The 128,631-nt window shown below is 36.2% G+C and overlaps 17 protein-coding genes across 21 annotated transcripts in view; 11 read left to right on the forward strand and 6 right to left on the reverse strand.

The window, feature by feature from the left end:
* Positions 1 to 8,563: 8,563 nt before the first annotated feature.
* On the forward strand, positions 8,564 to 12,648 carry LOC126592074 (uncharacterized). Its single transcript, XM_050257830.1, has 8 exons — positions 8,564 to 8,725; positions 9,325 to 9,348; positions 9,597 to 9,702; positions 9,809 to 9,877; positions 9,980 to 10,473; positions 11,029 to 11,290; positions 11,937 to 12,145; positions 12,268 to 12,648. The coding sequence occupies exons 1-8, from the start codon at positions 8,721 to 8,723 to the stop codon at positions 12,332 to 12,334; spliced, it is 1,236 nt and encodes a 411-aa protein (XP_050113787.1). The 5' UTR covers positions 8,564 to 8,720; the 3' UTR covers positions 12,335 to 12,648.
* Positions 12,649 to 13,232: 584 nt separating this feature from the next.
* On the forward strand, positions 13,233 to 16,637 carry LOC126592073 (riboflavin biosynthesis protein PYRR, chloroplastic-like). Its single transcript, XM_050257829.1, has 9 exons — positions 13,233 to 13,741; positions 13,841 to 13,975; positions 14,184 to 14,283; positions 14,408 to 14,533; positions 14,622 to 14,935; positions 15,163 to 15,282; positions 15,401 to 15,646; positions 15,724 to 15,849; positions 16,206 to 16,637. The coding sequence occupies exons 1-9, from the start codon at positions 13,364 to 13,366 to the stop codon at positions 16,446 to 16,448; spliced, it is 1,788 nt and encodes a 595-aa protein (XP_050113786.1). The 5' UTR covers positions 13,233 to 13,363; the 3' UTR covers positions 16,449 to 16,637.
* Positions 16,638 to 37,783: 21,146 nt separating this feature from the next.
* LOC126593114 (probable protein phosphatase 2C 33) lies at positions 37,784 to 41,836 on the forward strand. Its single transcript, XM_050258999.1, has 5 exons — positions 37,784 to 38,986; positions 39,561 to 39,950; positions 40,051 to 40,168; positions 40,676 to 40,899; positions 41,001 to 41,836. Exons 1-5 carry the CDS (start codon positions 38,732 to 38,734, stop codon positions 41,523 to 41,525), a joined length of 1,512 nt encoding a protein of 503 aa, XP_050114956.1. The 5' UTR covers positions 37,784 to 38,731; the 3' UTR covers positions 41,526 to 41,836.
* Positions 41,837 to 42,857: 1,021 nt separating this feature from the next.
* Positions 42,858 to 48,531, reverse strand: LOC126593113 (serine carboxypeptidase-like 20). The gene is made up of 13 exons (XM_050258998.1): positions 48,156 to 48,531; positions 47,913 to 48,049; positions 46,892 to 46,968; positions 46,646 to 46,768; positions 44,789 to 44,891; positions 44,619 to 44,656; positions 44,419 to 44,520; positions 44,195 to 44,284; positions 43,841 to 44,104; positions 43,686 to 43,751; positions 43,473 to 43,594; positions 43,209 to 43,371; positions 42,858 to 43,117 (listed from the first exon to the last, which is right to left on the reverse strand). Exons 1-13 carry the CDS (start codon positions 48,302 to 48,304, stop codon positions 43,034 to 43,036), a joined length of 1,518 nt encoding a protein of 505 aa, XP_050114955.1. The 5' UTR covers positions 48,305 to 48,531; the 3' UTR covers positions 42,858 to 43,033.
* A 3,220-nt stretch (positions 48,532 to 51,751) lies between these two features.
* On the forward strand, positions 51,752 to 53,822 carry LOC126593115 (uncharacterized). Its single transcript, XM_050259000.1, has 5 exons — positions 51,752 to 52,090; positions 52,608 to 52,846; positions 52,969 to 53,049; positions 53,157 to 53,498; positions 53,631 to 53,822. Exons 1-5 carry the CDS (start codon positions 51,868 to 51,870, stop codon positions 53,730 to 53,732), a joined length of 987 nt encoding a protein of 328 aa, XP_050114957.1. The 5' UTR covers positions 51,752 to 51,867; the 3' UTR covers positions 53,733 to 53,822.
* Positions 53,823 to 62,347: 8,525 nt separating this feature from the next.
* LOC126592097 (aspartic proteinase 36-like) lies at positions 62,348 to 65,920 on the reverse strand. Of its 2 annotated transcripts, XM_050257852.1 has the most exons (11): positions 65,399 to 65,920; positions 64,558 to 64,687; positions 64,221 to 64,468; positions 63,813 to 64,040; positions 63,542 to 63,707; positions 63,356 to 63,429; positions 63,142 to 63,232; positions 62,965 to 63,040; positions 62,791 to 62,862; positions 62,600 to 62,696; positions 62,348 to 62,489 (listed from the first exon to the last, which is right to left on the reverse strand). In XM_050257852.1, exons 1-11 carry the CDS (start codon positions 65,641 to 65,643, stop codon positions 62,483 to 62,485), a joined length of 1,434 nt encoding a protein of 477 aa, XP_050113809.1. In that variant the 5' UTR covers positions 65,644 to 65,920; the 3' UTR covers positions 62,348 to 62,482. The 2 variants fall into 2 exon arrangements, with proteins under 2 accessions (XP_050113809.1, XP_050113808.1); XM_050257851.1 differs by having other exon boundaries at positions 62,348 to 62,696; positions 65,399 to 65,919.
* Positions 65,921 to 67,243: 1,323 nt separating this feature from the next.
* On the forward strand, positions 67,244 to 69,126 carry LOC126594515 (thioredoxin F-type, chloroplastic-like). The gene is made up of 3 exons (XM_050260855.1): positions 67,244 to 67,641; positions 68,633 to 68,732; positions 68,829 to 69,126. Exons 1-3 carry the CDS (start codon positions 67,304 to 67,306, stop codon positions 68,961 to 68,963), a joined length of 573 nt encoding a protein of 190 aa, XP_050116812.1. The 5' UTR covers positions 67,244 to 67,303; the 3' UTR covers positions 68,964 to 69,126.
* A 1,257-nt stretch (positions 69,127 to 70,383) lies between these two features.
* Positions 70,384 to 75,176, forward strand: LOC126592775 (glutamine--fructose-6-phosphate aminotransferase [isomerizing] 1-like). Its single transcript, XM_050258556.1, has 11 exons — positions 70,384 to 70,781; positions 71,541 to 71,713; positions 71,838 to 71,949; positions 72,485 to 72,630; positions 72,740 to 72,904; positions 73,124 to 73,475; positions 73,549 to 73,799; positions 73,879 to 73,993; positions 74,121 to 74,376; positions 74,469 to 74,637; positions 74,881 to 75,176. Exons 1-11 carry the CDS (start codon positions 70,547 to 70,549, stop codon positions 74,962 to 74,964), a joined length of 2,058 nt encoding a protein of 685 aa, XP_050114513.1. The 5' UTR covers positions 70,384 to 70,546; the 3' UTR covers positions 74,965 to 75,176.
* Positions 75,177 to 75,460: 284 nt separating this feature from the next.
* On the forward strand, positions 75,461 to 78,818 carry LOC126592776 (uncharacterized). 3 transcript variants are annotated; one of them, XR_007612801.1, is made up of 3 exons: positions 75,462 to 77,696; positions 78,496 to 78,600; positions 78,731 to 78,818. XR_007612801.1 is itself a non-coding variant. In XM_050258558.1 (2 exons), exon 1 carries the CDS (start codon positions 75,617 to 75,619, stop codon positions 77,660 to 77,662), a length of 2,046 nt encoding a protein of 681 aa, XP_050114515.1. In that variant the 5' UTR covers positions 75,461 to 75,616; the 3' UTR covers positions 77,663 to 77,696; positions 78,453 to 78,818. The 3 variants fall into 3 exon arrangements, 2 of the variants coding, with proteins under 2 accessions (XP_050114515.1, XP_050114514.1); XM_050258558.1 differs by having other exon boundaries at positions 75,461 to 77,696; positions 78,453 to 78,818; XM_050258557.1 differs by having other exon boundaries at positions 78,496 to 78,818.
* Positions 78,819 to 79,158: 340 nt separating this feature from the next.
* Positions 79,159 to 82,012, forward strand: LOC126592778 (uncharacterized). Its single transcript, XM_050258560.1, has 2 exons — positions 79,159 to 79,801; positions 81,531 to 82,012. The coding sequence occupies exons 1-2, from the start codon at positions 79,256 to 79,258 to the stop codon at positions 81,591 to 81,593; spliced, it is 609 nt and encodes a 202-aa protein (XP_050114517.1). The 5' UTR covers positions 79,159 to 79,255; the 3' UTR covers positions 81,594 to 82,012.
* Positions 82,013 to 83,121: 1,109 nt separating this feature from the next.
* On the forward strand, positions 83,122 to 83,961 carry LOC126592777 (protein TIC 20-II, chloroplastic-like). The gene has a single exon (XM_050258559.1). It carries the CDS (start codon positions 83,210 to 83,212, stop codon positions 83,846 to 83,848), a length of 639 nt encoding a protein of 212 aa, XP_050114516.1. The 5' UTR covers positions 83,122 to 83,209; the 3' UTR covers positions 83,849 to 83,961.
* Positions 83,962 to 98,634: 14,673 nt separating this feature from the next.
* On the reverse strand, positions 98,635 to 104,606 carry LOC126592082 (uncharacterized). Of its 2 annotated transcripts, none has more exons than XM_050257836.1 (13): positions 104,320 to 104,606; positions 104,174 to 104,226; positions 103,878 to 104,046; positions 103,716 to 103,779; positions 103,249 to 103,328; positions 102,957 to 103,110; positions 102,699 to 102,760; positions 102,513 to 102,575; positions 102,302 to 102,360; positions 101,891 to 101,972; positions 100,873 to 100,919; positions 100,480 to 100,756; positions 98,635 to 98,859 (listed from the first exon to the last, which is right to left on the reverse strand). In XM_050257836.1, exons 1-13 carry the CDS (start codon positions 104,464 to 104,466, stop codon positions 98,851 to 98,853), a joined length of 1,266 nt encoding a protein of 421 aa, XP_050113793.1. In that variant the 5' UTR covers positions 104,467 to 104,606; the 3' UTR covers positions 98,635 to 98,850. The 2 variants fall into 2 exon arrangements, with proteins under 2 accessions (XP_050113793.1, XP_050113794.1); XM_050257837.1 differs by having other exon boundaries at positions 100,511 to 100,756; positions 104,320 to 104,605.
* A 130-nt stretch (positions 104,607 to 104,736) lies between these two features.
* On the forward strand, positions 104,737 to 107,671 carry LOC126592083 (uncharacterized). The gene is made up of 8 exons (XM_050257839.1): positions 104,737 to 105,143; positions 105,606 to 105,668; positions 105,762 to 105,857; positions 106,157 to 106,204; positions 106,442 to 106,513; positions 106,670 to 106,728; positions 107,115 to 107,211; positions 107,311 to 107,671. The coding sequence occupies exons 1-8, from the start codon at positions 104,793 to 104,795 to the stop codon at positions 107,461 to 107,463; spliced, it is 939 nt and encodes a 312-aa protein (XP_050113796.1). The 5' UTR covers positions 104,737 to 104,792; the 3' UTR covers positions 107,464 to 107,671.
* A 666-nt stretch (positions 107,672 to 108,337) lies between these two features.
* LOC126592081 (calreticulin-3-like) lies at positions 108,338 to 112,678 on the reverse strand. The gene is made up of 14 exons (XM_050257835.1): positions 112,403 to 112,678; positions 111,900 to 112,010; positions 111,589 to 111,781; positions 110,787 to 111,045; positions 110,557 to 110,613; positions 110,406 to 110,453; positions 110,117 to 110,203; positions 109,719 to 109,776; positions 109,535 to 109,602; positions 109,363 to 109,455; positions 109,223 to 109,279; positions 109,046 to 109,135; positions 108,725 to 108,751; positions 108,338 to 108,624 (listed from the first exon to the last, which is right to left on the reverse strand). The coding sequence occupies exons 1-14, from the start codon at positions 112,515 to 112,517 to the stop codon at positions 108,613 to 108,615; spliced, it is 1,275 nt and encodes a 424-aa protein (XP_050113792.1). The 5' UTR covers positions 112,518 to 112,678; the 3' UTR covers positions 108,338 to 108,612.
* Positions 112,679 to 114,924: 2,246 nt separating this feature from the next.
* On the reverse strand, positions 114,925 to 117,042 carry LOC126592084 (acyl carrier protein 2, mitochondrial-like). Its single transcript, XM_050257840.1, has 2 exons — positions 116,667 to 117,042; positions 114,925 to 115,388 (listed from the first exon to the last, which is right to left on the reverse strand). Exons 1-2 carry the CDS (start codon positions 116,889 to 116,891, stop codon positions 115,212 to 115,214), a joined length of 402 nt encoding a protein of 133 aa, XP_050113797.1. The 5' UTR covers positions 116,892 to 117,042; the 3' UTR covers positions 114,925 to 115,211.
* A 550-nt stretch (positions 117,043 to 117,592) lies between these two features.
* On the reverse strand, positions 117,593 to 121,123 carry LOC126592080 (peptide chain release factor PrfB1, chloroplastic-like). Its single transcript, XM_050257834.1, has 7 exons — positions 120,811 to 121,123; positions 120,395 to 120,454; positions 120,054 to 120,274; positions 119,363 to 119,566; positions 118,752 to 118,967; positions 118,295 to 118,481; positions 117,593 to 118,044 (listed from the first exon to the last, which is right to left on the reverse strand). The coding sequence occupies exons 1-7, from the start codon at positions 120,986 to 120,988 to the stop codon at positions 117,740 to 117,742; spliced, it is 1,371 nt and encodes a 456-aa protein (XP_050113791.1). The 5' UTR covers positions 120,989 to 121,123; the 3' UTR covers positions 117,593 to 117,739.
* Positions 121,124 to 126,032: 4,909 nt separating this feature from the next.
* The window catches only part of LOC126591777 (phospholipase A(1) LCAT3-like), a 4,807-nt gene continuing 2,208 nt past the window's right edge, over positions 126,033 to 128,631 (forward strand). Inside the window, exons 1-6 of the mRNA XM_050257454.1 lie at positions 126,033 to 126,496; positions 127,092 to 127,183; positions 127,276 to 127,403; positions 127,548 to 127,683; positions 127,791 to 127,842; positions 128,097 to 128,197. Of these exons, the coding sequence (XP_050113411.1) occupies positions 126,262 to 126,496; positions 127,092 to 127,183; positions 127,276 to 127,403; positions 127,548 to 127,683; positions 127,791 to 127,842; positions 128,097 to 128,197 (744 nt within the window). The 5' untranslated portion in view covers positions 126,033 to 126,261. The remainder of the gene's footprint in view (positions 126,497 to 127,091; positions 127,184 to 127,275; positions 127,404 to 127,547; positions 127,684 to 127,790; positions 127,843 to 128,096; positions 128,198 to 128,631) is intronic.

Raw genomic sequence — 128,631 nt, forward strand, 5'->3', positions numbered from 1 at the left:
GTTTGGTTCTTGCTATCATTTTTTCTTTTATATGATAAGACACGAGATTTAAAAGAGATTAGTAAGTCTTTTTGTTGTAAATTTGAAATATCTACTGAAGTAATAATTGTAAAAGTCCAACAATTTTGAGTAGGAAACAAACATGATATACAGTAACAGCGCCAAAAAAATATGGAAATTTTGATTAATATGAAAAACGTGGTACATGATGGATGATTTGGGGTGCTAAACTAATAAAGTCAAAAGTATGGTATTGCTAATTTGTTGTGTAAGTTGTTGGTTTATGTGAGTTGGCCAAAATTGACCAGCCAATTAAGGCAGCCAACCAGCTATCTTTGACAGATGCACTTCATCATCAAACTATTATTTCTGGTTTAGCTCTCCTATATTCGTCTTTACCATACCACTTAATCTAAAACAATATATATATATATTAATAAGTTACCAAAGCCAAATTAATAGCAAACAAAAGAAACAGAAATTAATTACAAATAAAATAGTCACGGTCGAATAGTATTCCTCATCACTTGTAAATAAGACGTCTTGTGTTCGATTCTCGCCAAAAATAAATTTGAATCACATTATTGCTAGCTCATTATGAAGCTTAACCTACATTTTCTACAATATCTTTTGTTCAAAAAATAAAAAATTAACAAATAAAATAAGATGGTGGGTGACGAGACGACTGACGAGGGCATGGATCTTCAAGTTTATGTGGGCTCATTTTGTTGTTCACATTTCGTTTCACACAAAATGGAGAATCTTGAAGGATTGATCCATAGGATAGTGCGTATTCTGTCGAGTTTAATATGTTTTTTAGGATAACTCTTAAACCAAGAAAGGGTATGTACATTCAAACACTAAAATAGACAAGAATCTATAGTTTCGTAAATCTATCACACAAATACCACCATCGCAACGCTAACACACAATTTTTTTTTCTAGAGATGCTTCGGTTGATTTAGTTTCTTATATTTTGGTGCATTCCTTTAAGTTTATCATATATTAGGCCATTTTAAGGAATGACTCATTGCACATCGAACTTGAACGAACCAAATCGTCTATTTTGTAAGTTTTGATTTATAGATCATCTATGCAAAATTAAATTCAATCCAAAATCATTTGCCTATTTAATTGTCACGATGAAATTTCAGTGTTTCTTAAAACGTAATGTTCATCTTTTAATTTAATTAGATATCTCGAACATTTCTGATTTGTCTATTTTGTAAAAATGATTTATGAGGTGAAACTTGAAAAATAAATACTTTGGATCGTTGAAATTCAAAATGATGTGGACCCCACAACTAATCCCTATTTTTTGAAAAAAAAATTAGTGATCCCTTTCTTTAAAGATTGTGGATCACATTTGCTGTTTCTTATATTTGCATATATGAAGCATATGGGCGTGCTATATGCATACAAAAATTACGGGTTGAATTTTTGTTTGTTGAAGGGTCTAAGATCATCTCCAACCCAAGAAATACCAAATGGCTCCCTTTAATCCTATAACTATACAAGAAATTATATTTTAATAAATAGTATTAGGCCATATTTAATACCATCTCCAACAGATGGGGCCAAAGTGCCATAAGCCAAAAATAATCATTTGACAAAAAATCATCTCCAACCAAGGGGGCTAAATGGTCATAGGCCAAACATAATTTATTATTTTAATTAAATTAATATGATTAATTAAATTAAATTACCATATTAAAATAAGGTTTTCAGACATATTTTGAGTGTCACTTGTGGTCAAATGAATAAACCTCCAGATTTCTTATCTTTATATAATCTCAATAATTTTTTTGATATAATTTCGAGTGATACGTGTCGCTAACTTGAGTAACTCTTCAGATTTCTTATCTTTATGTAATTTCAATAAATTTTTCGGATAGGATTTCGAGTGACACATGTCGCTAAAGTGAGTAACTCTCTAGATTTCTTATCTTTATATAATCTTAATAAATTTTCGGATAAGATTTCGAGTGCTACGTGTCGAGATGTATTTAGTTGTGCAAATTTTAGATAGGATTCTTATCTACGTGACACTTCTTATCTTCGGCTTTCAATGTTGTAGGAATGATATAGGTATTTATAGAAAAAAAATTCGATTTTTTTTTAAATTCATAAAAAAAAAAAAAACTTCAAATTCCAACGATAACCTGACGGCGGCTAGCCAACGTCATGCTGACGCCAGGTAGACGTTGGCATTCAAATGGGCTGAGCTGGAGGGTTGGCAAAATGTCAAGCTTGACATTCTGGCGCTGGAGGGTTAGAAATGGCCAACCCGCTTACCTAATTTAGGGGTTTGGACCTGGTGGGGCCCATAAGTCCTTTGGCCTAGCCCTCGGCTGGAGATGATTTTTATGTCATTCCGAGCTATTTTTAGTCTTATAATCCTTTGGATAGGACGATTGGAGATGGCCTAATGCAAGTAGTCATATGAGCCAACTTGTTGTGGCTTAATCATCTTTAGGGCTGGAAAAAAATCCCAAAAATCCCAAATCGAATCGAAAATTTCCCGAAACCAAACCGAAATTCCCTAAAATTTCGGTACCCAATACCGAACCGATCTCAAAATTTAGGTACGGGAATCGGTCTCAAGTTTTTGGGATTTCGGTAATCCCAAACCGAACCGAAAATATATATATATATATTATTTAATTTTTAAATATATATTTAAAATTTTAATAGTCGTTGGATTATGTTGAGATTTAATCTCAACCGTTGCATATAAATTGTGTATGATTTATCCTTCCTGGTGTGAATGTATATATGTGTGTCTGTGTGTGCATGGGAATTTTGATGCTCAGGTCCTCCATGAAATTTAATTTGTGCACAAATTAAATTTATTTTTATTGCAACAAATTGGTTTAGTTGTATACTTGTAACTTACAATGGCCTATGAAATTTATTAAGAAAATTTAGTTTGCAACAGATTGACAGCCCAATATAAAAGATTGAATTTTAGCCCAAAACATAATATGTCAAATTTTAGTCCAAAAGCCCAAAATCATTTCGGGATTCCCGATTTATCCTAAAATCCTGAAATTATTTCAGAATTCCCAAAAATTGGGATTCCAGAAAAATTGGTTTGAGATCGGTTTTGGATTTGGGATTCCCAAAAATTTTGGTTTGGGAATCGGAACACGGGTTTCGGTTCGGTATCCCATACCGAACCACCATCTTTGTCATCCCGGCCTATGTCAAATGCACCAAATTTGTTTGCATTTTCATTTGGACATTACAAATTACAGCGCTGTTTTCTGGGGGAAATGTTGAGAACCAACAAAATCAAAGAATATATCAAATTAGTCTAAGAGATTTGATTCTTCAACTTGTTTTCTTTTTATTTCAAATATTAAAAAACAACATTAAAATATAATAAATCTCAATATTTTTCTTTAGGAAAAAAATCAGGTTGTCATTGAGTGATTCGATGTCAAAACTCCTAAGAAATATAACTTGTATGGGTTGGTTTCGTGGTCATTTGCAAGGAGAGAATCTCCCCAAAACAACGAATCTAGCTTCTTTTATAGGTGTCACATCATATTTATGAGCCTAATTGTAAGCAAGCCTCAATAGTATTTGGATTGAGATTCACTTCGGATTTTTATATTTGGAGTTCACTGATCAAAAGATTTAGACTATTCAATTTTAATCAAATGTCCTCCATTAGCCCATCTCATTGGATCACTTTACAAAACTCAAAAACTTGAATGACACAAATCTCTTTTTCTCTTTCTTAAACGATTCGGATTTCTCAATCTACGAACTTTGGACATAAAGATCCATAGTGAATCTTATTTTGGAGAAGAGATCATCTCCGAATCTCTTCTACGAAGGCCACCGGATCAAGTGATCTGGGTCCTTGAAATTTCATCTAACAACAAAAAATTATTATAGCTCTTAAGGGGTCAAAACAGGTGGACCGTTAGATGAATTTTTAAAAGCTCGGATCACTTGATCTGGGAAAATATTCGGAGATGATCTCCTCCTTATTTTGTATATGTTAGGTACAATAACCAAAAAATTTCATTAAATTAATAATTTTAATTTCTATAAGGGAATTATATTGGTACTCCAAAATTTATATTATAAACTTCCCACAAAAGTATTATTTATTCAAAATTTAGATTACACAATGAAAATTTTAAAATGTTAATAACAATTTTTTTGATGTTATTATCTATTAATAATTTATGGGGCAAAATGTGTAACAGATCCATAAGGACACGAAGCGGGCCTATTGGCGCCAAGTTTAGGGGTCCTTAGGCTTTCCCTAACCCAAAACTCGAGAGTTGGGCCCTGCAATTTGTCCACAGAAAAAACCCGACTCAACCCTGCAGAGCAAAATCACGGGTCGAGCATTCGGCAAAGTTGATCACTCGAAGAGATTCCGAGATATATCACAACACACACTCACGAAATTGACTGTCGAGCAAAACCAAATGCAGGAAACAAAGCAGAAATAGAGTAATATGCGAAGAGAGTTGAGTCCCGGCTTGAAGATCCTCTGGGTCTGGACACTTGGAACCGCCGCCGGTACTCTCTCTCTCTCTCTTGATTTCTTTCTCTCTCTACAATTTCACATTTTTACATAATTGGGTGTGTTTTTGTTGTTGTTGCAGTACTTGTTACCAGTGTGGTGAGGACAAGGATGAGGGACATGGAAACTCTTACCAACACCGAGCATCAGCCGCAGCCGCAGCAACACGACACGGAGACACTGATGGCGGACAGTTCGACTCAGTCCAGTGAACTGATTCGAGAAGAGAAGCCGTAGGTTTGTTCGACACCAATACAAGTACCCCAGTTTTGTATGTTTTGTTTTTGTTAATTTCCTCAACTTGGATTGGATGTTCACGTTTTGAGTTTGGAGAAATGGGTACGCAATGTGTTTGATGAATGTCCTCACTGGTAACTTTTTGACCCAATTTTTGAAGATTTGACTGCAGTAGTAAATTACTACTAGTAATTTATATTGGTACGAATAATTTGAATTTGTTGATACAGAAGAAATGGAGGTTGATTTCACTGTTGCTCTGAGAAGCTTTAACAATAATTTTAGATTGTTGGTGCTAATAATAACTTACGATAAGGTGAAATGTAAAGGCCAAAGTTTGAGCTCGTACTAGAATTAGAAGAGTTCGTGGTGTTTTAAGTTCCTAACGTTGAAGAAAATAAGAATCCCACATTGGAGATTTGAGAAAACCTATCATTGTTTGTTTATGTGTGAGCTTCTTGTCAATTATATGTCTAAGGGCTGGTTTGGTATTGATGTGCTTTGAAAAAAAACTGCTTCTACTGTGCTGTGAGAATAAGCAGTTATGAAATAAAGCAGCAGAGTGTTTGGTAAATCTTTTTGTAAAAGTGCTTTTGAAAAAAACAAGCAGCATTATAGTGTTTGATAAACTTTTATGTAAAACAGATGTGAAAAAAAACTAGTTTTTCAAAGCTGGGTTTTGCAGCTTTGTGTTTTTGGCTTTTTTTCACCCAAAACTGTGAAAAAAAAGCTAAAGTTGAATGTTTACCAAACATAAAAAAGCTCCCAGCTTTTTTTGATAGCCACTTTTTTCAGAATCACCTCAGTACCAAACCAGGGCTAAGTCAGTTAGTAAAAAGGAAATGTTTAGTGTAGTAGTCGAATGTTTGGTGCTTGGAGTTTCCATTTTGCAGTACTATCTCATGGTTAATTGTGGCTCTTAGTTGAACTGTGAGTTGACTGCTGCGCACATATAGATACTTGTGTATATTCTTCACTTCTCCTTTACTTGTGCTCTAAAATGAAGTCATGGTACTGCAACATGATCATGTAGAAGAAAAAGGTTGTCTTCTCCCGGCGACCAAAGTTTTCTGTCAAATTGGTTGTTAACTTTCGGAAATCGAATTGTACAATTCAACCAAACTGTTGGGTAGATTCCAGCATAATTCTTGATTGGTTTGTGTGAATTAGAAATTAACATCGAGTATCGTAATGCGGTTTCATACACTGTAGTTTCGATTCATTACTTCACATTGTTCCCTTCCCTTCTCCTCATGGCATGGTAATATAGAATGGTAATGCATGATAGTAGTAGATTTATATTTCATTTGTCACTTTGGAAATTCTGGTCATTATGCAAACGTCGCGAGGTAAAACTCAAATGGTTTTGGTTATGTGCTCATTTTGCTATCACTTTCTTAGGATTAGGAAAGTTATATATTGCATATGGAACCAACTGGACTGCTTCTACCTTCCAGAAAACAAGGATGGGATTAGCCTAACCTTAAAAGGATAGATTAATGACTAATTAAGTGGGTGTTTAAGCTTAACCCTGTCGTGATTTTAGGAGGAAGCAACAGACTGATAGCCGTAGGTGATCCGATCGCATAGCTCGGTAACCTCATTCCTTTAGAAATGCATTACCATTCATATGGCCCCGGATTAAGGGCTTTTGTTTTCCCCCTTGCCGTCCCATTATGATATAATCTACATCAAGGGGTATGGAAATGAGTTAACTCTCACAATATGTAAATGTGGTTCAAATTCTTTTTTTACGAGAATCGAACTTAAGACCTCTCTCTTGTAAATGAAGGAAAATGTCACTAAAAAGGCGATTTTTTTAACTTTGAAATCCTTAGTTAAAACTACAATAATCAAATATCTATCAGTTAAAAGTTTAAGATATAATGATAAGGAAAACTAATGAAAAATGTTTTAAAACTTTGAGTTTTAACGATAAGGACAAAATAAATGGTAAATTGAATAGTATCATGATTGACTTTTTTGTGTGTAAAAATATGATTTTTTGTTGAAGTAAACAATACCGAGAGCTTTTCGTTAAAATTTCCATAAAGATATTCCGGAGTACAGCAAAACATTTGTAAGCATGATGATTTTACCAACCTTGAAAGAAAAAAGGTTGAATCATCGATGATGTCGATTTGTGGCAGGGTTAAAAGGATGAGAAAAAGGATAGAAAAAGATAGGGGCGGTGGTCAAAATTCAAAGGGCCTTTTGGCCTTTTGCTGTGCTCAACTGTACTGCACTCCCGTATTTCATTTGTAAGGCAGAATCTGATGTCAGATTTCATACCACATATGCTTCGTTTGCACAAAGAAGCCAACCTACAACTACATCTACAAGCCAATGATTTTCTCAACCAAAATTTTGATCAATTCTATTATTTTCTTTATTACAAATGGGGTTGTTCTACAGTATACTCGTGTATGAGATGCCATGTTATTTGAATGTAATTAAAGTCTCATCACACTAATCCAACCAACTGATCCAAAAGTACATTGTATACGTCGATCTATTATAGAATTTTCATCAAAATAAAGATAAAACTAAGAGTTAAGCTACTCGAACAAGAGAATTGCATTAATTCTCTCTTCTAAAACATCACTATACTTGAAAACAAACTAGATTTACAATATTATTTACTTGTAATGTGACCGAAATGACGTCTTTTTACCTTATAGGGAAGGTTAAACCGCACAACTAGTAGCATAGGGCCGATGAAGAAAACAAAACAAAACAAAACAAAATTGCCATTTGACCTACTCAATAATTAATAACTGACATGTCAATGAACATCATTTTTAACTTTTTACACAGTTATATTTAATCATGGTCGTTGATTTCGTTTAACTCATTTAATCCAATAATCATAAAAAAAATGCGAGATGTTAAACTAAAGATGTGAAAATTCACTTCCCTCGATGAATTGTAATAATTATGAAATACTCGTTACACAAAGCTACAATAGTCATACTATAATGTTGAACTCTTTACAAATAAAACCATTTTAATTTGTATGTGAATAGAACATGTAACGAGAAAAAAAGTTTTTTTTTTTTGTTTTTTGTTTTTGAAGAAAATGAGAAAAAAAGTTTTAAAAGAACACAGTTAATTGAGAAATGAGAAATGTTAAAAGGGAAAAGGATTCTCGCTGGATTATGTGGTTGTGACCATTCATCGTTCATCGTGCGATCAATTTTCGTTCGGTATTATTTATATTTAACTTTAAATTTTAAATTTTGAAATGATTTCTGACCGCATGATATACGATAAACGGTCACGATCACGGAATATTCCATGTTAAAGAGACTCTCAAAAGCGAAATTCCTTTAAGAACTTCCTATCACTTTATACTTTTGCATAATATTTTATAATATAAGCATGAAAATTACGTTAAATTAGTCCATAAAAAATCTCAATTTAAAAAAGTCTCTCTAAATTAACTTCACTCAAAAAAAAAAAAAGAGTCTCTCTAGATAAATTAGTATTTATTTTTTTTTATTTTTTATAAGTACATCGATATTTTTACATTAAGAGGAGGAGAGATTTGGTTAAGCTACATAATGGACAGCTTAATTTGATATCGAATTCGTTATTCCTGAGATTCAAATATAGAACCTCTCACTTTTAAATGAAAAAAAATACCGTTAAATCGTAGTATTGAATGACTGATAAATTAGTTTGTACCTTGTAAGTTGTAACTTGTAACCTCAAGTCGCCTTGTAGTTGAAACTACTTTTGGTTTTGTTTTTGCTTTTTGTTTTTTGTTCCTCTCTCTCTCTCTCTCTCTCTCATAAATATCAGTGTCCAGGGACCAAAACCGCATCACCCCTCTTCTCATAACTCTTTCCCACTCCCTCTCGCCTCTCTCTTCGAAAAAAGCTCTCGACGCTCAGAGACCTCACCGCCCTCCGATCCCTCTTCGTCTTGGTTTATGAGGTACCTTCTCTCTCTTCATCTCTCTCTATCGATCTTTCCGTTCTATTTCTACTGTTTGATCTCTGCGTTTTAGGTTAAAATCTTATTGAAAAGTTTGTATGTTTTGAGTCACAGATCTGGTTATTTACCTAAAAATCGGATTTTTCGTGGAAATTTTGTTTCTTTGATTGGATTCTTTGTTTAGGTTGGAATTTCGTTGAGGGTTTTGCTCAATCTTTTTGGTTGCTCTTTATATGTTACATTTACTTTATTATTATTTGGGTCTTTCTGGAATTAATCCAAATTTGAGATGTATTTCTTGTTTTTCTGTTCCTTTTTCGTTTTGATCCAGTTTCTTGTGGTGTGAATTAGGATGTTAATTGTAGTGAAATTGTAAATCTTTTCCTTTTTGCTTGGGTGGTGGGGGTCAGGTAAAACTGAAACTTTTAGTGTTAGGTTTTGCACTTTTGCCTTTATACAGAACGTAAATTATAATTTTTGAAAGGTCTTCACAATTGGTCTTCTTAATAAATTTATCTGGGTTGTGAAGGTTAGAAATTTATAGCTAAATAGTCATTAAATTATACTAATTGAGATTTTCTGTCTTTTTGTACCTGCAGCTCGAAGGAGAGACCCACTCTTGGGTAAGTCTTCGTCATATTTTGTCTCATCAGATTTACCCTCTGTGTTCTTCGTATATGCTTTCATGTTATTCTTACGTTTCAGAATCAAGGTTTATCTAACTGATAACTATATTGTTTGTTAAAGAAGGAACTTTTATCAATTTTAGTTAGTTATAACCTATGACCTTTTGTAAAGAAGGTAAAATGTGTTGTTGCATCAGCCTCTACTCAATTAAATGAAATTGATTATGCTGGCAATGTGATTACAGTGGCACGCGGATTAAAACCCGCAAACGGAATATTGCAGCGCCGCTGGACCCTGCAGCTTTTGCGGATGCAGTGGTCCAGATTTATCTGGATAATGCTGGTGATCTGGTAACATTTAGTTATGCATAAATGATCTTATCATTTGTATCTGTATGCATGTGCGTACTTATTACTTAATTATCTGTTAAAACTAACAAGTATCTGCTTTGTGCAGGAACTTATTGCCAAGAGCATTGAATCTTCAGACCTTAACTTCTCAAGATACGGTGACACCTTTTTTGAGGCAAGCTTCATAATACTCTAGGCACTTTTTGTTTCTTGTGGATGCTACCTTAGATAAAGTGTTTGTGATGTGGTATAAAATTGACTGGAGGATTTACTGTAGGTTGTTTTCACTGGAGGCCGTACACAACCTGGAACAACAAAACCTGATGAGGGGGAGCGCCACCCTTACTCTGTACTAGAGTCTGAGCCTACACGTGAACTCATCTTGCCATCGGTTATCTACATTCAGAAAATTTTGAGGCGGAGGCCATTTCTGATTAAGAATCTCGAAAATGTTATGCGACGATTCCTTCAATCGTTGGAGCTTTTTGAGGAAAATGAAAGGAAGAAGCTGGCTATTTTCACAGCACTTGCATTCTCTCAGAAGCTGTCAGGACTTCCACCAGAAACGGTGTTCCAGCCAATGCTCAAGGATAATCTTGTTGGCAAAGGGCTAGTTCTATCGTTCATTACTGAGTTTTTCAAGGAGTATTTGATTGATAATAGTCTTGATGATTTGATTTCCATTCTGAAGCGGGGTAAAGTGGAGGACAATCTTTTGGAATTCTTCCCTTCCGCAAAGAGAACCGAAGAGAGTTTCTCTGAGCATTTCACGTAAGTTTGATCTGTTATAGAATTTTATTATGGACCAGCTTGTCAGATAAGACTCATTTTTGTTTTTTTAAGATATAGCTGATGCTTTTGATGTCCTGTAGTATCTTTATACAATTTGGATGACTGAGATTCTGAAGTACCTGCAATCCCTGATTTGTTCAGCCAACTGCAATGTTTTAGTTGCTAGATTTTGTCTTATAGTTGATTCATCTTTCTGTATGATCTCTGAAATATATTTAAGAGTTTTTGTTTTTCTCTTAAGATATAAAATTAGTTGATTTTCGTGTAGTCATTATCATCAGTCAATTTTAATATGAAATTTGATTATGCGTTGAAAGTATTCTTACCTAGTAGTCCCTTTGGTTTGTCACTCCATGATAATACATCTTAACGTAAATGTTGATGTGATTTTTAATTGTCAATTGCTCATTGATGGGTTTCATGTGAAGTATGTGTTAACTTGAACATCCATTTTGTGATATTCACACCTTGTAACAAAATGAAAAGGTTGTTTAACTGACACATAATTTGGTGCTTATTTTTACCAATTTTCAGAAAGGAAGGGCTAGTTGCCTTAGTTGAGTACAACGAGAAGAAAATTTTCGAAGTGAAGCTTAAGGAAATGAAATCTGCTTTAACAACCCAGATAACAGAGGAAACCGATATGTCTGAAGTCATTGAGACTGTGAAGCAGCGTGTTAAAGACGCCAAATTGCCCGATGTTGAAGTTGTGCGAATTCTGTGGGATGTCATTATGGACGCTGTGCAGTGGTCTGGTAAGAACCAGCAGCAGAATGCTAATGCAGCTCTTCGCCAGGTATACGTTAGTCTTATAATCGCATGATACCTAGATAATTTCTGTGTTCTGTGACCTGGAATTTCAAACAAGAAACCGTAGTTAGCCTAGCAGGGGAGGGAGATTCTCCAGCTCTACCCCTTGTTATATATATATATAGAGTTAAAAATAGAGTGGAAATCCAATGGGAAACTTTCGAGTTCATCCTTCAGCTTTAAAGTTCAGGTTTGGCACACTCGTAAAGGGACCAATGTAGGAGTTTAAGTAGTTAACCATGACGAGTTAAGTTGGTATAACTTTAAAACAAATAAAAACAGAACTAAGATTTTTTTAATCTTTTGTTCATGTAGTTCAAAGAAAGAAATCGGTTCTTATGTTCATGTAGGATAGTGAATGACTTTGTTCTACCTAGAGTAGTATAGATATAGCATTCCAATCTGATGTGTTTAGGATTTCAACTTGTTGGTTTTGTTTCTTTCATATTCCCAAGCTTGTTCTTTGTAGATCTAAGGCTGTGCTTGTTTTACGCACCATCCTCCAAATTGATTACTTTGAGATATTAGATCACTGTAGTTTTCAGAAATCGGTTATTTAGTTGCTAACACCATAGTACTTGGTGCACATAAATAAATGGCTATGGTTTAACTTATATACAATACATATGCAGGTGAAAACATGGGCGGAACTGCTGAACACCTTTTGCACGAATGGGAAGCTTGAGCTGGAACTGATGTACAAGGTTCAGATGCAGTGCTATGAGGATGCTAAGCTGATGAAGCTTTTCCCTGATATTGTGAAGTCCCTCTATGACGAGGATGTGCTTGCAGAAGACACCATTCTCCATTGGTTCCGCAAGGGAACAAACCCCAAGGGCAGGTATGCTTTTTGTTTCAACTTTAAAATATCAGAGTTCGATAATCAATGCGTTTGTTTGTTGTTTACATCGGGTTTATTGTGTTATTTGTAACTGTGAAATAACGGAAAATGAATGTGTGCAGGCAAACTTTTGTGAAGGCCCTGGAGCCATTGGTGAACTGGCTGGAGGAGGCAGAAGAGGAGGAATAGATGCAGCTGAAGCTGTTGTTTCTGTCTGTTCATCTGACGGACCTGTACCGCCTGCCTCGATTATCCTATCAAATCTATCTCTCCTCCGAGAGAATCAAACTCATAAATATTCTATAAAACCTAATTAAGCTTAGCCCCTTTGGTGTGCCTGTTGAATGTTGATGACGATGACGACGACGACGTCGTGAGGATGCTGCATTATAAATAATTTGATGCTTTTGCTTTTATTTCGTTGCACGATGCCATAGTAGATTTGATTCGATTTTGTTCATCACATTTTGATAATTAAATGTGGTATGATGCTTTTGGTTTTATTGCTCGCTCGCTCACTGATGCAGATGATTTTCGCGCACTTATTTTTTTCGTCTGCATATTTACTTTTTCCTGTGTCTTGATGGGATTTGGATTCTCTCCTGAGTTCAGTCTATTGAGCCTTCTTAGCAAATCACAAGACCGTTGATTTAATGGTTACATATGGAGGTTTTCTAAAAGTTATAATAATTGTAGCTGTAGGATCAAAATCCAACTGTCTGTGTGATTTGTTCAAGAGGCTCAGCAGGCTAAGAGGATCCAAATCTGTCTTGATGTATCCGGGAGAAAAGTGTGGAAATCACAGAACAAAAATCCGATGTGATCAGGCGATGGATGTATATTTATGTACTTGCAGCAAATTGCGAGTTAAAAGACAAACTCAATGCCACTTACTATTACAGTTTAATAGTATTCTTCTTCATTTATAAGCGATATGTCTTATATTAGATTCTTACTAACAACGAATTTGAATCAACAGCTCAATCCAATATTAAGATATTTCTAAATGGGCCAAATCTAATTGCCTATAAACCTATCCATCACAGCCCCAATTATTTTTCTTAAAAAGGAAAATAAATATAAACAGGTCCAATTTAATTATTTTATTTTTTATCGCGGTAAAATTAAGCTTCATTTGGTTCGTTATTAGTATTACTTACTGCTGCGTACAGCACGAGGGTGGAAGACTGAACGGTGAGTATCGTCTATGATCTATCTATGCTTCCAATGGCGGCGTTATCTTTGCCACCAGTGAGAGTCTACTGCAGCGGCGGCGCCGCCACACCCAACAGCAGTATTAGTAACAACAATTTACTCGGCAACCACGCGCTCGATGCCGCCCACATCCGACGAGCCGCCGAGCTGGCCGACGGATCCGCCGGATTCACCTCTCCCCACCCAAACTTCGGGTGCGTCATTGCCTCCAAATCCGGGAAAGTCGCCGGCGAGGGATTCCTCTACGCCCAGGGCACCAAGCCCGCCGAGGTCCTTGCCGTCGACGCAGCTGGCGATTTCTCACGCCGCGCCACTGCTTATCTCAACATGGAGCCTGGTGATTGCCACGGTGACCACTCTGCCGTCTCCGCCCTCGTTCAGGTTTTGCCTTTTTCTCTTCCTTTTCAATTTCCAACTCCCTCTGAGTCGTCTTCTAAGGGAAAAGAAAACAATGATTGAATGTTGATTTGTTTGGATTAGGCAGGGATTGAAAGGGTGGTGATTGGGCTGAGGCATCCATTGCAGCATTTGAGAGGGAATGCCATTCGGGCTTTGAGAAGTCAAGGCTTGCAAGTTGATGTTCTTGGTGAGGACCTCAACAGTAAACTCATTGAGGTATTTGATCAATTCAATATGCTCATTTCATACCTTAGCGAAACGCTTCTTTTCGATTCCTTGGCGAATAGTATAGGCATTACGCAGGGATCTTCTGCTCCCAGTTGAAATAACTACTGTGTGGTTTACCAAAACAAGACTAAAACTTTTGCGTGACATGAGTAGCATTTGAGTTTAACATGTCATATAATTGATCCAACACCAACAGGAAGCACGAAAATCATGCCTCCTTGTCAATGCTCCATTAATTTGTAGAGCTGCTTCTCGAGTCCCCTTCTCCGTTCTCAAGTATGCCATGACTCTTGATGGTAAGCTTTCTTTTAGGAGTAGTGTAACTTATTACAATATGCAATTCTGTAAAGAGGCCTAAAAATTTGAATTTAAACAAGTCTTCTGATAGATTAGTCATTAGTCTTTGTTGGGTGCTAACAGGAAAAATTGCTGCTAGCAGCGGACATGCAGCATGGATCAGCAGCAAAACGTCTAGAAATCGAGTGTTTGAACTGCGGGGTAGAAGTGATGCAGTCATTGTAGGAGGAAATACAGTGCGCAAGGACAGTAAGTATAATTTTCTCAACTTTGTGATTATTCGTGTTAATAGGAGGAAGTTCTGACTTCTTATGTTCTATGTTAATTTTTGGACCAGATCCAAGACTAACTGCAAGACATGGTGGTGGACATATGCCTATGCGGATTGTAATGTCACAGACTCTTGATCTCCCAGAGGAAGCACACCTTTGGGATACCTCTGATGTATCTACTATAGTTGCAACACAAAGGGGTGCAAGAAGGCATTTCCAGAAACATCTTGCATCAAAAGGAATTGAAGTGGTGGAGTTTGACATCTTAAACCCCAGAGAAGTAATGGAATACTTCCATGATCGTGGATATCTTTCACTTTTGTGGGAGTGTGGGGGGACATTAGCTGCAGCTGCTATTTCATCCGGAGTAATACATAAGGTTTGTTTCCTCCAGCTTGTATTTCTTTCTATGAACTCTTGTCGATGTTCTCCTCTTGTCTGCTTAAAACTGATGAGTTAGGGATGTTGTCATAGTTGTAGTTTCTTGTAGGCTGGAGGGGTACATAAGCTTAACCGCCGCTTATGTTGGAGATCCCAGATTTTTCCTTTGTTGAAACTGGATTTGTTAACAGGCATTTTGCTTCTGCCACATTCAATGCATTGCAGGTGTTCGCATTTGTTGCTCCTAAAATTATTGGTGGAAAGAATGCGCCATCCCCTGTGGGTGAACTCGGGATGGTTGAAATGACACAAGCCTTTGACCTAATTGATGTCTGCTATGAACAGGTTGGTGTGGGTTTTTGATACTTCTTCTAGAGATAAATTCTTTCTACTCATATCCCCACTCAGTATTCTACCGTTTGATTGGACTTTTTATTTTGCACTTCTGAACTTGAACCAACAGGTTGGACCTGATATGCTTATAAGTGGATTTCTTCAACCCATACCAGATGTGACCCCTGTTATTCCATCAGTTGATGAAACATTTGAAATTGATCCAACCGTGACTCCATATGAATCAAGGATCATATTCTTTTACAAAACATGGGACCCATACGGCGCTTTCTCAAATTTTTCGCCTCACCAAATTAAGATGCCAGATGACAGTGGTGATTATGAACCTTGGTTGAGTGTCGAGCATTACTATCAGGTATTTCCTTTTGTGTATGAATCTGGTTTCCATCTTACAAAACGTAGTCATTCTCACAGAACAATACTAACGTGCAGGCTCAGAAGTTTGTTGGGGTGGATGATCCTGTGGCACAAGATTGTGTTGAAAATATCAAGTCTGCCAGAAGTCCGGAAGAGGCAGCACGGATAGGAAGGTCAATGCAGAGGAAGCGTCCTGATTTGGTATGGTGCATTGTGCATTTGATTGGATTTTCAGTTCATCAATTGTGTTGACACGTGATGTTAGTCATGACATGCCATGCTGTGGTCCTTTATGGTTCTTAGAATTTCTCAATCAGAAAAAAAATAAAAATGAAGACATAAAATCATGATATTAAGTGATTAACATCTTTTTACATGAACCTAAGATTTCTGCATCCAACGTTAAATGCATTAATAATAATAATAATAATAATAAATAATGAGAAGAAGCAGAATGAACTCATGCTAAACCGGGATTATTTAACATCATCGGAGTGTTGACAATTACTTTTGGTTTATGTTGAATTTGGTTCAAACTTGTCTTGTGTGCTATGCAGGTAAGATGTGAGTGGGAAAGTGTAAAGATTGAAGTGATGTATAGGGCACTAAAATGCAAGTTCTCGATATACCCACATTTGAATGCAATGTTGCTGTCAAGTGCTGGATGTGTTCTTGTTGAAGCATCACCGCATGATCTTTTCTGGGGAGGAGGTCGGGATGGAGAAGGGCTAAATTATCTGGGCAGGCTTTTAATGCAGTTGAGATCAGAGTTTCTTGGTGAGTCTCCTACGTCCAGTTAGAGCATGTACTGCGTAGTAATATAATTTGTAACAAATGATATATTTGTATTGATTTGATTCCCTCCTGTAACTTTATTGTTCCTTTTGCAATACTGAGAGGAGCATGTACTGCGTGTACTGATTCTCTCTAGGTGATGAAGGTTCTATCATCATCACCCTTCCTAATTCCTTCTCCATTTGGTTTTTCAATGTCTCAAAGAGTAATTTCACTATTTAAAGTTATAAATGATAATATATAAGAATAAACTAGATGAATTAAGGGAGTTTTAACAAAACACTTCCGGTACTGTTCACTTTTAACGAAAAACCACATTTTTACTTTTAACTGGCACTATTCACTATACTTTTAAAAATGGTTTTTTCGTTAAAAGAGAAGTTTTTTTGGACTTTTCGTTAGTTTTCCTAAGAATTAAATGAGAAAATGAAGATGGATCAAGATATTTTTAGAGACATGGATTGATAAAGACGGATTTGTTTTTATTTTATTTATTATTTTTGTTTAGGATTTAGATGTCATTTTATTGCAGGGAAAATTTATCACTAAAATTTTCATCAAAGAGTGGGTGGAGAAATAGGATTTGGGGGTGGGTTTAACATCACTATTTCTGTTTTGAAGAATACTTATCTTTTTATGTACTTTCTTTTTTTCTTGGTTGAACCTTCATTTTTTTAACATATACATTCCTTTAAATTATTCTATATCTATTGTTCAGTAGATGATATTGTGTTACAAAACTGACTTTCATACTAAGTTTTATACTCATAAATTTATAGAAGAAGAAAAAAAATTTAAATACCAAAAGAAGAGTCTTGTAGTGAAAGGGTCCCACTTTAATTGTCGCGTGGGCTTCTGAAATTTCAGAACCGTTCCTAAGTCTACTTAGTTATACATGATTAACAAATGGTCTACATTATTTGTATACGTAACCATATAAGACTGCTTAATTATCTCTTGTAACGCAAGTAACTTATGAATTATTACAATCACGTGGGTAGGTAGCTAGGAGCTACCTAATGAATTTTAATGTCAAATGAAAAAGACACGGTTCTGGAATTAATTAGTATGGAGGCAGATTCTCTGCCCTTTCATTTTCCGTGTCTTTCTGTTTGTGTATTCACGGTTAAATCACATATATTTAGGTGTTGAGTTTTATCAAAAAAGACTTCAGTGATATTAGAAATGGATGCATGATATAGGATATCATTCTCAAACATATATATATATATATATTATAGTCAATTAATATTACAGTATGATGTTATTCCTTTTCACTTGTAAGTAAAATGTTTTATATTCGAATTATTAAGGGTACAAATGTAATATAGTTAGGTAGTTAGTATTTGGTTAAAGTGGTTAGGATTTCTATATAAACAGTATGTGTAATCTTCATTTGACAAGTTAATACAAATCCTATTTCTCTCTCTAAACTCTCTCTCTCTCAAACTCTCTGTATTGATCTTTCTTCTCTTCATCTTTCTTCTTGATTTTCCTTTCAATTCCCAAACACTACAATGTAGTTAACATGGTATCAGAGCCACCAGGCTCACGCCATAGATTCTGGTGGTTCCACTTCCCATTATTTTTCATATGTTTCTAGCTTAGTTCTTTCCAAATTTTCATTAGATGTTCGAATAAATTTTTGAGTGCTTCCGCGATCGTTGTTTTACTTCTAGGTTGAACTTTCTGGATTGTGATCAGAGATTTCTCTATTGAACGTGATTGATTTTCACCGATCTTTACTTCTCATCGATTTTGGGGATTGAATTTCTTGTTCTGATGCAGAGTCGGCAAGTAAGTACCCTGAGTCATGTTCACAAGGTGTTCGAAGGAAAGCCTGAGAGAAGAAGTGTGGTACCCGAATCTGTTTCATGGGATTTCGATTCTCGGTGTTCTTGATTGATGTGTCTCCCACCACATTATGTAGATAATGAGTCTCTGATATTGACAAAGGCAGTGATCTCTTGCAAAAGAATTCATGATGACGACAAAGCTTATACTGATTTATGAGATCAGCAGGACCGCCAAGGTCCCGAGGCCCTGAAAACGACGCGTCGTGGAGAAATAGCAAACGGTGGAGCAATGACCGTTGGAGATTAGTGGTGCGAGGGCGCTGATCGCCGGCAATCGTTGATTAGGGACTTCTTATCTTATCGCCGGCCTGCGATTCCAATTCTAACATGGTTTCTAATGTTTCTGAAGCCAAGAACATGGTCGATTGGTCCCGAATCATCCTATTGCTGGGCTCGAAAGGGTTCGTTTCTTTCGTTGTCAGGCTGAATCTTGTTCTTATTCCATATTTTGCCTTAGATCGATGAGAGACTTCTGGTTTTCTCTCTTAGCATTCTTGGGTCAAGATTGAAGTTCTTATCAGGTTCTTGATTTCTGGGTTTTCACAATGCACATAATCTGTTTGATTAAATGTTTCAGTAAGAAAATATTTGATTTCTGATCGAAACAGAGGTATATCTTCGTTCATATCTTCTCTAGTTGGGATACAGATTCAAGGTTCGCAGAATGTCAGGTTCCTTTATCTTGCACTCTATGTGTTTGATGGAATGTCGCAGTCAAAGTTCTTTGCTTCAAATTGCATAATTGTTAGAGGCCGATAGCCATAAGTGTTGAAATCATGAAAATTGTATATAAATGAGGTGTTTGGTGGGATAGAGAGGCCGATAGCCATTTCCCTTTTATGACCCACTTCAAAAAGGCCGATAGCCAGAAGTGTGTGTAAGTTGTTTGTTTCCCCACAAGGCCGATAGCCGGAGTGAAACGTTATGTTTCAGATATTGTGTGTTACTCCTTAAAGGCCGATAGCCGGAGTAACGTTCTTGAATAGTTTTTGTTTGTCGTTATTGTGTGCAACTCCATTAAGGCCGATTGCCGGAGTGCAGTTCTTGTTCCCTTTCTTCATTAAAGGCCGATTGCCGAAGAGGGTTGTGTTTCTTGATTTCTGTGATTGTAAAGCTTGTTGTTTGATGACTGTGGATGCTGCTGAAGCATAGATTGTGTTGACTGATGAATGGGAGATTGTTGATTCTGTTGAAGACTAGATGGATGTGATTTCACCATAGAAGGTTTGTTAAGATTTAATATGTGCTTAATAGATTTTTGAGAGGACTGCGACTGAGTTGGTTACTGTTGCTGCTATTTTAGTGGAGATTGGACAAGTTTTGGGATATATCCTTGCTGCTGCCACTGCTGTTGTGGAACTATCTGTTGCATTTGGCTTTGAAAATTAGAAATCATATCAAGGGTCTGTGAAGTTCCAGACATATTTTACATGTTTGAAATAAGAGCCTGGGTTAAACCGGAAGAAGTCGGTAATGCAGATGAAAAACCAGTAGAACTTTGAACCTGTGTACACTCTTGAAATGTGCATGATTGGTTTGGACAGGGGAATGGCTTCTGTATTCTATAAATTTGAATAGAGCTCAGCCACAACAATGAATCTGATCCTATTAGAAGGCAGAGGAAAGATGTCACGATTGACGAATGCAGAAAGATCAACTGATAGATTGGAGACTGTTTCTGTGGTGGATTGTTGTCAGTACAACAGTGAGACAATGGGGCTAATTTGGAGGAAAAGATCGAAAAGATTAAGGTCAGGATTATAACAAATTTGCAAACTCACAAGTGGCTGACCAAGAAAGATGTTGCTTGAAAAGCCAACATTTAGAGAAATCGGCTCATATGGAAAATTTTAATGGCCTTACTCGGGATTGTATTACATCGACAAGGGCGAAACTTTAAAAAGCCAACAGTCTAGAAAATCAGGAATAGAAGAAAGTTCTCGTCGCCATGTTCAGAAGTCCATTACATTGAGGTTCAATCACCAGGCTTAAAGAATTGGATCATGGGAAATAAGGGTGGTGTTTCTGTTTGTGATGATACTGTGAAATTGGTTGATTGCATTTCTGATTGTCAGAATGTCTCGGTTGAGAAGAAAGTTTGAAGCAGTAGATTTCCCCAAAATGGTGTCCTGAGATGTGACTTCATTAAAAACAGCCTTTGAAGTTTCAAGTGATTGCAAGACTCCAGTTGGTTCAACTCTGTGTTCTGTTTTATAGTTTAATAGCAGTGATTGCAGATGTTCGTCCAATCTCAAACTGGGTTTCCCCAGTTGAGATTGAGGGGGAGTATTAAGGGTACGAATGTAATATAGTTAGGTAGTTAGTATTTGGTTAAAGTGGTTAGGATTTCTATATAAACAGTATGTGTAATCTTCATTTGACAAGTTAATACAAATCCTATTTCTCTCTCTAAACTCTCTCTCTCTCAAACTCTCTGTATTGATCTTTCTTCTCTTCATCTTTCTTCTTGATTTTCCTTTCAATTCCCAAACACTACAATGTAGTTAACACGAATCTCATGGATGGTGAATTCGATACCAAATTAGGTTGCTTATTGTATAACTTGACTGATCCTCCTCTCAGTGTAAAATATATTCTTGTACTCAAAACAATATATATAATAAAATGAAGGGAAGATGAGATACTCATAAATTCATACATATATCATGGGTATATTATACAACCAACAGGGATAGGCTCAGGGTATCCTTAATCATGTACCCATGCCCATGCTCAATAAAGATGTACCCCCCGCCCTCACATATAGCTAGTGGATATATTAGATATTTTGATATACTTTGTGGTTGTCTTTATTAATTTAAATTATTGGGTGGATGGAGGATCTAGATGAATTATATAGTTCATAGATCAACAATTTTTTTTTTTTAGCCATTGAATTGAATAAGTTAAACAGAATTAAGATCATATACTTTGTGTTGTCTTTATCAAATTAAATTATCGGATAGATAGATGATGTAAATGGATCATAGTTCATAGATGATGGGACCCCCCAATTGAAATTTATTTTTAAGGAAGTGATCTTCACACATATTTGTTAGTTTTTCACACCTTTTTTTTTCTTTCTGCCATTGAATTGGATAAGTTAAACAAAATGAAGGGTTATGATTAAATATGAGTGCGTAAAAGGCTAAATTATTTTAGATATTTTGATATATTTTGTGATGTCTTTATCAAATTAAATTATCGGATACACAAAAGACGGAGATTGGTCATAGTTTCATAGATGATTGGATACACTAATATTCTCCCCTCCCCGAAAAATGTTGAAATTATTTTTAAAGTGATTTACACACACATTTATTAGTTTATCACACACTTTTTTTTTCTTTATAGCCATTGAGTTAAATAAGTTAAACAAATGGCACGGTCATGATTAAACATGAGTGTGTAAAAGACTAATAAAGTTGATAAATTGGATATTTTGATATACTTTATGTTGTCTTTATTAAAATAAATTATTGGATGGATAGAGGACGTAGATGAATCATAGTTCATAGATGATGGGGATACACTAATATACTCCCTCCCCGTTGAAATTTATTTATAAGGAAGTGATTTTCACACACATTTATTACTTTTTCTCTCACCGTTTTTTTCTTTCTAGTTATTGAATTGAATAAGTTAAACAAATGCAACGGTCAGGATTAAACATAGTGCATATATGATTGGATCCACTAATATCTCCCCCAACCCCCCCAAAAAAAGCTGAAATTGTTTTTAAAGAAGTGATTTACACATACATTTATTAGTTTCTCACACTTTTTTTTTCTTTCTAACCATTGAATTGAATAAGTTAAACAAATGTAACGGACTAACGGTTATGATTAAAACATGAGTTTGTAAAAGACTAAAAAAGTTGATAAATTGGATATTTTGATATACTTTGTGTTGTTTTTATCAAATTAAATTATCGGATGGATAGAGGATGTAGATGGATCATAGTTCATAGATGATGGGGATTCACTAATATATTCCCTCCTCGTTGAAATTTAATTTTAAGAAAGTGATTTTCACACACATTTATTAGTTATTCACACACCATTTTTTTCATTTTAGTCATTGAATTGAATAAGTTAAACAAATTCAACGGTAAGGATTAGAAATAAGTGTTTAAAAGACTAAAAATGTTGATAAATGAATATTTTGATACACTTTGTGCTGTGTGAAGGATTTATTTTGAAAAACATGTTCATTTGAATAACATCTATAGCATGCAATTAACAAATTAAAGGCGGAATCATGCTTGTATGCATTCAAAAACAAAACATTACCCATGAAATTCAAAGCCTAGTAGATTGGTGAACCAATAATCAACTCAAAACAAAGTGAGTTGAAATTAATACCTTTGTAGATTCCTCTTTGCATAAGCAAAGGCTAATCACCCAAAGAGATAGGGGCCTTCATTCCTTGCTTCTTAGATCCATGGATTTGGATGGAAGAATAGGTTTCTCCAAGTTCCCAAAATAGGGAACCTCTAAGTCTCTTCACCAAGGTTTGATTGTAGAAGAAATGAGTGACCTTGGAGTAGTAGGATTGCTAGATGTACCCTCCAAGGTGTTAGCTTCTTTAGAGAGAAAATGGAGAGACAATTCTCACCAATTTTCCCCCAAAATAAACCCTTTTTCACTTCATGAATATTTGGCTATAAAGTCATTTATATAGTCACTTCTTTAAGTGACCTAAACAACCAAAAAACCCTAATTCATCTTCATGGCCGGACATATAGAGAGATTTGGGCTTTTGGGCCTTAATGAATCTTTATTCATTAAATTGTCGTACAACTTAAGTTAATGGGCTTGACGTTCGAAGCCCATTGGGCCTTAAGGTCCAAAACTATCCCGAAGTCTTTAACGAACTTATTCGTTTGATTAATTAACATATTAATTAATCCTTGCCATAAATAAATGATTAAACCATTTAATCATTCTTACTCATTTCCGTTTAATCTCCAATCTCTACCTTTTATGGTGTGCGATCCATTAGGTTCATTTTAGCGAGGTAGTGGGCGATTAAAACCATTTTACATCGATTGTGAATTGAAACTATTTTCAATTCTCCCTTTAGTGATTACACACGTTTAGGGCTTCCACAAACCATGAGTGACACCTAGCAGCATATCATGGTTACCCAAGCTAATCAGAAGAGGATAGAGAACCTATTCAGTTTGGGATTACAAATGCAATACGGTCCTTCTCTAATCTAATACTCTTGACCACATTGTTTGGTATGATAGTTTATTTATTCATGTCTACTATCCAATGTGATTCATGTGCTTATATGATTTCCTTGAATGTGATTTGGAACGCATTCCCTAATCTCATTCATACTCTGGCCAGAGATTCCAAATCATATCATAGAGTATTCTCCCTCAACTGTTTGAAGGTTAGAGATCCCTTGTTGCGCATTCACTTGTCTCCATAGCTAAGTGGCTTAACCCCAACGATGCCGTGGACACCCCGAGGGGGTGACTTTGACATAATCAAAGATCAAGGACTTAACCACAAGACAACTGTGATGCCTCAGGTCAAAGGACTACTTTGCATTATCCCAACCATGAGTTCTCATGTGACATGGAATATAAGAACTCTTCGTTGATCACGTTCAGTGAACTCATTCTCTATTGAGCACCTACGTACTTGTCTTGATGTCACACACACCAATGACTCGAGACTAATCACTCTCCCTGAGAGAAGACATAGTACGTACTGATCTTAACGGACTGTCAACGCCCAATTGACAATCCTATGATCAGGAACGTTTAGGATGTGTCTACGAAAGAATGGTCTCATGAATCTAACTTCATTAGATTACATTCTCCCAATCACATATTCCTTGGACTTTATCGTTTAAGCATATAACATTTATATGAGACGGCTTAAACAATAATGTATGCCCTTTATATGTAAAACTAGATTAGTTTAACATGTGAAATGTCCGTAAAGTATCATCACATGATTGGCTTTAGGGCACATTTCCAACAATCTCCCACTTGCACTAGAGCCAATCATCTAGGTCATCTTGATGATACCTCTTATGTAGTCATTTCATAAATGGCTGAATAGTAGGCCTAGACAGTGGATATCTATATGTGTTATCCACAGAAGCAACCTTGAAAATAACGACGTCACCATTATACATGATTCTCAATCATGTGGTTCAGTCTCTCATTTGTGTTCGGATCTTGATGAGACCTTGATTCCCAGGCTTGAGCTATCGCCCCATTAGTGTCATACACTTTCTGGTTGGAATCGAATAGAGAGTTCATAAATGAACTTTCCCATCCAAACAACATTGTTGTAAACTTCTATATGGCAATATATCTTGCATTCATAATGGAACACACTAAAGTCATTACTTTAATGTTTCCATCCAAATATCTCTTTAGTCATAATAAAGAGATATTTGTTTATCTCTTCATTCATAATGAAGAAACATCCAATGATGGATCAGATTCATAATCTAATACATTTACGCTTCCATTACGTTACTCTAATTCCTCCTCATTCTTTGAGGAATCTATCCTTAAGTATTTCTTAAATACTTAAGGACTCACTTGACAGTTGCCACGGTTCTGATCCTGGGCTTGCACTGATATCGTCTTGTACCGTTCTAGGTACAACTCATATCAATGTTTTTCATACAATATGAAATACATAAATCACCTTTCTGCTTATGCATAAAGGATTCAATTTACGCATTTTTTTTTATGGGAGTCAAAGGGTACGTTCCCTTTGAGAAGGGCAACTTGCTAGTCTCACTAGAATCGTCCTTCTTATTGAAGTTTATCATCATATGAGAAACTTCCTAGCATCCATTGTCTATTATTAGGGATTGATATAATCCAATTATATCATGAAATATATCATTATAGATTTCCATCCCATGTATATAGACTATATCTCCCATATACATTCTATCTTCATATAATGTATTAAAGTCATAACTTTAACGAAGAAGTATTCTTTTCATTTCCAAAATTAATATATCATATATACTTAAATTTTAGGAACATGATTAACTCCCACTAATCTTTTGTAAAACTCGTAAACAAAAGATTCATTTACATCTTGATGAGAAATCAAACGATTTGATCCTTTTTCCTCATAAAATGCAAATAGCTCCCACTAACTTGCTAAGATCCATGATGGATGGATCTCTACAACTTACATGTCTTGTGATTTATAGTTTTGGACATATATTATCAAGACTATCTTAATAATGGTTTCGGAAACCCATATTATGTCAAAACATTGAATCACCATTTTAGTTGTAGCTAGCAATCTTCGAATTAATTGAAACCAAACCTATCTCAAAGATGGTTTCTTCAAAGTCAACCATTCTCTTTGATTGTAGTTACCTTAAGCTACCAATTAGCTATGAAGGTTTCATTATTTCGAGTCAAATGGTACTTTGCCATTTCCTTGAGTATATATCGTATATGCACTCAATGTAGTCATAAGGATTTTCATTCTTATCGACTACCTTGGAGCTTGTGGTATAGGAACTAGGTTGTTATATTTGTTGATTACTATCTTGTCTCTCAAAGAACCCATTCTTTGAGTTCTATCTCTCGTTCATTTGCTTTTAGGCAAATCACATTGTAGAATTACAATGAACTACCCAACAAAACAACATTTGTTAGTTGGTTTATAGAAGCGATATCCAAAAGTTATTTTAAGGATATCCTACAAGATTGTTATCAAACAAATATTGCTTATTAGCACACAACCCCAAATCTTTAACATGCTTAAGATTTGTCTTTCTTTTCCAACTACATCTTATGGAGTCATGAAAATATTGGAAGATCTTCTCATTGACAATCATATTGTTTTAGAAGTATATATCCTATATATGGGTAATAGATAACATTTAACGAACTAAATCTTATTCAAGTTCGTTCTTCTCCTAATGGAGAAATACATTATCTTATGATGCTATTTTCCTTGATATCTTTCAAGGAAACTTATCTAAAGTGTTACCTTTCCTTGGATCAAATCTAAGGAGGTAAATACTTTAGATGTCTTACTCATCAACTTACATTACTTGAATTCTTTGAAACATTTTACAAAGTATTCGGACTTGTGTTTATTCAAAATAAACTATAGTCCAACCGAGAGTGATCTTCGGTGAATGTTATTCAACATGAGTAATATTATGTTTGTGGACAAGTGCCACTAACATTTAAGTGAATTAACCTCAACAACTTTGTGATTCTTTCTTCTTTCCAAAAGAATAAAGATTCGAACATTTCGCCTCTATACAATTTTAACAAGAAGGTATTGGATCCGGATCTAACGATCCAAAGCATCCTTGTTTCACCAACTCGTAACTTATGTTTTAGAGGTATCACAATTTAGTTGGGATTAGTCACTACCTTGCAACCTTTTGGGTTTTAAGCATCATTATATTCTAAACAGTTAACACTACCATATCATCTATACTATAGAGACAATCAATTAGATTACTATAATCCAATTTCTTTGGTAGTTCATATGAGGAAGTAAGTACTATCTGCTTTCGCAGAGATCTATATCTTATTCACGTTCCGTATGTGAAGCACCTTTTCTTCTCTCATATATCTTCTACTTCTTATTAGTCACACTTTTACAACGATTTGTAAAACATAGTTACTAATACGGAATCATACATTCAAGTAGAAGAACCAACTGTTTTGAACTATTCAAGAACAATTTACAACACCTTCGAAATGTGTGTTCTTGACACTTGCAAGACATTTCTTGCAAATACCCCTTCCAATGTCCATCCTTTCATAAAGAAAGTTTGTTCCCTTGGAGTTTTTTATCTTCTTTATTTGACTTTCACCTTTGACTACATTAGTCATGGTCCCTAAACTCCCACTATCTCTCTTGAAACCTTTTTCAATTGTGTTATACACATCAAACATTTTGGAGAGCATGTGGTTATTTTTCACTACATAGTTTACAATAAACTTAGTGAACGATTAGGATAGGGAAACAAAGGTGAAGTCCTTGCCTAGTTTCCGTCTCGTTAAGTGGTTTATCACTTCAACATTTTATGATTCAAAATCATCATAAGTCCATGTTAATGGATTATTTTTGTCAATCAACCATTATGTTCTAAACATAATTACAAACCTTTAAGAGTTGTACAAGGCAACTCTCATTTCTTCATACAACAATTTGTAAGTGAAGAATCATGGCACATAATGTATTCATGCCTTTGTGCTTTCTTCTCAAGTTCTTTGTTCATTTAACAAAGAAACAAGCACTAAGTGTTTGCATTGACTAAGAGTTGTTCAAAGCAACTCCTATTTCTTCATACAACAAATTGTAATTGAAGAATTATGACATTTAAAAGTGTTGTCCTCTTTATGATAGACCTTTTCTAACATATTCTTCTAATGATACATTATCAATAGTAAGATTATGAGGATGAGACTACTTAGATACATATGCAATCCTTTTAAGACATTCTTTGGGATTGTGGTACCTAAGTCCGGAAACTAAAACATTCGGTTTTGTCAAGTGTTGGATAGCGTTTGCAAATATATTGGTAAACAAATACATAACGAATATAAATTGATTGATTTTAAGCCATTTGATTCGGGTCTTTAAATCAAATAGCACCACCCACTATTTTTGGCAAATTCCATATCCCTCATTGGAATTCGAGAGTTTTGGATGAAACTCTTAGTAGGTTATGGGAGGCTCACTATTACCAAGCCCACCTCAGAAGAACTCCATATTGGCTAGCAACAATAATAATGAGAGAGTACGCTTACTCATTTGCAACTAATGCAAGTACCCATCTCGTCTGGCCTCTAGAGAATGATGCCTCAAAAGAACTCCATATTGGCACCATTGCACTTAGTTAAGTCATTCCCACCATGCTAGTTCAAGTAGGGGTTCAAGAATGGCCTCAGAAGAACTCCATATTGGCCACACTCGTTGCCTACCTTTCACTTCATCATATGTTTATAGGCTTCTCCTGAATGTAAGCACATACTTTGCAACCCCAGAACTGGACGAATACGGTGTATGAGTCACAAACGATTGAAGCCTACCACGGTGGAAGGCCACGAAAGAGTGTTCAAAGCACTCTCCGCTTATCAACTTAATAATGGTTTGGTTGAGGGTTTTAGGTCTCATCACATATCAATATACATTTTAATCTCTATTAAAACAATTTTGGTCCTATTACAACTATTGGTCCATATGATTGTTTTAGTTGTACATAATACTCCCACTATGCTTTTAAAACGGTTTTTAAAGCAAGAGTATATGTTACTACTAACATAAGGTTTGCATTCATTTGATGAACTATATAGTTGCCTTAGGGCCTTAGGATGACTATGAACCTTTGTTTAGATTCAACACGAGCCTTGTGTTGAATCTCGGTCTAGGGATGGAGATTGATTTTAGTTACGCGTTTAATCACATTAAGGCGTGTTGTCTTAGGGGCGTTGGACCCAATTACTTCATTTTCATGCATATCATATAAAGCAAGAAAGAAATACTTCAAAGTAAAGGATGAGCTTATGCTCATTACAACATTTGCATAAAACAAATTACCTTAAAGTAAAGAAGGACTTATGCCCTTTTACAACATTTGATCAAATCAAATTACAACCAAAATCTAATCTACACATTCCCATGGTTCAAACAAATTTGAAACGCCTTTCACATAGCTCAATTATATTAGGCTTAGGTTCATAATCTTCCTTTAATTAATTAACGCTTTAACTAATTAATTGAATGCAACATTTTCATTTGGTTTTTGTATCCATAAAATTGATTTAAGTGGAGCTAAACAAAATGAAAATCCAATTCTCATTTAAAGAGACAAAACAATTTTGTTCTCATCCTATTTGGGCCATCATGCAATAACCACAACTTTTTGGGCCATATTGCGAAAACATAAACTTTTGGGGTCACTTTGTAAAAACATAAAAGTCACTACTTCATGTAAATACAACTAGAACCCAAAATTTAAATAAATTCAAAACTTCATTAAAGGAGCAAAACAATTTGTCCTTTAGCGTTTTTAGGCCTTAACGTCAAAACGTAAACTTTCGGGTCAAAGTACAAATACACAAAAGTATCAAAACTTTATGTAATTGCATAAAAGCCCCAAAAATACCCTATTTTATTAGGGTGGCCGGTTTTTAGGGATAAAAAGGAGTGGTGGGTGTTTTGATTTATTAGTTTTGTCAAAAACAATCAAGTAGTGCTTTCACCTTTCATAAAAATAATATATGTTTTGATGATTGATATTTCTTTCATCATTTATACAAATATTTAACACTTTAAATACTTTCATAAAAATAATATATGTTTTGATGATTGATGTTTCCATCATCATTTATACAAATATTTAACACTTTAAATACATGATAAATCATTTGAAAAACATATAACATAAACTTTATGAAATATTCAAAACTTTGAATCAAAACACAAAACCTTTTTGTTCTTGGCAAGAACATCAAGAACAATGAAGAACATCCATGAAAACCCATAAGAGCTCTATGAATGTTTTCAAGCCATAAAACTCAAATTTTCACCATTCAAAATGGTGTTAACATCCTAGGGTACTTAGGGGTTCCAAAAGTCACCTTAAAACATTTTTAACAAGACAAACATGAACCAAAAAAATCACCCTTTGGATTTGGCCGAAAATCCCCAAAATCATGGCACCAAATTTTAGCTCCAATATTCATCCTCATATGAACTACATCTACAACATTTGAGATGGCAAATTTTCAAACAAAATTTACATTCAAAGAAGCAAGAATAAAGCTTGTAACAATTACAACTTTTAAATCATAAACTTATGAACTACAAAACCCAAAAGGATTCATCAACTACTAGACCTAGGCTCTGATACCACTTGAAGGATTTATTTTGAAAAACATGTTCATTTGAATAACATCTATAGCATGCAATTAACAAATTAAAGGCGGAATCATGCTTGTATGCATTCAAAAACAAAACATTACCCATGAAATTCAAAGCCTAGTAGATTGGTGAACCAATAATCAACTCAAAACAAAGTGAGTTGAAATTAATACCTTTGTAGATTCCTCTTTGCATAAGCAAAGGCTAATCACCCAAAGAGATAGGGGCCTTCATTCCTTGCTTCTTAGATCCATGGATTTGGATGGAAGAATAGGTTTCTCCAAGTTCCCAAAATAGGGAACCTCTAAGTCTCTTCACCAAGGTTTGATTGTAGAAGAAATGAGTGACCTTGGAGTAGTAGGATTGCTAGATGTACCCTCCAAGGTGTTAGCTTCTTTAGAGAGAAAATGGAGAGACAATTCTCACCAATTTTCCCCCAAAATAAACCCTTTTTCACTTCATGAATATTTGGCTATAAAGTCATTTATATAGTCACTTCTTTAAGTGACCTAAACAACCAAAAAACCCTAATTCATCTTCATGGCCGGACATATAGAGAGATTTGGGCTTTTGGGCCTTAATGAATCTTTATTCATTAAATTGTCGTACAACTTAAGTTAATGGGCTTGACGTTCGAAGCCCATTGGGCCTTAAGGTCCAAAACTATCCCGAAGTCTTTAACGAACTTATTCGTTTGATTAATTAACATATTAATTAATCCTTGCCATAAATAAATGATTAAACCATTTAATCATTCTTACTCATTTCCGTTTAATCTCCAATCTCTACCTTTTATGGTGTGCGATCCATTAGGTTCATTTTAGCGAGGTAGTGGGCGATTAAAACCATTTTACATCGATTGTGAATTGAAACTATTTTCAATTCTCCCTTTAGTGATTACACACGTTTAGGGCTTCCACAAACCATGAGTGACACCTAGCAGCATATCATGGTTACCCAAGCTAATCAGAAGAGGATAGAGAACCTATTCAGTTTGGGATTACAAATGCAATACGGTCCTTCTCTAATCTAATACTCTTGACCACATTGTTTGGTATGATAGTTTATTTATTCATGTCTACTATCCAATGTGATTCATGTGCTTATATGATTTCCTTGAATGTGATTTGGAACGCATTCCCTAATCTCATTCATACTCTGGCCAGAGATTCCAAATCATATCATAGAGTATTCTCCCTCAACTGTTTGAAGGTTAGAGATCCCTTGTTGCGCATTCACTTGTCTCCATAGCTAAGTGGCTTAACCCCAACGATGCCGTGGACACCCCGAGGGGGTGACTTTGACATAATCAAAGATCAAGGACTTAACCACAAGACAACTGTGATGCCTCAGGTCAAAGGACTACTTTGCATTATCCCAACCATGAGTTCTCATGTGACATGGAATATAAGAACTCTTCGTTGATCACGTTCAGTGAACTCATTCTCTATTGAGCACCTACGTACTTGTCTTGATGTCACACACACCAATGACTCGAGACTAATCACTCTCCCTGAGAGAAGACATAGTACGTACTGATCTTAACGGACTGTCAACGCCCAATTGACAATCCTATGATCAGGAACGTTTAGGATGTGTCTACGAAAGAATGGTCTCATGAATCTAACTTCATTAGATTACATTCTCCCAATCACATATTCCTTGGACTTTATCGTTTAAGCATATAACATTTATATGAGACGGCTCAAACAATAATGTATGCCCTTTATATGTAAAACTAGATTAGTTTAACATGTGAAATGTCCGTAAAGTATCATCACATGATTGGCTTTAGGGCACATTTCCAACACTGTGTTTATTAAATTAAGGGACACTTTGTATGCGGTCCCTAACTATCAATATTCTTTAATTGAAACCTTGTTAGTTTTTAGTTTTTGATTGAGGTCCCTGACATTAATGTAATAATGTAAGTTACTATGTTTTTAAATTAAAAATTAAAAATTGAAATTTGTAATTGTTTATATTAATGAGATTTTAAATAAAACCCATAATTTATGGGATTAAAAATAATAAAATATAAATTATACTCTCTATTATATTGTGTGTGTGTGTGTGTACATATATGTATGGGTACATTAACCAAAATTAACAAAAAAATTATTGTACCAAAACATGGATACATTCTCAAATCAACGAAAAAGAATGTACCCATATAAGTTTAAACATGGATTAAAAAATTTGAATGGATTTTATATTAAAAAAGGGTACATTTTACATATAACAAATTGATATATTTGAGAATGGGTACATTTAAGATTAAAAATATTGAAAAATTATATGAATGAGTACATTTAAGATTAAAAAAAATTGAGAATCTTTTTATATATAAAAAAAACTAATAGGTACAAACTTAATTTAATTTAATTTTTTATTATTTTGGAAATGTTTGAATTGAAAATTAATTAGAAGTTTAATAGAGGTGTGAGTATTAAACCCTAAATTAATTACTAATTTTTATATTAAAAATTATATAATAAACATGTAAATTCATTATCACATTAATGATAGGGACTTGAATCAAAATTTGAGAACTAATAAGGTCTTAGTCAATAAACAATAAGAACTAGGGACCGGATACTAATTTTTTCTTAAATTAAATTATTGGATGGACAGAGGACAAAGATGGACTAGTTGATCCATCAAAAGCACTCATGAGAGCACAATAATAGAAAGACTAGGCCCCCTAACCCCCCTCCCAAAAAAAAAAAAAAAAAATCTTGCACGACAGTCATCATACTATGTTAAAAAACTAGGACTTGGATTGTCTGCCCTCCTCATCCCATGTCCTTTTCATCTCCTTCTATTTTTGTGATCACAGTTAAGTCACGTTAACATTTTATATTTCTATTGCTTTTTGCCTTATTATTTCTATAAAAATATCAAAATAAAATGTTGACGTGACTTAATTGTGACCACATAAATAAAAGGGTAGGAAAGGGGGTGAGACGGGGGAGGGCATACAATCAAGGTCCAAAACACTATTGTCGATATAATGAAATGATATGACTTGATACGAAAGATCTTTATGTCTTTCACGACTCTTTCTATGCCAAGTGAAATTCAAAGAAAGTGATTTATAAACACATTTCTTAATTTCTCACACATCTTTTTTTTTAGCCAGTAAATTAGATAAGTTAAGATAATCAACAATGATAATTAAATAAAAGAGTATAAAATGCTAAAAAAAATGTGTATTTGCCATTTCTCTATTTTTATTTCGTTGTTAGTCACTAGTCGTATTTTCCATTTTATTCATGTTATGATTCACGTGTCAATGAACGTCAAAGTCTGAAAACACCAAACAAATAAAAGTTGATGTGAACTCTGGGACCATTTCCACAATCCTATATATTATGACTTTTTTCAAGTTCTGATTTGATTGATCTATACAGTGTTGAATAAAATACTCGAAATTTAATATATATATATATATATATTGTTGTAACGTTTTTAAAATTTTAAATATCACAAAACTATATATTTCATTGATGACTTTTAAATGCCTGGTAATGCACAATTACGCCTTAAAATTTTAATGCTAAATGGTTTCGTTGAAATATTTATTTTGAGCTTATACATTCCGCTTCGAATATAATATTTTGTATTTACATCTATTGAGTAAGAAGATTCTAAATAAAAATTTAGTTACAATACTTAATGTATTTTAATACAATTATTATCTTTCATGTGAATTGTAGCCAATCTCTCTAAATACGATTTGGCTATTGTGACATTTCACATCGTCCATGAGAGTGATCCTTAAATGTATATTTACATCCCTACCTAGCACGAGGTCTTTTGGGAGCTCACTGGCTTCGGGTTCCACAGGAACTCCGAAGTTAAGCAAGAAGGAGGCCAGAGCACTTCCAGGATGGGTGACCCACTGAGAAGTTGCTCGTGAATTCCCAAAAACAAAACTATGAGGGAATGATAAGCCCAAAGCGGACAATATCGTGCTACAATGGTGGAACATGCCAGGGATGTGGTGGACCCGGGCCGGATGTGACAAATGGTATCAGAGCCAATCCTTGGCCGGAAGTGTGTTGACGAGGACGTCGAGCCCTTAAGGGGGGGTGGATTGTGACATCCCACATCGCCCAGGGGAGTGATCCTTAAATATACATTCACATCCCTACCTGCACGAGGCCTTTTGGGAACTCACTGGCTTCGGGTTCCGTAGGAACTCCAAAGTTAAGCGAGAAGGAGGCCAGAACACTCTAGGTAGAGATGTGAATATACATTTAAGGATCACTCCCCTGAGTGATGTGGGATGTCACAGCTATAATATTTATATTTGTTTAATATAGTCATCATCTTGATTGTCAATAAAAGTTCATGTAAATACAAATTTCAAACTCGGCAATAGTTCAAATATGCTTTACACTGTCCTTCATAATTAGTTGTTTTAATAAAATGTCTTTTTTTTTCAAAAAAAAAATGAAGATAAAATAAAATAAAAACTCAGTAATTGTTCAAATATGAAACTAATTAAGCTAGCTAAACTTTGAGTCTATTGCTGTTAGTTGAAGAAATCATTGCAATTAACGGGATTATCATGTATAAACAATTTTGTTTGTACCATACTTGACCAATCTCAAAACTACTGAGCATCGGTCAACGTTATGCTGTCAACGACCTAGAAGAGTTTCCCTCCAACTAGGACGCCAATCACAGCGCGACACGTGTCGACATCAGAAGCCAATCATAGCGTGACACGTGTCAACATTAGAAGCCAATCACAACACAACACAACACGTGTTAATGTCAGAATGAAACTAGAAACTTTCTTCTATAAATATAGATCATTCTCTCACGATATTTCCGAAAGTCATTTGTACTAAATCATTCACTTGTACTCACTAAATGAGAGCTTGAACCTATGTACTTGTGTAAACCTTTCACAATTAATGAGAACTCCTCTACTCCGTGGACGTAGCCAATCTGGGTGAACCACGTACATCTTGTGTTTGCTTCCCTTTCTCTATCCATTTACATACTTATCCATACTAGTGACTAGAGCAATCTAGCAAAGGTCACAAACTTAACATTTTCTATTGTAATAAAGTCCTCACCGATTTGTGCATCAACAAATTAAAAAAAGTAAACTAAAAGTAGATTACCAAAAACGAAGTTGTGATGAATAAAGTTGAAGTGATATGCATATACACATAGGGAAATGAAAATAACACACCACTTTTCATTCCCACACACTTTTGTTTACTTTTCTTTGTTTTCTCTTAATTTATTAAATCAGATAATAAAAAAATAAAGATAATGCTAAGGAAATCAAATTTAGATAAAATTTACAAACCAAATGATGTGTTATAAATAGAAAATAAGCACGTTAATCAATATTTAAATAATAATTCGATCATCAACATCCACATCATTTGATTAATATAATTTGGTTTAGAAATTTGATCTCCCTAGCATTAACCAAAGATTAATGCATGTGCGGTTATCATTAAGCTAATTAAGGTAATGCTAGAGAGACAAATTTTTAAACTAAATTTCGAGAACTAAATGATGTGGATGTTGATGATTGATTAACATACTTATTTTCTATTGGTGACACATTATTATTTGATTTGTTAATTTGATTTTAAATTTTGGTTTTCCTAACATTATCCTTAAACTAAACCTAGCTACAAATTGTGGAGGTGGCAGCTAGCAAGCCTATCATTTAATATTGGGAACTTTAACGAAAAGCACCCGGTACTGTTCACTTTAACGAAAAACCACATTTTTACACTAAAAAGTCAATCATGGTACTATTCACTTTACCCTTTATTTTGTCCTTATCATTAAAACTCAAAGTTTTCAAACCCTTTTCATTAGTTTTCCTTTTAATATTTATATAACATAACAATATTCGATTTTTATGAGGGGAGGGAGCGAGGGATCGAGAAGCATATATTGTATGCGTACGTAGATCGATCCCATAATCTCCACGTTCATGTTGGAAACTTGGAAGGAATGCATATATATATGTGGATGTATGTATATGTTGATAATTTGTATGTAATCTTGCAGAGAAAGCTAAACAACGAAATTCAAGTAATTTGTATGTAATCTTGCAGAGAAAAGCTAAACAACGAAATTCAAGAGAGAGAAAGCTAGAGAGAGAGAGAGAGAGGAAAATTTTGTTTCGACTGAATTTCATTCAATATAATAATTACAACAGAATGTCCGAATTGGTCGAGCGGTTGTAAAAGTTTGTATGCACATGTGTGTGTGTATTTATATATATTTGACGAGTAGAATTACACATGGTACTGTGCCTGTGTGCCATGCATATTGCATTCCATGTCTGTACAAAATAGGGAATTATTAGAAGGCAGTGAGGAAGTAGGATTATTTTCCCCCCTATTCTTATTTTCTTTTCTCCTTCTTTATATTATTTTATATTTTATTATCTTTATAAAAAATTAATATAAAATGTTGATATGATTAAACTGAAATCGTTCAAATTAAAAAAAAAAAAAAAGGAAAAAAAGATTAGATGGGAGGTCCGTAGCTGAGCTGCTTGCTGAGGGAGAAGTGAGAGTCAGAGTGGCCCACGTAGAAATGACGAGGATGTTCACATTTCTAAGTAGATTCCTAACATGCATGCTCTTCATATTATTTGTTTTCTGTCTGAAATACATATATTTATGTAAACATATGCCTCCACACACACATTGAAACTCTCAAATCCAATCCATTTTTAATCCTCTCAAAATCCTTTTGTATCTACTTAATATTAGTCTGTGTCTATATATATAGCCAATTTTGGATTGGACATCACTCAAAAGCATCTTTGTATATATAATGATTTGGACATCACTTAACTTGCACGAACATATATTATATATATAGGGGTATGATATCCACAAAACCCAATTTACTTCTCACACACCTTTCTAATTTTCGACCGTCAGATCGGATGAATTGAAGAAGATCAACGGATAGAAATTAACAAAGGTGTGTGAGAAGTAATTTGGGGGGTATGGATAACACACCTCTGTATATAATGCGTGTGTAACGTGGGAGGGCAAACCACATTATTGTCCTAGAAATCAGGGTTTCTTGATCCTTATTATGTATGATCTGTACACAAAGCTGTCGAGATTATAGGTAAAATGTAATAACCCGCATGCATTAAGCGAGGTATTAAACTAAAAACTTGTGGAATATTACGCCCAAAAACTCCTTCCAATGAGTTGAGTTGAGTTGAGTTGGGTCAATCAACTGCACAAATCCAGTTTTCTTATTCAAACAATATGTCTGAATCCTGATGATAAATGTATGTCTCATGTCTGTATATTAATTCTATATACCAGACAAGACATCTAAAAATCTGCAATAAACTAACTGTGTAATGTGTGTGGAAATACATTGTTTTAGGCCATTTTCTACCAATAACAATTTTACCATACAAATCATCTCAAAAATTACAACTCTATGATTTCTTTTTATCAAATTGTTAATTTTTTTTCATCTTTATCATATCTTACATTTAATTTTGAGCAAAATGAATATCATGGATGAAAACGAGTAAAATGAGAATTGCAAATTCAAAGAGGAGCGACTAAGTATCATGCAATAAATTAATTATGTGGCGGTACGACTGCCACATTAAATTTTATTGATGGCTAAATCAAATTGTTCACTTTCTACAGATTTTTGTTCTTTAATTTCTGGTTCTTCAAATTTAGTTTAGTAGTTGTTTGTTGCATTCGCTCTGTTTTTCGGTTTCTCTCTCGGGAAGTCAGGGCGTATTGTAAGAGCGGGTATTTTTGCAATCTTTTATAATTCAGTTGCTGTTGGTGGTTGCGATTATTTCTCACTTCGAAAGACTCTCTCTCTTCCTTTCTCCTTCTATCTCTCCTTGATGTTTTTCTCTCTCTAAAATTGGCTCTGTATCTACTTCCTCCCTTCTGATAACGTTCACGAAGATGCTTGCTTTATGCAGAGCCGTGACTTGAGCTGCCTGCTCTGCCCATTCTCTCTCTGCAGCTCTGCTGTGATTTTGGCATTTTCTTCTTTTGGATTCGTAGAATTCGAGCTTGATCTGGGAAAGGAAGGACAACCCATTGGGGTCGTGCAATTGGAGAGCTTTCTAGCCGGATTCGGGGACAATGATTCGTGGTGAAAAAGTTGGTATTCTGAATTGGATCTTCTTACATAGATCTGCTTTCCTGATCTGAAAAGGGAAGAGAGAAATAGAGAGGGGGTTATTGAAAGAGAAAAGTGTTTTCCTTTCCTGGAAAAGGGAAAAATTCAAGTGCTTGCTGGGGAATTCTGTAGCAATTTGGTCGCAGATTGTAATTAAGGTGGATTAATCTGATCAAAAGTGAGTGAATTTAGTGGATTGATTTGGATGGTTAATCAAAGGCCGTGAAATTGAAGGGCGTTGGGGGTTATTTGCGACAGTTTGCGACGACGGATCCGTCAATAAAAAAGAGTGCGGGGTTGTATTGCTCATCAGCTGGTCTGGAGTGCCTACTAAACATTATCAGGGCCCTGAGAATGGGTTCCTGCTTGTCTGTAGAAAGCAGGAGCCCTCTGCCCAATTCGCCGTCGTCTCCCTCCTGTGAAGTCCGGCGGCGGAAGAGCTCTAAGAAGAGAATGGGGTCGAGAAATTCGTCCTTCGATTACCGCCGGGAAGAACAGCTGCACAGAATTCCCGGGAGAATGTTCCTCAATGGGTCCAGTGAAGCTGCATCTTTGTTTACCCAGCAGGGCAAGAAAGGAACCAATCAGGATGCCATGATTGTTTGGGAGGTAAAATGTATTCTTTTTTCTTTTCCTGCAGCCTTATTGATATATTTACGGATTCATCAATTTTAAATCTGCATGAAAAATCCAAGTGTGCAAATTTTTATTTTTTGTATTATGATCAATTCAGCTGAAAGAAATTGTACTTCCTGTAGTTCTACTTCAAGAAAGGAAAAACCATTTTCTATTAGTTGGCTGCAGTTTTTCCACCCTTTTTGCCCAAGGAAATTATCCAGACTAGCAAAACTTACTTCTGTGTTGGCAGTTGAATTCTTTGTTTAATCATTTTCCTCAGCTATTACAAGTCGTTTGCAGAGCAAATTGGCTCACCTTCATTGTCAATGTGTTTATTACTTTACGTGGACGGATTCTGGCATGCATTAACCTTCGCTTCAGATAGTTTGATCCTTGTTTTCTTGTATCCGTGTTTTTAAACTTATATATTTTGTATCACTGTTTGATCCTTGTTCTCTGAATGTTACGTTTTGAGATTTTGCTGTGATATATGTATCTTAAGAGGAAACATATCCAGGGGTGAACAATGTTATTATTGTCTAAATCTTTTAAATATGAATTTCAGAATTTCTGTTCGAGAACAGACACAGTTTTCTGTGGTGTTTTCGATGGGCACGGTCCATTTGGTCATATGGTTGCTAAAAGAGTGAGGGACTCTCTTCCTCTGAAATTGAGTGCAAACTGGGAAGTGAAAATTACCAATGATGAAGTTCTCAAAGGGATCAGCCTCAACACTGCAGGAAGCTTGAATTCAGATGATACTGCTTTTGTATCTGTTGATGAAGATCTCAGGCCCTCCGTGGATGTTGACGAAACAGAAAAAAACCCTGAGATCCTTCAGGCACTGAGAGAGTCATTTCTGAAGGCTTTCAAAGTTATGGACAGGGAGCTGCGAACAACACCAAGTATCGATTGCTTTTGTAGTGGGACAACAGCGGTAACTTTGATTAAACAGGTGCTTTCATATCCTTTGCAAACTTGTTCTAATTTTTTTTTTTTTTTTTTTTTGGGTGATATGCTCATCTTGATCATGCATGTATTGGCGTGTTTCTTAGGGTCGGGATTTATTCATTGGAAATGTTGGGGACTCCAGAGCCGTTCTGTGCACGAGAGATAGAGATGACACTCTAAGTGCAATTCAGTTGACTGTGGATCTCAAACCAAGTCTTCCAGGTATCACTCTTTCTCTCTTCTTCGCTTCTCCTTTCTCCTTTCTTGTAATAGTTTTCAGTTTGCTAGTTTTCAAATTTGGTTTATGATTTTGGCAGGACCTGATCTGGTCAAATTTCTAATGATGCTCGATACATGAAAAAAATATATTTCATATCTGAACATCTTCTTAACAACACAACAAAGAGTTTTGGGAACTTCAATCACACCCCGACATGAATATTTTTTAAACTATAATTCTACGCCAAAATAAACACTCGTTATTTTGTTTTGTCATGCTTCGTTAGTTTCTGGATTTATATATGAAACTTGGGACCAGAATTAAAGAAATAATTTCTCATAAATGATAGAAAGTGAATTTTCCTGGTACATTGGATAATGGCTTTCATCTACCTGCAATAGTAAACAGGGAATGCTCTGTGGTCAACTGTGGTCTGCTTGCTAGCTTCTTGTGATTAAATTGTTTCTTAGTTCTTACCTGCTTTTTCCCTAATTCTTCCTCACTAACAGCGGAAGCAGAGAGAATACGGAAGTGTAGAGGGCGCGTTTTTGCTCTTCAGGATGAACCTGAGGTTGCTCGAGTCTGGCTGCCAAACAATGACTCTCCTGGTCTTGCCATGGCACGTGCTTTTGGAGATTTCTGCCTCAAGGATTTCGGCCTCATCTCTGTGCCAGATGTATCCTATCGGCGTCTCACAGAGAAGGATGAATTTATAGTCCTGGCGACAGATGGGGTACGTAGCCAGCTAATTTTAAGCTATTTTCTAAAGAGACCCTTCCCCCCTCCTATTCCTCCTTGTGCTCTTCGAATCTAAGATTAAAACTTTTTTGGCAGATTTGGGATGTTCTCTCTAACAAAGAAGTGGTAGATGTTATAGCAACAGCCCCTGCACGTCCTTCTGCAGCTCAAGCACTGGTAGAGACAGCAGTTAGAGCGTGGAGACAGAAGTACCCAACTTCCAAAGTAGATGACTGTGCTGTAGTTTGTCTCTTCCTTGACTTAGACTCAAACATAGTATCAACTGCTGCTAATAACGGGTCAAATGAGAAGGAGCAGCCTACTACAGCAGATGAGGTAAATGCTGAAGATCTCTCGGAGACAGCTTCTTTGGTCCGCTCGGGGACTGTCCGAACTGCCGAAGAGATCCTTGCAGATGAGGAAGAAGACGAAGAAGACGAAGAGGACGAAGAAGATGATGAAGAAGAAGGAGGAAGAAAGGAGAATGCTGCAGAGGAAATGAATTCGGAACCAGGTGTAGAGTGGTCAGCCCTTGAAGGAGTTTCTCGGGTGAACACATTATTGAATCTGCCCAGGTTTACGCCCACAAAAGAAGACAAGAAGGTGTGGAAGAAGGTTTGAATTCCCCTGTTTCTTTCTCGTATCATATATTGATATCATAATTGTTTTGTATTATTTATTCTTTTGCTTTGTCTATGTTATTCTACAACACATATGTAGGGTGAAATGAAAGTTAAAATTTTGACTGGAGAGGTGTGAGGGATCCTCCCGACTATATTAGCAATGTCTGGGGAGATTGGAATATTTTTTTGTGTAAAAATCCAACTCTCCGACTCTTTTTTCTTTCTTTGTTTTGAAGAAATTCATGAACTTCGACACGTGGATAATAATTTTGTGAGAATGAATGAATGAAGTTTCATCTTAGTTTTCAACTTGAATTGTCTTGTTTTTGTATTTGAAGAAGTGCCTGTCATGTTCAGATGTGGAGTAATATGTACATATTTGCAATTGTAATGTTGCCCCAGTTGCAACTTGCAAACAAGATATTTATAAGCTACTTGATTAGCTTTTCTTGTTAGTAGAAAGTTGTGTGTTCACTGTGTTGTCGGTTAGTTTTGAGTTTTGAATTTGCATTTAATTTGGTAATTGTTTGGTGGAGATAAATGTAGTGTGCATATATACTCCCGAGATTTTTCTAGTATGTTCTGGAGTATTCCATACACTGAGGTTTTCAGCCGTTAGAGTCTTAGTCGAAGATTCAATGATCAAATATCTAACGGTAAAAAATCCTAGTGTACAAGAGATTCTGGATCAAACTTTGTTCATATACTCCCTCCCTTGTGGTAGTTCACTAGTCGGCAACTTGGCACCATCCAAGTTGCCCTAAAGTTAAGTTGGTGGGCTGTTGATGTTATTCATTGATTCCTTTTGACTTTAGGGGCCAACGGCAAAGCTTTGTATTTTCAGAATATCTTTGTCATAATCTAAACCCTGAATAGTAGCATTCATTCATCAGGACCATCACTGAACTGACCTTAAGCAACCAAATTAAGCACAACACAAATTGAATTTTCCAGAAAGATACTACATACATATATATATTATGGTGAGGATTGATTGGAATCTGTTTATACAACGACAACGTCGGTACTTGACTTGAGAGAGATATTATGATGGAGGGTTGTTTTCAATGGTTTAATTAATGTTGAGGAATTAAATTTGATTTGCAAAAGAAGATTATGTCCGTCTCACTCACAAATAATGAAACTAATAACCAGAAGATATTTCCTAGATTTTATCGTGGAAAACATCATATGTGCATTAATTGGCTTGAGGTTAAAAGGGAGGGAGGGCAAGACTAGCGTGTTTTCCAGTTGTTATGGGACCTCTTTTTTGTTTCTGTTTCCTTTTTGTTTTCCTGCATTGATCCAAAAAAGAAGAGAGAATATGAAATTCTTGGTTGAAACTCAATGAAGATTATAAGTTGAAACTCAATGTAGTACTCTTTCAACAAATGGAAATATAGAGAACGAAAGGAAAATGTGATGAAAAGTGAAAAGTGAACATTGAAAAATGAAAATGAAATGGTAGCTGCTTGAGCTTGGTCGATGTCGTCGTATTATTGTCAGTCAAATGCGTTTTCCGCCCACAAAGCGTTGGAAGAAGTCGAGTGCCTCCCGCGGCTTGTACTCTGGGACGGTGTGTCCAGCTCCCTGCATATGTTTACAGATTTATCGTTAATTTTGAAGGAAAGAAACATCTATATATAGCAATATTAATGTATACAGTAGAGGGACTAGAGACCTTGATGGTGAGAAAGGTGAGGCTGTTGGCATATCCTTGTAAGTAGCCGGCAACTTGGTTGTCAGAGGAGAACCAAGGTCTCCATTCATCTACAATCTCATATCCAAGTGATGCAGTCCATGCCTCGCTCCCAGTGTACGGAACACACATATCATGGTCTCCACTGCAACATTAATTGTTTTATTAATTAGCTTAATCCATATACATTTCACTTTAACTTGATTAATTAGGACTTGATCAATCTGTTAATATATTATTAAATACCTGTAAATAAGGGCTCTGTAACCTTGGGTTGTAAGGTTTTGGTGGTAAGGGATCATGCTTCCAGCATCGCGTGAATAACTTATTCTATCTGTGCATAACTCCCATGGACCAGCCACACTTTCCTGTCATACGTCATTCACTCATTCATTCATTCCTTCTTTCTTTCTTTTAATTAGATCATTAAGCAGAAAAAGAAAAATCAAGCAAGCTTACTGGTTGTGCATGAATTGCTTCCCTAACTTTTGGAGTGTTCAGCCATAGCGTTGCAACTTCATCATTCTGAAGAGAAATTATTTAATATCCAAATTAATTACTGAAAAATTAATCTAATCTAATCTAATTAAAATTGAGTTTTAAGAGTAACCTACGATACAAGGAACACCAGAATCCAGTGTCTTTGCGAGCTGAGGCCATGATGGGACAATGCCGTCTTCTACGTTTGCTCGAAAAGGCCAAGCTCGGCCAAACATCCTTTTCCTCACTCCCAGAGGCTTCTCTGTCGTCTTCCCCAATTGCTTAAAGCTTAACGGTAAGCTGCTTGTTTTATTTTCTTTGGAATTTTTGTTATTATCAGCTCCGGGGCCATGGTAACAAGGTTCAAGGATGTCGTAGAGGTTTAGTTCGTCAAGAGCCTAATTAATCAAATAGTTGTGTCCAGATTACAGTTAACAATGTGACAAGTTCGAATCTAATTAAATTGAATAAAAGAGCTAGAATTGCACCCTGTCAAGTGGTTGAAATTTTTCTTGGCATAGACTACGATTGGAAGGAGGAACATTAAGGAGGTCAGTACCACATGTGGCAACAACTTCCTGCAACATAGAGGCATCTCAGATATTTGCCTCACACAAACTTCTGACAGTGGAAATTCAGCAAGGAAAACCGAAAACGAAGACATAATGTGTGTGAGTTAACTAATTGATCAGTACTCTAGCCAGCTAGCTACCTGAAAGATTTTTTCTGAAATGAGAGCCATCCCATGAGCAAATGGGACTAAAGCATTGGCATCGAATCTTCGGTCTGTGACTCCATTCCCCACCAGGTAACCCTGATTACACACATTACAAGTTTAACTACAATTAACGCGATGAAACGAATCAGTTTATGTAGCTTAATTTTCTCAAGTCGACTTGACAGAATACGCACCTTGAGATTTAGAGTTGGTTTTGTTCCTTTGTTTATACCTATACATATATATATGGAGAAAATACAGTACATAGTTACACACCAGAAATTAAATCCAACAAATACATTATACACATATGCAATTCGAGTAATGTTGTATTTATATAAATACATATAAATTAATTAGCTACCTTTTGCAATTTGAGAAGCAAGAGTTGGTACGTAGACTCCAGCATAAGACTCTCCCGAAATATAAAACGGATTTGGTTGAAACTCTGGGAATTGCTGAAACCACTGTGATTGCATAAACAATACAGAATTCTTAGCAACAAAATAGAAGAAACAAACGAAAAAGAAAAGGGAGATTTTGGATGCGGTCCTTAGTTATGAATATTCTTTGATTGAAACCTTATTGGTTTTTAATTTTTGATCGAGATCCCTGAAATTAATATGATAATTTATTTCTATGTACGTTACTATATTTTTTAAATTAAAAATTAGAAATTTTAGTTGTTTATATAAATGAGATTTTAAATAAAAAAAACCATAATTTGGGGGATTAAAAATATTAAAATATAAATATACTATTGTGTGTGTGTGTGTGTGTGTGTGTAAACATGGGTACATTCATCAAGATTAACCAAAAAATTTATTGTATCAAAAAATGGGTACATTCTTCAAAATCACAAAAAAAAAAAAGATATTAAGCTTAATAACATTAGTAAATTTCTTCGATTAAACTTGACATTGATACATTTTAAAATCAAAGAAAAAAGAATGTACCCATATAAGTTTAAAAATAGATTAGAAAAAAATTGAATAGATTTTATATAAAAAAATGGTACATTTTACATATAACAAATTGGTATATTTAAGAATGAGTAGATTTTAAGATTAAAAAGTTTTACATGAATGGGTACATATAATTAGCAGGGGTACATTTAGCAAAATAAAAAGTACAAATAAAAAAAATATGGGTACAAATACAAATAAACTTTAAAAAATATGGGCACAAAAAGAAATTAATATATGAGTACAAATTAAAACTGAAAAGAAAATTGGTACAAATTAAAAATGTCACATCCCGGCCCGGGGTCCACCACATCTCAGGCCCGCTCCACCACCATAGCACGATATTGTCCGCTTTGGGCCCCGACTATGCCCCTCATGGTTTTGTTTCTAGGAACTTAGACGAGAACTTCCCGGTGGGTCACCCATCATGGGATTGCTCTTGTGCGCTACTCGTTTAACTTCGGAGTTCCTACGGAACTCGAGCCAGTAAGCTCCCAAAAAGTCTCGTGCTAGATATGGATGAAAATACACATTTAAGGATCACTCACATGAGCGATTTGGGATGTAACAATATGTTTATTTATGAATATTTTCTCCTAATCATTACTCTTGTAATCAATAACTGACTTTCGTCACCCTCAGGTGTCGGCCATCACGTGCCTATCCGTGTATTCAGAGAATATCAGGATCGAGACGTGTCAGATTGGTATCAGCAGCGGAAGCGTGGTCGGGGCCCAAAACGGACAATATCGTGCTACAGTGGTGGAGCGGGCCCGGGAAGTGGTTTGCCCCCGGGCCGGGATGTGACAAATGGTATAAGAGCCAATCCCTAGCTGAAAGTGTGTCGACGAGGACGACGGGCCCCTAAGGGGGGTGGATTGTTACATCCTACATCGCCCATGGAAGTGATCCTTAAATGTATATTCTCATCCATGGGCGATGTGGGATGTAACAATCCTTAAAATACAGTAACATTTTAAACATTAAATGAATATATTTAGAAATAAAAAATTATTTTATTATTGAAATAATTAATGATATTATTAATATCCAAGAACTTTGATAAAAAATTGAAAAAAAAAATATTTTAATCAATGGAGTAGTAAAACGAAGGATGAGAACCTAATTTATCCAAAAGAAAATGTATAGCATCACAGGACAACATTTTTAATCCCCTTTATAATCAATAAGCATATGATGATCTGTAATATGATATTGAGGAGTATATTAATTAATTAGAAAAACAGATTAATTACCCGGAGGAGAAAGGCATGGGTATCAAGAGCAGTCTGGATATCCCCAGTGGTATATTTGGTTTGGTTTCGAGAGTAAGAAAATCCAACACCAGCAGGAGAATCCAAATAAATTATGTTGGAAACCTGATAATTAATTAATTAATTGGTTATTAAATTATGCCCAATACTAAAAAATAACGATGATAAAAATTAGTAAGGGGAAAACATGGTAGGCTTTCTATATAAATAATGTTTAATTAGATCTACCTTGGACCAGCTATAAGGATTAAGATGCAAAACAGGCAATGCTCCTTTAGGTTTTCCTTCTGCAAAATTGAATGGTCCTACATATATACATAATTAATCAAGTAAATTAACCTAAAAATATGATCTCATTTTCAAAGTTAATGATGTCACATCAATTTTTGGCCAAGGAATGATAAGATTTTGTCACATGTTGCATATTCTAGATGATGGTGTCAAGGAGTTTCATATGATTAACATCTAGTAGTGGCTTTTTATTTTTTGTGGTTATATTCAAAATAAATTAGCAGACAACAAGAAAAGACAACAATTCAATTATGTGTGGTGCCAATCTGCGTACAGCTGAAATGGACAACACACTTACACGTGTTAGAGTTGATCTGTGAATTGTGTTTCCAAGGCACATATTATCTATCAGTTACAGTTCCCCCGGTGCACACCAAGTAACTGATGACAAATAAATGGTCATATATCTTTGAATTTAGTGTAAGAGCGGAGAATAAATAGATCTGGTTTTAATATTTTAATCTCAATTTTTTATATCAAATCTAATGGTTTTAATGTTTTAATCTTAAACATGAATCTTGACCCGGTGTGACGACGGGAATGAAGAAATTATTGTAATTTGTGAAACAAAAGTGATATTTTTATCCAATCATCACACCTGTGAGCAAGCTAACTGATAATAACGGCCCCCAAACGAGAAGAAGGGCATATACAGTGAAACACATCCACCAAACGTCTCTAAAAACGTGTAGCAGCAGAAGCATCTCATGCAAAAGCATATATAATACAGACACTAGTCGTCCAGCTATTATATTGTTATATATAATAAGATAAAATGGGAAAGAAAAACAAACTTGTGGTTGAACAGAAATCACCTAAGTATATATATTATTGAAAAAGATATAGAGAGAAAGAAACTAAAATGATTCAAGTAGTAGTGGTGTGTAAGTAGAAGAAAGCAAAAAAGAAAGAAAGAGATCAAGTGGAAGACTGAACATGTACGGTAGGGATTGGTTACCATGTTCATAGACAAATCCGTCGAAGCTAGAGCAGCCGGGTCCACCATTGAGCCACAGAACAACCGGATCAGTTGCTGGGTTCCCTTCTGAAACTACGAAGTAATAGAAAAGATTCTTTCCATCTATGCTAATATATCTACACAATATTCAACAAATTCCCATCAAATTAAAAGTAGTAGTTCTAACATATAGAGATATATAAGCATAATATGTACATGTGTGTAATTATATAACTGAATTACCCAGAGTAGTGCTTGGATGGAAAGGTAGCATTAAAACCAGGAAGATGAGTGACAAGAGAGCTTTGAGGGGCAGCCTCAATAATGACGACCAAACTCACAAAAAGCATGCAGCAGAGTGAGAGTACTGAAAATTTGGCCATGGCCGCCATGCCTCCTTCCTTGTATTAATCAAGAATTTCACAAGGACCTGCAGTTTCTTAGTAATAAACTTGTTGCTGTGTTGATATATATATAAAGAAGATGGAGAGGTGATAAAATCAATGAGAAGAGTACTCTGTATATACAATAAAATTATTTATAGACAATAAATTTCGAGATATGGAGGGTGGAAGAAGAACAAGGCCAAAATATTAATTTTGGGTCAAATTACAAGGAATTTTTTTTGGCATAATAAAGTCAAAAACAACTTCCACCAAAAAGTAAGACAAAAGAAGAGAAAGGAGGACCATGCAATATATATGTTAAAGGGGGACCCCCAAACCACTTTGCGAAGATCGGAGAGAACGTCTATGCAATATGTATGTTAAATTGGCTAATACTTTTGTCTAATATATGATTAAGTTGAGCTTGGTCTAAAATATTCATAACATTCCGATATTTTTATCGAAATTTTCGTGTTTTTGGACTACATATATTTTTTTGGACTACCGAGATATCATCGATATTTTAGACCTTGCTAAGTTACTCATGTATCTTACCATACAATGTATAAAGTATAAAATATTGTATTAATTCATTATATATAAATGATTATGGTGTGTTTAAACTTATTTCATTAATTACTACATATTTTCTACACTCACAATGTTTGCCTGCTCGCTATATAATCAACTTAAATCAGTTATAACTTATATATATCATGCAATGCATTTTCTTCCAATTTTTTGTGATAAACTAATAGATAATTGACTAAATAAACATCCTGCAAAGTTTCAATAAAAATTTCCAAGTTTTTCTTACAATTTCCGTGGTTTTTATTCAATTTTTATCGATATCGATAATATCCCGATATTTCCATCGAAATTTCCGTGTTTTTGGACTATCGATATTTCCGATATCATCGATATTTAATACCTCTGACCAAAATAAAGAATAAATTTTCATAATACTATATACAGCAAAAGAGGTAAAAATTTGAGCTATTTAATTGACCGGTGAAATTATGTACGAATATATATTATATTATTGTTAGTAAAAAAGCGTTTGTGTTTGGATGAAATCGTTCGTTGTAAACAAGAGTCTAAGAGAGAAACTAATTAACTGGCAGAGAGAGCGGATTGAAGCAAGCTATGCTTTACGAGGGAGTGATTAATATTAATATATGATAATTGATTTATTGGCGATGGATACAACATATATTATACACACACCTGCTGTGCTGTGCTGTGCGGATACTGCGATGTTAGATTGTAAATTAGAAGGGAAGGGAAAATGAAGATCGCCGCGTGAAATCCAATGAATGAAGGAAGGAATATTGCCCAAATTCTAGTGCCTGCACTGCACTGCAGGCACTTAAGGTATTACTTACTACTAGGATTAGGATATATATATATATATATTACTGCAGTAGGATATCTCGTAGTCAAACCAACTAAGGAGTTCACCAAAATAAGAAATAAAAAAAAAAAAAAAAAAAACCCTAATTACGGAATTAATAAACTAAAATAGAAATTGGAAGGTGGGGGAATTTTTGTTTTTGTGGAATTTTATGAAATTAGGGTAGTGTGAGTGGAGTGGAGGCTAAAACCAAGCAAGGTATAATATGATGACGATGTTGATGAGGAAGGTGATAATTTTATTTAATTTCATCACTGAGTGATGAATAATTAAGTAGTAGGTAGTGGTGCAAATGATGCATCTTGGACTAGAGATCGATTAGGAAACAAAACGTGCAGTCTCAAACTTTTCTAATGGTAGAGAATAGCGAGTGAAAACATAGATATATTGCTCTTTCCAATTCTGTAATATGAATGTGAGAGAGATCGGTAGGTTTCAAGTTACTATCACCCCACCACTCCCTAATAGAGACTCTAACTACCACGGGGTGGCCAGTGGTTAGGGGAATTCTAGGCCCGAATTTGATATGGCTCGTCCTAGATTTGATTTCTGACACTGGTAAATTACATAATTGTGGCCACGTGAGTCTTCTCAGCCCTAAAAAAGATGAATTGTTGTGGTTTCATCACCAGCTGGTCCCTTTTCTCTATTAAAAAAAAAAAAGAGACTCTACCTTCTTAGGTGATGATGTTCATAGCTTTTTCATCTTCGAAACTAATATATTATTAGAAGGATGATCGAGCCTTTTAGTCTATGCGAGCGCACATATATCAACTTGTGAAAATTAGTTTGAGGATCCTACCTTTGTGAGTCGCATGAATTATATGATATATATTCCTGAGTTATTGGTGGTCTAGGATGAAATAAAATGGAGCCCTCTCCGCCACTTTATTTTCAAAAGAAAAATAAAATGCATAATTTTTTTTTCTATACATGCTTTTTTTGGGCTTAAAACGTAATAGTTTGAGTAAATAAATATATGAAATGAGAACACATTCGTTGAAAACTTCTTCTTCTTTATGATGTCAAAATCATCAATCACTCACATTTTCAAAATCAAGCCTTCACATCATATCTTTTCCAATGCATAAGAGTGTCAATCCATTTAACCTTTCATGTGTCATAGTCGATCTAAAGTAATTTTTCAACAGCTTCAATCGAATTACCTGTTTCTTAGTTTCTTGTTTTCTTTAAAAAAAAAAAAAAAACTAGGTTAGAAACTTAATAGATATTTGAAGGGAGATTGAGAAGGCGAGAATGAAAAGGAAAAAAAAATAGGGAGAATTTTGTTTGCATTCCTTTTATCAATATATGGTTCCTTTGAGCTCCTATATTATACTAGAGTTGTATTCTTGGAAGAAAACAGTATTAAACTTTAGGATATTATATTTTCATATAACGCTAATATAAAATAATACGCTTTCTTTTGTATATGTGGAGCGGTCGACCTTTCCGCCTTTGCTGATGAACGGCCCTGGCTTTTATATATGGAAATTTTAACGAAAAGCACCTGGTACTGTTCACTTTAACGAAAAACCACATTTTTACACTAAAAAGTCAATCCTGGTACTATTCATTTTACCCTTTATTTTGTCCTTATCATTAAAACTCAAAGTTTTCAAGCCATTTTCATTAGTTTTCCTTTTATATATAGGTGTACATATCTGAAAATGCATCCGGATCCTCTTTGTGAAGATTTCAGGAATCCGTGAATCGTGTTCGTTCATCGTACATCGTACGGTCAGAAATCATTTTAAATAAAAATTAAACACAAACAGTACTTGACAAAAACTGATCGTAATATGTACGATGAATGTATACAATTCACAGATTTCTAGGATCCTCACCAAAAAGATTCGGAGAGAATCCTGTTGGATTACACTTGGCACTTGATGCCCTACAAGTCAATAATTGAGTCAAAGCTAGCTGACATGGCAAGATCTGAGTGACTTTGCATTGCAACTCCAAAGACAGCAGAAGATGACCCCAAAAACCTTATCCAAAATAATTAAAAAGAGAGGCTCTAATTCTATCCTCCTCTATCTCTCTATGCGTACATGTGCTTACACTCTCTCCCCTCTCTAGCAGCAGCAACCAATATGGATATGATGGGCAGGACTAGTCCTAGTACTGGCCGGGAGCAGAGAACCCAGAGATGAGTGCCTCCGTTTCCATCACTGCCCTCGTTGCCTCTAACCCCGCTGCTGCTGCCGCCACCGGCACCCTCCACCGCAAAACTACTAGTTCCTCCACTATCACCACCACTACTAGTACTGCAGCTAAACGAACAATTTTCACCTCCACCTCCAATTCCAAGCCTAATTTTACTGCCTCCTCTTCCTCCTCCTCCCACTACCACCACCCCTTCATACTGCGAGGTACCTACTTAATTACCCTTTCATCTGCAATGATCTCTCTATTCTAGTTACATCTCATGTTCTTCTATATATATGTCACCACTTAGTTCATTTGGATTCTAGAAATACAATAAATAAATAAAAAACAGCTAGAAACAACTTTGACATCTAATTAATCAACAGGAATGGGAACTCTTAACTGTTACTCCAAATTTCTGATTAGAGGTAGAGAGTACTGTCTCAATTCACATCACATATAAAATTCATTTGATTAAATTCATCAACTGATTGCAAGTGGCCCTTTACCACAGTAGTGGAAAGGAGTTGAGCCCTTACATGATGGCGTGGGTTCAAACCCCGTCGGTGGCTAATCTAACAAAAACTATCGTTTGACAAAAAAAAAAAATTCATCATCTGATTCAACAGTTTATACTTTTTCCTTAATAACTTATATCCTGTGAAACATAATTTTACTACCGTAATAAAAGTTTGAGTAAATCAATTGCTTGTAACTGATCATGTGGCGGAATGCATGCAGTAACAAATGATCCGACTAGTAGTAGGAGCACTACTGAATCAGAATTGTCGACGACGGATAAAAGAACGGAGGCCGATAGGATTGTTGATGGATTGAACTTTGGGGAGCTATGCAATGAGTTTGAGTGCATTAGTAGCCCCTTGGTGGAGTCTACAGCTCGACAACTTGTACGCGATATCCTTGAGCTACGAGAAGGCAATCGTGCCCTTGGAACCTTTGCTGTTTCTGTTAAATACAAGGTATATAATTAAAACTTAACATGTAATGTAGTGTGGTATATGTGCTTATATATACTCGGTTAGAAGTTCTAGTGCTTTTATATGCGCTCAAGCGCTGACCAGTTAAATGTTTGTTATTCTAGGACCCAGTTAGAAGTTTTAGCGGACGTGACAAGTACAAGAGACCGCTATGGATAACCAGTGCACTAGAAAAGCCCTCTGTGGTGAGTCTTCTGAGTTCATCTCTTATTCCTTTTGAAATTCCTTGTATAACAAGCAACAGAAATGCAAGATAAAAATAAACTTTGTTGTTATTGTTTCATATGAACAGAGTGTGCAAGAAATGAGCATGTTATCGACGAGTGTCCTGAGTATCAAGTGGACAATCAAAGGGAAGGCGAAGAACATTATAGGAGGAGATTTGATCATAAGAATAAATTCCCAGTTCACTCTAAACCAGATAAGTGGCCAAGTCATTGAACATGAAGAGTTTTGGGATTTATCAGCTTCATCAGCCATTGCGAAAGCATATTTCTGGACATCACGCCGTCTTTATGCTACAATTGAGGGTGGAAAAGACTTGGTTGATCTTGCTAAAACCATTTCCAGCAAGTTCCCTAGAGAAAAACAGAACATGGAAATTTATCCAGACCCTTACGGTGATCCAACGAAGGTTAGTAATTAAACAAACGAAACACAAATATTTTATTCATTCTTACGCTAAAGATCCTTCCCCCTTTTTTTTTTTTTTTTTTAAATTTATTTCAATCGATTGACGTATTGTTTGCATGCTAATTTGATTCAGTTCTTTCAAAGGGATGATGGTTTCCAGAGAGATGTATACCAAATTGGACTGTTTCTGGCACTGGTTTATTTTGTTGTACAGCTTTTGAAGACAACCTTGTAAAGTGATGTAGGCATAACATATGTAATACATTTGAATAAGGTAAAAGGTAAACTTTGCCTACTCCTCTAATAAAGTTTTCTTTTTTTTAAAGAGACTGATGATAAAATATTTCATATGAGGGAAAGAAGAGAAAAACAAAATATAAAAATAAATATCAAAGGTGAAAGACAATAATAAAATAAAAGTTTGCCTAGTGCCTTGGAGCGTGACATTTTTTTTTCACAAGGCAATGATGATGCTTTAAGAACTCAAGGGCTTTTTTAGTTGCTTGCCTTGGGACCATGGAATCTCAGTGTCGTCCCTGAGTAGAACATAATTTTTTTTGTTATTTTGTTGATAATTGATTGGAGAAAAATAAAACCCCAGGATAGTTTATTAGATAAGTGACGAGATATTAAAGAAATTCAACAAGAAAATAGACCAGATGTAGAGTGGAAAGGTTTGAGAAAAAAGAAAAAAGGAAAGGGTGACGGTAAAGAAGGACGAGTGCAATAAAAAAAGTGAATTAAGAGAGAGAAAATTCTACAAATAAAAGGGATTTTTTATATTTTATATTTCAATAGACATATCTATACTATTATTAAGAAAACATCATTGTCAACCTTTTCTCCTTTTTTTTATATTTTTTCCTCACTTTGATACACACTATTGACAAAAGAATGGCAAAATAGTAATTTTGTACTTTTTGACAAAATGATAATTATATCCCTATTTTTTCAATTTTACCCTCTTTTTTTAGATCATGACAATCCTATTTTTTCAATTTTACCCTCACTTTTGATACATAATATTTACATAAAGATGACAAAACAATAATTATGTAATATTAAAAAAAATACACTTATTAAGAGAAATTGTTCACACACATACAAAATGTGTGCTCTAGTATTTAGAAAGGAAAAAAATTAATTAATTTTCATGTTAAGCTATATCCCAATCACTAAAAGTGTATTTGATAGAATGATATTTTTTTTATTGAAATCTAATGGTTTAAAACTCGTGTTAAATTTATGTAAAAAGTACGATTTATCTATCCGCTCATATACATATAAAATCAGTCCTCAATTTGAGGATATGTGAGGTAAATGCATGTTAGCCACATGCATTTGGATCTCATAGGTTCTTAAAATGAGGACATTAGGTCATCTCCAATAGGAAGGGTTAAAGGTATAAAGCAAAAAAATGATCAGAATTGTTCAAAAATTCATATCCAAATGAGGGCTAGGCAATAAATTTGTGGAGCCCACCTGTAATAACTCGTCAATAATTTTACGATTTTATTAATTTTAAAAGAGTGAATTGACTAAAATGCCCCTAGAATCGAGATTGTTGACTTTCGTTGACCATTGTTTAGACTTTCGTTGACCATTGTTTAGAGAGACGTACGAAAAATTCTTTTAGCGTGACATGAACATGTAGGAGCAAGCAGAATCAAATTCGAAGTTACAGTTAAAATTTTACAAAACTACGAATGTAAAAAGCATTTTGATAATTGCACATGGCAGGATATTTTTCTGTTTTTGTCTTTTATGGAATTAGAGTGTGAGCCAGTGGGGCCCACACCCCACTCTTTTCCCCTCTCCCGTGCCTTCCAAATCTCTTGGGTCTCTCCTTTATTTTCAATTTTTTTTCTTGTCTTCTCTCTTTTAAATTTGAGAAATTTTTAATTATGATGGGTAAATAAAAATGATAGAATTTTTTTTTTAAATTATTAACTTTTTAGCATATATATTTTATGACACGTGATGTACTATCTCGTGTACCAATCACACTGAAAAAATCTCTCTCATCTTCACTCTCTCCCCCATCTCTCATCCCTCACAGATTCTCTCCTTATCTTTACCCTTTATACTCTCTCTTTCTCTCAGTTTTCTTTTTCTCGTCCCTCTCTCTCTGCAAGTGCAGAAAAAACAGCACCATCACCACAACCAGGGTATAAAAAATCGATAATATCGGTGATATTTCGCCGATATTATCGTTTTTTTCGGAGTTTGATATTTCCACACACATCCAATAGGTTTTCGTCAAAATATCGCGACATTTTAGAAATCAACCCAGAAATCAACCCCAATCTTGTTCCAATTGCAGATCAAGAAACAATCAAAACAGATTCAACCCCAATCTTGACAAACCCTAGAAATCAACCTAGAAAAAAAAATCAAAATAAAACCTTATATTTTGAAATCAACCCAGAAATCTTATCGTTCATTCCGGCGGCTGCTTTTTCTACGACTGCTTCGTTCCTTCCGCTCCTTGGAGCTTCGCCGGAGAGGAGTTGCGACTATCGAAACCATTGGACTCAGTATACGATGCAGAATCGTTGTCAAATCTTCTGCGGCGACTCTTGGATAACAACAACGTCGACAACTCTTGGATGACGACGACGGTGCCTCCTTCATACTTCTACAGAAGGAGAGGCAAGAGTCTCGACGACGGCGCCTTCTTACTTCTGACTAGGGCTGGGTTCGGTTTGAAACGGTTCGGTTTTTTGCCAAAACCGAAACCGAACCGAAATTTCGGTTCAGTTCGGTTCGGTTCAATTTTTTTTCGGTTTTTTTCGGTTCGGTTTTTTTTCGGTTCGGTTTTTTTCGGTTCGGTTTCGGTCCGGTTCGGTTATTTTTTATTTTTTATTTTTTTTATAAAATGTAAACTTTCATTAAACTTACATACATATCAAAAGCCCACAACTAAACACAAACAAAAAAATGGGCCAGCACAACAACCCAACCCAAGGGTTAAGCCCGAAAAAGAAAGAAAAAAACTGAAAGCCTAGCTGCCTAGCTGCTTAGTTCCCTTGCTGCCTTCGAAGCAAGCTCCGGCGACCATGAACCAGCAATCCAACAAACACCAGAGGTGAAGACCATGAATCGCGATATCCAATCACGATTTCCTGCATTTGACGACCCCTGAGCACAAACAAACATAATTTTCCTTCAGCTTATGAATTAACAATCACAAATTTTGCACCTTTATGACAATAAAAACATTATTTCCAGTGTTCAAACAGACTGAAACATATAATAGAACCAACCAACTTCACCCCCACCTACCCTTTTAGAACTTAAACAAAAGGCCAAGGACATTTGTATGTATAACTGTGTCATACAGAAATTCATCCACTGATCAACAAGACGAGGAGTCAAACTTACTGAAGTCCTCTGCTAATTTAGACCACCATTTGCCTCAATGTATATATAACCATTTGACTCAGCCAAACCTACAACGCCGGAACAAAACCAAAGTCATTCAAATCCTTGAACAAGCGAGTTTCGAAAAAATAAATTTAGATTGTATCTTTTTAATACAAAACCAGGAAAGCAAATGAAATACCTCAGCCCTAGTGTCGGTATCTGCAAGCCGTTGCTTTATGTCTCTTGCTATCGAAAAGAAAACTTGCTCCACATTAAGATTCGTCTTTGCACTCTGCGTTACACAATATCTTCAGTAAACGGAAACACTTATTATTCAACTAGTTTCCGGTAGAGTTGGGGGCTGCGGTAGACGGAGCTGGGGGCGAGACGACGTGAGATGACGGGAACGACCTCGAAAGAGGCACGTAGCAGAGATCGAATCAGTAATCCAAATAACAATTGAAACAAATATCCAAATACACAAATCCAAAAACCAAATGCAAAAAAGGGATTATAATTGTCAGATCCAAACAAAAATCAATAAATCATCGAAATCAAAAGCTAAAAAATAAAAGGAAAAACAAGGTTCAGTGAAGGGAGAGAAGATGAAATTACCCTGCTTGTGACCGGTGCCTTTCTCGACGAGTCGACGGTATGGCACTGAGCGCACTTGGTCTTGAAGATTTTCTCACAGAGAGTGATTGAAGTTGAAGACCGAGAGAGAGGGTTACTGGGTTAAAGGGTGTTGCGGCGGCTGTGGCTGCCTAGGGTTAAAGAATTTAACACGAGAGAGAGAAGAGAAGAATGAAAAAAAATAAAAGTTGTGGCTGCTGTGGCTGGCTAGGGTTAAAAGGGTTTTGTAGATTTCTCAAAAAAAATTTAAAAAATTCTCTAAAATCCTAAAGGCATGAGGGTTCGAACCCATGCCTTGCAGTTTGAAAAGCTTCACAGAAACCAACTTGGCAACGAGTTATGTTTTGTTATGATTGTATGACTAAAATATTTATAATATTGAAAATAAATAAATAAATATTTATATCGGTTCGGTTCGGTTCGGTTCAGTTTCCGAACCTCAAAAACCGAAACCGAACTGACCAGATTCGGTTCGGTTCGGTTTGACAGTTTCGGTTCGATTTTTTTTTCGGTTCGGTTTTTTTCGACCTCGGTCCGGTTTGGTTTTCGGTTTTTTTCGGTTTTCGGTTTTTTGAACCCACCCCTACTTCTGACGACAACGGCGCCCCTTTTTTCTGCGGTGACTCTTGGATGACGACGATGGCGTCTCGACAACTGTGGAGTCGAGACTGAGAGAGATGAGATTGGGAAATCGAGACTGAGAGAGATGAGATTGGGTTCAGACTTGAGAGAGTTCGAGAATGTGTGTGCGTGTCTGTGAATCAGAGATTCAGAATGAGAGACGGAGAGGAGAGGACTGAAAAACTTAAGTTGGATTGGACGGTTGAGATTAAATCTCAACCAATCCGACGGTCCACATAATTCTTAAACCTATTTAAATTAAACATATATTTTATAAATGTCCTTGTGTGCGTGTGTGGTGGCGTGTGAGAGTCTCTGACTCTGTGTATGTGTGTGGTGGCGTGTGAGAAAAAAAAAAGCATTCAAATAATTCATAGGGAACTTTAACAAAAAGCTCCTGGTACTGTTCACTTTAACTAAAAACCACATTTTTACACTAAAAAGTCAATCTTGGTACTATTCATTTTACCCTTTATTTTGTCCTTATCGTTAAAACTCAAAGTTTTCAAGCCATTTTCATTAGTTTTCCTTAATTCATAACCTTGTCTCTGACTCTCTGTCTCTGACTCTTGACAACTTTTACAACTTTTGACAAGATAAAAAGTAATGGTGGTTTCATCAAGATTTTAAATCACTCATGTATCTTACCCTGCAATGTATAAAGTGTAAAATATTGTAGTAAATCATTATATATAAATGATTATGGTGTGTTTAATCTTTTTTTCATTAATTACTAAATATTTTCTACACTTACAGTGTTTGCCAGCTCGCTGTATAATCAACTTAAATCAGTTAAATCCATCATGCAATGCATTTCCTTCCAATTTTTTGTGATAAACTAATAGATAATTGACTAAATAAACATCCTGCAAAGTTTCAATAAAAATTTCCAAGTTTTCTTACAATTTCCGTGGTTTCCATGTAATTTTTATCGATATCGATATTATCCCGATATTTTCATCGATATTTCCGTGTTTTCGGACTACCGATATTTCCGATATTACCGATATTTTTTTCCTTGACCACAACTCATATCAGTCGCCATCACTAACCCAGAAACAACAACATTGAACCAGGGCCTGGCACTGCGTTGTGACCACCGACACTGTTCACTATCGTTCCACACTAACTCCGGCGAGTTCTCGGTTTTCCGACCAAGGGTGAGCCTCGGGACCCCTCAACCTCAAATCATATTATTTTTGAACTCCTGATATTGTCTTTAACCTTCAAAATGGGATTTGGTAGAGCTGATGCAGAAAAAAAAAAGCACCTTGGGAGAATATCCCCTGATTTTTGTAGGAAGGGACCGTGGCCGTTGGGCCACTTTCAGATGCTTTTGTAGGAAGGAACCGTGGCCGTTGGCAGCCTTAAATATATTTGTTTCCCATGCACTGCATCATTTAACGTGTTGAGTATTTACATATTCCCCGCCCTTGTTGTATAAATGGTTGACTATAACAGGAGTAGGAGTAGGAGTAGGAGGTACAGAAGTGTGCATAAAAGTTGCATCACATTTACCTACCTAAGAGTCGGGATAGAGTTAAAAACTGTCCCAGTGTTCCTTGATAAAAAACCATCTTTTGCCGCATAAAGTATGACATTCATGAAATAAAGAAGCACTGTGAACACAGAAGAAAAAGATTAGGGAAGCTAAAGCAACATGAAATGTTATCTTAATCGATTATACATCAAAGATTGCATTGCATTGCAGCATGGCGGGGCGGCTTGGCTTGGCTGGAAAGATACTACAAACTAGGCATGCCATCCTTAAACAGTCTTCTTAGCTAGGTTGTGAGAAGCTCTTGAGCCAATAATTGTTCTTGTTGCTGCGCCCTGGAATGAATGAACGAATGAAGTGAATGAATGTAAAGTGAACGAGTAATTATTCTTGTTGCTTCGTTTTTCTTTTCTTGTTCAAGATTGGAATGTAGAAATAGTAAACGTAAATCATATGACAAATAACTCTCCCATTCTGCAAAAGGGGTGTGGATTTCATTCCCTTTCCTCATCTGTTAGAATCAACACTATATATATGCTATACAATCCTATTCCCGGATAGTATGCCGATTGCTGCTCATCCCAATTTCAATCCCATACTCTAATCAAAGCGGCATGCACTGAATCCTTCAGAGATATCAACCAACCCAACACTAGTGACTCGTCAATGAGTTTCCGACGACAATGAGGCTCAAATATTAATAGCAGATCGCAAACAAGCTCATCCCACCCACGAACCAGAAAGGGTGGACAAAAACTATCACCACCTGGAAAGACAGACAGATCAAGATTCAAGGGCTAGCAAAATGAATCAAACACTGAATGGAACGCTTGACATAAGAATAAAATGAAACATAAAACCAAAACTGTAACGAGTCAAACACTGAATGGAACGCTACTCACAAGCGTAGTCAGTCCACCCGATGGCCTGGTGTTTTTGATATCATACAAGATTAGCTTATTTGAAAGTACCAAATCTGTAACTCGGAACAATTACAGTATTAATTTGATACATAGCATTCAATTCATGTGAAGAAACCAACCAATAAAATATGCCATTCAAGACCCTACCTCCCAGGATAGTCATGGACATTCCGTCTTTAGATTTCATGGACTTGGGTTGCCAACCAGAACACCAGACACACCCATCCTGTGTATAATGTCATGACAAAAATGTATAGTAGTCAACAACTCATGGAACAAGGTCAAGGTGATTTACTTTTGTTCGAGAATCTAAAACACTTGCCTTTTTTCCGGAACAGACACTCATGAGGATATGCAGTCAACACCGCAGAATTCTTAAAATTAAACTTCAAAACCAGAATTCCACCACCAACACTTGCACAAGGAAGAGTAACTTCAGGTTTCAACAAGCATCACTGCTCTTCGTACATTCACATGCTTCCATCAAGTTAATTAGCAAATGTAATAGCTAAGATGATTGTGCTTACTTTCCGGAATACTCAAAGCATGTAAACTGCTCGTCAACAGTATGTTTTTTCCATCCACACTGTCGAGCATATATCTGATTTACCAACAAAATAACAATGTCAGGTTTTTCAACCAAAACAGGAAGCAATGTAGTTATTTAGACAACAAAATCCAAATGAAGAGAGTTAAAGACTTCAGTGACCACCTTTTTCATAAAAGGTTCATAAACCTCTGCCGCAAGATAAGCCCAGGTTGTTCCACTGTCGATTACTCCTCTGTTCCAGTCTTCGAAAAGGCCAAATAAATCTGTGGGAAGATTTAAAACATCGCCACCCACCTCAATGGACTTCATATAACAGTGTAATGTGGCCTGATATCATATTCAATAAAATTAAATGTTTTCAAATTTCATAAGCCAATTACAGCATATTTTTTAATGAAGTTAAGTACCACAAAGGATTCCGAGATTGTGTAACATACTGATTTGGTATCATGACTTCCTCCATGTTTTAATTTTCGGTGATTCTTCTGGAGCATTTGAAATAGCTTATCTAATTGAGACAAAATAATATTGGATTGACTTGTACGAATGTTATTGTTGAACCTCTTCTTATGTTCTTGGATGGACTTGTATGAATTTTGAAGATAGGTTTTCAAATTTAATATATACAAAAACCCAAAAGGGTAAATTACTTAAAACTACTCAACTATGGGTTTCATAATCTCATATCTCATCTTTTAAACATTGCAATTTCATATCTCAACTTACGAATTCGTTGCAATGTCAACCATTCGTTAACTTTTCTGTTAAATGCTGATGTGGTAAGTGTGGGGCCCATATTTTTCTGACGTGGCATAAATATTCTTATGTCATAACTGGGCGTATAATATGACGATTTTGAAGATAATTGTGGGCCAAACCATGAGACCGTCAAGTTTAAGGCCAGAAACAATAGTTTTGGCTTTTAAAATTGCGTTTTAATTTCTATAATAAAAATCAGATGTTTTGGTTTCCGTCTGATTAATGTCAATTATTTTTGTTTTAATTTTCTAAGGCTTTTGAATTGTCCAAGGGGAATAAATGGTTTATTTAAGCTATGTTTGTTACCCACTGTAATAATCTTTTCATTCAATCATCAATTAATCAATCATTCTTTGGGATTACTCTCCAAAACTGGTGGATTCCAGATTATCATTCTTCAAAGGTTTACGCTTGTAATTTTTATTAACTTCGTGCTACGTCAGCTTGCTGCTCATCCCACTCTCATGCTCTAATCAAAGCCATGCACTGACTCCTTCAGAGATATCAGCCCAACACCAAGAGTTGTTAACGAATTTCCGAGGACAATGAGGTTCAATTAATTGCAGATCGCATACAAGCTCATCCGAGAAAAATAGATAAAAATAAAGAGGTCGAACAAGGGTGGACAAAAACCATCACCACCTGGAAAGACAGATCAAGGGCAAGGAATGAAAGGGCTGCTGTGACACTTGTTGTTGAATTAAGCCAATATTTGCAGCATGGAAATCACTAACAAGAAGAATGCCAATAACCTTCCGATTATCGGACCCGAAGCTGAAGAAAAATTGTGGGCACCGACCGAGAACGCCTGCGCTGACTTCTCATCCTTCAGTTTGATACTTGAAGTGCCTAAATCACGACAAACCGAAAAAGTCATAAGAATAAAATGCAACATAAAACGAAACACTGTAACAAATCAAACACTGAATGGAACGCTACTCACAGTTGTAGTCAGTCCACCCAATGGCCTGGTTTTCGATATCATACAAGACTAGCTTATTCGAAAGTACCAAATCTGCAAGGTCGGAACAATTACAATATTTGACGTAGGATTCAATTCGCGTGAATAAACCAACTAATAAATATTTGTTTTCTTGACTTGTGATTCAAACCCTACCTCCCAGAATAGTCATGGACTTTCCGCCTTTAGATTTCATGGAGTTGGGTTGCCAACCAGAACACCAGACATCATCCTGTGTACAATGTCATGATAAATGTAAAATCTAAATTAGTCAACAACTCATGGAACAAGGTCAAGGTAATTTACTTTTGTTCGAGAATCTAAAACACTTGCCTTTAACCGGAACAGATACTCATGAGGATATGCAGTCAACACCACAGAATTCTTAAAATTAAACTTCACAACGGGAAACCCATCGTCTACACTGCATGAAAAACGCACAAGGAAAAGTAAAGTTAGGTTTCAACAAGCGTCGCTCCTCTACGTATATTCACATGATTTGCTCAAGTTAATCAACAAATTCATTAGCTAAGATGAAACAGCTTACTTTCCGGAATACTCAAAACATGTAAACTGCTTGTCAATAATATGTTTTTTCAATCCAGACTGTCGAGCATATATCTGATTTACCAACAAAATAACAATGTGAGGTTTTTCAACCAAAAAAGGAAGCAATGTAGTCATTTAGACAACAAAATCCAAATGAAGGGAGTTAAAGAGCTTCTGTGACCACCTTTTTCATAAAAGGTTCATAAACCTCCGGCGCAAGATAAGCCAAGGTTGTTCCACTGTCAATTACTGCCCCGTTCCGGTCTTCAAAAAGGCCAAATAAATCTGTTGGAAGATCTACAACATCGCCACCCACCTCAATGGACTTCACCGTAACAGTGTAATGTGGCCTGAGATCATATCCAATAAAAGTAAATAATCACAAATTTCATAAGCTAATTACAGCATATTTTGCAATGAAGTACTACGAAGGATTCTGAGATCGTGTGACATACAGATTTGGTATCAGCGGAGTTGTGTTTTTCACTTTTGGTTCCACCACTTCCCCAATTGCCCAGATTCCACCACCTTTCACGTTATCCAAGCAGTGTGCGAATTCTTTTTTCACCTTTCCAGAAGAAGATAGCTGCGAGATCACGGATGCATTTGCCTGTCCAAAACCAAGTATTCCATCAACTGCTCCGGGAGATTTACCAAGATTCCCAGATTGTTTAGCTCCACACCTATTCCACAAGAGATTTAGCTTAATAACACAGCAAGAGCATATCAATAATGAATTATACAAACTCAAAGTAAGCCAACCTCAAACAGACAACGGGAAGCAACAAAAAAGACACTGAAAGTAATCTAGTTTTTATCTCATATTTATGCTAGTATCAGTATGACCATTGTGCAAAACTCACCCGAATACTATGGTTCCATTTGTTGAGGTTGTTTGATGGTTTCCAGTGACTTTATCAAGTTGGATATTGTCCTTGACATAGTAACCAGCAGTTGTGCTTCCATCTCCGTACGAGATACTATAATTGCAAAGCATATCTGCCTTGCAATCAGGAAGTTTACCTTTGAATGAGGAAGTGCAGAACTCTTGATCACACGTAACCTTGCTTGAAGTTGAAGAGCTCTTCGGATCGTACATTGTCAGCTTAAACTGTATCACAATAACTATAACGATAAGTGCTGTGGCGATCATCAAGTAGCTAGGGCGAAAAAAGAAGGCAATGGAAGAGGCAAACGTACACCAAGATTACTTTTAGTAGGACAATTGCTGCACTCTGCACAATTCACCCATAAAACGTCACTTCCGGTATCAACTTGCACATGAAAGTCCTTTGAAGGGGAGCCAAGTCCAATTTTCGCAATGTAGAGCCTAAATCCGGCCAAACATAACATGTAAACCAATATTATATAAGCATCCAACATGCAACGCAAAATTGTAAATGCAATCTGTAAGTATCACAAAACTTAAATTGCACCCAACTGAAAACTATGACTACATAAGTACACGTGATGCAACCTACAAAACAAACTAATAAAACCCAATTCAAAAACATTCTCACTTCAATATAACAGGTGAAATTCAATCCAAAATTTAACCTTAAACCTAAAAACAGACTAGCAAACTGCAAGAACAGATTATTATTATTATTATTATTTTCAAAAGGAGAAAAAAGAGACGAGAAATCTTTAATTGAGACAAATAGGTTGTAAGTTCTAACCTTAATTTACCAAAGCTCCCAACTCCCATTACATGGAAAGGGGAGTTGGTTATAAATATTAAACTTTTTTTGGACAAAATAAATATTAAACTTTGAATACAAATATATTTTAATACTGTAACAGAGGATTTAGGTTAAGTCACAACAATAATAATTAGGTATCGAATTGTAGTAATAGCGGAGGATACAATTGCATATTAAGTTAAGCAAGTAGATTATATAACTTCAAAAGTAGAGAGATTGCCTTAATTTGTCAACATTTCCCTTAGCAATTTAGCATTACTAACTAATGAAATTTGATATTTTCGTTTGTTTTCAGAAGATATGGAATCAATTGTGGTTGGAGGAAAGCAATTACGCACCCGGCTTCAGAAGGATGGCCATTGCCACCTAATTGCAAATCGATAGCGGAGTCTGAGCCGGCGAGAAGCCTCTGGTGGCGGAGAGCATCATGCTCTTTCCATGCACTCAAAGACACTTGCTTCCCAGCACCCTTGAACTTATGGCTCACCGGAAACACCATGTTACCCGACACATTTAATGCCAATGCGAACAAAACCACAAAACCAACCAACACGGCCACCCTTGTCCTTGCTGTTGCCGCCATTTCGAAAATTTTGTCACTTAACCAAACCCAGATTGAAAACAACTCGAAGATTCAATCTTTGAAAGAAAAAAAATTGCTTAGAAATGTGGGTTTTGTGGGAAAATCATGGCCGAGTTGGCTGGAGAAAACGAGCAGGCAACAAGGTTGGTGGCCCTGTGGGGAGAGGGGGAGAAAAAGCATATGCTGTATAAACAGCGGGATTATACAGCAAAGAAAAACAGAGAGAGAGAGAGAGAGAGAGAGAGAGAGAGAGGATGAACGAGATTGATGGGGGTTTCCAACGGCGAAGGACACGTCTTTCCCAAATAGTAAACAACGTCGACCTTTGTAGTTGTCTTACTTTTTTTGTCGTCATTTCACATTTGGTATTTTGGTTTCGTTGTCGATTTTCTGGTATGTTGTCTGTTTTGTGTTTAATGTTTTTCTTTTAGTTTATCTTTAATTACGCGGATTTCTGTTTCCTGTTTATTCTGGATTTTCTTCGGTTTTGGTTTTGGAATTTGGAGGGACACCCTAAATCATTTGCTTTAGGCCCCTCCTCGTCTCTCTCTCTCTCTCTCTCTCTCTCTCTCTCTCTCTCTCTCTCTCTCTCTCGATCTAAATTGTAACCTAAAAATTCATTGTCTTATGAGTTATGAAGATAGTCAACCGCACAGCCCATCATCACTTTATTCCCATCACGACGCAACCCATGATCCCAACCACTCTGCTTATCAGCTTATGCCATGCTTGGATGATTCACGCACATGCCTAGCTCATATATTCTTACTATTACCCGTCAAATGTGCTAAATGACAACGATCTGTAGTTGCTTGAAAGCCGTTAAATTTCTCATTTCTTAATGTCGGTTGAACGAAACCAATTAGGATTTAATGTTTTACAGAGTAAATTCGAATTTGAGAACTAGTTTTATTTTTATTTTTATGGGAAGTGAGATTTTCACATACAATTTTTTTCTCATGCACATCTATGTTTATTTTTTTACTTTTGGGCTGAAATAAATATAAGAATAATCAAGAGACATAACATAAGTAAAGTTAAGTTGTGTCGGAAACTATTTTCTTTTCAATTTATGTTGACAAGGCAAAGCATACAACTTGAAAAATGATCAACCAAATGACTTTGACACCACTAAGTTTCTCATTACAAAATAAATATCCCATATAAATATGACACCGTCATTTCCTCCCCATCACTATGACGTCCCAAAAAGCTCTCCGTCCCCCTCCACACCACTCATTCTATCGCTACAGTTTGCTAAAACAACCCACAAAATTTGAACTCTTACATTGACTGAAATACCCTGAGATTTCCCACATCAAACCGAAAGCCAAAGGTGGCATTCAGTCATTCAGTCATTCAGTCATTTTGCTTGAACAAACTATTCTAAGCGACGAAAATACCCCCAACTTCCCACAAACAGCCCAAAACGTCAGAGGGCAATGCTGTCATTCCACTCTCACGATCGCCATGCCTTCATCCACACAAAAAGTTGGGTGAAGTGACGAAAATGAAAGCGGATATCTTATAAAATCCCACGAACACGGAGGGCAAATCAGTCATTCCAAATTCACCTCTCTCCTCCGTAATATAGTCGTTTGTTAGTTTCTTCTGGCTGCAACTGATTCACTGGGCTCTCCTCTCTTCTCCATCACAGAAAATGGATCTGCAGTCAGCCGCACTCTCTCCTCGCTCCGCCGGCGCATCCACATCCCTACCATGCGCCGCCAAGTACCCGATCATTTGCTCCTCCTCTTCTACTCCCAGTTCGAGCACCAGCAGAATCTGCTTCCTTTCGCAGAGGAAGAGTGCGGCGGTGGGAATTGGATTGAGTAAGAAGAAGACGGATTCCTGTAAGTGTACGGTGAGGTCGAACTTGGACACTGTCGGTCCCACTGTGAATGTGGGCCAAGTCACGGAGGTCGACAAGGACACCTTCTGGCCCATCGTCAAGGCAGCCGGCGACAAGACCGTCGTCCTTGATATGTATACCCAATGGTATGTCTGTTTATGCTTATACTTCAACTTTCTGATTGGTCTCCGAGAAAATCCAAGCATAAATTCAAAAGAAAAGGAAACGAAAAGTAAGAAATCAAGAATATTTAAGTATGTTTAGGCTAAGTTCAGACAAATTTGGCCAATTTATCAGTTTAAACCAATTGGAAGTAGACTTTGAAAGTTTAGGATTTTTCTTTAGCGGAATTTCAGAATGTTGATTTCAGCTCAAGATTTGGTTTCAGATAGTTGTTGGTGCAAAAAATGTCACGTAAAAGCAAAAATGTTGTTTGAGTTTGTGGACTTTAATCGTGACAAGTTCTTGTGTGGAAACTGGAATCGTATGGTCCTGCTCTAAGTTGCTTATGTAAAATATGTTCTTACAAATTTTTGAGATGCTAGTCCCCATATCATTCCCATGTACGTGTGATTTGAATGTAGGGAACTTTAAGAAAAACTTTCAGTAATGTTCACTTTAACGAAAAACCATATTTTCACACTAAAAAGTCAATCCTGGTACTATTAACTTGACCCTTTATTTTGTCTTTATCGTTAAAACTCAAAGTTTTCAAGCATTTTCATTAGTTATCCTTTGAAATTAATCCTATTTTGCTAGGTTAGGTAGGTTGTTTGGATTAGAGAAGCCCTTGGAAATGAACTATTGTAACCAGTTATGATTCTTGTACCGATCCCGGTCATCTTCTTGGTTAATTAGGCTACCTGTTTGTTGATTTTTTTCTTATTTGCCGCCAGTCCCGTCATTATGACTATCGAATTAGATGACTTAAAAGAGCACTGATCCTTTCCCTATCAACTTTCTTCATGATATCAGTTCACGAGTCCATGAACAGTTTGTTTGAATGCAACCTCAGCGACGTTATCTGCATCTAATAGTACAAGGCTACAAGCACAAGCCTTTCACACGAAGAGAACCAAGAGTACAGCGTGCACCTAAATACGCATTTAAGATTACTTACTCCATTGTCCTGTGCAGGTGCGGTCCTTGCAAAGTGATGGCTCCAAAATTTCAAGAATTGTCCAAGGAGTACCTTGATGTCGTATTTTTAAAGCTTGACTGTAACCAAGAAAATAAGGTTGGTTCTATCTGTCATGGTTGAATTTGTTTTACTCAAGTGCGTCGCTGTGCTATGTCTCTTACGTTTAAAATGGTGATTGTTTCTTGTTGGCAGCCATTGGCGAAGGAGCTTGGGATAAGGGTGGTGCCAACTTTCAAGATCTTGAAGGACAACAAGGTTGTAAAAGAAGTGACGGGGGCCAAATTTGATGATTTAGTTGTTGCTATAGACGCTGTTAGATCGAGCTAAAACCCCTTAGATTATATCTCCATGAGCTGTTTATAACGTAAATAAAAACATCCGCCGGCCTGATTATTCTACTTGTATGTATCCATGTGACGTTTTCTTTGAAATTGCAGTGGAAATTTGAATGAAGAAATGTAAGCAGGTCCATAATGTGCCTTCTTAGAAATAGCATATGGTGTTCATATTATGAGGATTTTCTTGGTACATTACTACATTATAATAAGGATTTTAGGTAAAAGGTGGAGAGATTTTTTTGTACAGGATACGGTTTGGTACACCAAGTGTCAATGAAGAGAATGAGAATTTTTTTTTAAGTGTCCATCTGCTTATCAGACCATGTTCCTGATATACTAAAAAATCTATCAATCGTTTAGTTAAAATCCTTATTAAAATGTACCCAAGAAAATCCTTATCGTGGAAGTCTCGAACTTTCATTTAAAAGATAGTAAAATTTGTGGAAGCTTCTTATTTCTCCCTAACTTACCATAAATAAATTAAAAGCGTAAGTTTAGGTCTAGGCTTTTAAAAGAAAAGAAAAGGCATAATAGAAATATGATAGCCAGCTAACAGGGGCATCTTCCGTGGGGTTGCCGGAATGTTGGAAACTCACACACAACCCAAAATTGCCAGATTCGAATTGAGAGAAAAAAGGAAGAAAAACATGATAAATGAGAAAATTCGGTACAACCACCGATTTTCATAATCTCGGATTTTATCTCTCAATTTTCCTTTAACTTATGCAATTTAGATATTAAAATCAAATAAACTAGAGAAAAAAAATGAGAACACCTTCCTCATTAAGCACATGACCTTGTATAATTACATAAAAACATTACGTGTCAATACATCGTTGGATTGGAATACTACATAACAGTGAACTCATTAACAACGCGTTTCTTTTAGAAGATAGAGCATTATTCAAACTTAAATGTTAAAAACCGCACTGTCATGACCAACGTCCAATCTCGCATATGCAAGAAACTACAAGAGAAATATAAATGCCCTAATGTTCGCCGACAATTACACTGCCACCCTTAAAAAGCTTGGTGGCCTAGGTATAATTACATAAAAACGTTACGTGTCAATATATTGTTGGATTTGAATGCTACATAACAATGAACTCATTAACAATGCGTTTCTTGTATAATTAAATAAAAACACTGTCATAACCAACGGTCAATCTCGCATATGCAAAAACTACAAGAGAAATAGAAATGCCCTAATGTTCGCCGACAATTACACTCCCACCCCTAAAAAGCTTGGTGGCCTTGGTATAATGTTTGCAAGCCAATGAAATGACGCCACCTTAACACAGTGATGCAAAGCTGAAAGACAATAACACCCTTCAAATATTTATAATATAACACCCATAGCTCCACCCAGCCTCTGCCGAGTCTGCAGTGTCTCAATCAAATAGAGAAGATTTGTCGGTTAAAAATTCAAATCCCAAAAGAAAGTCAAGGGTCAAATTTGACAGGTAAACTTTTCTTAATCCATCCTCTTCTCTTTCTCTCTCTAAAACCCAGAACAAGTCGCAGAAGAAGGAGAAGAAGAGGAAGACGAAGAGGAAGAGAGAGAAATCAGAAATGTGTGGGATATTTGCGTATCTGAATTACGACGTCAACAGAGAGAGGCGCTACATTCTTCAGGTGCTTTTCAATGGCCTGAGGCGTTTGGAATACCGGGGATACGATTCCGCCGGGATTTCCATCGATCATTCTTATTCCTTCGATCCAAACACCCCCCAATCTTCCCCGCTTCACCCCCTCGTTTTCCGCCAGGAGGGAAACATCGAGACCCTCGTCAAATCCGTATACCAAGGTAACTCCTTCCATTCTCAATCTTTCTATTCTTGTTCCTTATTTGTTTCTTTCAACTTTCTCTTTGGTTGCCGGGAAAATGGCGGAAAAAATTAACTGGAAACTTTGTTCGGAACGAAAATTGACCCAGAAAAGTGGTCCGGGTTAATTTGGCGGGTCAACCAGTGAGAATGATCGTAGGTTGAATTTCTCTGCGTCATTCCTTTCCGATGAAGTTTTGATTGTTAAGTTGTTAATCGGGATAATATTTTTGTACATTCTGTTTGGTTGCCGAGAAAACGGTGTAGAAAATTAGCGGTAAACTCTTTTTGAACAAAAATTGACCCAGTTAAAGTGGTCAGGTATAATTTGGCGGGTTAACCCAGTAATAGTGATCATTGTTCGATGAAGTTTTGATTGGTTAAGTTGTTAGTGGAGTGGGGTTTATAGAGCAGACAATGGCAGCTTAAGCTTACCTACAGAATGATAATTGTAACGCAAAAAAAAAAAAAAAAGAGCACATAAAAAAAGTTTAGAATTTGGACCTTTTTCTTTCTTGTGTAAAGATTTCTATATCTTGCAAGCAGTAGTTTCTTTAACATCGGTCTCTTTGACATTTTCCTTATGCTGTGACAAACCTTATGGGGACTACGAATTGTATTGCCCTAAAATCATAAATAAATATGGGTAATAGGATTTTGAATTCAACTTTCGGGGTTTTGCAAAGTTCTCACAACTAAGAGAAACTAATCAAATGTTAACGTTGGTTTTGTAAATCCAGAGGTTGCTGAAACAGATTTAAATTTGGAAGAATCTTTCTCTCACCATGCTGGAATAGCACACACCCGATGGGCCACTCATGGAGAGCCAGCTCCAAGGAACAGCCATCCACAGAGCTCTGGTTCTGGAAATGAATTTTTGGTTGTTCACAATGGAGTCATCACTAATTATGAGGTTTGTTTAAGATTTGTGCAGTGAAACTTGTTACGTGTCTCTTGATTGTTGTTTTGGCTTATAGATTAAACAGCCTCTGTCATCAATGGCTTATGCTGATTTACCTTCTTGTTCACTTTTTCAGGCCTTAAAGGAATCACTAGTTCGGCACGGATTCACCTTTGAATCTGAAACAGACACAGAAGTAATTCCAAAGCTTGCCAAATATGTTTATGATAAAGCTAAGGAAGGAGAAGGTAACTTTATATACGATTAGAAGTAGTTAAACATTTGCTTCATAAGTATAACTTACAATTTGGAATTCAAATTTTATATTTGCAAATGTTGAATTGAAATTTATATATAGTACATATGATTATTACTTGCAGTTATCGATTCAGAACTCGTGAACTGATATTTTGACAGTCTTATGTGCTTGTAAATTAGAAAAGAACTTATTAACTGAAATACTAAAAAGGTTTTCCCTATGAATTGTTCTTAGAGGCAAGAAGCACTTTATCACCCTGTAGCTCACATCTTCCTACCATATTTGCCCAAAAGACACAGTAGCTAAGGCAGGAAAAGTGCTTTCATTGGATATGAGTGCATTTTAGGATGAGTGCATTTTACTGTTGTTGGGGGTAGTATATAAAGCCAATCATTGTGTTATGCCAATACTGATAAACTGTATTTCCTTTTATTGTATTGTTTCTTGGAATACTTTTTACTGTTTCACATAAATCTTTGAAGCACAGTCTAGGCTGATATTAGAGTGTGATGTTTATGTTTCAGGTGACCAGACTATCACATTTAGTCAAGTTGTGCTTGAGGTTATGAGGCATCTTGAAGGTGCATATGCCCTGATTTTTAAAAGCCGGCATTATCCAAATGAGTTGATTGCTTGCAAGCGTGGCAGTCCGTTGCTCCTTGGTGTCAGAGTATGCTTTATTTGGAATTAATGCTTAACAGTTGTAGCTAATTTGAAGCTTCTAATTACAAGTGCCCACCACAGTTTCTCATTGACACTTTTGGCTTGATCTCTGTTAGGAATTTAACGAAAATGCTAGCGGTGGATCTGCATTTCACGATGATAATTTCCTTTCAAAAAGTGGACATCCCAAAGAACTCTTTTTATCCAGTGATGCAAATGCTGTAGTTGAACACACTAAAAAGGTTTTGGTGATTGAGGATGGTGAAGTGGTACATCTGAAGGTACTTGAGTATTGTCTTTTATTATGTTTTAATAGGACACATCCATTTTGGCATAATGCTGGGGGAAATTTGAGCTAGTTTTCTTACTCTAACATCATGCCGGGCCAAGATGTTATTGATTCTGGTTTCTATGCTAGTTGTGCTTAATTGCTTTGGAAACTTGAGCTATGTGCTCATAGAAGTTTCTTTTGTTTTTCTCCATTGTGGTGATTGTTTCAGGATGGAGGTGTTTCTATCATGAAGTTCGATAAAGGACAGCATGGTGGCCTTTCAAGGGTTGCATCTGTACAACGAGCTTTGTCCATTCTTGAGATGGAGGTTGAACAAATAAACAAAGGGAGTTACAAACATTATATGCAGAAAGAAATTCATGAACAGCCTGAATCCTTAACTACCACAATGAGGGGGAGACTTTTACGTGGAGGTTCCTGCAAAGCCAAGACTGTTCTCCTAGGTGGACTGAAGGATCACCTTAAAACAATTAGGCGAAGCAGGCGAATTGTTTTCATCGGTTGTGGTACAAGCTACAATGCTGCTTTAGCTGCAAGACCTATTTTGGAAGAACTTTCTGGTCAGTGTTTTTTGTCTGTCAGAAATCCTTTCCCGATTGTTTTCAATAGTTCTGATTCTTTTCTGCTTTATAGGTATTCCTGTCACAATGGAAATTGCTAGTGATTTGTTGGATCGGCAAGGACCTATATACAGAGAAGATACAGCTGTCTTTGTCAGTCAGTCTGGTGAAACAGCAGATACTCTGAGTGCTTTGGAATATGCGTTGGAAAATGGTGCATTGTGCGTTGGCATAACAAATACTGTTGGTAGTGCTATAGCCAGGAATACACACTGCGGTGTTCATATAAATGCTGGCGCTGAGATTGGGGTGGCTAGCACCAAGGTAACTTTGTTACTTTATTCTATTCTTGCTTTTGTGATTTTGTGTTTTAATATGACTGTCTTACCATCATCTTGAATAGGCATACACGAGTCAAATAGTGGTGATGGCTATGCTAGCACTAGCTATAGGAGGTGACACAATTTCTAATCAAGCACGAAGAGAGGCTATAATTGACGGTTTATTTGAGTTACCAAGTAAGTTCCAGCTTTTCTCTTCTTACCATGTCAACTGCAGTGCATTTCTTTATTGTTTTCCAAGAAGTAACTTGTAAGAAGTCATTATAAAATGACTTTGTGGGTTTGTTCATTACGTTCTGTGCAGACAAAGTCAGAGAGGTCCTGAAGCTTGACGGGATGATGAAGGATCTTGCACAGGAACTGATAGCTCAGCAGTCACTTCTTGTGTTTGGGAGAGGATACAACTACGCAACATCTCTAGAGGGTGCTTTGAAGGTAAAGGAAGTGGCCCTTATGCACAGTGAAGGAATACTAGCCGGTGAAATGAAACATGGCCCTTTGGCTTTAGTTGATGAAACTCTCCCTACACTTGTGATTGCCACCCGTGATGCTTGCTTCAGGTTTGTCCTGTCACAGACTCACAGTTGGGAACACTTGCATGCTTTTGCAAACGTACCTGATTTTCTTATTAATGACCTGTGGTAATTTACAGTAAGCAGCAGTCAGTTATTCAGCAGCTTCATGCCCGCAAAGGTCGACTCATAGTAATGTGTTCAAAAGGAGATGCTGCATCAGTGTGCCCTGGGGGGACTTGTCGAGTGATTGAAGTTCCTCAGCTTGAGGATTGTCTTCAACCCGTAGTTAACATTGTTCCATTGCAGGTATTTATGCATTTTTCTCCTGGCTTTATATTGCACATAACATTAGTATTTAGGTTGGAGCTTCTCATGCCAGACTTTAATGCTTAAGCCGTATTTACTTTTTTATTTATTTATTTTATAATTATTATTAATAGTGTGACTCTGTATAGATAGATGATAGATGGATGGATAGTTCTTCTTCATTCGAACTTGTCCGGATCTCCCACAAAAATGTGATATCTTTGTTTTCTTTCCCTGCTGCAGCTGCTGGCATACCATCTCACCGTTTTAAGAGGTTTCAATGTGGATCAGCCTCGGAATCTTGCAAAGAGCGTGACTACGCAGTAAAGAAGTTGAATGGATGGACATACCTGAATATACTTGTGTGTGTGTTTTAAATTATGCTGAGGAACAATATTAGGACCTTTTGTTAAGAGAGATTATTTTGCTGAGGTTGTAATATATGTATGATGCTCTGCTGAGCTTGTACATCTTCGGCTTTGTAAATCTTTTGGTACTATGAACAATGCTAACCACCCTGCCCCTAATTGCATTTCGAATTAGATGCCTTGTATAAAAAGAAACAAAAGTGATTTTCATTTTACCTCCATCTATACCAAAAATTTTAAAAATCAGTGAAACGAGTGGAATTTTTAATTTTCGATCTTATAAAAAGGGAAAACTATTAAAAATAATTTGAAAATTTTGAATTTTAACGATAAAGATAAAATAAAGGGTAAAATGAATAGTATTATAATTAATTTTTTAAAATAAAAATATAGTATTTCGTTAAATTAAACTGTATCGGGAATTTTTCGTTAAAGTTATGGGAGTCCGTTTCGGGCAGAAGCAAAGCTAGTCAAGTCGAACGCCCTGAAACCCTAAATGCTAAAAGAACCCAGCCACCGCCTCCGCCTCCGCCCTAGCCCCCCCCCCCCCCCCCCAAAAAAAATTGTCGAAGAAAGAAGCAGCAGCAACTCAGATACTTGGCGGAAACAATATGGGCGTTCTTCAACTATTTGACGGCGGCAGCGACTCCGAGAACGACGACGTACCGCAGCTCAAAATCAATGAAGATTTCGCTCGCAGGTACGAACACAACAAGAAGCGGGAGGAGCTCCAGCGCTATGAGGAACTGAAGAAGCGAGGCCTCGTGGCTGACCCCTCCGATGCTTCAGACTCTGAACCGGATTTTGAATCGGACGACGACTACGTCCATGTCGCCAATTCCAAGAAGAGAGAATTGGAGTTTTTGGATGGTCTGCTCAAGGTGAAAAAGCATGACCCTATCTTGAAAAACAAAGATGTTGTTTTGTTTAATTCTGATGGGGCTGAAATTATCGGAAACAATGGAGGAGAGGGAGAGGGAAGGGCGAAGAATAGGAGGAAGATGTACTTGAAAGATGTTAACGCTAAGCATTTGATCGAGGACGGCCCGGAACTGGCGGAGGAGGATGACAAGAACATTGGTAAAAACAGTAAGGTCTACAACGAAGAGCAAGAGCGGATAAGGAGAGAATTCTTACAGGCCGCCGCAACCGAGGAGGATGATGATGGTGAGTTTTTGGTAGAGAAGAATAAGAATGCTGCGGGGGATGATGATGGTGATAGTGTTGATAATGATCAGTATGAGAAGGCATTGGATGAGTGTTTCCCCGAATCTGATGAAAATGCTATGTTTCTCAAGAAGTTCTTTAAGGATCAGCTGTGGAAGGAGGATAAGGATCCCGAGTTAAAGGAGGAGGATTTGGAGATGGTGTCTGAGGATGAGATGGAGATCGAAAGGCAGGAGGAGTATGAGCACAGGTTCCAGGAGAATGCAGGTGATCGGATTATGGGGCATTCCAGGCAAGTTGAGGGGTCGGTGAGGAAGAAGGTCAAGGCGAGGAAGGAGCAGAGGAAGAGCAAGGAGGAGAGGATGGAGATTGCAAGGTTGGAGAGGGAGGAGGAGTTGAGGCATTTGAAGAATTTGAAGAAGAAGGAGAATGACGAGAAGGTTAAGAAGATAATGGAGATTGCGGGACTTAAGGAGGGCGAGGTGTCTACATTTAATCCAAAGGAGTTGGAGAAGGAATTTGATCCACAAGAGTATGATAGGATGATGAAGAAGGCTTTTGGTGAGAAGTATTATCAGGCAGAGGATGCTGACTTAGAGCATTATAGTGATATGGACAAGGATGATGATGAGATTGAGAAACCGGACTTTGATAGGGAGGATGAGTTGCTTGGGCTTCCTAAAGGTTGGGATACTGTTGGTTCTGGTGACGGGTTCTTAGCTGCAAGGGAGAAGGCTTTGAAGCGGAAAAAGGAAAATGTTGGTGACCATGAGGAAGAGGAAGAGGAAGAGGAAGAGGAAGACGAAGTGGAAGAGGAAGGGGAAGAGGAAGTGGAAGAGGAAGAAGAAGAGGAAGTGGAAGAGGAAGAGGAAGAGGAAGATGAAGAGGAAGAGGAAGAGGAAGGAAAAATGAGTGAGGAAGATAAACAAGAGAAAAAGCGTAAATTAGCTTTATTGGAGAGAGCTAAGAAGGAGATGATGGATGAATACTATAAGTTGGATTATGAGGATACAATTGGAGACTTGAAGACCAGATTCAAGTATGCTAAAATAAAACCTAATAGATATGGCTTGACTACTGCTGAGATATTAGCGATGGATGAAAAGGAGTTGAATCAATATGTGTCTTTAAAGAAGCTTGCCCCTTATACAGAGAAAGAGTGGAAGGTACCAAACAACAAGAGAATGGAGATAAAGCAGAAAGCTAAGGAGATTTTCAGACAAGGAAATGTGGGTAATAAAAAGAATCGCAAGAAGCTGAGAATAAGTGAAGCAGCTAAGGGTTCAAGCTTATCAAAGGGTGCCGCAGGGCAATCATCAATGGCTGCCCCGGAACATGGGAAAGAACAAGTAGGGGACTCAAATGGTGATAAAAAAGAATCCAGGAGTGCTAGAAGAAGGCGTCTCCAAGCTGCACGAAAATTACCAGCTTCTAGGCTCATGGCATATGGGGTGGTACCTGTAAAATCTAAGAAAAAAGGGAAGCACTGATCTGAACCACTTGTTAAATCAGAGCAGTAGACAGGTAATTCTTTCACAAACTTATAACCTTAAGCTTATATCATACAGTGTTTGTTTCTTTTTTTTGTTGTTGTTGTCTTGCCCCTCTCCCTTTTTTGCATTGTATGTTTCTGTACTGGTTTAATGCTTTGATGTGGTTGCTGGAAATAAATTGTTATTGCCCCTAGTGCGTGGAAGCTCTTTGTAGGTCAAAGTCAGTCTTTTTCAGGTAAAATTGGTTGTAGGTATACAAGCTGATACTATAATGGGGGGCATGTCCTATTGTATGGTTTAGTCATTGGAAGGGAGAACATTGAATGGGTTAGGGCAGTGGAAAGGAGAAATTGTGCAATGGCATGCTGAACTCTGGTGAATGTTATCACTGTTGCACCTTAGATTTATATCTGTACTATTATGCTTGAGGAAAGGAAAAGCAAGACTGGAAGAACACCATGATTGAGTTGTACTAATGCGAACCGTAGTCATTTATAAAGTTGTGTATAGAACTAGAAGCCCATCCATTTCTGATGCATAAATATTTCTTTGCACAAGTGATGTTCATTGAAACCATACCGGTCTTTTAGTCATTTTCTGCGATTTCCTGTTTGTTAGCTAGGTTAATTCTTAGCCTTAGTCTCATACACTTTAGATTAAGCCAAAACAATGCCTTATTCTTTAATTTTGTTTACATATGTCTGTGGGTGGTAAATATTTCATAGCATCGGTGTGATCTCCTTCAATGTTATGGATTATGTAGACTGATGCTCTTTTTGGATTTCAGTTGAAGTCATACACGTTAGCTCATTTGGTTCTCATGTCCATAGGTAGTGGTTGTTTGGTATTTATAACATGAAGACGGACTACAATTTTGCAAAGGCGAAGTATATTGAGGGTTTTATTGAGTTGATAGCATAGCAGAGGCTAACCAGGTGAGAACAAGTTGAAAGGAAGACTTGTCGATTGAGATTGTCACTTTTTGTTTTTGCATTTTATGTAAACTTACGGTTTAGAAATCTAAGTAAACTAAAATCATCGTTGTTTTCCTGTTCTTGAATACAGCTATTTATCAATGTGGACGATATGCCAAGGGTTTCTTATGTACAATCTTGTTCATGTGTTCTATTACAATCAAATTGAATATTTCTTATTTTATGTGTTGACAAGTGATCTCCGCACATTTTTTCTTTGTTTTCTGCATGTCATCAATATACCATGGGAATTGGTTATACTACGTTGCAATATTTCAGTACCACACATACCCACTTTAAATGGCTCAATTGTCAAGACATGAAAAAGGAATCAAATTGGTTACATATGGAAACACAAACCCAAATTAGCTAGTTATCCATCCTGCATTCTATAACTTCCCACTTCCAACCCAGCACATATTAACACTATTTAAAAACACCCCAACGACACACTGTCTTTGTGTCCCCTCCCAACCAAACCAACCAAAAAAAAAATGTCGTTTTCCTCAAAACCTTTAAACAATCAGAACCGCTCAACAAACACAACAGAAACTCGCTCTCTTCTCTATCTCTCACGGTCTCACCCGGGATCACAGCACGAGGGTAAGAAGGAAAGATGGGTTCTTTCCCCAAATCCCTAAATTCTGAAACATGGGTTTTGATCCTCTGCGTCGTGGTCGTGGCGCTCCTCCTCCCCCTCCCTACCAGCCGATCTTCGTCGTCGAGCATCTACGACCACCTGCGGAAGCAGGGCTTGCCGATCGGCCTTCTCCCCAAAGGCATAACCGACTATTCTCTCAACGGCACCACCGGCGAATTCCGAGTGTTGCTAGAGCAGCCCTGCCACGCCAAGTTCGAGAGCCAGGTGCTCTACGATTTTAACGTTTCCGGCTTTCTGTCTTTCGGACGAATCGCCAACTTATCGGGCGTGTCGGCTCAGGAGCTCTTCCTCTGGTTTCCTGTGAAGGGGATCAGAGTCGATGTACCAAGTTCCGGCCTCATTTACTTCGACGTCGGCGTCGTCGACAAGCAGTTCTCTTTGTCCCTCTTCGAATCGCCACCTGATTGCACCGCCGTTGACCCTTCTGATCCCAACTTCAATCCTGCCGCCCAGGACACCAACCACTATTCCTCTTCCCCATCTGGGTCGTCGTCGTTTGAGGTTAATTCTTATAATCTTCTTCGTTTTGTGTCCTGGGGTTTTGTTGATCAGATTAAGGTTTCCAATTTTAGGATTTACTATGGTTTCATTATGTTTTTGTTTAGGAACAATGTTATGCTTTCTCAGCTAATTCATTAGTTAAAGAAAGAACACACATAATTTGCTGGTTGAAACAATTTGTAAGGAGTGGACAACTAGGCACGAACCAACCGTTAGGGTTTAGGGTGTGTGTTCAATTGAGATTTTAAAGGATTTTGACGGAGTTATAAGTCCATGGATTTGAGGGGGGTTTGGATTGACTTCCATAGACTCCACATGGACTTTGAGTGAATTATATATGGATTTTTTTGTCAGAAATTTATTATAGATTTTAGTGGATTCTAATAGACATGAGCTATTTAGGGCTCATTTGGTAGAAAGGATTAGATTGAAGGGGATAAACCTCTAAATTCAAGGCATATTGAAACTCGATGAGAATGATTTTTCATTGTGAGGGGATTAGAAGAGGATTAGACATGAAGAAAACTTCTCCCATCTAATCCTCCCACTGCGGAAAGGATTGGAATGGATAATGTTTCTTCTTGAGCAATCCTTCTCCTACCTCTAAGTTGGTCACAATTTTTTCGTTTCTTTTTTCAACATACCAAACTAGGCCTTGGTGATCTGATTTATGGGCGTTTCCATTAGTTTCAAATTTCCAATATCCGGAATGGTGGTGGGCCATCATGTGTGGTGTTGGTGGTAGTAGTATAGGTAGTGGTGGTGGACTAATAAAGTGTACACTAGTATGCAGGGATTTAATTTAGTGGAACATGGGGTGGATTGTAGAATTTCATGTAACTCACAAACTCTGGATAAATTTTGAGTCGACTCTTCCAATAACTGGACCTTTTGGTATACGCTTGATTCATGCGTGTAAATATGTAGCACATTCTTCCCTATTAATTTTTTGGGTTTTGTTCCGCCTCCTTTTTCTGTGTCTTATGTCCAGTTGAATTAAACTTAGAATCCATGCGGAAGATTTCATTCTTGTGAAAGCATTGAATACATTGTCAGTAGCTTCTAAGGGTTTGAACAGCTTTGTTGTTGCTGTAATTGTTGTCTGTCTGTCTGGAGGGTTTATGTATTATTCAATATTCATTGAGTATAGAACAATCTTGAGGTTGAAATTATTTTCAAATGTATATTCTTCTTGTGCGATGGACAACTAACATTACAGGAATTTTCATCAAGACAAAAAAAATTCTTTGGACCCGATATGTTACATGAATATACTCTTCCTTTAAAATTTCAAGTTAGTTTGTTTTCTGGCTGGTGATGTTAGTCTTGGTTTCATTTTGAGATTTTCAACTAGTCTGCAATTGCAAGGATTCATTATAGCGAACCCAAGCAGTATCAATCTGTTGAGGCATTTTGATCTTTGTTTGGATTAGTATTTACCTATTATTTTCTCTTTCTCCTCTCATTTAACTTCTTTATGCTGATATTTTGGGTGGTTTAAGAAATATCTGTTCTTCACTTTGTCAACTGTTGGTAGATGAGATTTAATATATAGAGCATGTAAAATTCTGAGTGGATGTGTGTAAGTTTACGATGTGATTCTTGTTTTTATGGATTATGAAATTTCATTAATTATCGCGCCGCCGCTTGATGTTTCCTTACCACTTTCAATTAATTTTTTTGTGTCTGATAGAGCTGGTGCTAAAGTTGTTGAATATTAAATTTGCAGAATGAATCACTGAATCTTGGGTATGGAGGTGGTCGGAGAAGTGAGCTGAGGGCTGATTCTTAGGTTGTGGAGGCGGAGATATGATTGAAGTTAACTCAATCAACTCTGGGGACTTCTATATGATTTTACTGCTCCTCTTTTCTCTGAAGTGGATGTCAAAGGTTCTAGTTTGGCAGGTCCTAAGCTTTAAGTACGTGTGCTTGGTTGCTTGCTATGCTGTATGTATATGTTGGTCGGGTACTTGTGTCTTTGCGGGGAAAATTAGAGCAATTTTGGTAAAGATGAGAGTGAATGTGGAAGAGGCAATGAAGATAGGGTGAGACAGGGAGAGATGGGATCATGGGTGACTAGTTTTCTTGAAATCTGTGCCAATTACTATATCATCTAAGTATTACATATTATAGATACAATGACATGAGTTCTGGATTGAGTTTCTTCTGTAAATGATATGGGTGAAAAAATTGATTTCTTTTGTGATAGTATATGTTGAGATTTTTTGGTTCCTCCGCTTGGCATGATATTCCCTTCTTTCTTTTGTCTATACATTTTGTAGCTTTACTTATGAAAATTTTGGTACTGAACTCATTGATTATTCAAATTGAGAGCTTGAAACTGTAGTATTATAGGAGTTGGATAAACATAGGGAGGTCAATATCATTGTACCACATTGTGGGTCACCGTCTCATCTTTATTAGTCGTGTTAATGGAGGGTCTTTTCGACCCCGATAGCCCCATAAGTACACAGCCCATAGGAACATAGGTCCAAAGGAACACAGGTCAAAAGGAAAGTCAATGTCCAATGAGCATGGAAAAGTGAAGCCGACCGCTTCAAGAAGCCCATGGCCTTCGAGAGTCCTGTCAACGATCAAGTCGAGCACTTCCTCATAAAGTGCTTTTCGAGCACCAAAGGTCAAGTTGTCAGTTGGCCACTGACAACTTTAAGGCACGAGATCCTAAGAACACAAGGAATGTGAAACGACTTCACGAGTTATGAGGTCACGCCTGTCTCCTGCACCTTAGATACAGGGCCACCTCGATTCCGCCACTAACCCGCAATGGACATGTGCTCCAAGCACATGTTCTTAACAGCACTAGCTCCCGACTCATGAGTCTGGCGATTGATAGGATTCTGATCCGAGCGACCACAGATGAAGAAGCCAATCACTAAAGGCACCCTATACTAGAAAGGCTACGCAACACCAAGGTGCCACCCTCAAACCCATGACCTATTATAGCCAAGCGCTACTTGTAACCTTGTTCCTAAATTTATCCAAGAAACTCAGTGGACGTGGTTTAGTTTTGAAAAGTGAACCATTTAAGTTGTGTCTATGATCATTTGTTTGCGAAGCCCAAGTCCAACAAGGAGAAACATTCAACTCATTCAACCTTTGTTAGCCTCACCAGTTTTGAGCGTTAACAAAGAGAATGATTTACATAAAATGTATTCGTCAAGTTTTTCCATGATTAACTTCCAATTAGAGGCGGTACGGTTTTGTACAAAATAATATCGTCGCTGTTGCATTTTACCGTCAAAGATTATCCATCAAACAAGCTCAACTTGGGCCTCGGAATAAAACATCCAAGCCCAATTCTCAAATCTTTCTCTCACTTTCACTTTGATTTTCTCACACCACACGACACATAGCAACCCTAAACCTAGCAGCTAGCAGCTAGCAGCTATGGCCTCTCTCCTCCACCTCTCCGCCACCCCCAAAACCCTAATCCCCAAATCTTACATTCCCTCCTCCGCGTTGCGCGCTTTCCCCTCAACCCTCTCCACCCGGTCACTCTCCTTCCCTCAACTTGTTGGCCGAAAATCCAAACCCAAATCCTCCACCATTACCTGCAGCACACCGACCCCCGCCACGGATCGATTGATCTCCGCTGTCGCTTACACCCTCCCTTTCTTCAACTCCCTCCAGTATGGACGCTACCTGTTTATCCAATTCCCCAAATTGGGCCTCCTCTTCGAACCCTTGATCCCCTTGCTGAGCCTCTATCGGTCGATGCCGTACTCGAGCTTCGTGGCCTTCTTTGCCCTCTACCTGGGCGTCGTCAGAAACCCAAGCTTCAACCACTACGTGCGGTTCAACGCGATGCAGGCGGTGACGCTGGACGTCCTGTTGGTACTGCCGCTGCTGGTCCAGAGGATTTTCAGTCCGGGTCGGGCCGGGTTGGGGTACAAGCTCATGGTTTGGGGGCATAATGGTATTTTCGTCTTCAGCGTTTTCTGCTTCGTTTATGGTTTGGTTAACTGCATTTTGGGTCGGACTCCGTACCTGCCCTTTGTTGCTGATGCCGCCGGCCGGCAGCTCTGAAAAATCACAACTTTTCCAATTTTGGTCCGGCTTTTGTGTTGTATAATTTCATTTTATAATTTTATTTGCTTAATTGTATAACCAATTTCAATTCCAGTTTCGGTTGGTTGATTTGTCTGTTGGTGCATTTCTTATCTTGGCAACGTAATTAATTAAGAGCTCTAAGGATTGATATTTGAAAATAATAATCGTTGTTAACTTAAAACATTGTTTGTAAAATTGACTAATTTTATTATTTTGCGAAATATTTTTTATGAGCATGTTGTTGACAACTTTGTATGGCATATTTAATAGAAATATAAAGCAATGAGGCTTGAAACATTGTTAAAATCGGGTTTCACTCTCAATAGTATCAATGGAAAGTTTTACTTTAATTTTTATAACTTCACGGTCAAGCGAACGTGAAACTAAGAAAACTAAGAAAATAAGTGAAAAATATATGTATATTTAGTATATTTGGAAGCGGTTTAAAGGTTTAATAAGCAATAAATATACATTTAGTATAATATTTGAACCGAAAACTAAGAAAATAAATGAAAAATATAGTGGCGATGCTCAAAACATTGTTAAAATAGCGTCCCACCCTCAAGAATATCAACAGAAAGTCATATTTTAATTTTCAAGACTTAACGGTGAGACAAAGGTGAAAATAAATCGTTTGAACGAGAGTGTATGTACGAATTTACAAAATCAACAAAAAATTGTGAGTGGTAACCCACGTTTTTTGTCAAAAGTGCGAAATTTTTATTTTCGCGAAAATTCCGTGAGCATTAAAGAAAACTTTATAAGGCATTTGGAAGCAGTTTTATAGTGTATTGAGCAATAAATGCATATTTAGTATAATATTTAAGCCGAAAACTAAGAAAATAAGTGAAAATTATAGTAGTTAGGCTCAAAACATTGCTCAATAGGATTCCATCCTTATGAATAAAGTATGAATAAAAAATACAACAGTGAGGCTCAAAACATTAATAAAATGGGGTTTCACTCTCAAGAATATCAACGAAAAGACATACTTTATTTTGAAAACTTCGCGGTGAGGCGAAGGTGAAAATAAATAGTTTGAATGATGATTTATGTACGAATTTGCAAAACTGACCAAAATCGTGAGTGTTAACCTACGTTTTTTGGTCAAAAATGAAATTTTTTATTTTTGCGAAATATTTTACACGAGCATTAAGGAAAACTTTATAAGGTGCTTGGAAGCGGTTTTATGATTTATTGAGCAACAAATGTATACTTAGTAGATTATTTAAGCCGAAAACTAAAAAAATAAGTGAAAAATACAATATTGAGGACCAAGACATTGTCAAATGGGGTTCCACCCTTAAGAATCTCAATGGAAAGTCTTACCCTAATTTTCAAAATTTCACGATGAGGCGAAGGTGAGAATAAATAGTTTGAATTATGATTTATGTACGAATTTGTAAAACTGATTAAATATAGTGAATAACCCATGTATTTTTGGTCAAAAATGAAATTTTTTATTTCTGTACATATTTTCCGCGAGCATTAAGGAAAACTTTTTAAGGTGTTTGGAAGCGGTTTTATGATTTATTGAGCAACAAATGTAATCTTAGTAGAACATTTAAGCCGAAAACTGAAAAAAATATGTGAAAAATACAATAGCAAGGACCAAAACATTGTCAAGTGAAGTAGCACCCCCAAGAATCTCTGTGCAAAGTTTCCCCTTAATTTTCAAAAAACTTCACATTGAGGCGAAGGTGAAAATAAATAGATTGAACGGTGATTTATGTACAAATTTGCAAAACCGACTAAAAGCCGGTGAGTGTTAACCCACGTTTTTTGGGTCAAAAATGAAATTTTTTATTTTTGAGAAATATTTTCCGCAAGCATTAAGGAAAACTTTATAAGATGTTTGGAAGTGGTTTTATGATTTATTGAGCAACAAATGTATACTTAGTAGAATATTTAAGCCAAAAATTGAAAAAACAAGTGAAAATTACAATAGTGAGTACCAAAACATTATCAAATGGAGTTCCACCCTCAAGAATCTCAACGGAAAGTCTTACCTTAATTTTTAAAATTTCAAGGTGAGGCGAAGGTGATAACAAATACATTGAACGATGGTTTATGTACAAATTTGTAAAATCGACTAAAAATCATGAGTGTTAACCCACGTTTTTTGGTCAAAAATGAAATTTTTTATTTTTGCAAAATATTTTCCACGAGCATTAAGGAAAACTTTGTAAGGTGTTTGGAAGCAGTTTTATGATTTATTGAGCAACAAATGTATACTTAGTAGAATATTTAAGTCGAAAACTGAAGAAAAAAAAGTGAAAAATACAATAGTGAGGACCAAAACATTGTCAAATGGGGTTCCACCCTCAAGAATCTCAACGGAAAGTCTTACCTTAATTTTTAAAATTTTCAGGATGAGGCGGAGGTGAGAACAAATAGTTTGAACTATCATTTATGTACGAATTTGTAAAATCGACTAAAAATAGTGAGTGTTAACCCACGTCTTTATGGTCAAAAATGAAAATTTTTATTTAATGTAAATATTTTCTGTGAACATTAAGGAATTTTTTTTAAGGTGTTTGGAAGCAGTTTTGTAATTTATTGAGCAATAAATGTACACTTAGTAGAATATTTAAGCCGAAAACTGAAAAAATAAGTGAAAAATACAATAGCGAGGACCAAACCATTGTCAAGTGAAGTTCCACCCCCAAGAATCTCTGTGGAAAGTTTCCCCTTAATTTTTAAAACTTCACATTGAGGCGAAGGTGAAAATAAATAGATTGAATGGTGATTTATGTACGAATTTGCAAAACCGACTAAAAACCATGAGCACCCACGTTTTTTTGGTCAAAAAAATGAATTTTTTTATTTTTGGGAAATATTTTTTGTGAGCATTAAGGAAAACTTTATAAGGTGTTTGGAAGTGGTTTTATGATTTATTGAGCAACAAATGTATACTTATTAGAATATTTAAGCCGAAAACTGAAAAAATAAGTGAAAAATACAATAGTGAAGACCAAAACATTGTCAAATGGGGTTCCACCATCAAGAATCTCAACGGAAAGTCTTACCTTAATTTTCAAAATTCATGGGGAGGCGAAGGTGAAAACAGATATACTGAACGATGATTTATGTACGAATTTATAAAACCGACTAAAAATCGTGAGTGTTAACCCACATTTTTTTTGTTAGAAATGCAAATTTTTATTTTTGTGAAATATTTTCGGCGAGCATTAGGGAAAACATTGTAAGGTGTTTGGAAGTGGTTTGATGATTTATTGAGCAACATATGTATACTTAGTAAAATATGTAAACCGAAAATTGAAAAAATAAGTGAAAACTACAATAGTGATGACCAAAACATTGTCAAATGGGGTTCCACCCTCAAGAATCTCAGCGGAAAGTTTTACCTTAATTTTCAAAATTTCACAATGAGGCGAAGGTGAAAGCTAATAGTTTGTACGATGATTTATGTACGAATTTGTAAAACCGACTAAAAATCGTGAGTGTTAACCCACGTTTTTTTGGTAAAAAATGAACATTTTTATTTTTGGGAAATATTTCCGCAAGCACTAAGGAAAACTATATAAGGTGTTTGAAAGCAGTTTTATGATTGATTGAGCAACAAATATATACTTAGTGGAATATTTAAGCCAAAAATAGAAAGAAGTATGTGAAAAATACTATAGTGAGGACCAAAAAAATTGTCAAATGGGGTTCCACCCTCAAGAATCTCGATGGAAAGTCTTACCTTAATTTTCAAAATTTCACGGTGAGGCGAAGGTGAAAACAAATAGATTGGATGAATGATTTATGAACAAATTTGTAAAACCGATTAAAAATCATAAATGTTAACCCACATTTTTTTGGTCAAAAATGAAAATTTTTATTTTTGGGAAATATTTTTTGCAAGCACTAAGGAAAACTTTATAAGGTGTTTGAAAGCGGTTTTATGATTTATTGAGCAACAAATGTATACTTAGTAGAATATTTAAGCTGAAAACTGAAGAAGAAAAAATATGTGAAAAATACAATAATGTGGACCAAAACATTGTCAAATGGGGTTCCACCCTCACGAATCTCAATGGAAGTCTCACCTTAATTTTCAAAACTTCACATTAGGTTAAGCTGAAAATAAATAGATTGAACGGTCATTTATGTACGAATTTGCAAAACCAACTAAAAGCAGTGAATACCACCCACATTTGTTTTGGTCAAAAATGAAATTTTTTTTTTGAGAAATATTTTCCGCGAGCATTATGGAAAACTTTATAAGGTGTTTGGAAGTGGTTTTATGATTTATTGAGCAACAAATGTATACTTGGTAGAATTTTTAAACCAAAAACTGAAAAAACAAGTGAAAAATACAATAATGAGGACCAAAACATTGTCAAATGAAATTCCACCCTCAAGAATCTCAACGGAAAGTCTTACCTTAATTTTCAAAATTTCAAGAAGAGGCGAAGGTGAAAACAAATACATTGAACGATGGTTTATTTACAAATTTGTAAAATCGACTAAAAATCGTGAGTTAATACCCACATTTTTTTTGGTCAAAAATGAAAATTTTTATTTTTGTGAAATATTTTCTGCAAGCATTAAGGAATACTTTATAAGGTGTTTGGAAGCGGTTTTATGATTTATTGAGCAACAAATGTATACTTAGTAGAATATTTAAGCCGAAAACTGAAAAAAAAAAAAAAAAAGAAGTGAAAAATACAATAGTGAGGACCAAAACATTGTCAAATGGGGTTCCACCTTCAAGAATCTCAACAGAAAGTCTTACCTTAATTTTTAAAATTTCATGATGAGGTGAAGGTGAGAACAAATAGTTTGAACAATGATTTATGTATGAATTTGTAAAACCGAATAAAAATAGTGAGCGTTAACCCACGTCTTTTTGGTCAAAAATGAATTTTTTTATTTAATGTAAATATTTTCCGCAAGCATTAAGGAAAACTTTATAAGGTGTTTGAAAGCGGTTTTATGATTTATTGTGCTACAAATGTATACTTAGTAGAATATTTAAGCTGAAAACTAAAGAAAAAAAATGTGAAAAATACAAGAATGTGGACCAAAACATTGTCAAATGGGGTTCCACCCTCAAGAATCTCAATAGGAAGTCTCACCTTAATTTTCAAACCTTCACATTGAGATTAAGCTGAAAATAAATAGATTGAACAATGATTTATGTACAAATTTGCAAATCCGACTAAAGGCTGTGAATGTTGTTAACCTACATTTTTTTGGTCAAAAATGAAATTTTTTATTTTTGCGAAATATTTTCCACGGGCATTAAGGAAACTTTTATAAGGTGTTTGGAAGAGGTTTTATGATTTATTGAGCAACAAATGTTAACTTAGTAGAATAGTTAAGCCAAAAACTGAAAAAATAAGCGAAAAATACAATAGTGAGGACTAAAACATTGTCAAATGGGGTTCCACCCTCAAGAATCTCAACGGAAAGTCTTATCTTAATTTTCAAAATTGAGCAATGAGGTGAGGTGAAAACAAATAGATTGAACGATGATTTATGTACGAATTTGTAAAACATACTAAAAATCGTGAGTGTTAACCCACGTTTTTTTAGTCAAAAATAAAAATTTTATTTTTGTAAATATTTTCCGCGAGTAATAAGGAAATTTTTTTAAGGTGTTTGGAAGTGGTTTTATGATTTATTGAGCAAAAAATGTATTCTTAGTAAAATATTTAAGCTGAAAACTGAAGAAAAAAAATAGGTGAAAAATACAATAGTGAAGAGCAAAACATTGTCAAGTGGTGTTCCACCCTCAAGAATCTCTATGGAAAGTCTCCCCTTAATTTTCAAAACTTCACATTGAGGTGAAGGTGAAAATAAATATATTGAACGGTGATTTATGTACGAATTTGCAAAATCAACTAAAAACCGTGGGTGCTAACCCACATTTTTTGGTCAAAAATATAGATTTTTATATTGGCGAAATATTTTCTGCAAGCATTAAGGAAAACTGTATAAGATGCTTGGAAGCGGTTTTATGATTTATTGAGTACTTAGTAGAATATTTAAGGCCAAAACTGAAACAGAAGTGCAAAATACAATAGTGAGGACCAAAACATTATCAAATGGGGTTTCACCTTCAAGAATCTCAACGAAAAGTCTTATCTGAATTTTCAAAATTTCTCGATGTGGCGAAGGTGAAAACATATAGATTGAATGATGATTTATTTACGAATTTGTAAAACTGATTAAAAATCGTCTAACACCCATGTTTTTTTTGGTCAAAAATGCAAATTTTTATTTTTGGGAAATATTTTCTGCGAGAGCATTAAGGAAAACTTTGTAAGGTGTTTGGAAGTGGTATGATGATTTATTGAGCAACAAATGTATACTTAGTAGAATATTTCAACTGAAAACAGAAAAAATAAGTGAAAAATACAATAGCGAGGACCAAAGCATTGTCAAATGAGGTTCCACCCTCAAGAATCTCAACGGAAAGTCTTACCTTAATTTCAAAATTACATAGTGAGGCTAAGGTGAAGATAGATAGATTTAACAATGATTTATGTACGAATTTATAAAATCGACAAAAAATCGTAAGTGTTAACCCACATTTTTATTTTGTCAAAAATGAAAAACTTTATTTTTGCAAAATATTTTCCATGAGCATTAAGGAAAACTTTATAAGGTGTTTGGAAGCGATTTTATGATTTTTTATTGGGCAACGAATGTATGCTTAGTAGAATATTTAAGCCGAAAAATGAAAAAATAAGTGAAAAATACAATAGTGAGGACCAAAACATTGTCAAATGGGGTTCCACCCTCAAGAATCTCAATGGAAAGTCTCGACTTAATTTTCAAAACTTCACTTTGAGGCGAAGGTGAAAATAAGTAGATTGAACGGTGATTTATGTACGCATTTGCAAAATCGACTAAAAACCATAAGTGTTAACCCACGTTTTTTTGTCAAATTTGAAAATATTTATTTTTGCGAAATATTTTCCACGAGCATTAAGGAAAACCTTATAAGGTATTTGGAAGCAGTTTTTTTATTTATTGAGCAACAATTGTATACTTAGTAGAATATTTAAGCCGAAAACTGAAAAAATAAGTGAAAAATACAATAGTGATGACCAAAACATTGCCAAATGGGGTTCCATTGTCACATCCCGGCCCGAGGCCCACCACATCCCGGGCCCGCTCCACCACGTAGCACGATATTGTCCGCTTTGGGCCAACCACGCCCTCATGGTTTTGTTTTTAGGAACTCACACGAAAACTTCCCAGTGGGTCACCCATCATGGGAGTTCTCTCTTGCGCTACTCGCTTAACATCCAAGTTCCGATGAACTCTGAAGCCAGTGAGCTCCCAAAAGGCCTCGTGCTAGGTAGAGATGAGAATATACATATAAGGATCACTCCCCTGGGTGATGTGGGATCTTACATCCACCCCCAAGAATCTCAACGAAAAGTCTCACCTTAATTTTCAAAACTTCACATTCAGGCGAAGGTGAAAATAAATAGATTGAACGGTGGTTTATATACAAATTTGCAAAACCGACTAAAAGTCGTGATCCATGTTTTTTTGGCCAAAAATGAAATCTTTTATTTTTGCGAAATATTTTCCGCGAGCATTAAGGAAAACTTTATAAGGTGTTTGGAAGCGGTTTTACGATTTATTGAGCAACAAATGTATACTTAGTGGAATATTTAAGTGAAAAATACAATAGCAAGGACCAAACATTGTCAAATGGGGTTCTACCGTCAAGAATCTCAATGGAAAGTCTCAACTTAATTTTCAAAACTTCACATTGAGGCGAAGGTGAAAATAAATAGATTGACCGGTGACTTATATACGAATTTGCAAAACCGACTAAAAGCCTAACACCCACGTTTCTTTGGTCAAAAAAGAAATTTTTTTTTTTTTTTGCAAAATATTTTCCGCAAGCATTAAAGAAAATTTATAAGTGAAAATTAATCCGAAAATTGAAAAAGTAAGTGAAAATTACAATAGTGAGGACCAAAATATTGTCAAATGGAGTTCCACCCTCAAGAATCTCAACGGAAAGTATTACCTTAATTTTCAAAATTTCACGGTGAGGCGAAAGTCAAAACAAATACATTGAATGATGGTCTATGTTTAAATTTGTAAAACTAACTAAAAATCGTGAGTTGTTACCCACGTTTTTTTGGTCAAAAATGAACTTTTTTTTTAAAATATTTTCCACAAGCATTAAGGAAAACTTTATAAGGTGTTTGGAAGTGGTTTTATGATTTATTAAGCAACAAATGTATACTTAGTGGAATATTTAAGCCGAAAACTGAAGAAAAAAAATAAGTGAAAAATACAATAGTGAGGACCAAAACATAGTCAAATGGGGTTCCACCCCCAAGAATCTCAATGGAAAGTCTTACCATAATTTTCAAAATTTCACGATGAGGCGAATGTGAGAACAAATAGTTTGAACTATGATTTATGTACGAATTTGTAAAACCACGTCTTTTTGGTAAAAAATTAAAATTTTTATTTTTGTAAATATTTTCCGCAAGCATTGAGGAAAACTTTTTAAGGTGTTTGGAAGCAGTTTTATGATTTGTTGAGCAATAAATGTATACTTAGTAGAATATTTAAGTCGAAAACTGAAAAAAATATGTGAAAAATACAATAGCGAGGACCAAAACATTGCCAAGTGAAGGGACCCCCCCCAATCTATGTGGAAAGTTTCCCCTTAATTTTCAAAATGTCACATTGAGGCAAAATTAAAAATAAATAGATTGAACGGTGATTTATGTACGAATTTGCAAAACCAACTAAAAGCCGTGACCCACGTTTTTTTGGTCAAAAATGAAAATTTTATTTTTACGAAATATTTTCCGCGAGCATTATGGAAAACTATATAGGGTGGTTGGAAGCGGTTTTATGATTTATTGAGCAACACATGTATACTTAGTGGAATATTTAAGTGAAAAATACAATAGTGATGACCAAAACATTGTCAAATGGGGTTCAACCCTCAAGAATCTCAATTGAGAGTCTCAACTTAATTTTCAAAACTTCACATTGAGGCAAAGGTGAAAATAAATAGACAAACCAATGATTTATGTACGAATTTGCAAAACCGACTAAGCCGTAAGTGTTAACCCAAGTTTTTTTGGTCAAAAATGAAAATTTTTATTTTTGCGAAATATTTTCCGCGAGCATTAAGGAAAACTTTATAAGGTGTTTGGAAGCGGCGTTATCATTTATTGAGCAACAAATGTATACTTGGTAGAATATTTAAACTGGAAACTGAAAAAAAATAAGTGAAAAATACAATAATGAGGACCAAAACATTGTCAAATGGAGTTTCACCCTCAAGAATCTCAACGGAAAGTCTTACCTTAATTTTCAAAATTTCATCGTGAGACAAAGGTGAAAACAAATACATTGAACGATGGTTTATGTACAAATTTATAAAACCGGCTAAAAATTGTGAGTGTTAACCCACGTCTTTTTGGTCAAAATGAAATTTTTTATTTTTGCGTAATATACTTAGTAGAATTTATAAGCCGAAAATTGAAAAAATAAGTGAAAAATACAATAGTGAGGACCAAAACATTGTCAAATGGGGTTCCACCCTCAACAATCTCAATGGAAAGTCTCGCCTTAATTTTCAAAACTTCACATTGAGGTGAAGCTGAAAATAAATAGATTGAACGATGATTTATTTACGAAATTGCAAAACCGACTAAATACCGTGGATGTTAACCCACGTTTTTTTGTGAAAAATGAAATTTTTTATATTTGCGAAATATTTTCTGCGAGCATTAAGGAAAACTTTATAAGGTGTTTGGAAGCGGTTTTATGATTTATTGAGCAACAAATGTATACTTAGTAGAATATTTAAGCCGAAAACTGAAAAAAAATACAATAGTGAGGACCAAAACATTGTCAAATGAGGTTCCACCCTCAAGAGTCTCAATGGAAAGTCTTATCTTAATTTTCAAAATTTCACGGTGAGGCGAAGGTGAAAACATATAAATTGAACGATGATTTATTTACGAATTTGTAAAACCGACTAAAAATTGTGAGTGTTAACCCATGTTTTTTTGGTCAAAAATGCAAATTTTTATTTTTTGAGAAATATTTTCCACGAGCTTTAAGGAAAACTTTGTAAGGTGTTTGGAAGTGGTTTGATGATTTATTGAACAACAAATGTATATTTAATAGAATATTTAAACCGAAATTTGAAAAAATAAGTGAAAATATTGTCAAATGGGGTTCTACCCTCAAGAATCTCAACATAAAGTCTTACCTTAATTTAAAAAATTACATGGTAAGGCGAAGGTGAAAACAGGTAGATTGAACGATGATTTATGTACGAATTTATAAAACCGACTAAAAATCGTGAGTGTTAACCCACGTTTTTTTTGGCAAAAATGAAAAGTTTTATTTTTGCGAAATATTTGCAGCGAGCATTAAGGAAAACATTATAAGGTGTTTGGAAGTGGTTTTATGATTTTAATTGAGCAACGAATGTATATTTAGTAGAATATTTAAGCCGAAAACTGAAAATATAAGTGAAAAATACAATAGTGAGGACCAAAACATTGTCAAATGGGGTTCCACCCTCAACAATCTCAATGGAAAGTCTCGCCTTAATTTTCAAAACTTCACATTGAGGTGAAGCTGAAAATAAATAGATTGAACGATGATTTATTTACGAATTTGCAAAACCGACTAAATACCGTGGATGTTAACCCACATTTTTTTGTCAAAAATGAAATTTTTATATTTGCGAAATATTTTATGCGAGCATTAAGGAAAACTTTATAAGGTGTTTGGAAGCGGTTTTATGATTTATTGAGCAACAAATGTATACTTAGTAGAATATTTAAGCCGAAAACTGAAAAAATACATAAAAAATACAATAGTGAGGACCAAAACATTGTCAAATGGGGTTCCACCCTCAAGAGTCTCAATGGAAAGTCTTATCTTAATTTTCAAAATTTCACGGTGAGGCGAAGGTGAAAACATATAAATTGAACGATGATTTATTTACGAATTTGTAAAACCGACTAAAAATTGTGAGTGTTAACCCATGTTTTTTTGATCAAAAATGCAAATTTTTATTTTTTGAGAAATATTTTCCACGACCATTAAGGAAAATTTTGTAAGGTGTTTGGAAGTGGTTTGATGATTTATTGAACAACAAATATATATTTAGTAGAATATTTAAACTGAAAATTGAAAAAATAAGAGAAAATATTGTCAAATGGGGTTCCACCCTCAAGAATCTCAACGGAAAGTCTTACCTTAATTTTAAAAATTACATGGTAAGGCGAAGGTGAAAACAGGTAGATTGAACGATGATTTATGTACGAATTTTTAAAACCGACCAAAAATCGTGAGTGTTAACCCACGTTTTTTTTGGCAAAAATGAAAAGTTTTATTTTTGCGAAATATTTGCAACGAGCATTAAGGAAAACATTATAAGGTGTTTGGAAGTGGTTTTATGATTTTTATTGAGCACCGAGTGTATACTTAGTATAATATTTAAGCCGAAAACTAAAAAAATTGGTGACAAATACAATAGCGAGGACCAAAACATTGTCAAATGGGGTTTCACCCTCAACAATCTCAATGGAAAGTCTCGTCTTAATTTTCAAAACTTCATATTGAGGTGAAGCTGGAAATAAATAGATTGAACGATGATTTATGTACGAATTTGCAAAACCGACTAAATACCGTGGATGTTAACCCACGTTTTTTTGTCAAAAATGAAATTTTTTATTTGTACGAAATATTTTCTGCGAGCATTAAGGAAAACTTTATAAGGCGTTTGGAAGCGGTTTTATGATTTATTGAGCAACAAATGTATACTTAGTAGAATATTTAAGCCGAAACTGAAAAAATATGTAAAAAAATACAATAGTGAGGACCAAAACATTGTCAAATGGGGTTCCACCCTCAAGAATCTCAACGGAAAGTCTTACCTTAATTTTCAAAATTACATGGTAAGGCCAATGTGAAAACAGATAGATTGAACGATTATTTATGTACGAATTTATAAAACTGACTAAAAATCGTGAGTATTAACCAACATTTTTTGTGAAAAATGAAATTTTTTATTTTTGCAAAATGTTTTATGTGAGCATTTAGGTAAACTTTATCAGGCATATTGAGCAATAAATGTATATTTAGTATAATATATCAGTCAAAACTAAGAAAATAAGTGAAAAATACAGTAGGAGTCTCAAAATGTTGCTAAAATGGGGAGTTCCATCCTCAAGAATATCAATGGAAAGTATTACTTTAAATTTTAGAACTCCACGATGAGGCGAAGATGAAATAAGTAGGTTGAACTATGCTTTATGTACGAATTTGGAAAACCAACTAAAAACCGTGAGTATTAACCCTTTTTTTTGTTGTGAAAATGCAAATTTTTTATTTTTGTGAAGTATTTTCATTGAGCTTGAAGGAAAACTTTATAAGGCATTTGAAAGCAGTTTCACAGTTTTTTGAGCAATAAATGTATATTCAATGTAATATTTAACTCGAAAACTAAAAAAAAAAAAAGTGAAAACTATAGTTGTGAGGCTCAAAATATTGTTAAAATGGGGTTCCACCCTTAAGAATATCAACGGAAAATCTTCTTTAATTTTTAAAACTAGACGGTGAAACGAAAGTGAAAATAAATAGTTTGAACGATGAATTATGTAATATTTTGCAAAAGTGACCAAAAACCGTGAATGTCAACCCATAATTTTGTGAAAACTATAAATTTCACCAAATGTTTTATGTGAGAATTAAGGAAAACTTTATAAGACATTTGGAAGCAATTTGAGCCACAAATGTATTTTAATAGAATAAGTGAAATATGAGTAGAAACTCCTACTCATAACTCTTAGTATTTTAATCACAGATCTTTGTGCTTATGATCAGAACCGTTCATATTATAAATCACACTGTAAAAATCATCTTTGTAAAAAAAATAAATTAAAATTAAGGGAAACTAATGAAAATGGCTTGAAAACTTTGAGTTTTAATGATAAGGACAAAATAAAGGGTAAAATGAATAGTACTAGGATTGACTTTTTAATGCAAAAATGTGGTTTTTCGTTAAAGTGAACAGTACCGGGTGCTTTTCGTTAAAGTTCCCTTAAAATTAAGGTCGTTTAGACAATTTATTGTAGCAAATACATAAATGGTCCGTAATGGTTTTACCAATTCCGATAATTTGTTTTAAAAAAATTTGATAACTAAACGATCTTAATTTTAATTGATTTTTTGCAAAAATGATCTTCATAGGATGATTTATAATATGAACAATTATGATTAAAAACATAAAGTTCTATAAATTGACAACGAACAATTTTGAGAATTTTGAGTAGGAGCTCCTACTCATCTTTGAATAGCCAAATATTGTTTCCAAAGCATTGCCAAAATAGATTCCCACTATCAAAGGAATTACTCACATTCGTTTTCAAAACCTTTTGGTCGGATTAAGGTGAAAACAAATACATTTAATGATGATTTTTGTAGACCGACTAAAAATAAAAAATGTTATCCCGTGCCTTTGGAAAAACTTTATAAGACATTTGACCAGTTTTACCATTTAGTGATTCACAGATGAACTTTTACCTTTTATAAATTAAAAAGAATAGTAGTGGAACTCTATGCACTGCCATAACCATGAACACCAAACGGAAAGTCTTGCATTATCTTCACTCATTTTCAAAACCCATAGAAAAGTTCTAGTTTTGTTTTATATTCACGAAATATTCTCCATGAGATTAAGGCAGGCATTTAGGAGTTTCTCCATTTTTGAGCCATAAAACAAAATATAAGTATTCCCAAAACAATGCCAAAGCAGATTTCTGCCCCCTAGAACATCTTTAAATCGTCCTACCTGAAATTTCAAAACATTAAGGAAAGCTTTATAAGGAATTTGAAACCAATTTTACCTTTTAATCAGCCACAAGTATCACTTTTATAGAATAGATCAGCTGACAACTGAAAAATAAATAAAATAATTAGTAGTAAAACACAACAAAAGTAAAAATAGTAGTGAAACCCATAACATTACCAAAAACGAAGCTCCTTCCGCAAGAATAAATTTTACAACAGCTTTTGTAAAAAAAAAATTAAAAACCGGTTAAAAATCGTGTATGGTTTTGCCAGCATTTTCCGTGGATTAAAACATTTTACGATAGTTTGTGTTAGCAGGATCTCACTTGGAGCAACTAATCACAACGAGAGATTTTAAACCACTACTTTCTAGTCATTACTATAAATTCACTAAAATCTTAAAAAATAAAAACCTGGTAATCAAACCTCAAGATAAAAAAAGGAAAACGACCAGTTGCAAAAACTCAGACTTTGACGACAAATTGTAAACAGTTACATGTTAGTGAATTACATGACTTGACCACCATGTTATGAGGTCGATTTAATTTTCTCAAGCAAGATATGGGTCATACATCACCAGACGCATTTTATGTTCAGAGAAAGTTAAACGCACAAGATCACTGATATAAAATACCGCACAAGACAATTTTGTGCCAACGACAACTTCACTCCTAAAATTGTTCCGACAGCTTTCGTCCTCTTCCATGCAAGGATTGATGCTTATCATGTAAAGTTACGTTCCGACACCACCCTTACCCACATCAATCCATATGGATTACACTACATGATGATAATGGATGCCGGAAACCAGCCCACCAGTCTCTTTAATTGAAGTCTAATTCAAGATAGCAGGAGTGACTACTTAAATCAGACACTTCTCTACGGCCAAATATTTAAGTAACATGCAAGTAGCTATATCTTAAAAACAAAGTAAAACATACCTCCCAAACATACCTCTTAAACACGAAGTTGAGAAAAACTAAGCACCAGTCCTTACACCCATCACAGGAGAAACAGCTCAACTCCAGCAAAAAAACACACAATTTGGAATAACCATAATTTTATCTTGGTACAGGAGTTTAAAAACTGACCTAGACAAGAACACAAACTTCCTTTTCTCCACATGCAGCACAGCAAGGATCACCTAGTACCGGTCATAACGCCTAGAAGAACAAATTATTATATCAGACAATGATCACTAAAAGGTATCCACTTGTTCGACATGCATATACAGGATAAGGCAAAATCTCTTAATTACTAAAATCACTAATGCAATCAATTACCAACATGGCTTGTGGTCAATAAAAGGTAGCAATTCTCTAATAGACCAACGATTTTAATAGGCAAGACTATGAAAAATGACAAATGGGAAGAGTACACAGGTTGACAAGCCTCCAATTCTCCCATAAAAATGCAGGTCAAGGCATGTTATAAACTACCACTTCAAAGCACTAGGCCTATTTTCAAAATAATAAAAAGCTCATAGCTCTTTTCAGTAAAGAAATACAAAAAAAAAAAAAGGGTAAATTACATAGTAACCCCTCAGGTTTGAGGTCTATTACAACTCCATACAACATCCTTAAAATATTTCACTTTCATACCTCACGCACTATATTATTTCAAAATAATACCTCCGTTACATTTTCCATCCATTGGTCCGATAAATGCTGACGTGGCTGCCACATGGCAAATTTTTTTTTTTATACAAAAATATTATAATATTAACCCTATTTAAAAATAAATAAAAAAACAGAAAAACCCAAACCCAAAAATCCTCCCCTGCAACCCCACATCCCACCCCCACCCCTTACCCACCCATCTCTTCCTTCCCGTCCACCCTTCCACAAAAGCTGAAACCCGCAACCCTAGCACCTCCCTTCTCTCTCCCTCGAAGAAGAAGGAAGAAGAAGACGAAGGAAACAAAAAAAAAAAAAGCAGAGCCCAACCCGCACCTCCTCTCCCCCCCCCCCGGGCACCTTCACCGCACCCACCCTCCCCCCCCTGCGCCTTCACCGCACCCTCCCCCTCCCCCCCCCCCCCCGCCCGGCCAAACCCAACCAACCTTATTTCCCCATCCCCGCAACAAACCCCCCAAACCCAGCAACCTTATTTTCCCATCCCCCGCAGCAGACCCCACACCCCCCTCCCCACACTCCTTAAATCCACACCCATTCCTCCCATTTTCACCTCACAAACCCGGCAATAGCAGCGTATACGGGATCTGGGTTTTTTTTTTTTTCCTGGGTTGCAGGTGAGGGTCGGGGGAAGAAGATGAAGATGGGGGAGAAGAGCGAGGGAGGAGGAGGGGAAGACAAACTGAAGGGGTTTTTTTTTCTTTTTTTTACAGGTAGGGGGGTTAGGGGAAGAAGATGAAGATGAGGGAGAAGAGATGAGGAGGAGAGGGGAGGGAGGTGCGTTTGTGTTTTCTAAGGGTTTTTTTTCTTTTTTTAATTAGAAGATTCAGGTTTTTTTTGAAAATTTTTTTTGCCACGTGGCACACATTTGGCAGCCAAGTCAGCGCTTAACGGATCAATGGATGAAAAATGTAATAGATGTATTATTTTGAAATAAAATTGTACATGAAGTACGAAGTGAAATGTTTTAAAGATGTTGTATGGGATTGAAATAGACCTTAAACCTGAGGGGTTTTTATGTAATTTACCCACAAAAAAAAAACCTATTAAAGACAATAATTTCTGAAAGTATCGCATGTGTTTTGGCGCTTTGTTATTAGAGTTCCAAGAAGAAAAAACCTAATTGCATGTGAAATAAATAGAACTCACTAAAAATCGGCCACCACGGAAGAGCACGCACCTGTGGCGATCATAATCCCTGGAACGTTCCCTCGATCGTGAGCGTGACCTACGGCGACTTCTTGAATCATAATTGTGGGAGCGATCTGAATCTCTATCACGATCGCGATCATATCCACGATCTCGATCATAGTACCTATCGCGATCTCTGCTCCTACGATCATAATCCCTACCTCGGTCCCGGCTAGCTCCACGTTCTCTATCCCTACTTGATTCCCTGTCACATTCCTTACTTCGCTCCTTTGATCTACATGGTAAATAATTAAAAAAAAAAAGAAAAGGAATTGTAATACAAGAACTTAACATAAAAAAATACATGATGAATAAAAATTTATGTAAGACTAAAAGAGCAAAATAACATACCTCCTATCATCAGACCTATCAACCTTACGACTCTTGTTTTTCTCTTCCTGAAAAATAAATAGCCAAAAAAGTACAATTGGCAAACCTTTTAATAGGATGGCACGAAACACCAAATCTCTTGGTGGAGAGATATAACATTGTCATATTTGGTAAGCACCATTCAAGATCAAAATTAACAAAAAATAGCAACTGGGGATGCTTACTGATAAAGTCAACATGTAAAACACCTTCATGGTGACTTAAAAATTCACTTAGATATCCATCAACATCCCTTTTTTCAACAGTCATTTGATTATTGTAGGGAATGCCAAATATAGATGGTAACTACAACCAAACGGGTGTATTGTGTACTCTTCTCGTAGGTACACAAGCTATGATCCAACATACTCTTAAAATTCTTCAAAAAAGGAAAGTACTTTATTGGCAGTAAACTTACTAATATCAAAACAGAACTTAAACAGTGTGGCCTCAGTACAGGATACAGTGAGGAAGGCCATTCCTAATTCATAACCTAGATATGTTATGCATGCACCCATCTCAAAGATGTCGCTGACAAAAATCAACTTACAAAAAAAGTATATGAATACATTCTCGCAGCATATTATAATTTTTTCCCCAAAAATGCTTCGTAATCCTTAAGAATATCTGAGAAGTGCAAGACTTGGACAACTTGACTTCAGAGAACTATGAATTCAGAAGTCAATAATTATATAACAGTGAATAAGATGGTTGAAAATTTTATACTCACAGATACCATATTTATGAGAATCTCTAAAGATTTGAAACATTATACCATAGCACCTGACCCAACAGTTTCAGAATACAAACTTAATGAAATTCAAAGATTTTGCAGATAAAAATGTAATACTATGACAATATATTTTCAGATCTACTTTGGCCAAAATGTAGAAACGTATCTGTCGAAACAGTATCCGCTATCCAGTACAAATTTCCAGCTCTTCTACCCATTTTTAGCCAACAAAAAAAAGGATATAATTACAAAATGGATCATCTTTACCTGCAGCTCTGCTAACTTCTCACGGATTTGTATATAGCCTAAATGAAGCTTCCCGCCAAAGTGATCAGCTAAACGACGGTCACTGAAAACCACAAGGAAAAAAAAAATCAGAATATTCATTTAATTCAGAAATGTAATAGCCCCAAAAGGTCATGTTCATGTACCGTTGATTCCCCTTAATTTTTCTAGCCAAGAATAGCATGATCTATAAACATAAAACAAAAATAGACGCACATTCTTTAGCTGCAAAAGTTATCCTCGTAAAACTGGGCACAAGAGCCTGCTGGTGACAAGGAGGCATAATCGTTGGGTCAAAAGGTGAAGCACTTGAAACCCCAAATACTAATTTTTGTGTACCTAGGAAAGCTAGTAACTAAGGTAGCAAGCAGGACCACAAAAATCAACCTTTACCTGTCATAAACACTCAAAAATGCTCCACAGATGTCACAAACGCGTAGCTTTTGATCAGTCTGAAACAACACCATGATGTACAAGTTAAGAGTTGCTTGAAAGAAAAACAAGAGTTCCACAACAGTATAACCCTGATATTAAATGAAAATCTACTCCCCGCACTTGCCCAGAGTGTTATCTATGAGTATAGATAAAGGAAAAATGAACTCACAATACGAACATCAGCAGCAGTGTACTTGGAGGAATCCACGATAGGCTCTTGTCTGGCAGGCAGCTAAACAGAGAATAATGAAGTCACTCAGCAGCCATTTACATGAATATGATGTTAAAAGGTTAGTAGATTAGGTGAACCACTTAACTACCATCCCCAAAAGATTATTATCTTAACTAATAATACCTTCTTCAGCGCTTCAGCCTCTTCCAATGCCTTTTGTGCTTCATCAACCATACCTTGCTCACCTGAAGATGTTAAAGAGCTTTAGGGACAATATATAACCTGATTCTTAAGACATAAAATAGCCCTAGATGTATCAGAGCATTAACTAGTTAAATTAACAAAGTCCTTACTCTGAACTTAATAAAAAGATATGTATTCTCAATTGATAAACCACATGACAGGCCAAATCCAGAAAACATGAACATTCATTTCACTTACCAAGGTCCTCTGCCTTCTTCAACTTTTCATTTATCATTTCCTGTGTTCTTGCATCAGGAACAACTACAGGCAAGGGTGCCAAAGGAGGTGGGTTTGGCAGGGGTTGAGGTAAAGCTGCCCGGTCCTTATTGAAAGCATCCAAAAGTAACGTGGACTATTAATAGGGAAAAAAACATATAAGTTAAGGTGCCAACAAACTTGTCAACATGTCCACAACATCAGAGAATAATACACTGGAGCAGCAAAAGATATTTCAGTATACAAATAAAGTTGTCAATAACTTACTATGTACCTGTTTATCTGCTCTAATGCCTCTGAGTTCTTCTACTATCTCCAAAGCCCGAATCTTAAGATCTGTCTTGCCTTCAAGATCTGCAGATTTGAATCACAAAATAAAATTTCTAATACATATTCAAGAACTGAAAATTATAAGAAACAGAAATTTTTTGGTAAATAAAGACCAACTGGAAACAAAAGACTCGAAAACATAGGATCGGCAGTCAAAGTAACCGTGGAAATGTAGTACAAATGTCAAAATTTAAGTATACATATTAGAGACTCATTGACTTTAGTGGATTAACCAATCTTAAAAAGCAATGTGAATCATTTATGTATTGTTAAAAACACAAATCCACACACACAACATCGAGCAAACCAAAGATAGCGTATGCTTTGATTTGAAATAGCAATCTAGAAAAAAGAAAAATAATAAAAGTAAAAGAGACATCAGTAGCTACGGGGGAGTTATCTAAAGGTTACCATATTGATCAACTTCTTTCAACTTCTCCTTGATCTGCTTTGACAACTCAAGTATCTCTGGTGTCTGGAATTGCAAAAGAATCAATAAATAGGCAGTCTATAATATTCTTTTCCCTTATATATAAAGAAAAGATAAAGATAATAGATAGGATGATGGACCACCTGAGTAACTTCAGAGACAGAGATGGCAATAGCAGCCTTGGCATCATCATCCTCGAGGCGCTTAAGAGCTCTAGTAATTTTCCTATCACACTCAACAATGAGCCTATCTATGACATCCTCCAGGTCTCTGTCATAGTTATCAGTCCCTTTCGCTTTCGCTTCCTCGTATCTGGGTTAGAGTTAAGCTTCCCAATGGTATCATCGAATTGTATAAACAACAATATTTCCATTTCAAAATTTCAAACGCACATCAATTATTAAATGAAATTGAAGCAATCAATTGCATTAAAGGATACTCTTTTCTGAGTTGCAAAGAGTGGACATTAGGGCACGGACCCATATCCATTTTCTGAGAACGAAAACAACAAACGCCATCAAGGTTGACGATTACGGCAAAAGGCCTCGTGCTATTAAACAAAACATGCCAAGGGGATTGATTTACCGTTAACTGAAAAAGCTCGTGGGGACAGAGGCCGACCAAGTAGAGGCGACACACATCGCGATCGTAATACTTGCGGTTGACCTCCCGAACGTCGCCGTTTCGGTTGGCCCCCATGAGCTGGTCTAGCTGCTTCCTCAGCGCGTCCATGGCCGCTCACAATCCCTCTCCAGTCGTCGTCCTCTACGGCTTTGGAATTGGTGACTTTTCAGTTGGCGTTTTGGGTTTGCTCAGAGAGAGAATTTAGGGCTCGTCTGTTGCGGATTTGGAGGGTTTGGGGAAAAAAATACTAAGGTGGATTTGGAGTGCGTTTATAATATTTGTTTTCCTGATATGCCCTCGTGAGTTAATATATTTTAAGGCCGGCCCAGGCCCATTACGATTTTCACTTTTGGGGCCCTATTATCATTCACCTCCAGTCCTCTCATTCTCTCTCTCTCCTCCTCACAAAAGTCGCGGACTTCAACTGAAACTCGATGGCGCTCTCTCTCTCCTCCTGTCAGTCGTCCCACTGGCGGTTGATCTTCGTAATCTCCGCCGTGCTCTGTTTTACAGTAGCAGCAGCTTTCCAATCCGATGAGCTCCTGGTGGACGACGAGGAGTTCGGTCTAGAAGGAGGGCTGCACACCAAGTCTCCTGATCTCACATTCACACGATCCACGCCTCCGCCACCATCAACAACTGCATCGACGACCCGGAAGAGGTTTTCGGATCCGGATTCGGACTCAAAGATCCAGTTCCAGCTCCATCACGCCTTTGGGGACTCTGATTTCTCGCCGGCTGGTACCTTCAGTGCTCGCTTAAAGACGTGGAATCACGGTGGTCAGGTTGGTTGCTTCCTTCTTTTTAGTTTTTTTCTTGTATGTTTTGGTTGCTCAGAAAAGGAGGAAACTTTTTTGTGAATGAGAGAGTTTTCAACTGCAATTTCAGGTTTTGCAGTTGGATTTGGTTGTCATTGAATCGGGGTTCTGGTTATTGATGATTTGAGATCGCATTCTATATTTTGAACTGGATTTGTTTGTCTTGTAAAACGGTTGCATAGAAATTTAGGCAAAAACCGAAAAGAAAGGAATGTATTGTTGATAAATTCTTTAGGTGCAAGGCAATGGACGCAAGCACATGCTGATGAACTTAGGAATTTTACTTAATACTAGTAACTTTAGCACCTATACGATCACCGTGTCAGGCTTAGTTTCTCCAACTTAAGCACTCTCAGGCCTTGTATATCGCTTTATATTTGTAGAAACCTAAGAAGTAGCTTAACCATGACATGGTTGTATTGGTCACAGACACTCACAAAGCTGCGGTTTTCGAGGAATGCCTTTACCGAAGAGGAGAAGGAGAAGTTTGCAGTAAGCTTTCTCCTCTAAACTTGTCCTTTTTTGCTTTTCTCATTTCCAATTGGTTTCTGTCTTTATTTGAAATGTCAATGTTTTTTCTTGCAGTTGCTATTGAAGGGAGATGACTTCTATAGGATAAGATTGCCATCAAGTGTTTTGAATCCTCCTGGGAGGGATTATGTCATTTCGTCAGTAAAAGCGGTAAGTCTTAAGTGCCCTCTGTTAAGCAAGGATTTGGTTCTATTATTTCCAGCAGATCATATCCTTTCTAATTGTGTTTCTTTGCACCATCTTGTATATTTGCAATCTGAAACTATGCTTGAAACAAGAAGTTCCTGTAACTTTTTTTGTTTTCTGTCAGAGTAACTTCTTTTGATCATAATTACTACTGTAACAGCATTGTAGCTGTACATGCTGTTTATCTCTAATGGTTTTATGGGTACATGTATATGTGATTTAGTAAAGCTGCAGGTATACTAACAATGTTTCTAAATATCCAGAGATGTCTTCCACGAGAGGGTTTGGATGAGCATTTTGTTATACACACGGTAACCTTCAAATTTGATCGAGTTGTAAACTCTTGCTGTTGTTTTTCGCATGTTACCCTTTGGTTTTACTTCTAAACTCCTATGTATCAGTCACTGTAATCTTAATGGGAACAGTTCTAAGAATGTTCTCCAATCAGCATGATTTTCAAATTAGACCCAGAGATAAATGGAACACAATTTTTGTTAATTTTTTTTATCATATGGAATTTTTATCTTTGATTAAATTTGTTTTTGCAGGATGGAACTAACATTTTGGCAGTTAATTATGGTTCTCCTGGGGCATGTCCATACCCTCGGCAAATGAAACTTGTAAGTTGGGATCAACCCTTTTGTTCCTGGTTTTTTTGTTTATGAACCTAAGATGACTGAAATACGATACCTCAAACCCTATTTTTGAGGATGTAAATAGAGTTTAGTTGAATTAGCATACCTTAATTCAATGGCTTTTGTTATTTGTATTTTCAGCCTGAAAAATGGTCCTTTAACTCTCACACGGTTTTGAAGAATAGTGAGCAGGCACCAAGGTGAATTTCTTTTGCATTTGTTCTTTATCCAGTATATGTTCTGATCCTGGCATGGTTTGCTTGCTTAAACTGTCACAGAAGGTTTCAAATTATTTCAACTTCTGTCAGTAGAAAATGGTGAATCTTATTATCTAAGAGAATAGACGGTGCATTGGTATCAATTCTGTTGATTTTGATTATTTTCCGGTTATGGGTAGAAAATGTGGCTATGAAATTGCCATTTAATCTGGTTGATCTGCATTATATATGAGGGTATGTGTGGCGGATTAGTAATGTATGGAATGATCCAATTGCTTAAAGTTAAATGCTGATACTATTTATATAGCTTCATCATTATGCTGATCATCATGTCTATGTAAATATCTTATTGCCAAATGTTTCCACAGAGCTCCAGTGTTTGCTGAGGATATTCTTGGGGTTGGGGGTGAGGTAGGAGATGGTGAAATTATACCACCACCAGAAAAGTCTTTTTGGGCTAAATATGTGAGTATCGACAGAATTAATTGTGTCCATAGCTTTCTTCTGTTAATTGCGCTGATAGTGTCGACAGAATAAGTTCTGACCTTACTCAAATGTTATCAGTGGATGTACGCGATCCCTCTTGGGCTAATTGTCATGAATGCCATTACCCAAGCAATGAACATGGCAGAGGAGGGTGCTGGTCAGCCAGCTGGTCAGGCTCAGCAGCCAGCTGCAGTCCAGCGTGGGTCAAGCTCTGCTGTGCGAAGGCGCTAGACGGTTTGCACATTTCTATTTAACAATGTGGCGTCACCTGAAGTGAATGACATTTTAGGTTCAACCTTTTGATTGTATTAATCCCGTGGGGACAACACGATGTTGTAAAGTTTTAGAAGTTTTGTTATAATTTGCAATAGATGTTTAACGGTTGAATTGGCGAAGATTTCGGGATTAGCATTATAGATAATTTTGCAGGTATTGATAACTTATTGTGCTGATTGGCGCTTGATAGAAGGTCAAGAAACAATGATATTGCAAGCTATTAACTGTAACCACTTCATGAATTGGCATACCAATGCATGCAAAAAACGTAAAGCAAGCAAATGAAATGATCGCTTGGCACTTGTGCGGATTGGCATACCCTCATTGTTTGGGTGGAAAGCTTCCACCCATAACTCGTAGCCGCTGCGGTCGACTTGGTTCTTAACCAATTTTGGGAAGGTTCTTAACCAATTTTGGGAAGGAATTATCCCAAATCTTTTGGTCCAAGGAAACCTGTCTATCAAAAGCCATTCAAATCCATTCATTTGATCATCATCTTCTTTCTTCTACTCCCAAGCACCGAGGCTGGGCACATACCAGTTCCAGCTGGTTCTCCAACCCTGCATTATAGGTGCCACCAACCGACCAGTACAACATACCATTGTAATCCACTCTTGCAGCTGTAATAATCACGTTGTTCAAATGCCGTTTGGCAGCACACATCATTGTACACAACTGCAGGCTCATCGTCTTCAAACTTGGGCGTATCTTGGAAACAAGGGAGGTAACTCGGACAACCTGCGTGATTTGAGCTCGGAAGTTTGGATAGGGTGAGGAGTTCGGAATTAAATACAGGTAGAGGACGAGGATAATTTGTAACCATATGAAGGAACAAAAGAGTACAGGCACGTCACAATACTGTCCGTCCTGCTCAAATTATAACATGTGGACTTGTTTTTTATTAATAAACAATTACATGCGGAAGCTAACTTTACGAAAAATACATTATACAGAATACATTCAGAAATAAAGTTACACGGCCAAGGACATTTTAAAACATGAAGGAAAAGTGACTGCATTTCTCGGAAACGAAGGCAGAAAAAAGTGACTGTCAATCTCTTCAAAACGAAACCGCAAGGAAGCTGGGGGGTGGAGGAAATCCAATCATAGCTCGTCCTGCAACCGCAGACCAATCAGTAAATAAATTTGTGCGCGTGCAATAAAATCTTGAGTTTATTTATACAAATACATAGGGAGCATGAATATTGGTACTTACATGATCATAGTCATCCCAGTGACGGTGCTGCAGGATAAAACATCCAAAGTTAGAAGAAGCAGGCAAGAAAAACATTCAAGTTACAACTTAAATCACTGAGACTACGTCAATTTATTGCAACGAAATGTCCAATTATTTGATCATGGGGAGGGGGATTCGAACTTGAGGCCTCTTTCAACATTGGGAAGAGGATATCATGAGACCGAGAGCTAACTGGTTAGGCAAGATGAGATTTGAATGCCTTTTATTGCAAAGGTGATCATAGAAAAAGTCTATACTGGATGAAAGTTGTATGAAAGTATTAAAAAGATTCAAACACACCCTTCGGTATCTGTCTCTATGCCTGTCCCGGTGACCTCGATCCCTATCTCTTCTTCTCCTTTCACCCTCTTCTCTTGCTCTTTGAGCTTCCTGCACAATAGGAGCTCAAAAATTAATGAATGGAATTCAACTAAACCTGACAGGAAATTCTAATAACCATTTATGTCGGCCACGAACCTCTTCCTCTTGCGCTTTCCTCCTTTTTTCTGCTTCTTCAAGGGCATCCTTTTCGACCTGAAATGCCATAAGAGAAATGCATATGATGAAATATATGCCCGAGAACTGGAGAATACTAGTAACAGTAAAAAAAGGCTTACCTCTCTATTGGCGAAAACTTCCTCGACCACTTGTTTTGCATAATCCGGATCATCACAAATTAAAACGTTGTCGAAAACTGAACCAGCCTTTACCTGCATCGCATTATTTCACCCCCTTTAACGTAATGAACTAATGATCATACGATCCTCTAGCAAATGGAAAACGTCCTACCTGCCAAACTTCGATACCAACATACTTAATTGGCTTAAGCACATAGAGATCAGGATCATCTTCAAACTCTGCATAGGAGAACAAAAATGAAACTCAGCATATTTTTTTCCCCTCTAGAATTGCTGTTGTAGTTATGTACACCAATATAGACAGATAAATTATATAGTTATCTATTTAAAGTTACCTGGATTATCAATCCAAGGAATCTTCCATTTCCCCTTGTAATTAGGGTTCTTGATTTTCTGACATATCAGAAGAAATCACATGGTAATTAGAAACTGCGGAAAAGAATCGACATCTGGTTTTTCTGATACTGGAGCATTTTTGCTCACCACCATAACTATAGTGTGTGCTCACCATACACCTAATCAATTGACAAGTGTCCTTTCACCTAACTCTAGTTAACTTTCACATTAAATTTTACTTATAAAATTTTGAAAAAAAAAAACTAACCAAGGTTAAGTGAAAGGAGATGTGTGAATTGATTAGGTGTATGGTGAGCATACACTATAGTTTATGGTGGTGAGCAAAAATGCACCCTATCTGCTACTCGCAAAACCTTAATCAACCTACAGTACCAACCTTGGGTCTCCATGGTCCCTTGTAAGCTGGATTTGGTATCTTTGGAGCTTTCCACAGACCGTTCTCTTCATCATCCCAGTCTTCGGGCTAATTAGAAGAGGGGAAAACACGAAACTGCTTGATTAAAATTCATAACTTGCCACAAGTATGCATCAAACCCCAGGAGGAAAACACTAAAAATCAAACTAGAAAAGGGGAAGATAATATTACAAAACACAAAGAAGAGTCCAAAATCAAAATGATCAAACAAATGTCGGGTATAGTACAGCTCCGTAACTAATCAACTAACCTCTTTTGCTTTTGGATCTGGAATTTCTCTCGGAATTGAATCATATCCCTGCAATACCAAGATATGCATCAATAGTAGCACGTAAGACATCTACTGAACAGATATGTCTCAGAGACAAGCATTAGGAAGAGACGAAAAAAAGTTCCCATACCTCAGGTTTGATGTGATTAGGATCATCAATGTATTCTCTAAGATCCCAGTCTGCTGGCTGTAATGGACAAAAAAATGATACTTTTAAGTTAAAATACGAAATTGTAAAGAGTTAAATTTTATAACTTAATTATTTTTAAGAAAAGGTTGCTCAAAAGATTTCCTGGAGTTTTGAGAACATTATAATATAGTTAGTTAGAACCCCTTTCTAACTAATCATGTTTTATCTACCTTCTTTGCAGTAACATCTTTTATCTTTCTTGGAGGAAGAATATCCCAATCTGTGTACATGCTTCCAGAATCCTTTTCTCGGTTGTCTATTAGGACACTATAAGTTGCATCAGGCCGAAGAATGAATGTGTAGAAATGAGTCAACTTGTCAGTTTCACACTCTAAGGCCTTCTTGACGGGGTAATTCTGGCCTTGGTAGGAGAGTATGACATGGAGCTTCTTTGTGTCCGTGCCACATATATCGGGGCCAAACATTAAACTACACACAAAAAGTTCAGCAAACATTCAGAATTTTGGAAAAGAGAAGAAGAAAGAACGTCATACATAAACATGCAATCTGGCCTTTTATATGTCGGCAATTTCTATGGTATCAGATACCACCGAAATTCCCCGTATGAAGTATGAACTATACAGAGCAATTTTAGGAACCTCATCATGGCAGTTCAGTCTACAAAATTTAGAAAAGGTGCTCTTTGATTAAGACACGAGTTTCAAATCGCTACTATAAAATGATCATGTGTCATCCAACTGACTACCAAGTGTTGTGGAATGGTGATTGACTAAAAAGAATTTCTACGTGCACAACCTGGCCACCATTCACATACGGTATATATGCACTGACATATGGCTGCATTTGACCACTACGAAACTCTCATCATATGAATAAACTACATCTAGAAAACCGAATGTGCCTGTAATAAGTCCTTTTCAACTACATTGTGTTCTTAAGAATGAAGGACCAGATCATATGAACATGCCTCAAAACATTTCATCCTGCGACGTAGAGAGTTGAAATTCTAACCTGTATGGAGTGTCCCCGCCGAATTTCTTCTGATTAACAAATCCAGACATAAGCTTTATGTAACCGCCGCCACATTCAATTTCCTGCTCAAATTTGATCGAGTATTGGAGGACCAACGTCCTGTTCTTGTTGCTGAACTCCGGTATCTTTGCAGATATGGCAAAATGCTTGGCATCATTAGATGTCTGAATTCCTGCAAGATTTCGTATGCCATGATAAATGAAAACCACAAGTTTAACCACCTTGACTGTTGGTAAGTTATTAGTAAGAAACAAGCAGTGATGAATGAATAATTGGTAATCAGAAGATACCTCTATCATCGTGGTCACCGGCCCACTTTCCGGCTGTATGTTTAAAGGAACCTGCTTTACCTTCACTGCTTTTCCAGTCAGATTTTACCCAACGGCTTCGCCATCCGTCGTCTACTCCACAACAAATCAAGATTAACTGATTAATTTTCCGGTGGAATGAAAGATGAAAGATCAATTCTTGGTCTTACTTGTTACTTTTTTTACATGTTGTTCAAACACACAGTCAAGTCAACCAACTAACTGTACAAAAGTTCGCTATTACCAGCTTACTGCGGCCCAAAATTTATTTATTTTTCGAAGAAAAAGAAAATCATAGATATTTTGTCAAAGTCACAGAGAGAGAGAGGAGATAGGGAAACTAGGAAATGAGAGTTAGACAGTTAGCCACAGCATTCAACCAGAACAAAGTTAGCAAAGTAGTAAAAAAGTAAAATCTCAAGCGGAAAGTAAACAGATTGAAGCGAAAGTTGCAAGTGGGAGGAGAGAGAAGGATGGATACATACCGTCGAAGCGCTCCTCGAAAATGATCTCCGAAAGCGAAGAACGAAAGCAAAAGGAGAGCAAGGAGAGTGATAATACTAGCAGAAGCAGCTCATCATGCTTTTGCCGCTTCGCCATATTTGCCTGCGCAAGTGCAAGAATTGCAATGACAAAAGCCAAAAGCCAAGAGCAGATTGGGAGATAGAGTTTGTATTATTGGTTTACTTATAGCAGGGGATGCAAAAGCTTGCCCCCAAGTCTCCCATGTAATTTCGGGGATGCCCTCCCCTTCCCCTACCCCTTCGAAATGAGAAATGGAAGACTGACTAGTCTGACTTTAGTTTAGTGTTGGAGTGAGTTGGTCGTCATGTGGGGTACAAGTCTGCGTATGCCGTGGAGTTTGGAAGAGACTCTCACCTCCTTCTCTCTTGACTTGGTCTTTTATATGCATTCAACCAATCAGAGAAGAACGATGAGTTGCACCACCCAATCAAAATTCTTGGAATTTAAATCTTACGACATTAATTAATAATTATTATGTATTGTTTTGTCCTAAATTCGATGATGTGAATGATTATATGTTGAATTCCTCGTCGGTGCGCCCAGCCCAGCCGCTGCACAATCACAAATTAATATTTTATAGTGAATCTTAATGAACCATTTTAGGTATTGTTCATTTTTAATGTTAAGGATATTTTTGATTAAAAACTAAAGTTTTTTAGAACTTTTCTTTAATTTTCCTTATTTTATATGTATATTATTATTTGATAATGTGATACAAACAGATACTATACATTAAATTAATCTAAGCTGAATACAAGCACACTGCTCTAACTAACTTAACTAAACAAGTTTGAATATATAATTAGTCTTTTGTCGTTTCGTTAATACATGGCAGGTTGCATTTCACATACGGTTAGTATTATCCAAAATAAGAGGACTAGACTAGAAGGTGAAGAAATTCGCTACAACTACAACTGGGAAGATAAGGCTTTGCAATTAATCATGACAGACTGTACAAGTTAGGAGAGCAAGATTTATGGCTTGTTTGGATGATGCTTTTGGAGATTTAAAAACATCCTCTAATAAGTGAAAGCATTTTCATTTAGAAAAATAGTCAATTGGCAATATTTTTAAAGGTGCTTTGGATAAGAAGTAAAAGCACTTAGAGTGGTTTTTTGAGAAGTTTTTTATTTTTTATCTCAAAAGTGTTGCCAAGTGAAAAACCGGGAAGCATTTGGTCCCTTTGATGAAGCTTTTCAACTCCGTAACTACCCCTATTTTTTAAGTTGAAAATTCTACAAAATATCATAATTGTTTTAGACTCTCTGGGACTGTCGACTCGTCAGAGATTTCCGACGGTGACCCTCTTGCAAGCCTCCTTCGCGTCGAATTATTCCCCACCCCAAGATCTCTCTGATTCAACCAGCCCAGTGACATCGGCCGGTGACCCTCACCCCTCGACACCTCTCTCTGGTTGCAGTGATTGCATTGAGATGAACTTGATGCATATCTGGTATGAGGGAGAAAGACGAGCTCCTTGGAAAATAATGTCCTTAATTTATCACTACTGAACTGCATTTTTCATTTGGCAGCCGAACACTACTACAGTATTAAAAGCGCTTCTGTGCAATGTAGAAGCACCTATTTAGTTGCTTGTCAAACAACACATTGCTTTTTCATATAAGCCCTACGAACAAGTGCTACTGACAAAAAATACTAGTGAGTAAAAGCGCTTTATCGAGTAAAACCTTCAAACGAGCCGGCACCAAGCCAAGCCAAGCCAAAATGTATAATTGTAAATGTTGTGGAAGAAGAAGGGCATTCCTTTCCTGGTACGTTTGTTGACTCAACATTCAAAGTCATCTCCCAGCCAAAGCCAGTGTAGTCTGCGAGTCTGGGCCACTCACTCACTGTTGCGTAGTGTTGGCCAATAAAAGAGGAGAGAGTGTGGACAGTGGAATAAAGGGGCCGTAATTGAAAGGTAAATGAATGAGACGACGACTTACGTCAAGCATGGACTTTTCAGTCTTCTTCTTCCCCCCTCTATCTTGGTCCTCGGACCATCTTGTGATATTTACTTACATGACACGGCCACACCTGAGCGTTTCATGTCAATGATACAACATGATGAAAGCGGACTTATGGCTTCATTCCTTTCGCCCATTCATTCATTTGCATAAAAACTAGACCGTGTTATGATTGATTGCTAACAACATGGAAGGAAAACTAATGTATCATTATGCCATTGCCTTCTTAGAGGAGTCAATTTAAAGAACTAGAGGAGAAGCAGGCATGCCCAAGACAATAGAATAAAAACTAGAGTGAACAATGTTGATGAATATTAATCAACACCAATCCTAGGATAAAAGCATACACATGCACAACCATGATATTAATTTATACTACATCTACATCCAATGAATATTAGCACAACCATTGAAAGGCAAACCAGCAATATAGTACAAACTAGGTACTCGAGTCGAGGATAAGAGCAAAAGCCACAGATAAACGTCAACGATAATGTAATCACATAAGACTGTAATTTTGTTAAGCAATAAACTGGATTGTATTTATTTGAACAAAACATCAATGAAACAATCAAAGAGTTGTTTTCAACACACTTTCCATAAAACTGGAACCGAAACATTCAAGTTTTGAACATACCAAAAATACCACTTGCTTTAAACAGCATTAATAGGAGGAGCAGGAATCCCAAAATGGCACCTTTATAAACTGGAGGGAAACAAGGTGTGAGGATCCAAGAGTTCTAACAGCTAAATCCTTGCAGTGAACAGGAGAAAATTAACAATGGAGCTTCATGCCCTTCCCCTACTTCGCCTGAGGGTGAGAAGAAATAAAGTCCACAGCTTGACCAATTGACTTGATCTTGTCAGCTTCATTATCAGGGATCTCAAATCCAAACTCCTCTTCCAGAGCCATCACAATCTCCACAGAATCTAAACTATCTAACCCCAGATCACTTTCAAAATGAGCATTTGGTGTAACCTACCCAAAAAAGAAAAACAGTGCATAGGAGATTAGATTATTTAAATATAATGAAAACATACTAATAAAATGGCCATACAAACGAAATCAGTATAAAATGTGAACGGAAAGGAACATGTACATAGAATTTCTGAGGTCAGTTGCGTATACATATATATTTGGAAATAAAGAACGTCACATTTATTGTGATTTAAGTTCAAGGTGAAACATGCCATAAATGAAGGTGTGCGTACATTAACATTAGAAAAGAAAAGGGAAAAGAACAGCAGAGGTTTGATAGTCACAACCACATACAGATAAAAGCCAATTCACTTTTTGGAATCTCATATCCCAGCACTGGATGTCACTATCCGTCGGACTTTGGGACATTCACCATATATTGGTTACAACATGTAAGCCCCAACTCAAGCAAAACAATAACAAATACAAATAAGAAGGGGCCACATTGTTGTGGTTCAGACATTAATCCCATAAAGAAACTGATGTAAAAGCAAAATAGAGGAATACATTCAATTCTTTGTGTAAGGTCAAAGAAGAAAGACAAAAAGAATGCTTACGAAATATCAAACATTTACAACTACTAAATAACATGCAAGTACCAGAGATCAAACCCATCTTTATCAACAATGTCAGTCAATATTGTAACATTTGTGATTAAGCATATAATCCTGGAGGGCTATAGTTATCTCAGCCCGCATAGCTATTCTAGTTTAAAGATGAAATATCTGATTCTCGAGGTCACCAGTAATCCTGGAGGACCAAAAACTGCAATTTATAAAGAATATCTATCTGCAAAGCACTGAATGAGAAAACAATATATGATGCAAAAGGTTAGAGCTTTGTGCCACATGGTGGTACCAAAACAACATAACAAAGCTCTATTGAAAAATTTGTGCAAAACTAAAAAGAAAATTTTCTCTGCTTGTGCACTTCAGTTTGTCATAAAAACAATAGTGTGTAAAAACTGAATAATCAATGAGCCGCTGCTGATGCATTGGAAGAACCATCATCCCAAAATGTTTACAAACCCAAATAGCAATATTTCAATCCGCATCCACATATAGGCGTATATTTCATGACCCAACATTTGACATTACCAAAACCCTAATTATTCAATAAAACGGATCTTAGAAAGTACAGAATCGACTCCTCAAACACAAAATGATCTTCTTTTACAACAAAAACAATCAAATAATTACTAGTTCAACCTTGCAATTCATTAGGAAATGGTTTACATAAAACTTCAATTCCATTTTCTGAGAAAATCGGAGGTTATACCTTGGAAGGATCGACCTTCTGGAAGTTCTTGACGACGGAGACGACACGATCGGTGACCTCAGACTTGTCGAGGAAGGTGCCCCTTACCTCTTCGGAGAAGAGACGGCGTCTGATAGCGGCAAAGGGGGAAAGGAAGAGAGGGGCGGTGGAGCTAGGGTTCGAAGGCACGGTTTGAACTTGCACTCTCAGGTGCTTGAGTAGTAAGTTCCTCGCAGCCGCCGCCATTGAGAGCCGTTTCTTCACTCGCCTCTACTGCTGCTTAGCTACAGTATACCAGTCGGCTGTTACTGAATGAAGGAATGAGTCGAGAGGAAGGGGGGGGGGGCAAGAGAGAGAGGGCCTTTTCTGTTCTGTTGGGTGAGACCGCGAGAGAAAGTGCTGAGCGTGAGCCACATTCTGGTGTCAGACGTCGTCGTTTTTGTATAATGTTGAATGGATAAATGTGGGCTTTTCGGAGAGAAATAAAAACTTTCACCCTCCCTCCAAAGTCCAGACCCAAATTAAAGTTGGGTTGGGCCGGAAAGGCAACCGAACAAGTAAGCAGTAGTATAACTGAACCGAACCCGATTTACCGCCAGCAGTAACTAGTCTACAAGTCTTGTTCCTTCCATCCTTCCTGGAGTGGTGGAGGGGTGGAATGCTGAAGCGGTGTTGAAAGAAAAGTGAAGATGGCGGTGGTGGTGGTGGTGAATGGTGATGGTCTTCATTTCTCTGTTTCTGTTTGTTTTTCTGGCAGTCAAATTTGCCACACCTGATGGTATGGTATTATTATTCTTCTTTCTTCTTCCCAGTTTCCAAACTCCCCAATATATTAATATTATGAAGGAACATGTATATGTAAATGGGACTGATAGGAGCTCTATCTTATCGTGTTTGGTTTAGCAGCAAGCATGAGCGATGTGAATGGGACTGATAGGATACTCAGATTCAACTGTAAGGTTTAGTAGACAAATTTTGCTCAGCACAAGTATAACATCGAAACTATGTCAGCCGAAAACATACAAATCATATTTAGTATTTACAATTCAAGCATTATGCAGATCATTAAGAATTAATTAATCCCATGCTCTACTTTAATTAGCTACAGTTGCAGTCACTTTCATACTGTATTTGTACTTCAGGTAAGCTTTTATGTACGGCTCCAAATCACCATCCATTACGGAAGTGATATCCGATGTCTCGTGTCCCGTCCTTACGTCCTTGACGAGTTTGTATGGATGGAACACGTAGTTTCTTATTTGTTGGCCCCACTCTGCCTTCACCACGTCTCCTCGTATTTGCTTAATTTCCGACGCCCTTTGTTCCTCGGCAATCACTAGCAGCTTGGCCTTCAACCTGGCCAGAGCCTTGATCTTGTTTGCAAGCTGGGATCTCTCCTCTGCATTGTAGTAGTCAAGAAAATAGAGGTCATCACAAAGCTCGCATACTTCTTTATTATGCTACACAATTCCAAAATGATAGCACAGTAGCTACACACAGCGGCAAAATCAAAACGGAGCCAGAAACTAACATTCTTCCTTAATCTACAAACAAAATATAAAAATCTGAAAATATTTATTTGATGCAATGACGAGAGAAATAATTTCCATTGGTGAAAACCAACAAAGAAATTATGGGGCTAATGAAACCTGTGCAGCGAACGGTAACACCAGTGGGGATGTGAGTAATCCGGACAGCACTTTCAATTTTGTTCACATTCTGGCCTCCTTTTCCGCCTGCCCTTGAAAAACTTATGTCCAGGTCCTCTTCAGGTAATTCAACTTTCAAAGACTCCTCAGGTAGAAGTGGCATGACGTCAACACCAGAGAAACTTGTCTGCACGTAACATCAAGTTAGAACACACAGTATAGGATATGTTGTGCTAACTCTGTCTCCCTCCAATTCGTCCCCCGCCCCCACCCAACACACACACACTCACACTTTCAGTAGTAATTTTTAAGAAGCTAGTTATGCACCTAACGCTGTTCAACTTAACAAACTTGACGTGTGTCAGCTCTCCACATATGGAAAACCATCTTCCCTCGTAATCAGTTTCTGTAATTAAATGTTCAGTAACTCATAGTTTACCAGAAGGTTCACCCATACCTGGCGGAGACCTTTGGCATTAAAAGGGGACTGCCTTACAATGCGGTGTGTTCCTTTCTCCCCCGACAAATAGCCATAAGCATAACGGCCTTCAACTTCAATTGTCGCCGACTTAATTCCAGCTTCCTCTCCCTGGGATTTCTCAACTACTCGTGTCTTGTATCTTTGCTTTTCTGCCCACCTCACATACATTCTGAGTAACATTTCGGCCCAATCCTGCACTGAGAATTATCAAAGGTTTTATACAAGAAAAACATAAGCATGTAATAAAGAGGCTAACACAACCACGGAACTGAATAGAAGTCCGCACAAAGAATGAATAGTTGATGGTAATGATAAATTCAGTAATTGCTGAAACAAAAGCCTCACTATCCCCATGCAGTATTCTCAAAAGTAGTAACGAGCTGGGACAAACTACTTTTGGCCAGGTATGAATGAGATAGATGTGTCTTAATTTCTAAAAGAAATTCATTCATGAGAAATGCAATATGTTTTATTGTAATGGTGTTACAGCACCTATATATGCATCTCACAGAATCTAAAATTCCCATCGAACTTGTAAGAACCATAAAGAAGTAGTCGCTCTTGCTTCGCACATATGTTCTAATTACCTGCGCATCAGTACCTCCAGCACCGGCTGTAATAAAGATGACAGCACCTTCTTTGTCGTAAGGCCCAGAAAGAAGTTGAGTTAACTCAAACCTATCCATTCCCTTGTTCAATTCCTTGATGATACTGGCAGCCTCTTCAAGAAGTCCATGATCTATGGCGTCCATCTCTTCAGTTAGCTTGACTATTGTTTCTACGTCTTCAACCTGATTTAATGCATTTGATCAACAATGCAATTTAAGAGGAGCTTACTTTCTGATATTCAATATTTGTAAATGAGTTTATACGTATGCAGAGTAAATTAGTAAAAGATCTCCTACTAGATAGTCTGATAGAGGGCATTGTGATATATAAAGAAGATAAGAGTGTCCCGACCAACAAAAACATATAGATTAGAGTGATGTTAACTTTATATATTTATACATGCATTGGCTCCATATTGAACTAATTGATTTAGTCATCTATCCTCTGCTGTACACTATTTCCGTAATCTAAACAAATCTGGCTAGAAGAAATTCTAATGATTTTATTCGGCACTCATATTAAAACCGCCCACTTTATAAATGATTATCATCATATCACACTTCAGCACAACCTATATTATCCAGAAAAACAAAGACGATGCCATGTCACCCCAAAGAAATGATGCGAAAACAATCTTCTAAACAGAATTAAAGAAATTTGGGCATAGACCTGTGATTTAAACTCGTTCAGCAATTTTATCCTGTCTTTGACATCAGTCAGGGCCGAAAGGTTTTCTTGAGCCTTAGCTCGATCATCCCAAAAGGCGGTATCAGCTGCTTTCAACTCTAAATCGGCTACTTCTTGTTCCAACTTGTGCAGACAAGCAGAGTCTCTTATCTCCTTGACGCGTATAGCGGCAGTTTCTACATCCTTTCTTAAGAAATAAAAATCTGTGAGACATAAGAAGAAATTACAACATTGTCACAGATTGATGTGCAAATGAAAGTAGCACCATCCTACACCAAGCATGCTCTCATTCAAATCAAACTTGGAAAACACTCAAAACAGACCTTGCATTGCCCATTCTTTGGCGTCGGTGCTCACTTGGCTCTCCGGCGTCGCCAGTAAAACTGAGCCAAATCAAACATCAACAGTAAGCAATTCGGCATTCATTCTCTACAGCACATAAACAATAAAAATATCAAAAAATAGACAAGTCGAGCATAAAAAGTGTTTTGCTTTCGGTAACGTCCTGTGAAATGCACCACCTTACAACCGTCAAAATCGAATTTTTCAAAGACTAAGCATGAGAAATCAAAGCAAGTAAAAACCAGAAACCCATCAAAAAATTAATGAGATATTTAAAACCAATTGCAAATTTGCAATCACACACTCGCAAAAACGGAAAAATAGAACAAACCCAATATATTATCCCATAAATAAATTGCACCATAAAGCTCAAGGAATGGAAACGCAAAGAGAAAACCTGCGGGACGAAGCGGATAAGAGGTAGAAAGCTTTGTAGATAAAGGGAAAGTGTAGGAGGGTAAACGGCAAGGAGAAAAAGTGGCCTTTTGCAGTAACAGTGGCAGCTTAGTAATTAGAGGCTTCGAGGGGCACAAGATGGCCGTTGAGCTGCACACAGGTCGAAGATGACGCTCCATAGCTGCTGTGTCGCTGATACAACAAGTTCAAGCTCTGCACAAAACCAACATATTTCATGACTCCATTTGTATGGATAACAAAGAAAACCCGCCTATAGCTTGTACGTTGTGGGTGACGTGTGGTGGTGTTCGGGACCAAATTGCAATAACAAATAAGTCACTTCTTCGGACCCTATACCCATATGAAATAAAAAATTCCAACAAAAAAAAAAAATATCAAGAGAATATCAAACGGGCTCAGACCATCTCCAACCCTTGGGCTAAAAGCCAAATTTTTTAGCCCGGAAAATTTAGTTTTTAGCCCAGAAATATCTTTTCTGCTCCAACCCTTCTACCCTAAAATGTTAGCCCGAAATTATTAAAGAATGAAATTAGCCTAAATTTTTTTCTTAAATCAATTTTTTTTTTAAATAAATATGTAGATTATTGTAAATTAATTTTATGCACATTTTAATCTAAAAAAAATTTTAATTCCGATAAACATTTCGCATTTAGCCCGGGGAGAAAGCTGGGGGGTATTTGGCCCAGAAATAGCATTTGGCATTTAGCCTAAAATTTTAGCATAGGTTGGAGAGTGTTTGGGGGGTAATTTGGGGGGTAATTTGGCTTTTAGCCCAGGGTTGGAGATGGTCTCAGAAGTAGAAAATGCGAAATGGGCTAAAATTTATTCAGAACCCTATACCCATTAACCTCTTTGGACATCACAAAAAAAGCCCTAAGGACAAAACCGGCATAAAAAATAGTTTTAAAATTAGGGTTTCATCTCGTATATAGCCTCCTTGCCTCGACCTCCAACTCCGACTTTCAGAGACAACTCGCAGCCTCCAGCAAGAAACCATCAAAATGGTACGTTTGTTTTCACCCTTACTTTGTGCGCACATTCTTCACTGGAACTTGTGGTTTTGTTGGCTAAATTTGCATGTACAAATTTGATAAGCGGAGCACTCCAGAAACCATGCTTGTATATATTGAAATTGGCAGTGGAAGGAAATGCATATTTGATACCGAATCTACTAATATACCGTGGTGTGTATCTAATATCATATAAATTATAGGAAAAGAAGAAGTGTGTTCATCTCTTCTTTATCCTCGATTTAGATAGATACAAATTTGATGCAGGTTTGCGCTGTAGATGTGAGCATATCATTACACTATACTTTGTTTTAGTTTTGAAGATTTTCGGTTATTGGTTTATTGGATTTTGTATTTTTAAGATTTTTCTCAATGCCTCTGGTTTGTTGTAAACTGTTGTACATAGTTTTGTGATTGTTTCTTAATCTCTGGTAGTCTGGTTCTAAAATTCCGTTACTAATTTTATTCTAAAATGTGAACCAGAGGGTAATATTTCGAGGTCGCAGAATAGTGTGACTTTCATTTTACTATCGATTTTGTGGTAAATGAAACACGGTTGGTATTTTCATATGAAGCGTCCGACAGTGTTTTTTATAATACTCTTTGTTGGTGTTTCACCCATTGTTCTTGTATCCTTCTACCAGTATTTTATAACAATGTTAAAAAGTAATTTTGCTCATTTGGATGTGCTTTTAAAATGACTGAAAGCGCTTTTGGTGAAAATGTTTTTGGAACTAATCCTTAGTAAAAATGCTAAGTAAATTCTGGAAAAGCATTTAAAGTGCTTCTTGGAATAAGCACATAACTGGTGCTTCTTGCAGAAAGCACTTTAAGTGCTTTTGGAATAAGCACATAACTGGTGCTTCTTGCATAAAGCACTTTAAGTGCTTTTGGAACCAAAAAACATTTTCTCTAAAAGCACTTTCAGTCAATTTAAAAGCACATTCAAACGAGTCCGTAGTCGCTAAGAATCTGGATCTGCTATAATTCTGTTCGAGTAATGGATAATAGATGTTGATACATGTGAACATACATGCCTTGTTTAGATGTAAATTTCAGAATGTATATTGATCTATAATGTTTATACTATGTGTGTGCACCAACAGCCGAAGCAGATCCATGAGATTAAGGATTTCCTTCTAACCGCAAGAAGGAAGGATGCCCGCAATGTCAAAATCAAGAGGACCAAGGATGCTGTTAAGTTCAAGGTTCGGTGCTCCAAGTACCTTTACACACTTTGTGTGTTTGATTCCGACAAGGCCAACAAGTTGAAGCAATCTCTTCCTCCAGGTATAAATTTTTGTGATCGCTGGTGTAATTTATTATGGTGGGCAACTCATACTAGTCTGTTCCTATTTTGATGTTGCCATTGTTCATTTTTTGGTTGTGGAGCACGGTGGATTCATTATTTCATCCTGGAGAAGGAGTAGTTTGTGTTGAATCAGGGGACTTTCATCTGTTACTTTTTTTTTTTCTATAACTAATCAATTTTTAAAAATTTTGATTTGTAGGTTTGAACGTTCAGGATCCTTGAACCAGGATTTTGGAGTAGCTCGTCGGCACATTCTAGTGAATGTAGCAATGGAATGAAATTTGTACTTTGAAAGATTTTTATGGCCGGATGATGTTGGTGTTAGATGTTATAACTCCGAGATGTTTGTGGTTAATGTGTTTTGACTTGAGTTAATTGTTTAGATGTTTTGGTTATGGATCCATCGGGTTTGTGTTTGCTTGATTGCGTTTGCGTTTGGAGTTTACAGCTAACAGTTTTGAAAGGAAATGGAATTGGAAACAGAAATAGAGGTAGCTACCAACATAAACATGTCGTGAGCGAATGATAAGACGTAGAAGATGAGTAGTAATAGTAATCGTGTGTGCATGCAGTCCAATATCCTGGTAGGTAGGTACAAACCTATGCGTCTCTTGTTCAAATTTCGAAATTCCCATTTCTTAAATTTTTGTGATAGATTTGAACTCTTTCCTCTCTTTAATAATAATAAATATAAAAAATATATATATATATAAATTACATGGTAGATGAGTAGGAAAATTTCATTTGGTATATGCTTCTAGGATGCCATAGTGTGTAATTTTCGTTTGGAATATGCTTCTAAGATGCCATAGTATATAGTATGTAGGACTGGTAGCATTGTCCAACCTCATCCGTCAATGGAGAGGATATAATAATCAAGGTTTTAAATATCGATATTTCACCGATAATATCGTTTTTTTGAGAGGGGGATATTTTCACACGTATCCATCTTATTTTCGTCAATATATCGAGATAATATCAATAATATCGATAATATCGGTAATATCGGGATAATATCGATAAAATAAACATAATAATTCAGTGTGTGTGTCCGTGTGTGTGTTATGATAAGTTACATAATATAATAATAATATATATATATATATATAATATAAATCTTCCAAAAGGGCCAACTTTTGACAACTTTTGACAAGACAAAAAGTAGTGGTGGTTGGTTTCATACTCAAAACCGTGTGCCACTTCCAACTCTTTCACATTCAGAGTATCGGATCATCACACATGTATTACACTTTTTCGTTTCTTCTCCCCTTAACCCTTTCAGAGCCTTTTCAAAGCCCTTTCAGAGCTTCAACACAAAGGGTTCCATATTTAAGGTAAGTTTACAAACTTATATTTATATTATTGTAATTTATACAACAACAACAAAATTTGTGTGGACCCGTACATGTGATCTAAGAACCAAATAATACTTGCATGTTAATTTTTTGAAGTAATTACGTAATGTTGTATAATTATTCCCTAGGATAATTTTAATATGTTTAATGTTATTTATTATTTTATTAATATTAGGTTTTATTATCAAATTGGATTATTATTCATCAATATTAGGTTTTTTTATTATCAAATTGGATTATTATTTATTAATATGTTTAATATTAGGATTATTTTATTATCAAATTGGATTATTATTCATTAATATTAGGTTTTATTATTCCATATTATTTTTATAATTACGTAAATTCTTACAATCATCTTACAATCATTTTCTTTACTTCGTATTTAATTCTTCTGTAGAATAACTTTATTATTTAGGTTCTTTTATATAACCGTCATCACTACTATATTTTTTGACCAAAAAATAATTGCCTAATTTCCATGAAAAATAAATATAGGTACATTTAAGATGTCTAGTGGAGTTACTAAACGTGATCCAGCTTGGGAACATGGAGACCCAATAAACGGAAACAAACATGACACAATTTGCAAATAGTGTGGTCGGGTAATGAAGATTGGCGGAGTGACACAATTTAAGTACCATCTTAGTAGATTAGATCCAGAAAATAATGTCCAACGATGCGATAATGTCCCCCCCCCCCCAGAAGTAGTAACTATGGTTATACTCATAACCAACCATTTCCCTACCCTTCATATCACATTCCTGTTGGGATGGAATCGAGTGACTCATGGAAAGAATCCGAGACTCAATCTTCAAATGATTTTGTTTATAGACAACGTAAACCAATCTCGGATCCATATGGGTGACATGTTAACAATTACATGCAAAACTATTTTGAGGATTTATCATTTGATGACTACTCTTCACAATACACTTATTCTACACATAGAGATGATGAAGATAGTGAAAATTTTGAACCTCATAGGAACTCTATGTGGTATTATCACTCATGTATATTACCATGCAATGTATAAAGTATAAAATATTGTACTAATTCATTATGTATAAATGATTATGGTGTGTTTAAACTTCTTTCATTAGTTACTACATATTTTCTACACTCACAATGTTTGCCAGCTCGCTCTATAATCAACTTAAATCAGTTAAATCCATCATGAAATGCATTTCCTTCCAATTTTTTGTGATAAACTAATAGATAATTGACTAAATAAACATCTTACAAAGTTTCAATAAAAAATTTCAAGTTTTTCTTACAATTTTCGTGGTTTTTATTCAATTTTTATTGATATCGATAATATCCCGATATTTCCATCGAAATTTTCCGTATTTTTGAACTACCGATATTTTCGATATCAGCGATATTTTAGACCTTGATAATAACTATTGAGTTGCAGTGGCAGTGCCATGCTTGGACCGTTAGGTACAACTACTCAACCAAAAGAAGGAGAGAGAGAGAGAGAGAGAGAGAGAGAGAGATGAGTTTAATTGAGACAGAGGAGGAAGAAGGCATAAAACAAATGCAAGAGCTTACTTCCTTCAATATTCACTTGAAGCCATTTTTTAGCTCATTCCCGATAACGGACCCATCCATCATTTCTGCACACAACAAGTGAAAGTGAAACTGAGATTAACAAACCAAACTCAAAATTATCCTTGGCTTGAGGCTTGAGTCTAGAGTTAACGTGTTTTACTTCTACAAAAACAAAATCGATTTTACAATTACCAATATACATGCCAGGCCAGTGCTTCTGCCCCTGTTTCGACTTTGAACATGACAACCGCACTTCCTCTCAAACGGAGGTGGAGGTGGAGGTGGAGCCGGTGCTGCTGGTGTCGGGCATCGGAGGCTCCATTCTGCACTCCAAGAGGAGGAAGTTGGGCTTCGACACACGGGTCTGGGTCCGGATCTTATTGGCTGACTTGGAGTTCAAGAAGAAGCTCTGGTCTATCTACAATCCCCAAACAGGTTGCTTTCTCTATTTATATATTTTTCGAAACTGAGAACCTTGTTTTGGGTCGGGGGCAATTGGAAAATCAAACCAAAATGCATGCAGTAAAGAGAGACAAGACACTAGACAGACTAGTGTGGACTTTTGTCAATCATCTCCTCTCTCACTGTTTGCTTGCTGGATTATACTGGGATTGGGAAGAGACCATGCATAACATGATACTTTCAGTTATTGTTGAGATTTACCATGTCATTTCTAAGACATCTTCACTTGTATTCTACTGGGACGAGACCATGCAAACATGTTTCGACTTTCATCTATCATGTCACGTTTTCATTCAAAATTTAAGAGCCAAGTCAAAATTTTATTTCAAGAGCTATCATTTTCCTTCAAGATTAGTTTGTATGATCCGCTCATAAACATGAAGGAAGCATCAAATCCAACGGCCACCAGGTTGGTTTCCTACTGTTTGTATCGTGGAAGATGGCTAAAACATGTTATTCTAGGGAAATTACATATCAATTTTGCATCTGTTATCATTTTCTTATTTTTCCTTTCATGTTCTAATTCTGTGCAGAATCAGCCTCTTACTAGACTCATTTGTGTTCCCAGGTTATACAGAAACGCTAGACAAAAAAACTGAAATTGTGGTCCCAGATGACGATTACGGCCTGTATGCCATTGATATTCTAGATCCTTGCTGGGTAAGAATGATACTTGTTCCCATGGATATTTTCATAGTTTGGTTATGACATCACTGAATTAGAGCTATTATTATGTTTCTTCATGTTTCCAGTTTGTCAAATTGATACGTTTGAAAGAGGTATACCAGTTCCATGATATGATTGATATGCTTGTCGAGTGTGGGTATAAAAAGGGAACCACTTTGTTTGGATACGGTTATGATTTTCGACAAAGCAATAGGTAACTTTTTTTTTTTGGTGGCTAGAGTTTCTATAGTAATTGTATGAAAGCAACCATTTCTGGTATTTGAACTATCACAACAATGTCTGACAATTTGGTTCCTTGTTTCCAATAATCTGACCACCGTGGTTATTATGTTGGCAGAATTGACAAGTCAATGGAGGGTCTTAAGGTGAAACTGGAAACTGCTTACAAGGCTTCTGGGGGTAGAAAAGTGAATATAATTTCGCATTCAGTGGGTGGACTGCTAGTCACATGCTTTATGTCACTCCATACTGATGTGCGCATACTTTCTCTTGGTGACTAGTTGAAGTTTATGAATTTTCATCGAAATATGCAGAAAATATAAACTCCTCTTCTCACTAAAGGCAAATCGTTCTTCGGCAGGTATTTTCAAAGTACGTGAGTAAATGGATCTGCATAGCTTGCCCTTTTCAAGGTAGTTTCTTCCCTTATGCCATTTGTCTTCGTATTTGGACTACATAATCTTTAATGTATGTCAGCGGTGCTTATTGGAATCTGTCCATTGAATCTTCTCAGGTAGCTAGAAAACCATACTATGCATTCCCTTTCAGCCTCTTTTGGTTAACATCTCTTTAATCTTCTTAGACTGGGAGTCACAGCGTTTGACAATACCACGATATTTATGTTTTCATCCCTGATTGTTGATTATAAATTAAATTCAAATTACAGGTGCACCAGGATGCATCAATGATTCTCTCTTAACTGGATTGCAGTTTGTTGAAGGCTTGGGAAGTTACCTTTTTGTATCAAGGTGGACTATGCACCAGCTGGTAATACGTTAAATTAAGCTAATTTGGCTTCATGACTGTATTTAAACTAGATAATAGGAAAGTTAATTACGCGATCATCTTTCTTGGCAACCTAGTATCTTAAATGGAAGCATGACATGCTGTGAATGAGTCTGTATATATTAGAAAATACAAATGAAAGACTACAAGTGAGAAAATACATGAAGGCTTGAGTTTCTCTGAGAAATGTACCCTTCAGCTGATCTGATCCAATTCAATAAGCTCTAACCGTGTATAAGAAAATCTCCAACATATTTCACAATGGAACCCAGAAATCACATGGTTTAAACACTTGAACACCATAAAGAATTTCTCAATGCCGTTCTTGAAATATGTAATTGACTTGCATACTTATTTTCCTTTTTTAGGAAGTTGGGCGTATCCCTCAAGCCAATCAAAATAAAAAAGAAATTAAT

This window comes from Malus sylvestris, chromosome 12 (assembly GCF_916048215.2).
Source record: "Malus sylvestris chromosome 12, drMalSylv7.2, whole genome shotgun sequence".
Lineage (NCBI taxonomy): Eukaryota > Viridiplantae > Streptophyta > Magnoliopsida > Rosales > Rosaceae > Malus > Malus sylvestris.

What these genes read in the sequence shown, in the direction of transcription:
- LOC126592074 (XM_050257830.1), top strand. An exon ending in AAGGAGAGACCCACTCTTGG is followed by an intron (nt 9,349 to 9,596) that starts GTAAGTCTTCGT and finishes ATGTGATTACAG; the next exon opens with TGGCACGCGGATTAAAACCC. An exon ending in CTAATGCAGCTCTTCGCCAG is followed by an intron (nt 11,291 to 11,936) that starts GTATACGTTAGT and finishes ATACATATGCAG; the next exon opens with GTGAAAACATGGGCGGAACT.
- LOC126592073 (XM_050257829.1), top strand. Translation starts at nt 13,364, where the DNA reads ATGCTTCCAATGGCGGCGTTATCTTTGCCACCAGTGAGAGTCTACTGC. An exon ending in CCGTCTCCGCCCTCGTTCAG is followed by an intron (nt 13,742 to 13,840) that starts GTTTTGCCTTTT and finishes TGTTTGGATTAG; the next exon opens with GCAGGGATTGAAAGGGTGGT. An exon ending in TCAACAGTAAACTCATTGAG is followed by an intron (nt 13,976 to 14,183) that starts GTATTTGATCAA and finishes CAACACCAACAG; the next exon opens with GAAGCACGAAAATCATGCCT.
- LOC126593114 (XM_050258999.1), top strand. Translation starts at nt 38,732, where the DNA reads ATGGGTTCCTGCTTGTCTGTAGAAAGCAGGAGCCCTCTGCCCAATTCG. An exon ending in ATGCCATGATTGTTTGGGAG is followed by an intron (nt 38,987 to 39,560) that starts GTAAAATGTATT and finishes TATGAATTTCAG; the next exon opens with AATTTCTGTTCGAGAACAGA. An exon ending in TCTCAAACCAAGTCTTCCAG is followed by an intron (nt 40,169 to 40,675) that starts GTATCACTCTTT and finishes CCTCACTAACAG; the next exon opens with CGGAAGCAGAGAGAATACGG.
- LOC126593113 (XM_050258998.1), bottom strand. Translation starts at nt 48,304, where the DNA reads ATGGCGGCCATGGCCAAATTTTCAGTACTCTCACTCTGCTGCATGCTT. An exon ending in TGCTTCTCAAATTGCAAAAG is followed by an intron (nt 44,657 to 44,788) that starts GTAGCTAATTAA and finishes ATATATGTATAG; the next exon opens with GTATAAACAAAGGAACAAAA. An exon ending in TCACCTTTCTCACCATCAAG is followed by an intron (nt 43,118 to 43,208) that starts GTCTCTAGTCCC and finishes AAACATATGCAG; the next exon opens with GGAGCTGGACACACCGTCCC.
- LOC126593115 (XM_050259000.1), top strand. Translation starts at nt 51,868, where the DNA reads ATGAGTGCCTCCGTTTCCATCACTGCCCTCGTTGCCTCTAACCCCGCT. An exon ending in CACTAGAAAAGCCCTCTGTG is followed by an intron (nt 53,050 to 53,156) that starts GTGAGTCTTCTG and finishes TCATATGAACAG; the next exon opens with AGTGTGCAAGAAATGAGCAT. An exon ending in CTTACGGTGATCCAACGAAG is followed by an intron (nt 53,499 to 53,630) that starts GTTAGTAATTAA and finishes AATTTGATTCAG; the next exon opens with TTCTTTCAAAGGGATGATGG.
- LOC126592097 (XM_050257851.1), bottom strand. Translation starts at nt 65,643, where the DNA reads ATGGCGGCAACAGCAAGGACAAGGGTGGCCGTGTTGGTTGGTTTTGTG. An exon ending in ATGAACCTTTTATGAAAAAG is followed by an intron (nt 63,430 to 63,541) that starts GTGGTCACAGAA and finishes TTGGTAAATCAG; the next exon opens with ATATATGCTCGACAGTCTGG. An exon ending in TGTTTTGAGTATTCCGGAAA is followed by an intron (nt 63,233 to 63,355) that starts GTAAGCTGTTTC and finishes TTTTTCATGCAG; the next exon opens with TGTAGACGATGGGTTTCCCG.
- LOC126594515 (XM_050260855.1), top strand. Translation starts at nt 67,304, where the DNA reads ATGGATCTGCAGTCAGCCGCACTCTCTCCTCGCTCCGCCGGCGCATCC. An exon ending in CTTGATATGTATACCCAATG is followed by an intron (nt 67,642 to 68,632) that starts GTATGTCTGTTT and finishes TGTCCTGTGCAG; the next exon opens with GTGCGGTCCTTGCAAAGTGA. An exon ending in ACTGTAACCAAGAAAATAAG is followed by an intron (nt 68,733 to 68,828) that starts GTTGGTTCTATC and finishes TCTTGTTGGCAG; the next exon opens with CCATTGGCGAAGGAGCTTGG.
- LOC126592775 (XM_050258556.1), top strand. Translation starts at nt 70,547, where the DNA reads ATGTGTGGGATATTTGCGTATCTGAATTACGACGTCAACAGAGAGAGG. An exon ending in CGTTGCTCCTTGGTGTCAGA is followed by an intron (nt 72,631 to 72,739) that starts GTATGCTTTATT and finishes GATCTCTGTTAG; the next exon opens with GAATTTAACGAAAATGCTAG. An exon ending in ACCCGTGATGCTTGCTTCAG is followed by an intron (nt 74,377 to 74,468) that starts GTTTGTCCTGTC and finishes GGTAATTTACAG; the next exon opens with TAAGCAGCAGTCAGTTATTC.
- LOC126592776 (XM_050258558.1), top strand. Translation starts at nt 75,617, where the DNA reads ATGGGCGTTCTTCAACTATTTGACGGCGGCAGCGACTCCGAGAACGAC.
- LOC126592778 (XM_050258560.1), top strand. Translation starts at nt 79,256, where the DNA reads ATGGGTTCTTTCCCCAAATCCCTAAATTCTGAAACATGGGTTTTGATC. An exon ending in CTGGGTCGTCGTCGTTTGAG is followed by an intron (nt 79,802 to 81,530) that starts GTTAATTCTTAT and finishes TTAAATTTGCAG; the next exon opens with AATGAATCACTGAATCTTGG.
- LOC126592777 (XM_050258559.1), top strand. Translation starts at nt 83,210, where the DNA reads ATGGCCTCTCTCCTCCACCTCTCCGCCACCCCCAAAACCCTAATCCCC.
- LOC126592082 (XM_050257836.1), bottom strand. Translation starts at nt 104,466, where the DNA reads ATGGACGCGCTGAGGAAGCAGCTAGACCAGCTCATGGGGGCCAACCGA. An exon ending in ACGAGCTTTTTCAGTTAACG is followed by an intron (nt 104,227 to 104,319) that starts GTAAATCAATCC and finishes TTTCGTTCTCAG; the next exon opens with AAAATGGATATGGGTCCGTG. An exon ending in TTTTTGAGTGTTTATGACAG is followed by an intron (nt 101,973 to 102,301) that starts GTAAAGGTTGAT and finishes TGTGGTTTTCAG; the next exon opens with TGACCGTCGTTTAGCTGATC.
- LOC126592083 (XM_050257839.1), top strand. Translation starts at nt 104,793, where the DNA reads ATGGCGCTCTCTCTCTCCTCCTGTCAGTCGTCCCACTGGCGGTTGATC. An exon ending in CGTGGAATCACGGTGGTCAG is followed by an intron (nt 105,144 to 105,605) that starts GTTGGTTGCTTC and finishes TATTGGTCACAG; the next exon opens with ACACTCACAAAGCTGCGGTT. An exon ending in AGCATTTTGTTATACACACG is followed by an intron (nt 106,205 to 106,441) that starts GTAACCTTCAAA and finishes TTGTTTTTGCAG; the next exon opens with GATGGAACTAACATTTTGGC.
- LOC126592081 (XM_050257835.1), bottom strand. Translation starts at nt 112,517, where the DNA reads ATGGCGAAGCGGCAAAAGCATGATGAGCTGCTTCTGCTAGTATTATCA. An exon ending in CGGTGACCACGATGATAGAG is followed by an intron (nt 111,782 to 111,899) that starts GTATCTTCTGAT and finishes GAAATCTTGCAG; the next exon opens with GAATTCAGACATCTAATGAT. An exon ending in CAGATCCAAAAGCAAAAGAG is followed by an intron (nt 110,204 to 110,405) that starts GTTAGTTGATTA and finishes TCTTCTAATTAG; the next exon opens with CCCGAAGACTGGGATGATGA.
- LOC126592084 (XM_050257840.1), bottom strand. Translation starts at nt 116,891, where the DNA reads ATGGCGGCGGCTGCGAGGAACTTACTACTCAAGCACCTGAGAGTGCAA. An exon ending in AGAAGGTCGATCCTTCCAAG is followed by an intron (nt 115,389 to 116,666) that starts GTATAACCTCCG and finishes TTTTTTGGGTAG; the next exon opens with GTTACACCAAATGCTCATTT.
- LOC126592080 (XM_050257834.1), bottom strand. Translation starts at nt 120,988, where the DNA reads ATGGAGCGTCATCTTCGACCTGTGTGCAGCTCAACGGCCATCTTGTGC. An exon ending in TTATCCGCTTCGTCCCGCAG is followed by an intron (nt 120,455 to 120,810) that starts GTTTTCTCTTTG and finishes GATTTGGCTCAG; the next exon opens with TTTTACTGGCGACGCCGGAG. An exon ending in CAAAGAATGGGCAATGCAAG is followed by an intron (nt 120,275 to 120,394) that starts GTCTGTTTTGAG and finishes TATGTCTCACAG; the next exon opens with ATTTTTATTTCTTAAGAAAG.